This window comes from Triturus cristatus, chromosome 1_1 (assembly GCF_964204655.1).
Source record: "Triturus cristatus chromosome 1_1, aTriCri1.1, whole genome shotgun sequence".
NCBI lineage: Eukaryota > Metazoa > Chordata > Amphibia > Caudata > Salamandridae > Triturus > Triturus cristatus.
This window is the reverse complement of record NC_140579.1, coordinates 660555364-660699542: the sequence shown is the minus strand read 5'-3', so window position 1 is coordinate 660699542 and position 144179 is coordinate 660555364. Positions and strand designations below refer to the sequence as shown.

At 44.9% G+C, this 144179-nt stretch overlaps 1 pseudogene; it reads left to right on the top strand.

The window, feature by feature from the left end:
• Positions 1-33037: 33037 nt before the first annotated feature.
• On the top strand, positions 33038-120736 carry LOC146870815 (acidic mammalian chitinase-like; annotated as a pseudogene).
• The last annotated feature ends 23443 nt before the right edge of the window (positions 120737-144179 follow it).

Below are 144179 nucleotides of genomic sequence, written 5' to 3'. Positions count from 1 at the left end.
CTGTGAAAATTGTTTTCCCGGCCCGTGACGCCCCCATTGTGTGCTGCCAAAGATCGGTATCTAGCTCCCCCCACTTTTCTTCCGTGTCCCAAGCCATGCGTGCCCGAAATCCCTCATCGTATTGTGCCCATGCATTTCCCCACCCCATAATCTGTGCCTTCCTGATCATGTCCGTGTATTTAAACAGGGCTACGGAATGTTCCGGATACTTCTCGCAATACACACTTGCGTATATTAAGAATGCTGCTGTCCAATTCTCAGTGGTGAGTGGCACCAGTGGCCTCTTGGCTAATTCGTACTCTTCCTCTTTCAAACCCTCCTTCAGGTGCACTTCCCTGTGCAGTAATTTTAGCATCTCCACATACTCACCTTTCCATATCCTCTCTGTTAGTTGCCAACATTAAGTGTGCACCCAGCGGTTTTGTCACCCTCATGTAAGGCAATTTTTTCTAATTTATCTTTCATCTCTGCCGCATCTTGTCCCCTGCTTCGCCCGACCCCTACGTCTTAGTGTCCTCTAACGCATTTGCTGGGGACTTACTTGAGTCATCCATGCCCACCCCGTCATAGAATACATACTTGCCTTTCTGCAACCGCCCCTCACCCCAACCCCTTCCCACCCAAAAATCCCCACCGACACCATCTTTGGATTTTCTCCCTTTTCCCGCGTTTTACCTGGCTCTAAGGAGGGTGCCCGTCATGTTGCAGTCTTGCCATGGGAGCTGTAGTCTGAGCCACTCTGGACATCCGCCCCACCGGCCGTCGTGCCACCTGTAACATACTAGAAGATACATTACTCGGCACCCCCTCACCCCCTTCTTCAACCTCTCTTAACTCGCCCTCTTCCAGACTGTCCTCGTCATAATCCAATTCTTCTTGTACCTCCCGACAAACATTCTGCTGCCCAAGATGCCCCCACTGCAGCTCCACTGGGGGAGCCGACTGCACCCTCCTGTAACCACTAGCACCCGTGAAAGACGTATTCCTGATGCCTTGTTGCCCTGCGGACCGCTGAGGTCCTTCGGATGTTGGGGCCAGTGAGAGCGCTCAGGACCTACTTCTGCCTGCCACGTTGAGTACTGGGCACGCCGCACGAGGCTCCACCCTCCCTTCACCTCGGCGCCTTTGAGCCGCTCCCAGCTCTGCCAAGTCTGTCCCCTGTCGCGGATCCTCCGCCTGCAATAAAAATGACCGGTCTGGTGTGCTGGGCCTACCTTCCCCCTCCCTCACACCCCAGCTCCTCTTCCTCCCTACCCCCAAAGTACTGACTGCCCACCCACGCCCCACCCTGCTTAAATCTGATGCTTCCCCCCACTGCCCCTCCTCCTCATCCTCACTCCATTCGAGCCCCCTAGACAACCCAGCCTGTGCCCAGCTGGGGCCAGCCCCCAAACCCATGGAACCCCTACCCTGACCCAACCCCTCCCCTCCGTTGCCTACCTTACTTTTTCTGCCACAAACCCTTGGCCTCCATTCCTAAAGACCCCCCTTGCGCCATGTAGGTGTCCACCTGCCCTACCCTGTCTAACCCCTCACCTCGTCCTGCCAAGACTAGAAAATATCCAGGCCCTCCCAGTCCTTGCTGCCCTCTGCTGGGTCCACCCCCACTAACAAATAATCATATCCCCCTCTCCCCTCCCTGAATTTACCATCTGACCACAGGCACCCGTCCCTGCCCTTAAGGGGGTCAACCTCTCCCCTCCACTTTCCCCCACTGCCCACCCCCTCCCCCTGAACCCCTTGAGCCCAGTCTTGGTCCCTTTGCCCAGTATATCCCTCCTCCTCATTCATGCCCTCCCTTTGGCCCAGAGTGTCACACCCAGCAGGGCCTCCACGTGCCCCAGACCCCGTCCCCAGGCTGGGGAACTTCTTCAGGCCTCTACCCACTCCTTTCTTCTTCTTCCCCCTTCCCTGCACTTCAACAAACCCCCCGCGCCAGAGGCCTCATGCGCCTTGGAGCCGCTACTCCCTTCAATCTTGCTGGCATTCTGGAGCCCAGCCAGAGAGACGAGCCCCCCCCCCGAACCTTCACCCGAGCCTCCTCGCTGCGGCAAGGCTCCAGTTCGACGAGATTCATCCGGGCCCCTCTCCTGGTATAGGTGCGGCCCCCCTCACTCACCTCTTGCCTCCGGGCCCTCTTAGGGGACGTGCAGGCCGTGACAGTGGCCACAACCCCCACTGAAGTGCGCCTCGGGGGGGGGGCACTCCTGGAGGCCTCCGGCAGCAGCAAGTGCAGCCGCTCAGCCTCACTCAGGAGCCTGAACGCCTTCAAGACGAGGTAATCTCCTGCCATTTTTTAACTATCTCACCTACTAACGCTCCGAACTAGGCCCAAAAATTGCTATCTACCTACACTGCTCAAAGCCACCTGGTCACCAGAACCTAAAATGGTGGCTGGGAGCGTGCGGAGCCCCAATTTATTAACTATTGGGCTACAACTGGGCTATTTCCAGAAGTAGCCCCATGCGTAAAATGGCCGCTAATCGGCCTGACCCTCCCCCTCCCAATCAGCCTGGGGGGCAGAATTCACCGGGTTCGGCCACTGCCCAAACCCCTCTTTGGCACATTAGATAGGGGTATTTTGATTATCTTTCCTTCGTGTTGCCAGGTGCTGCCTACCTACTAGTACATGAGAACTGACCGTAATCTTTGTGCCAATGCTACTTACAGTGCTTAGAAACTGCAACACTTCGGTATTATTCGCTAAATTAAAAACAAGGTGTTGTGATTTAAATCATTGCTTAAGTCGATTGGATGTCATGATTACTAAAATTCTCATACACATAAACATGTATTTTTCAAAGGATCCACGGTCGCGTGCACGCACAGTGCCTTTCCACTGCTCTTATAAAACTGCTTTGTCTACTACAAATCCGCAGTACTTCTGTTTATTGCCACCACCGCGGAGATGCGCATACTCTCCGGTTATTATTTATGGACGTTGTTCGTTTCTTCCATTTGCCTGACACTTCACTACATTTTGTTACATTTTGCTGCTCGGGAGCTTTGTTTTCATCGCTCATGCCTTCCATGGGTCTGATTACTAATTTAAATGTTTGATTAATTTGGGTATTCGATCATCCAATAACACTGAAATGTACCACACATGACGTGATTGAGTTGTTTTACAAGCCCCTAATTGTCGGCACAGTTTGCACAGCTGAAAATCCCACTGATCTGCCAAAGCATTTTAAACAAATATGTTTCGCCAGAGTTGATTTCCCCACGACACACTAAAACAAGCATAAAAGAGTGCTCACAGGGTGGCTCGCAGTTCTCCCCCTGAAGTGAGATGCCAGCCCAGCCATCAGTGAGACAGGGAAGAGCGCGAGAGACAGTGCGTGAAAAGTAGGCATTTGGGGAGAGGAAGGAGGGTGTGCAGAAACAGAATAGCAGAGAGAGAGAGAAAACGAGGCAATGAGAGTGGATGGCAATGAAAGCCGACTGACTGAAAAAACATAGTGCTTACCGACTTACAAAGGAGACCGTGTAACGTCGCAAGTAAAAGATCCAGCCCTGATGGGCGGTCACAAAAGGAGACAGGGTGGTAACAAGGAGGGACTAAGAAGCCTCATTATCAACCGGAAACCAGCGTTTATCATGGACGATGAAGCCAGCCAATGAAAAAAATGGGTGGGGCTTCCGCGGCACTTTCACATCTGTCCCTACTATAATATGCCTCGCAGAGCGAGCAGCGCATGCGCTGCAACGCTAGGCTCGACCTAAAAAGGTGAGGTTTCTGCAGATAGCCACACCTCCTGCTGGTGCCCTGCTTCAGGGGGAGAACTAGACGTGTGTGAAACTTGCATAACTTGACTTTTCGCATCATTATTTGAAATTTGGGGAAATTACGTGACGTAGCCAGCAATTACGTGAAATGCAAATCCGTCATTTAGACATCAATTTCTGCCACAAAGACACAGTTTGAACTAAAAAAAATTGCATGAAAAATATCACTGCTGCGAACAACAGTCACTCATCTTCTGGTCGTTCTTGTTCCTGCCCTAGATTTTTACCGGACCCCTAGTGTAGTAATGCAACTGGCATAAAGGTTTAATTTTGGTGCTTATGAGTAACGTAAAATTTCCCAAGTTATGTGAATTGCACTGGCGTAATTTAAAAGACAGAGATGATCTGAAGGTACCTGAAGGACAGGAGTAAAGGTAGTAGCAAAAATGCAGTGCGGTGAGAACAATAAGGGAGAACCTTCTGCTGACAGATGATGACTACAGTATGCAGGACGGGATGTGAGGTTGTGGAGTACAGATGAGAGGAGAGAGTATACGTGTCACAGAAAAAACCTGCGACTGCCAACACCTTGGTGCTCACAGCAATAATGAACACAAAAACAGGAGTGGGAGACAATGGGGTTGAGAAGGAACTAGACAATAGTAGGAGAAAAGCAGGGAAAGGCTGTGCTAGGGAAACATAAGTCAGGTGTGGCGCCATACCTACCACTCCTCCAGTACATTAGGTAATGGAAGAGGGGCCACCCTGGCAGAAGTAGTAGCTTGATGAGCGGTTAGTTGCTAGGACTAGCATTCCCTTAACCTAAGCAAGCAAAGCACCCCTGGGTGCCCCTATGTTGAAGTGGCTGATTTATGTGGGACATCATGAAATGTCTTCTTTAGTGGGGGAGCAGGGAAGAGTCCGAGCAGGCAGCCTATTTTGCACATGGGAAACTGGTTTCCCAACTGACTCTCACATAATTTCTTTCCAGAGTACAATGATACAAGTGCTGAATCGAAAGAATACTTTCTTCCTCTAGCTTTGTGTTTAGCTTCTCGTGGTCTCATTCCATTCTTCTAGGAATGGCCCTGTTGCTGCAAGCACAGACAGGTAAGGAGAATATGGAACATCTGTCTATTGCAGAGCTCGATCCTATGTATCGTGTATGGGAGAGTGTTAAAGGGTGCGACTACTTGGTCTTGTCTACTTTTTGTTTCTATTTTTTTTTCATCTTTGTTGGAGGGTGGTTTGGAGTTTGAGTCTTTGCATTATTTTTCCCGTCTGTACCCACATCCTCTTTACCCTACTTGTCCCAGTTTCACTTCCTATTTACACTAAATGTCCCAGTGACACACCCTCTTTACACTACTTGTCGAGTTTCACATCCTCCTTACACTTTCTGTCACACTGCTGAATCATCATTACACTGTGTGTCCTGGTGCTACATCCTCTTTACAATGTGTTCGGGTACAACATCCTCTTTACACTTTGTCCTGGTGCCACATCCTACTTACGCTATTTCTCAGTGGCACATCCTCTTTACACTGTGTGTCCTGGTGCCAGTTTCTCTTTACACTATGTCCTGGTGCCAAATACTGCTTACCCTATTTGTCCCAGTTCTCCTTCCTCTTCACACTAAATGTCCCAGTACCACACCATCTTTACACTATTTGCCCAAGTATCACATGCTCCTTCCACTTTCTATCCCACAGACCAATCGTGATTACACTGTGTGTCCTGGTGCCACATCTTCTTTACACCATGTCCTGATACCACATCCTATATACACTAAAATCTAAATTCAGTATTTGTAAGGCGCAAACTACTCACCCCGAAGGGTATCCAGACGCTGGGGGTATCGGGGAGTATAAGTGAGGTATTGAGCAGAGTCACATGGTGCTGAGCTGAGCTGCGTCTGAGGATCGAACTGTGAGCCCTGCACTCTGGAGTCAGTCACCCTGGCCGCTGCGCCACACTGTGTTTCTCAGTGCCATATCCTCTTTACACTGTGTGTCCCTGTGCCACATTCTCTTGACACTATATGCACCAGTGCCACATCCTCTTTACACTGTGTCCCTTTACCACATGCTCTTTACAGTATTGTAATGTAGTGGTAGCTGTTATGTGTGGGGCACCAGGACCCTACAGGCAGGGAGAAGGCAGGACAGGAAGGGAAAGCTAGTAACTGGAAAGTGAGGGATTAGTTAGATAGGGTTACAGTGAGAAAGGAAGCAGGAGCATGGAGACGTGGTCTCCTTGATGACATAAAGAATAAAGAAATACGTGATCACTTACCTCTGTGTGTCTGAGTCTTTTGTGGACACAAAGAATATGACAACTATGTCCCTGTACCACATCGTCTTTACACTGTGTGTCCTGGTGCCACATACTCTTTACACTGTGTCCCAATACCACATCCTCTTTACACTGTTTACCCCAGTGCCACATCCTCTTCACACTGGATCCCAGTACCACATCCTCTTTACTCTGTGTGTCCCGGTGCCACATCCTATTTACACTGTGTGTTCCACATCCTTTTTAGACTATCTGCTACAGTGGCAAATCCTTTTAAAACTATCTGTCCATATGTCACATCTAGTTTACAATGTATTTCCCAGTGCCACATTCTGTTTATATGTTCTGCCAAATGCCATCTTCTTTACATTATCTTTCCAAGTGATCCACCCACTTCAAAGTAGCCATCCATGTAACATATCCTCTTTACACTTTCTGTTCTGGTGACAATTACTCTTTACAGTTGTGGAAAACGTGTAATATTTTACATAGCATAAGCAACAGCCATTTTGGCTATGGTGTCCATTTAAGTTTCCTTCGTAATTCTTTCGTCTTTCCACTCTGCTTGTTTTATCTATTTTTGTTGACTTCCTGACTCAGCTAAAGCAATGTGCGTGCTGAGGGTTTATGGTTGTCAGTGCACCTGGTCTCAGATATTAACTGTCAACCATTTACTTCTGCCATATGCATTCCTGCTCCCCCTCCCACTTTGCTGACCACATGGTTATTCATCTGCCCTTGTTTGCTGATAGCTATTCCTAAAAACGTGTTCTTCCAATTTCTGTTCACATGCTTACATTGCAGAAAACCTGTATAAAAGACCTGTGTTCTGTGACTTCAGTGTACTACCTCATGCAACACTTGAGAGTGCTGTGTGGATGTGGTCCCACTCATGAGTGATTAATAAACTTGTTATTTATTCCTACTCCAGTGCTGATCTCTATTTTGTTGGTCTCTGGACCCATGGACAAGAGGGTGAGTCTGCACCAGTGTACCCCTAAAAAGGTACATTTCGACAGTTGGCGCCTGACTCGTGGGGCCCCATTGGAGACGCGGCCGTTCGAAGGAGTGGTCTTGACGGAAGATCGAAATATTACTGAGGAAGCGCACTGCACGAGGAGACTTTCGTCTTTGCAGGCCGACGTGACTTTTCTGGTTTTCCCTATTTGACCCTCCAGGTGGTGGCCGGTCTCAACTGGGGTTTTCTTTGGCGCAATTTTGAAGTGACCATTAGGTCGACCAGAGATCTGCAGGTGGGAGTTGGAGACTTCTGTTTGGTAAGGTCGCTAAAGCGGCACTCATTAAGCCTGGGCTTTTTGTTTGAATTTGTTATTCAATCTCTGCAAAGTTTGAAGGCAGGTAATGTGGAGATTTTTCTCCTTTCAGAATATTTGTTTGGAGTAGTAATATTTTGCACATATTTTGGTAAAACATGCCTGTTCTCAGCACACTCCGTAGGTGGTGTTGCTGCTCTGGTGGTACCAAAGAAAACTTGGAAAAAAGTCAGCCGGCTCCCCCAGAAGGGACACCTAATAGAGATATGTAGGTCAAACATGCTATTTCTTCCATAATGTATGGTCCACTGTGGAACAAATACACAAAGAAAGATTACGATCTGCAATGGCTTAGTGAATGGGTCATTTGATCTTAAAAAGGTTCAATGTGTAGAGCAGTGTTTCTTTAAAAGAAAAAGGAGACAGGATATGTTTGATTGTGTGCGTATGTGGGAGAAAGAAGTACGAGAGAGAGTGCAGAGAGCAGAAGCTATAGCAGAAAAAGAACAACTAAAAACAATATATTAAAAAGTGCTAGAGTTAAAAAATAAAGAAAAAAAAGGAAAAAATAGAAAAAGAAGATAGGGAACGTCGATTAGAGGTAAATGGCCAGTACTCTATTAGGCGCCCTCTTTATTCCCTACTTGATACAGCTAAGGATGATTGCATCCTATTAGAACATCCCCCACCCCCGTATAAACCTCACACTCCAAGTGCCCCTGATGAGGCTTCTGACGAAGAGCATTCATCTTCAGACGACAAAGAACAAGATAAACAAGATGGGCGACAGACTCGCTCTACTTTGACTAAAGCAGAAAAAGATAAATTAAAAACCGCTGCTAGAGAGGAGGCTCGTCGGCCTCACACTGCATCTGTAATCATAGTTATGGTTCAACAGTGGCAAAATATGGAGCAATTTTATTTTGTAGAAAAATTTGTTTGGGAGGTAATTTTTGATTATAGACAAATTTCTCAGGAACTAGAGTCAGCTGATATAAATACTGCTTATAAACGATTAACAGAGGGTACTTTCCCTTTTTCAGCCTTATCTGATATGATTAGACGAGTGGTTAAAATACTAGACGCAACATTGCGTTTACAAAAGGAGCAAGAATTAGCTAGAAAACAGAGAGGTATAGAAGCAGTTCAATCTCAAGTACAGAATGTAGATGCTCCGGTGGAAGAGGCTGCACCTAGTAGTACTACAGTTACTGTAAAACCTATGCATGAAGCTGCACCCCTGTATGTTCCTCCGAAGGGTGCGGGAACAAATTATGAAAAAAGGATATTTTCTATAATATTGGGTTTACACTCCTTGGAGTAGAGCTGATGTGATGGCTCTTAAAGCTGCTTTGCCCGACCCCGGAAAAATCCTGCCGCCTTCTATGAGGAGGTGGAAAGAGCCATTAGCTCCTGCACTATGACCTTGCCAGATATTGATATGTTCTTTGGAATTATTTTTCCCCCTGATATGTGGAGAATGATATGTAAAATAGATGACAATGTAGCATACGGTGATACTTGGGAACATTTAGAACAAATAGATGAGGATTAGATCTTCCTAAAGCTAAGTTAAAGTCAGTTTCTGATTTCTTTTCAAGGTTTGAGGAAACATTCCATGATTTTAGTGGTCAGTCATTGGCCGATGATATGGGTAAGCATTTGTTTGTCCATAAATTTGTCGCCAATATGTTACCGGAAATATCTAGTCATTTAAAGGCCAGTGAGAGTTCTTGGACTACGTCTTCCTCAGTTTCTCTTTCGACTATGGCTCAATATTATGAGCGACAGGAACAGGAAGCGAAAGGCAGGGAGGATAAGAAGGATAAAGCCTTAAAGACAAAAGTTATGTTGGCTCAAATATACGGTCCACCATTTAGGGGAGGTGGAAGAGGCGGACGCGCAATGTATACACCTGGAGCACCCCCTCGAGCAAATTTTTCCCCTGATCAGTGTGCTTATTGTAAAGAGACTGGGCATTGGCGTTCTGAGTGCCCTCTTTTGCGAGGTCAGCATTATCAGCGGGGAAGGGGCAGTATGAGAGGACGCCCAGGGAATCCAGGAAACATGGGAGGTATGGGAGCTCGTCCCAGGTTTGAGGCAGTTGAACAAGGATCAAATTACTCTAATACTTTTGATAGACAAATTCAATATCAAATGTCTGATTATTCTGATGAAGTCCTTGCAGATTCTGATTACGCATAGGAATGCCTAGGACAGGGTAAGGAGCCGGTTGAGGTGCCAGTAGATCAAATGGGTCCTTGGCCCATTTTTAGTTACTCCCGTGCCCCGTACTCAGAGGATGTCCGTGCACTGATTCGCCTCACTTCTTTTTGTAGGCAGTTTTTTGCACATTATTAAAACTTTGCTGGCCCTTTTGACTAAAGACACTCGATGCCCCTTCCATGAACTGCTGAGTGCCAGAGCGCCTTCCAACAGTTAGACCAAAGCCCTTTGTTCTGCACCAGTATTAGGTACCCCAGACATGTTGATGAGTGACTATTTGTCCCAGTTAACTGACAGCTTGTCTTCTATGTATCAGCAGGTGCGAGAAGCTCTTCCTTCATGAGCCCTGCTGTGCTGACAGATCAGCGCAACATTTTGGTCACCGAGAGAGGACGAGCTGTTTCACCTGAAGGACCTGAGGAAGTCAATCTCAACTCAATAGAGACTTTATTCGGTTATATTTCACACCATAAAAGTACACATGTAAACAATACGATTAAAAAAACATTATTCATACTATTACAATAGTTCATAGTCACATACAAAAAATCATATTACACGTAGCCCATTGCCAATAACTTGGTCCAGATACATGGTAAAGTACAGATAGTAAGTACAACATCATTGGTCTAGGCAATTCCTTAATTTGACAGTTAATTTTAAAAATTCTTTAACCTGTAAGACGCTATCACTGTACAAAAGCTGCAAATAAAAAAAGGCAGGTTTGATTTGGTTAAAATTAAGTTTCCTTAAGAGTGCAACAAGATAACGTTTGCGGGGATATTCATAAAAACTACATAAAAACATAAAATGCAGCATATCCTGAGGAGACTTCCCGTCGCAGCCACAGGGGGCTGCAACCTCGTTAAAAATGTCTGACTTTGGTCGTATTAAAAGATGATGGAAGATGTCAAATCTAAACCTAGTCAACAAGAATTTCTCATGAGAGGTGAAATTACTTATTAAATATGGCTCCATGCTTTCACAAGTTTTTAACATCACATATTTCCTAATTCTTGGTTTCAAAAGCTCCTCACTTTCCCTTTGAGCCAACTTATCCTTATAAAAGGCTTGTTTGATTGCTGTTATATCCCCCTTTACAATTCCGCTAGGATTTTCAAACAAATTCAAGCGGCCAAGCCTGGAAAAGCAGGTTTTCAGATATTTTAACCAGGGGACACACATATGTTTGTCCTGAGATATAAGATCTCTTACAATCAAATGGGTAAGAGGTATGTCCTGATTTATCCACAGTTTCACCCAACAAATCAAAGGCCTTAAGGAAAAAATATCACTTAGATACTGGATTCCCAGTTCTTCGTGTACTGTCAGGTTGGGTGTACTGGTGGGGACACAAAGTAGACGTTTTAGGAAATTGTTTTCGGCAACCTGCAACTGTTCTCCAGCCACATATCCCCAAAGTTCGCTGCCATATGCAGCTGTAGCAACAGATTTAGCATTGTACAGCTTAATCATTGCGTTGATTGGCTTCTTACCCAGTTTTGTCGCAAAGTTAAAAACAGAAGCATTAGCCCTTATCAGTTCACCTTTCTTTTTGGCCAAATGTGGGCCCCAGTTAAGCTTGGTATCAAACAGGACACCAAGATATGAGAATGTTTCTGTGACTGGTATTGGGACATCATCCAATTTAAAGATAAAATTATTTTTGGGTTTATGGCCAATATGCATTATATATGATTTAGAGTTGTTGACCAACAGATTTCGGTCAGACATAAAAATGTTAAAAGCATTTAAAAGCGCCTGGAGTCCCTACTCCGTTCTTGAAATTAAAACCGCATCATCTGCGTATAAAAGAACTGGAATACCCCGCCTGCCGGCTCTGGGGCAATCTGCCTGTACATTCTGTAGATAATCATCTAAATCATTAATATACAAATTAAAAAGGAAGGGGGCAAGAATGCAACCCTGACGCACTCCCTTCTTTATATCGAAGTTACCAGTGGTGTCCCCGTTTGCAGAATATCTGATGTTAGCACTGGTATTACTGTGCATATCCGCCAGAAAGTCAACTATATCCACCAGAAAGTCAACTATCCTTGGATCCACACCTTTCTCCCTCATGGACCTCCACAGCCCCCCCTGTTGACACAGTCGAAGGCTGAAGAAAGGTCCATGAAGGCAAGATGGACAGTTCCCCTCTGTACAGTGGTATATTTGCTCAATACAAGAAATAGGTTAAGGCACTGGGTTATGGTGGAGCGCCCCCCACAGAAACCATACTGAGAAATCGACATGATGTTATTTTCGATCGCCCAGCATGTTATTCTCTGTAGTATAATTCTCCCCATAATTTTGACCATGGAGTCAATTAGTGAAATTGGCCGGTAGCAGTGAGGACTGCCCTTATCTCCTTTTTTAAAAACGGGAACAATCGTTGATAATCCCCAGGAGATAGGACAGCCCACTTTGGCAGCTGCATTAAATACTGCAGCCAGGATGGGCGCCCAAAAGTGTGGATCAGACTTATACAAGTCTGGGGGGATCCCATCAGGCCCTGGAGCTTTTCTAGCAGTAAGTCCTTCAATGGCCACCATAACTTCAACATTAGTAAACCTAATAGCACCTCCCCTAGCATCAAGCAATTTCTCACTTATGACAGGTAACCCAGAAGAGTATAATTGTTTGAAATGAAGTTCCCACTCCTCCTTGGTAATACAGCAATCCAGACCATTACCTGGGTCTTCTAGCAGGAATGGTTTTTTAATTATTGTCCAAAATCTGGTGCTGGATTTTAAGGTAGAGGGATCAAGTAACTCATTCCACGCTTCTACTCTTAGCGACTCCTTATGGGATTTTAGAATGGACTTATATTCCCTGCGACACAGTTTGACATTTTCCTGCACTCTCGGAATAGCTGCCAGTGCTAGCCTAAGGTTACGAGCAGCTTTGGAGCAATCATGATTGAACCATCTTGGCCCACATTTTCCCACACTCGTCTTTACTGGGACCAACATCAGTTCTGACACCTTCTCCGACAGATTTTGATAAGCAGTAAGAACCCGTCGAGGGTCTGCCCCCACCTGAGTGCAGTTCACAATATCCTCAGTACATGTGTCTACAATATTTTTATACAATAAATCTGGAGTCACCGTTGACCATTTAAGTCGCCGCCTTCCATCTGTAGTGCCCAGCCTCCCGGAGTTACATATCAGTCTTTCCTTAGAAAACCAGGGTCCCTTCAGACAGATTGTTAAAGGATTATGGTCACTGAATTCGCTTGGAACAATATCAAACAAATCCAGTAAAGGCAGCAGTGTTGCTGACAACAGCATGTGATCAATAAAAGTGCCCCTCCCATGCCCCTTAAAGGTGGGAGTATCAAAACATTTAAATGGATCCCTGAGCGTCATGGCCAGGGAGAGGTCCAGGTTATCCAGGAGATCATTACATAGTTCCCCAGCCATTGTGTGATCCAGGTGGAGTCCCTCCATACGCTCACAACTTAAATCATTTATGCATTTGTGCAGAGAGTCTCCACACAAGTGAACATTGAGATCCCCCACAATCATGAGGTTATGATTGAAATCCTTTAGAGAGGAAGTGAGAAAGGCATGCAAGGCAGATACGGAGTTAGGTACTGAAGTGACATTGGCAGCATTATAAAAATTCACTAGACATACTCGGCAGTGTACCCCATTTAAAACCAAGCCCATCATACCAGGATCATTTGCATCAATTCTGCTAATTTTACAGGTAACAAGGATAGAAACAAAAATCACCAGCCCACCCTTAGGTCTGCCTCTTAGTGATGGTGTGGCCGGGACATAGAAGGCCTTGTACCCTTCTAGAAAAAGATCACATTCAACCAGCCAAGTCTCTTGTAGGCAGATAACTTTAAATTGCTTAATGTAGTTGACCCAATTTATGTCTGTCATTTTTGCAGCCAATCCCGCAATGTTCCACGAGACAACATTGCTACCATAGTTTTTATCCTGTGAGTTCGGAATAGACACCAATTCGTCTGAGATTGAGATGCCCTGACCCACAGGGATCTCATGTCAGTCGCACATGTCCAGGCCAGATAGAAGATCGTACCTGTTCAGTGTGTTGATGTTAAACCCAGGATTAGGTTTGGCCGAGAAGTAAGGTCTATTCTGTGTATTGGTAACGTTTCCCAGTCCCCTCCGATTAACAATATTATACTGAAAGTGGGTATCCTTAACCTGGGTCTGAGTTTCAGCCACTGAACTAAACAGCCTTTGTTGGGGGGAGTTATGACAAAGATGGGCATAAAAATACCCCAAAGGTCGAACACATACACTGCTCTCATTGTATATCAGTGACGAAGCTCTTAAGAGAGCGGTGGCCACATGTTGGGGATGTTTGAAGTTCACAACAATGCAGTCTCCGCTTCCCATTTTTTTCGATGGGCCCACCCAGTTCACCCGCCTGACTGCCAGAATCTGATCAGAATATGCAATTGGGAAGCCACAGTTTTTGTTAAACCATGACACTGTTTTGTTTTTAAGTGAGGCATGAGACTCGTCATAGGGTGAGGCAGGATTGGTAACGCAGGGTGGGACATTAGTTAGGACTACCACAAATGGCGCACAGTCAGGCGGTAGGTTAAGATAACGTTTACTTCTGTGCGACCTACTATCTGTTCCCTGTCTTGATACAGGGTCAGATTGAATCTGTGGATCCATTGTTACTTGAGTGGCTGGTGTGGTTGCTAATGTAGGTGCCATACTTGCGGTGGTAGGTACTGCCGTCACATTGATGGGATTTGACTGAGTTATTCCCCACACCAACCCTGCCTGTCTGTCTTCCCCAGGTATATCCCTTAATCCAGTAACTGCAGCCTGGTACGAAGATACCAGGCCGCCAAGCTTGGACACCTCAGCTGTTAGAGTGTCTATCTTAATGGTTAAAGGTCTGATAGCCTCCTCTACCTTAGATTCTAATTTAGACTCAAGGTTTTTTATAAGGGCAACCAGTTGTGCAATATTAGCATTAAAGTTACTCACCTTGTTTCCAGTAAACACAAAGGGATTATTAAGTGGGACATTAACATCAGCAGAGTCTACAACAGTAGGTTTTTTCTTCTGTTTCCCACCCCCTTTTATCTGTGTTCGCCTACAACTGCGTACCGGCCTTATAGCTGGCGGAACTTCTTCCAAATCCTCACTGGATATATCTTGTTGATCTATATGGACCTCAGCCCTTACCACAATCGGCGTGACCGGGTTTTCTCCAGCAGCACCATTGACACTGGCCTCTCCCTCACCGACCATCGCTGTCAGAGGCAGCGTCTCAACCAGTGCTGTTGCAGGGGGCCCTTTCCCTAGAGATGCCCTGCGTTCACTGTTAATCAGAGTGACTTTTTTTACCATGTAATTGTCAATAGTACTATGGCCAGTTGCAGTTTTATCATTTTTAGCCTTAGACATCCTAAATAGTAACAATACGTGTTGGAATTGCAATGCGACTATACACAAATAATTAAAAAGAATTAAAGTCTCACTTGTTACTTTAAATAAGAAAAATCAGTTCACAAAACCAGGGTCTTGGGGCCCAGCCCAGTCTCTTCAGGCCTCAGAGGGCCACAGAGGGCCCGCCCTTTGCCCGGGCGCTGCCCGCGCGCGTCCCACGCTGCGGGAGTCGCCTCGATCTTTTAAGGGCCTCCTCCCCCTCAGCTGTGACAAATGCGCTGGCTGCGCAAAGCCCTCTGGGTAATGTAGTTTTAGCCGGACTAGAGCCGTTCCCCTCACGGCTTAGGAAATGCTGGTGAGGCGAGGCAGAGAAAACAGAAAAAACTCTCCACGGACAACCGTTCCCCTCACGGTGTGCAGGCTCACTTCAGCGCGCTTCCCAAGAATCCACAGTGCTCCAGGGGGAACCAAACGAAGAAGGGGATCAAGTAACCGCACCCGCGGTTATTGGGACAACAAGCTAAAGGATTACGGCTCCGCAGGTCATTCGCCACCCACAGTCTGACTGACTGAATGTTCCAAGCCACAAGGCGGCCGCCAGCTACCTGATGACAGATGGGACAGTTTACACACTGAAGAGGCACGTGCGGACTCCACAGCGAATGAACAACTCGTAATTCTATGTAGTGCGCTAGGATTGGCTGAGTTGCCCCTGAGGAAGTCTTCCCTGACCACACGATCCCTGGTACATCTAGATATCTGCTTCGATCTAGGAAGAAAAACATTTCATCGCAGAAAGAGTCTGTTTGAGCCACTGTCCTGGGTGGTTAAAGACTGACTACAAAGGGGGGTAGCCTTTTAGTGACTACTCGTCTCAACGTCAGTGAAGAAACCAACGCCTGCCCAGGACCTTAGGGCACCATCTGTTTTGTTGTTCACCGACGAAATGAACATGCCTGAGGAGAAGAAATCGAATGCTGCAAAAGTCTGTAGTAAAAATATGATGCTCGCTATTGGACTAACTTTGACTGTTGCTGTTATTATGTGGGTTGTGGAGGAAGTATCTCCGGCTCGAAACTTACTGACTGCTACTACTCCTGTCCCCACTGAACATTTTTAGTTTACTCTTCCCTATCATGAGAAAAACACCGGATGTCGTATCTCAATAACACTTTCATACAAATGTTGCATCATACTCATAATGCTACGAACACTACCAACTGCTGGGTATGTGGAATGATGCCAGCTCATCAGAAGAAGGGAGGAACACCTTTCATTCCCTTGCCATTCTCGCATAATGGCTCCTGTAGAGCCTGGTTCACACTGTTGTGGGCCTCTGAAATTGCTAATATTACTCTAGCTGATGTGGGAGGACTTAATGCAAAACTTAATAAAGTTTGGCCAAGGGTAACAGGCCTTTTGTTATCGCTGTTACTAGAGCCCGAGCAAATCTTTGTGTAAGCAGTTTTGGTAGTATTCCAGTGGGAAAAAGTGACTGTACCAGAGTATTGAACATTACTGGAACAAGCAATAGCAGTTTCCTGTCCTCACACAATGCTTCCTTCATTTGTGGGAGTAAAGGCTACTATCATCCACCAATTGGATGGCCTGGAACCTGTTATGTGTCCTTTATGCTTCCTCCTGTGTTCTTAGCACCTGCATCTTATCACATTTCTTTGAACCGATTCAAAAGAACTATAAGTAATGATGAAGTGGCTCAAACTGATACTGCACTACAGCAATATGGTGACTTTAATTTGGGACTCTTTTTCTTTGTTGGTGCGGCTTTAAATAGTAGGAAGATTAGATGCCTAACCCGTGTAGAGGCTGTGACTAATCAGACAACAATGGTGCTTGAAAATATTACAGAAGAACTCCAAATTACGAGAATTGTGACTTTGTAAAACCGACTGGTCCTAGACGTGGTTCTAGCTGATCGTGGGGGAGCATGTCGCATTATCGGGAGTAGCTGCTGTGTTTTTCTCTCTGATCATGCCCCTTCTGTTTTTGATGCCATTTCCAAAATGCATAAAATAGCCACTGAGATACATCAAGAGTCAGGAACATGGACTTGGGCTGGATGGTTCTGGAATGTATTTTCTGTATGGGGATTGAAAATATTATCGGCCTTGTTCATAATTATTGCAATTCTCTTCTCTTGTTGTGTATGTATCCAATGCGGGCCGATGCTTTGGTCCCTCTGTATTTCCACTTGTACTACTTGTCTACCATCTAAAACAAATGCAAAGCATATTAGGGGGGCCCCTCTGGACCCACACAGGAGCGGACAGGCCAGGGGATTCTGCTCAGAGGGCCCCCTGGAGCTCAGGGGCCTCCATGCACTGCAGGGCCTGCAGAGGCCTTTGTTACGCCACTGCTACATGCAGAGCATCAAAGCACCCAATCTTTTAGGACAGATACAAAGAGTCCAGAGACAGTTGCCAGACAAGTCTAGCACAACCATTCTTTGTATAAAAAATTTGCAGGCTTTTTTGTGACGTGGTAAATTAGGGGACACACTCAACATAATTAAAACACAATGAGTTTTTGAAAAGGAGGTTGATTACTGTATCTGGCAGCTAAAGTGCCAGTATACTTAAGACATAAGCTCGCTATGTTTAGGTTTTACCAGTATGGACTACATGAGCAAATGGGGTAGCCAATCGCTCTAAACAGACTACTTACGTGCCAGAGTTTATTTTGGATCCCAGGTACCGGTATCCCAATCATTTAGAAATACCTTTACACAGGCAGACAGCTCAGAACTGGACATTTGGGCTCAAGATTTCTGGAGCTGTGAGCCTTGTTCGGAATTTTGGCCACCAAGCTAAATTTAAAGAGCTATATATCCTAGCTGTAAACTTTAGCTAGTGGTTCCCTACTCGGGACAAAAGAGGAAGGAGGGATAGTTCCTAGGGAATAGTGCTCCAAGTGTAATACACAGGTTACTCTTCCTCAACGCTATTGAGGGATGAGAAGCACAGACCAGACAGTTGCTATTCTATGTTATCGATATAATATTGGATTTTTCTCGTCCACTGGACCAGCTTCTCCATCGTGGATAGAATGGTCTTCCCTTACAAAGGCATCACAAGTCTCTTGGTCAGGACAATGATCTGTGGGATGATGCCAAAGTTCTCTAAGAGCTCAGGCAACTTGTGGTGCCATGACCAGCCAAACAGCAGACACTGAAATCGAAGCCCAACTGTTGTATGTGGTGGGAAACGGACATCATGCCACTCTACATTCATGTGAAGTGAATTGCACTACATAAGAGTGGACTAAAGGGATGAGAATTCATTTAAGTAGCTGCTCACAGGTCCAGCTAAAATCAACAAAAAACCTTCATTCAAAATTCAAGTGCAAGCCAACCAGGAAAGGGCGTTTTGCAAGAATTCAAGCATGCAAACATGTGGACCTGATGTGAGAGGGAGTTCTTATGATCCTCAATTCAAACATCTATTAAAGAAAATCCATTCAACAACATCTGTCTCAAAAGATGCAGTTTACAGTGACAACACAACTTCTTCTAGTAGGGGACAGAGACATACACTCGCAGCTTTATCCCACAAACCTGGATAATAAAGGGCGGCACTATAGAAGAACGTTAGTCATTCTTGTAGTCTTGTGTTGTTTTCAGAAATAAAATCAATCCAACCAGTAAAATCCCATAAACAAGATTTACAACAGCGCTAAAACTGTTCATCTCTTTAGAAAAAAAAAAGTCTCTTGTTCAAAAACAACTACAAAGACACCCTTACAGGTATGTGCACAAGTAAGTCAAGCAGCTGTAATTTCAGTTGCACACTGCCATCCGGACTATAGGAATTCTCTAGGGCATATTATCGAGCCCCTTATCGCCACTTTAGGGGCAGTTTCCTGCCGCTAAAGCGGCGATAATGTTTGCGCCGTTTTTGATAATATGGCCCAGGGATTTTAAAAAATCACTTGCAGGAAGTTAAAGTGCGAATGCTGTGGAGCACAGGATAAAGAGCAAAACTGTATACAGTATAATTATGAAAGTGCAGTTACATCCCTAAGCAGATAAACCTGCAAGAACCACCTCACAGGAGGGCAATATCACAGCCCACTCCAGCCAGAAGAGAAGGTATGCACAGGTTACTTGCTGCAAAATATGGTTCTAAGGTAATGAAATGCTTAACCTCCAGATCTCCTGCAGATTTACAATGCCAAAATGCATATTATCGTGTTCTGTACAAAGCCACATACCATTTCTGTGATATTATTCCATAATCCTTAAAAAAAAAAAGTCGGTACCAACAAATCTCGTAAATTCTGAAAGCGGTTGAAGAGAACAACTGAACTCACTTTTATTTCTGACTGCTTATTTTTATCAAGTCCAATTCTACTATGAACCTTTGCAAAGGGGGAATACCAGGACCAAGTATAAACTAGATGCTAATGCTCAGTGAGCCAATCCACACAGGGTTCCAATACCCTCGGCACTTTGTTCAAGTTAGCTGCTTCAAGAACTATTAATATTTCGGCTTGATTAACTGATTTTAACCAGTGGCCAAAAATCTTTTTATATTAGTGTTATTGTAAGTATACTTTCAGGTTCTATTCAAATGGAGTTTAGATTGGTGCCCTAAAACAATACACTGCAATGTATTACAGACATGAATGACATAGATCCTGCTTACAGTTCATATCAATAAGCTCCCCGATTATTCGATTCACCCACAGATACAACCAGAAGAGAACTGGCTGGAGAGCTGCTTTGTAGACAATAGACCTGACTCCCAACTAGTTGCTCAGAGGTAGTAGAGGAATTTACTCAGCTAAACTACAGATACATCGCAAACATTAATTTGACTACTGGAAGACGTTTTACTTTAAATGATCCACCATATAATGGCACGGATTTCTTTTTTTTTTATGCTCGACAGGTGATCAGAGAGCATGACACCCAAACACCACCATGCAAATACATAGCAACTATTACAACATTTGTGAACGCTTTGAGCAACACTCACAGGTAATTTAAGACAACACACAAAGCAAATGTTAAACTCTGTCTCTCACTTTTAAAATAAGATTATTATTTTTTTAACATTCGGTGTAGCTAGTAGACCCGACACGTGGTCACGACTAATGCAGTAATCGTCTCCTTGTCACAATCGGTAGGTTATTCAATGGAGATGAAAATAATGGACTATTCGGATGCTTTTCAGGCACACCGTCAAGCTATCAGAAATCCATTATTTCACTGCAGATAACCAGGAGATCTCTGGTGGTAAGGCGAACAAAATAACATGGAACGTTAGGGGGGTGGGGGGATGTAACAGAAACAAACATGCCTGACTGTCTCCTTTACAATTAACCCAACAGAAGAACTTTAGAGAAAAAAAATAAGGCAGGCAATTCAACAAGGCCTAGTTTGTTAATCCACGCTTCCTAAATCCCAGATCAAAATTTCTCGATGGGCAATTCTGGAAATCAATCTAAGTTGGTAGAAAGTAATCTGCTGCAAAGGTACTTGAACGCTCGGAGTACAGGACCAAAAACCCAACACTGAGTGAAATAAGAAATAAAAGGCTGCATGACAAGGGCAAAAACACAGCGAGGTAAGAAACATTATTAAATCTACCAGACCAAAGTGAATAGTGCAACACAAAGATAATGGAAGCACCTAGAACTCGGACAGACTCTGACTCACCTGAAGAGCTGAGGCCTGACCTGCAGCTTCAGAGGCAGGCGCGAGACAGGGCAGGGGCAGGCCAAGGCTAGCCAGGCAGGCAGGGGCACTAGTTATAATTCAAATTATTATGGCCGGCAGTGGCGGCTGGTGACATTTGAAAGTGCTGAGGCGGAATAGTTTGGGATGAATTGCTGGTAGCGAGCGATCTCAACCTTCAAAAGGGGTGTTCGAGGGCTGCCCCCTGCGAAAAGTTTGAAAAAAAGAGTCGTCAAATGGTGAATTTTCAAGCAAATTTGAGAAAGCAAGTAGGTTAAGAAAGCGCTATATAAAACTGAAAAATAAACCTGTTATTGCAATATGTAAAGCCTTTAGATATATTGCAGTAAGTACTAATTAACACATAATGACATGCAACACAGTCGCTGCCATTCATTCCAGTCCAACAAAAATAAAATTTACAACTATTTTTCAGAAGATATTCTATGACTTCTAGTAAGTAAAAAGCCACTTCAGTTCTGCATCTTATATTGGTAACGCATACATTATAGTATACAGATCAGATGACAACTGTAAACTCCCTGGCCTGGTCACAAGGGTTGCATCAAAGACAAGGCTGGGCCCTCTTGGGGGATGTTTCTTTCCAAATGTTCACACTTACACAGACCGCAACCTGAGGCTAGACATGCTTCATTCCATTGCCAATCTGCTCTGTTGTCCACCCTACCAGGCCCTGTGTTCATGCCCTCACAAATTAATGTATTGCTTGCATTTGGGAGGGGCTGGAAAGGCTGCTTTCCCCAAAGCCATTTGTCAGGCCATAAACACTGAGCTCAGGATGGACATGAGCTGTAAACTACTTTTAACATTTGTTTAATGCATGAAGGCATATGTCGAAGTCGAAAACATTTCTTGCAAACAATTCAGTTTTCAATGCACAAATTGCCCAGTCATCATGTTGCACATCAAAAATCCATTACAATACCCCTACATGATGCTCCTGCATCATGCTTCATTGCAAGAAACCAACAAATTGCAGCTGCGCTAAGTTCACTACTTGGCACCCCTTCACTATGACCAATGCACAAAACTCCTGGGTCGATGCTGCTGTCTATGCCCATACAAAAAGTCTTATGTACATTACTCCTTCATTATACCTATTCAACACACCCATGCATAATAGCCCTGTGCACAATAGATCTGTACATTTTCCTAGGACGTCGAACTCGTACAGTGCTACTCTACATAACACTGCCCTGCACTGTGCACTGTACATTAATCCTCAGCGCAATGGTTTTACACAGATTGGCATGAACAAAAAGCACAGTACAATGCCTCATCAACACGCCTCGATGCAGAGCCAACGCAACATGCCCTCTCACACCAGTGCAATATGGCTATGCCCTCTCATAAAGTGCTCTCACACTACCCCCTGCAAGGTATCCCTTCCCACCGCCCCTGCAGAGAGTCTCCTGCATGGATCTCCAGTTCGGAAACACTTACTTTGGGTGTCTGCACGCGGTACCTCACTGGAAGCTGCACAGATGGAGGCCGTCAGTGATGGATGCTGGTGGGGGCACGTGAGGTGACACTAAAGTGGCAGACTGTCTGAGTTGACCCCGGGACTTTGGCAGCCACGTGTAAGGCCCCCTTTTTCTTTGAGAAGCACCCTACCTGCACTCCCTCCTCCAGGTGATTGGTGTGCAATGCACATAACAATAATGGCCAGGTACCAGGACATATATGGGTGCCAACGGTGCAAGCAGAAAGAGGCTGTGCCCACCTAACACAAGTGTCTTCGGAGCTGCAGTAACCTCTTGGCTAACAGGGGACTCCTCGGACCTGAAGTGACCTCTGGCTAACACGGGCAGGGGGCTCCTCGGTCCCGAGGTTCAAGTCCCAAATGACAACAACTCATCAGACGAAAGAGGCCACCAGGACAGTAAAGCCCGTGGCAGATCCTGTCCTAGGGTCAATTCAAGAAGGGCCAGTGTGGTGCCTGACTGAGTTGAAAGATGTCCACCTCCTGGCTATCACCAGCTGGGGGTAGGGGTGGGGGGCAGGAAGAGGCCCGGTGGGTGAGGGCATCGTGGACTCGTTTCACCAACACGAAGAGCAGCGCCAACAGCAGGGACACTCTCGCATAGCGCTGCGGGGCTGTCACCACTATTCAGCCTCCCCACCCCCAAGACCTCCTCGCCCCACATGAGTCTCACTAATGCCGGACATCTCTGACTAAAGAAATACATACTCCAAGTGGAGTGGGCTCTTTCATTGGCCAGTGGCAGTGAGTGATGGACGGCCCTTCTCAGTCTCTGGCGTGGCTGGGGCCTGGGTGGGGATTGTTAACCTCTGACTCTCACTTCACCATGACTAAAACTCTGAACTTGGACTAATGTTTATTTTATCGCTCTGTGTCACGGTTCACTTCATTGTTATGGTTGGTGCATTAAGCCCTCTACTTCAAGCCTGATCGACCTGACCACCGTGCACATTGGTTAATTCAACTAGTTGCTTATTAAGAATCACAACATGCGTAAATTTTATATACAAATCAATATTCACTTTTAAACCACAGTTAATGACTGTATTACAACATGATTCATTTATTGTTCAGATATTCAAATTTTCATACTGAACCGGAAACAAATTAGTACATATTTATACATTGAATTTAAACACTGCCCAATGCATTTCGGGCTGTAGGCCCTTCGTCGGGGGCTTCAATCAGAAACATATCAAAAAATATACATCAATGATGTGTCAACCACTCGCTGTACACAGAAGCAAAAGTGTTTACACAAGTATCACATAACTCACTTTAAATATCATAGAGCAAATGTGGGATCTGTATGCATATTTCTTGTTTTAAATCCAAGCATTAGTCAGGAAAAGGTGAAGAAAAAATAGTGAAGAAAAAAATAAAAGAGAAACACCTCTTACCACCAGGTGAATAAACTAGCTTCAAAACACTACAGAGTCCCTTATTACTACATAACCATTAAATACTCACATATATCTTCAGTGATTCATTTCTATTAAAAATAGGAAAACATGTCCTTTACTCATCAATCCTTTATCGCAACTGTCAGTAACTACCACCTGTGGCGTATCAACTTACACGCACCTCAAAACTTGTTCCCAAATCGCTGGACCGTATAAAATGTTCCGCTCGATAATTCAAACACACTGCTCAGAAGCTGTTGAATGAAAAGCAAGGAGCAGTCATGAGAATGCCTCTCAATATCTTTCAATGTACAACAATAAAAATAGACAAAGCCTCCCAAAAATCGCAGCACATCTACTTACTTCTACCTCCGATTCATACTCGTAGTCCAAAGCAACCTCACGCGCCCTTGCCGGTACCGATTTTCACCGCCCACAATCACTGTATTGTAGATTCATCGATTACATCTTTCTAATGTGGACTGGAAGTCAAGAAGCTTTGGAGAATAGATTGATTGAACTGAATTCTCATAACGATCATATCCAGTTTACGCATAACATCAGTGAAACTACCATAACCTTTCTAGATGTGCAAATGACTATTAATGAGTACGACATTCAAACTGATATTTTCAGAAAAGCAACTGATAGAAACAATGCTTTAAGTTACCACAGCTTTCATCCACCTAACTTAATTCAAAATTTGCTGTATTCTCAATTCCTACGCATAAAGAGGATTTGTTCAGATTCAGAGACACTAAAAAAAAATCTCAAGATTTAACGTCAAAAATACGTAAACAGAGGTTATCCTGAAGAAATTCTGGAAAAGGCTTTACATTTGGTAACTCTGAAAACAAGAAAGGAATTGTTAATTAAGCAATCTAGAAAACCTGAGAATCGACAAGTCTTCGTGACAAAATTTTCTGCTAGCTCAAAAAGAATTAAAACCATTATTAATCGACACTGGGAACTCCTGCAATATGAAACTGATTTTAATGGAATTTTTAAAGACAAACCACTATACGCATATCAGAGGTCTAACAATCTTAAAGAACTTTTAATGAAGAGTTCGGCAAAGTTTAATGATCAAGAGTTTAGAGGAACTAGTAAATGTACTAATTGTGTACATTGCAATAATGTAATCCTTGGGAATATGTTACAACATCCACACACTGGGCAATCCATTAAACTCTTGCACAACTCTGATTGTAATACTCAGTACATTATCTATTGTATAAAATGTCCTTGTGGACTTTTATACATAGGTAAAACTGAAAGAAAGGCTAAGCTTTGAATGCCTGAGCATAAAAGTACAATTCAAACTCAGAATAAAACTAGTTGTCTAGCTGTCCATTGGGCACAAGTAAGACACAGCATAGGTCAGTTCAAATTTCAGATTATTGAGAAAGTCATACAACAGCCGGGTAAGGACCTTACTAGATCCTTACTGCAAAGGGAAGTGTATTGGATGAGACGTTTGGATACACAAGACCCCAGGGGTCTTAACGACAGAATTGATTATGGATGTTTTCTATAAACAGGAATGAGATGCTCAGAAAACGTGATTTTGTTCATATAAATCTCTATCAGTAGATTGTGAACTACATAATACCTACTTTCTGTGACTCCTAATCTAACTATACATTTTTCTTCACCTTATTTATTATTTATCATTATATTTTTTTATTTTTAAATTTTTTTAAGTATTGCACGCTTTGATTTTGATTTCGTCTGTATGTTTAGTATTTTCATTTGGTGTTTTTTTAGCAAAGTGCAGTAGGGGTGGTTAATGTCGAAATAGATACTTAAAGGTTTTGTTTTCATCTGTTTGCGGGGAGATATTTGTTTTATCATTTGTTATTCTCAGACTGTTTGAAAATGAAGTAGTACAGTCTTTGGCTATGTCTACGGTACGAAAAAGTATAGTGGTTCATTTAGTTGGTCCTTTTATTGTGTTCATGACGCGTCGTGATGACGTATTTTGATCCCGTAACACGAGCGTAAAACAACGTTGTTTGGACGTGCGCGGTGAAAATCGGTACCGGCAAGGGCGCGTGAGGTCGCTTTGGACTACGAGTATGAATCGGAGGTAGAAGTAAGTAGATGTGCTGCGATTTTGGGGAGGGTTTGTCTATTTTTATTGTTGTACATTGAAAGATAATGAGAGGCAGTCTCATGACTGCTCCTTTCTTTTCATTCAGCAGCTTCTGACCAGTGTGTTTGAATTATCGAGCGGAACATTCTATACGGTCCAGCGATTTGGGTACAAGTTTTGAGGTGCGTGTAAGTTGATACGCCACAGGTGGTAGTTACTGACAGTTGCGATAAAGGATTGATGAGTAAAGGACATGTTTTCCTTTTTTTAATAGAAATGAATCACTGAAGATATATGTGAGTATTAGTGGTTATGTAGTAATAAGGGGCTCTGTAGTGTTTTGAAGCTAGTTTTCAGTTCAGTCACTGAAGTTTATTCACCTGGTGGTAGGAGGTGTTTTTCTTTTATTTTTTTCTTCACCATTTTTTCTTTACCTTTTCCTGACTAATGCTTGGATTTAAAACAAGAAATATGCATACAGATCCCACGTTTGCTCTATGATATTTAAAGTGAGTTATGTGATACTTGTGTAAACACTTTTACTTCTGTGTACAGCGAGTGGTTGACACATCATTGATGTATATTTTTTGATATGTTTCAGATTGAAGCCCCCGACGAAGGGCCTACAGCCCGAAATGCATTGGGCAGTGTTTAAATTCAATGTATAAATATGTACTAATTTGTTTCCGGTTCAGTATGAAAATTTGATTATCTGAACAATAAATGAATCATGTTGTAATACAGTCATTAACTGTGGTTTAAAAGTGAATATTGATTTGTATATAAAATTTACGAATGTTGTGATTCTTAATAAGCAACTATGATGAAATGCGGGGATCACACCAAACAGAGTATGGAAGGAGGTCACGAGGCCGGATCCCACAATTTAGAAAAAAACATCCAGGCCACTTGTTGACGAGGCATGAAAGATAGTCTGAATCCGAGTCCCAAATATGTAGTGGGAGATCAGTGTCCAAAAGCGCTTGCACCTCTGTGCGCGTGTGAGCTACGTGAAGGACAAATGTTTCTTGGGATGAAGTCAACACGACTTGTTTTTGAGACAATAGAGCCCTTATTCTGCTCATCTTGTTGAACTCTGCTTTCAAGGTTTGAATGGAAGGCCAGATGGATACATCGAGCAGGCCATGCGGGGGTGGGAAAAGGACGTAATGACAGAAAACCACTCATAGTGATACAGTCACGATGTGAGGAATTCCCGGAAGCATCCCACAGCAAGCTTCATCATTGAATAGCACATAATTACCGTTAGAAAGCAGCGTACAAGACAGGGTCATAACTGGCACACAAATCCCTTTCAGAATACAAGCTAAATCATGAGCGTGCATATGACAAGCACCATGCAATTGAATGTGCCTACACACCACAGAATGATCCGGAGTGGAAGTGCACCCTTCACCTTTTAAATACACCTCCTTGCCGTCTCTCACGCACCTGTTGTCGCCTAGCACGGACACAAGGGACCCGAGCAAGTGGGAGGGCGGTGATGGGACTGGACAGGTCCTCCGCCTGACTCCCCTCGGCCTCCGTGCCACTTGCTGCGCCAGATTTCCCAGCACTGAAGACAATTAGGTCTACTCCAGACAGAACCACAGGTTTGAGTCCACATGAAATTATCATGGGACGTGCTATGAGACATGCCTTTGTACCAGTCAACAAGCTGATGACTATAACTGATGACATGATTTTGGATTACTGTAAGGGCCTGGCTGACGCAGTTCATTCTGTGTTTCATCAGGTTGGAGAAGACGCCACCACACTTGAAAAGAAACCAGCCCATGATCTGAGCCCAGGGGACTGGGTAAGAATAAAAGTCCACAGAAGAAGGAATTGCCTGGTTCCAAGGTGGGGAAGGCCAAGACAAGTCATTCTGACCACAACGACTGCTGTGAAGTGTGCTGGAGTGAAAAATTGGATACATGCAAGTCACACACTGAGAGTTCCAAATCCAAGAGACGGCACTGGAAAAGAATACTTTGAAGAATCAGATTCCAGTGATGATGCAGACAGTGAAGCAGTAAAAAGGAAAAAGAATCCTGAAAGTGGGGAAAGTGAGTCAAGAGAAATTTTCATCCCACCAGAGGAAGTTCTAAAAAGAACATTGCAAACTCCTGAGACTAGTCCAGATTCTGAAGAAGTGCCTGAAGTTCCAACTGACAGTGACAAACACAAAAAGAAAGAAAGAAAAGAAAAGAACATTCCAACAGAAGTGACACCTGAATCAAATGAGATAATTGGACAGGTTCCACCTGAGATAATTCTTGAAGAAGAAGGGACAGAAAAAGAAAGAGAGGGACAGATTGCGGAAAAACCCAGAGGAGGTGTAGGGAACATCAACAACAAGCTAGGTGAAGGGACAAGTAGACAGCAAGAAGATTGCATGTTGGAGACCCAAGGAGGGACAGAAGTAGGGAAATCTCAAGTGGTGGAAAAGGAAGCTGTTGGAGAAAAGAAAACTGTTGATGAACAAGAGGCAACTGAGACAGAATCTGATGAAAGTGAAAATGAGATACATGGAGGACTGAGAAAGAGAACTTGGATTGGAGAAAGAAACAATAAAGAAGGAAGACAAAAGAGAAATGCTAAAGGAGATCTTTGGCCCAACAAGATAAAGAGACTGAGGTATCGACTGACATGAGTTAACTCTTCGAAAGCTGAACAAGTGAACGAAGTGTCAAGTCAAAACCCAACAAGAGGAAACAAAGATATCTGAAGGAACTAAAAGAATCAGACAACCAAACCAGAAGTATAAGTCACCAGAATGGACGTATGTGGCACTGCCTGAACAAGGAGAAGAGGCAGACAGTCAAGGAAGTCCAGAGGAGGCTTTACTGAAAGTGGTTGATGAAGAAGAAGCAGTGGGAATCCTGAGAGTTATCTTGTCCGACATTGGAGAAGAGACGAATGTTCAGGACCTAATACAGTTTGATGATGATGAAGAAACAGTGAAAAGTGATGAAAATCCAAATTGAATAAATCCAAAAGAAATCTTTTGGAGAAGAAAGGAAAAGAAGTAAAATTAAAACTAGTAGATTGTAATAATCTGTTGGGTACTTGCTGCCCTAAAGTTCGGTAGTGGAGTAGAAGAGGCTAAGTCAAAAGACACGGTCAAATTAACAAGATGGCTAACACTGAGAATAATCAAAGTAGATGTACCTTCTTGAAAAGATGGTGCAAGATGTGCTGCTGCTGTACAGGATTATTAATGATGCTTTGGAGCGTGCTTGCTCTACTGATTTCTTTTAGAGAAACAACAGACACTTTAGAAGGACATACTGAGAACAAGACTAATATAGGGAAAAGTTCACAGAAGATAGTTCCAACTAGAACTAGCAATGTATATATATATAAGGATAGGTCAATTAATGATTTTTCCAGCAATGTGTTTTCAAAATTGCTGTATGAATACGTAAAGACAATGGATGTAAGGGATTGCTACGTCTGTATGCAATTACCTGCTTCTGTTTCAGAAGGAGTGACTTATCATCATCTTCTGGCTACGTATGGAATTTCATGTAGTGTGTTGATTAGTATATTTTATCAATTAGGGAAATTAGATTATAATATGTCTAACATAGATAATATTCTTGGGCAACTGCCTATGAATAAAGAACTGAATCCTGCAAAAGAAGCTAACACTTTAGGTGAGATTTTTATAGAAACTAGAGAATTAACATTAGAATATGTTTTTAGAAATAATTTAACCTGCAGTTTGAAAGAAGAAGAGAAAACTTTCCTAGATATGGTTGAGAGAAGAAGGTTAAACATGCACAAGAAAGCAGAAGGGCATAAAATGGGTGAAACAATGTGGGATATTGAGAAAGAAAAAGAGTTGAAAAATGGAGCCAGTCCAACTATGGCTATAGATGCACCACAGAAAGGCAAATTATGCATTACCAGGAAGAGATCCCAGTATGATTATTATTTCATAGGGACTAGTGAGTGCCATGATACATACTTTATTGCAACCGGATGGGGATTTAGAGAAGGAGAAGATCCAGTTTTTCTGGGAGTGTATTATATTTGTGGGAATAAGGCTTATTACCGTTTGCCTGACCATTGGTTTGGCACATGTTATGTTCGCCTGGTCTTTCCAAAGATTTTTCACATGGATAGAGTAGACAATGCTGAACATACTAATCCCTTAACCCGCTATAGAAGAGAAACATGGACAGAAACTGTAGGAGATATTTTTGGAGCTTTAATTCCAGCAGTGGGAATTTCATTGAATGCATTTGGCATTCGGAAGCTGTCAACAGTGGTAGATCGCTTGTCAACAAGCACCGCTGGAGGCTTTCTTTTGGTAAATACTGAAATGGTTGCTTTACGCGCTATGGCGATGCAAAATCGACTTGCCCTCGACATTCTTTTGGCAAAAGAGGGTGGAGTCTGTGGAATGCTGAAAGTTCAACATTGTTGCACTTACATTCCTGACGAAAGCAAAGATCTAAAGGTCTATATCAAAAATATTACTGATTTGCATGAAGAATTAGTACCACTGGAAGCTGAAAGTATCTGGACTAAAATGGCTAATAAGATGATTGCTATTAAGAATTTTGTAGCTAAAATAGGTAGTACCATTTTTGGTAAGATATTATTTCCATTAACGTGTGTAATTGTTGCTTTATTGATTCTTAGATTGGGGTGTATGTGTTGTAGATATAGAAGAAATAAAAAGAAAATAACAAGAGAAAATGTTAAAAAGAGACAAAAGAAACCAGAAAGAGATCAACAAGAAATAGAATTAGAAGAATTGAGAGAAAGCATGTATATAGAAACTAAGAGAGAAGATGATATGGAAACAAGAGTTTAAAAAATTAAACAAGAAGACATTTTGAATTTCTTCAAAAGGGGAAATTAAATTGATTTTTGGGGTTTTTGATTTTTGTGGTGATAAGATATCACCAAAGGGGGGATTGATGGAGCAGGGTTTTTACTTTAAACCCAAATACCTGTTTCATTTTCGTATGTTATAATTAAAAGTACTACTGATTAATTATTAATTATTAAAGGTTTGTCGAGTCTTGTCTAATCAACCTTATTAACAGAAGAATTACACGTGGGAATGCTATTGCATGGCTAAAATAATAAGTGAACTAAGTTGGTAAGCAAAGTGACAGAAATAGATGTTGCTTATGTGATGTTATTTTGTTTTGCGCTTATAATGAATACGCATTAATGGCTTTTGATGTCGCAAATGGCTAGGTAAATGCATACACATAAGGGTATTAGCAGGGGAATAACACTGTATAATCATTTCCATGCAGTAATTATGTTTTGTGTTTCTTTTTACTTAAGTTGACCATTGTGGCCTGCTAGAAAATGGCTACCACCCGCCACCTGCATTTGAGTAGATTAATAATTGAAAGGAGGCTTCGCGCTGACTGCGACCTTGCCCTCCTGATGAACTGAAAAGCCATGAACATGATGACAAATCTGGGAGAAATGCCAAATGCCCCTGAACGTGGAGATTTGTTACTAATCCAAATACCGACATGATGAACTTATAGTGGTCCCACGGATGGGATACAATTTACCCTAAAGAGACATCCGTAGAAGTAACGAATTAGTTATGGACTCCTAATTTCTATTCATTATTTGAGACTATCAATGCGTGAGAGAAACTATCGTTGTATCCCAATGTACCAAGATGACATCATTTCCGCCATTCGACTGTTTTGTAAGATATGATTGCAACATTTGGAATGTAATTTTAGTATAAATATTAGTAGACTAGAGAGGTCTTGAGCCACTTCTTCCCGAACTGATGATCAGAGGTCCCGATGCTGACAGAGAGGACGGTGACTCTACATGACGGCTAGAAACTCTAACTATTTTGCTGAGGACCGGTTCTGACTTAGGATCTGACTTTTAGCCAGAATAGGTATATATGAGAGAAATGAACTTGCATTTAATTGGCTTTTCTTACAATTTTAGATAAACAAAATTCTGTTTGAATTACTGTGTCGGGTGGTTATTTTACTGTCATGTTATTTGAATATTGAGTGTAATATGATGTTTTTCACCAAATCTATAGCAACTAGTTGATGCCATTGACCTCAAGGTATATGCAGATTGGTTTAGGTAAAGAAAAGGTGTTTCCCCTTATACATGGCACGGATAGAGTGGTAGGATGCATGTTGGTGTTATGGGCCCCACCAGCGTGTGATGTGTGTGTGCGCGTGTGACTGTGAGATCACTCCGTCTGTGGAAGTAGAGGGGATTCGGAAGCTCTGATCTGCACCAAGGCCTGCTGCTGAACAGGGCAAGGTACACGGCGGGGGGCTGTGGTGACGCCTGCGCCTTTCACCGAAGCGGGCCTGGTTCCTCATGTACGGCACCCGAGTGCCCCCGGGCGGCCTCCTGGTCAATGATAGTGGTGGTGCCCAGCCGGGACATACCCTCTTTCAAGGGCCTGGGGGCTGGACTGCTCCTACTCACCGGCGCCAGCCACCAACCTGTTCAGTTTGAGCCTAAGGTGACAACTGCAGTGAGTGTGGAAGACGCGCACCTGTCAGGTTGATTCATTTTGCTTTACCACCTCATCATTAGTCGCATGGAGTAAGTGACAACTGTTAGACGTGGTCCGCTGGATTGTGAATCTTTGCTGCATGTGTGGTCTGCACTGTAATCACTGTGCCTGAGTCACCACTGAACTTCCCTTATGGGGAAAACTGACAAAACTCAGCTGCGCATCACGTTCGAACAACGGAAACCTAGTAAACCGATACGTGGGGCCACATCGGACTCCGAGTTGGACGCTCCTGCTGTGGCCTCATCCTCACTGGGGAAGACACTGTCGGGGATACAAGTCAGTCTTCAGTCTATAGATGGGAAAATTGAGGCCCTTAACGGTCGCGTGGACCACATGTCAGCTAAACTAGACAAACAAGCCACAAGAATAGGCGAAGCCGAACAACGTATATCGGATACGGAGGATGGCCTTAAGCAAGTGGCCTCCAAGGCACTGGATATGGAGAAGGTTCTTGCCGTCATCCAGGCCAAGAACGAGGACCTTGAGACTCGGTCCAGGCACAACATCCTGCGCATAACGGGTCTACCAGAATCAACGAATGTGGTCCGGCTAGAGACATATGTCGAAAACATGATTTGCGACATTTGTAGCGCCAAGAATCTCTCTCAGTTACTTATTGTGGAAAGGGCTCACCGCTCCCTGTCGGTCTGTCCGCCCTCCGGGGCTCCACCCAGACCGATAATTGCGCGGTTGCTGAATTTCAGAGACAGCGACTCGGTGCTAAGCGTCTCTCTCCAAAAACGCACCATCACCTACTAGGGCAACACGGTGGCATTTTATCCTGATTTTATGAATGTAGTTCAAGTGGCAAGAACAGAGTACCAGCCAGTGAAAAAGATTTTGATCACAGAAAACGGACAATACGCCATGTTATACCCGGCTCGGCTGCGTATTGGGACAGACAACAAAGCCAAGATCTTCACTAACCTAAAACAGGCCTTGGATTATGCAAATCCCTCCGCCGTAAGAAAAAGACTGCTCCCAATGCCTCCGACGACAAAATTTAAGGTTCCACGTATGATGCATTGTGCCCCACCTATTTGCCTTTTCTAGTAGTAGCTATTTCTTTTTACAGCATTGTTCGCAGTGATTTCCTGTGCTTGATGCGGGCTGTTTCTGCTGCCCTATGCTTGCATAGTTGTATCCTTTTTTATGTACATCTGGTGCCTTCCCGAGACAGTGCGGGTGATATATTGCAAATGTAATGTTGTTTAAGGATGGTTGGTCTAAGGAGCGCACGTTATATCAGTCAACTCCCCTGTCAACTAGGGAGTAGGTTGCGCCACAGCATTCCCCAATGGGTGTGCCCGATATCACAGTTAGCACATGTTTAACTCTGTTGGGGTATGTGTTAGTTTAAGGGATGGCTTTGGCAAGTTGGGTATGCTAAAATGGGTGGGGGTGGGGGGTTTGATTCCTGACCAAGGGGGTTTGTTCATTGTGATTGACTTGATGCTCTGGTCATGGTATATATGTCCTGGTACGTTATCACACGGTTGGGTATTCACTTTGCTAATGTTCCCCACTCTCAATGGCGACAGTGAGCGATAAATTGACATGTTTAATGTGTAATGTTCCTGAGCTTAACTTCCCCAAGATAATTGAGCAGGTTTTCGGCTATATGGACAGGCATGGGATTCAGATTGCTCTCCTACAGGAGACGCACCTTACTAAGGTGACTGAGGCCAAGATTGCTTTCAAGTGAGCTAGGTATAAACTTGCCCCGTCTTATTCCTCCTATGCCAGAGGCGTTCTTATCCTGTTAAAGCGTGGTTTTTTATGTACACCGATAAAAACGTACACTGATGACGAAGGGCGTTGTGCTATGGTACATGGCAAGCTGGGGGTCACGCTACTGACTATTGTCAATGTTTATGGTCCCATTGCGGACGAACCTGATGTGTTTGCAGCATAATTAATGTATTACGGGATTGGCCAGATGCTGAGATAATGGGGGGGGGAGTGATCTTAACACACACTTAGACCCGAGCTGGGAGAAATCCAGTCAACAGGGTGGTCGCACTCCTAGGGCTGCCCAATGCATTAGAGATGCCATGTTGGAATTCAAGTTGATAGATGCTTGGCGACTTCACAGCTTGGATACACTGGAGGGCATGAATGCCGCTCCAGCATATGGTAGCTGGTCCATGCTGGACTACTGACTGCTAAGCGAGGGGGGTGAATGCCTGGGTTACGGAGATAGAATCTCTCCCTCGTATATTATCCGATCACAGTCCAGTTAGGCTTGCTGTCAATATATCCCCACCAACACTCATCGCCCATTTACCTGGAGATTCCATTCAGAAGCCCTATTGGACCCCATTTATGCGGACACTATTAGGAAACAAATTGATCACTTCGATTTAAATGTAGGCACTGTGGATAGCGCTGCTACCCTATGGGAGGCCATCAAGGTCACTATAAGGGGAGTCTGCATTAGTACCACAGCGGTTAGTCTCAAAGATATCAGGGGACAACATACGAGGATAGAGCAGGCATTATTGAAGCTTGAAAAAGACTATGCCACAAATCCTGGTACAACCACACTTTCTCATATTCACGAGTTGGTTTTAGAGTACGACGAAATGGCGGAAACTGAAATACGATACCTCTCTAGAAAACACGTTGCCTGTGCATATGGTAAAGGAGGTCGACCAGGCCATAATTTAGCTACTAAGCTGAAATTCTGTGCTGATGCAACCCATCACCAAAATCGTAGATGAACAAGGTGGGGAACACTATACACCACAGGCCATAGTCGGGCAATTTCATGACTGTTATGCCACCATGTACAAGTCATGGGGGAGCGCGGACTCTCTGGCTTTGGGTGAGTACCTCTCAGACATTGCATGCGCATGGCTGTCGAACGGCCACCGTGAATATCTAAATCAGCCAATTTAGGCGTCTGACATTCAGGCGGCAATACGCTCTTTACCGAATAAAAAAGCTCCAGGGCCCGATGGCCTCACGGCAGAATTTTATAAAGAGTATGCCGAGCTACTAGTACCCCATTTATTAGAAGTTTATAGCGAGGCACATGAAACTGGATGACTCCCACCGTCGCTCAGACAAGCTTTGATTATCACTTTACTTATAAAGGACAAGTCGCCTTCTTCTTGCGAGTCATACCGTCACTTATCCTTGATTAATTTGGATGCAAAAATACTAGCCACAATTCTTGCCACCAGACTCCAGCCGTTAATACCCTATCTGGTCCTAACGGAAAAAATCTGGTTTCATACCGTAACGATCCACGTCCCATAATTTACGTACCATATTTGTGATGTTCTATTTCCTGGATCCTGCTCTCCCCGCGGCTGCTGTGATGTTGGATGCAGCGAAAGCATTTGACTCCATTGAATGGTGTTACATGTTCTGGATCCTAATTAGGGAACCACTAAGTGACCTATATCTCTTTTTGTGTGGCCACAATTGGCTCAAATTTGTCATCAACCCAACATCACTGTTATACAAAGCAATGAATCACAGAAATGTATGTATCATTTTATCAACGTGATATTTTTTAATATTTCTATATACAAAATATTTTTTTAGTTAAATAATTTTTTCATTATACAAGAAGTTCATTCATTTTGGTCGGAAAGTTAAATACAATACACATCAAGAAATGTGAATAAATACATCACCCCACAAAGGCCATCAACAAAACATTCTCACCATTCAAACCTACTCAGACGAACTTACACACATACATAAAAGGAGAGATTCAAACATAGGGGAGGTCCAGTATTTGTGTGAAAGGGACAGATATTGGGATTGTAGATCAGATAGATCGCACCCATCAAATGTCTCTGATATGTTTTTCTCTCATGGACCTCTCAACAATTGCATTGCTGGGCTACGCGCGTTTCGCTGGATCCGTGATTAGGCCACTTTCCTCAGGACCATAAAAAGTTAAAAATGAATCTCAATTTGACGAGGCGGGGGGTAATCTGTGAAATAATGAAGCAAATCAGTAACAGCGAAAAATGGGTTTGACATTTAGAGACTTAATTTTTCAAGACTGACTATATCCATAATCTAAAAACCAGGTACTTATATTTTATATCATCCATTGTGCACCAAAAACCTGTGATAGATAGACCAAAAAATTCCATATCATGCCATCCTATCAACATGCACCTAAAGTAAACAGCCCAAGTTTGAAATAAAGAACACACCAAGGTGGCAAAGTGTTTAATACATAGTGAGGCAAGCATTACATCATATAGCTATACCACACAGGATCTTTATTGACTGAGTGAGAAGTTTTGAAGGTATGTGATTTGCAGCGTTATCGCGCTAGCTACCATGAAGTGCAAAAAGGTTTGTCTACCTATGGCTAGCGACCACTGGTGATTAATTTAGATGTATATCCGGGGTAGGTTTGTATGAGTAGGTTTGAATGGTGAGAATGTTTTGTTGATGGCCTTTGTGGGGTTATGTATTTATTCACTTTTCTTGAAGTGTATTGCATTGTATTTAACTTATCTACCAAAATGAATTAACTGTTTGTATAATAAAAAAATAATTTACCTAAAAAAAAGTTTTGTATAAAGAAATATTAAAAAATATCACGTTGATGAAACGATACATAGATTTCTGTGATTAATTGCTTTGTATAACAGTGATGTTGGGTTGATGACAAATTTGAGCCAATTGTGGCCACATGAAAAGAGATATAGGTTCCTTAATTCGTTTTTTTGCTTCCCCCTCCTCTTGGACCTTCAATTAACTAGGGGGTGTCTTTTGTTCACAGTCACATGTTCTGGATCCTACAACACATGAGGTTTGATCGATAATGACCCCTCCTAGTTTGGAATATCCGTTGGTGTGGTCTGCTGACCCAGTTAAGTACTTGGGTATCTGGGTACACCGGGATCATGAGGTTTGTAGTTAAAGAAAATTATAGGAGAGCATGTATGGCCCTGGAGCAACAAGTGGACAGGTGGACGGCGCTGCCTTTATCATTGGCGGACCGCTCGCTATCATAACAAGCATTGGCATAGCCAATAGGTCTCGCCTTTGGGACCTTATAAGTGTTTAGCCATGCAACACTTGATGTTGTTGCACCAAGGATATTGTGCTGGATAACTAAACACTTATAAGGTTCCAAAGGCGAGACCTATTGGTTATGCCAATGCTTGTTTTAAAGGAGCGGCCCGTGCAGTTAAGAGCGGTGATGCTGTGAGGTGGAGTGGGGGCGGGGAGGACTCGACAGACGATGACAAGGGAAAAATAATTATTTAATTTTTCCTCGTTGTTTCTGTAGAGACCACGCCCTACTGCTCTTAACTGCATAGCTCATGGCCGGCCCTTTGGAGACTGGTGCACTTGTGTACTAGATACACTCTAGTGTCCCACAGCAATCTTCTTTCCTTGACATCAAACTAGAAAAGAACAAGGAAACTATTAAGGCAGAGGAGGGAAGGATAATCTTCGCCAAACTGGCTTTATAAAATCTAAGCCTCCTGTCCCATGTGTGTGGGAGAGTTTGCATTCGAAGGCAGGACCAAAGGCTCTAATAATTTAATTAGGTTCCAAGCCAGTCATTCATGTCCTGTAATACATAAATTATAGGCTTGTACTCAAAAGGTCTAAAAGGAGATTCATAAGACCAGTCTGCTGCTTTCATAACATTCTGCACGCAACCACAAGTCACAAACGCTTTTGATGCCATAACTCCCCCACCCTCCAGTTGGAATAGCACCTAAGCCAGATACACCCTAGCATTAATAATCTGAACCGACTAGCAAAGGTGGATGTAGAAATAGGTGTACAGAGCTTCTTCAAAGAAGTTAAGATTGAGAGACTGAAAGATGTCTGAAAGCAGTCTGGGCTTCGTATGGTCTAAGGCATTTAACAACGCATAATTTGCCATCATTAGCATAACTCGAGTAAAACACAGGAGTCAGAAAAGCGTTAGTGTGTCTATTGCAATTTCTGTATTCACATCCAGAGTGTCCACACCCCACACCTTTTGAAAGAATATCAGACAAAAGAAAAGTCAGTTTGGCTGACAGTTGCTTCAGATTGATTGAAAACGTGAATGTAAAACCTCTTTAACACATCCCAGAAGATGGATATTTGAGACTTTGATGGAACCTTAAGATGGATGGGACCGACATGGTGCACTTATCCGGTGGGCTGGGAAGGAGGGGGCCGGTTTTGGGGCAGTGGGAGCCAGTTTTGTTACTGTGGGGCGGTTTTGAAGGGATGCTACAACATCGGACCCCAGTAACAAAAGTAGCAGTGCTGGGGGCCGGGCCAACAAAATTGCCACTGGTTCCCAGTCCGGCCCTATGTAAGGCTCTGTGGCTCTTACAATGGTGAAAGGCACGCGCAAGCTCTCACGGGCAAAACAAGTCCCTTGTGAGCATTTAAAAACATGAGGTTCAGGTACTCAGATATGACTCGCACAGGCCACCACTGCGCCGGTGGCAGAGTAAACAGCTCCAGGCCCAGCAGTTAAGGAAGGTATCAAGTAAAACAAAAATAGACTTACTAACAAGGCGGGGCGGTGCTGCATTAATATTATTGCAGTGGCCTTCACCAGCACTTCGCGGCGCAGCATTCCATCGGCTGACATCGGGAGCAGGCGAGGCAAGAAGGCCAAAGTGAACGCGAGCCGGTCGGCCCGGCCTGACTCAGCAAGTGGGGAATAAGGGCGCGATTCTACAGCCCGCCCTGAGGCTGACAGCCAGCGGGATGCTGCAGCTGCTGCCATGGCTAGTGAGGATTGACAGCCCGACGGCGTTACAAAATTGCCACTGGTTCCCATTCCAGCCCTATGTAAGGTTCTGTGGCTCTTACAATGGTGAAAGGGACGCGCATCAGTAGGGAAGAGCAAGGAAACGCTGTGTGGTTAAACCAGGCTCGCTCATGCGCTCCCAAGCTCTCACGGGCAAAACAAGTCCCTCGTGAGCATTTAAAAACATTAGGTTCAGGTGCTCAAAAATGACTCACACAGGCCACCACAGCGCTGGTGGCAGAGTAAACAGCTCCAGGCCCAGCATGTTAAGGAAGGTATCAAGTAAAACAAAAATACACTTACTAACAAGGCGGGGTGGTGCTGCATTAATATTATTGCAGTGGCCTTAACCAGCACTTCGCGGCGCAGCACTCCATCGGCTGACATCAGGAGCAGGCGAGGTAAGAAGGCCAAAGTGAACGCGAGCCGGTCGGCCCGGCCTGACTCAGCAAGTGGGGAATAAGGGCGTGATTCTTCGGCCCGCACCGAGGCTGACAGCAAGTGGGATGCTGCAGCCGCTGTCATGGCAAGCGAGGATTGACAGCCCGACGGCGTTAGCAGCGCCCAGCGCTGCTCTCGCCATGCGAGGGCTTTTTACATGTGCACGCGTACGGAGGGACAAAGATGGCGTTGGGCTGTCCACATGCACGTGCAGCTGTATGTGGACAGCCCGACGCCATCTTTGTCCCTCCGTACGCGTGCACATTTTGAATTGATTGCAAAAAGCCTTCGCATGGCGAGCAGCGCGGTGCGCTGCTAATGCCAGGCGAGACCTAAAAATTATAGTATTACCTCATTTTTTTATACCTTTTTGTAACATCCCTATAAAACTAACTAAACAATTTTTTAACACGATTCGGTCTTCATTACTGCGATTAATATGGGGAGGCAAACAAGCTAGGGTGGGTTGGACTACGTTGACGTTAGATTATGCCAAAGGAGGCTTCTGCGCACCAGACCTCTACATATATTATCTCTGCGCACAGACGCAGTACGCGTATTATTGGTACAACCCCCACACCTTCACTCCTCATGTGGCAGCGGAGGATGGTGATGCGCACCCAGTCCTGCTCTCTGGCATACTTTCACACTCGCAGAGAGGCACGCCCAAGCACGAAATGAATGCGTTAGACACCACCATTGCCGCATGGCACGCTATTGGGAAACTGGCATCCAAGCTACCAATTTATGCTCCGGCACTACCACTGGCACATCATGCAGCGCTCTCGGTGACGCAGGAGGAAGGCCCGATGCCTTCGCTGCGTGAGGTTGGTATTGATACGATGCACGATCTCTATCCTGATGGGAGTTTCGTCACGCCTGAGGAGCTTCAATACATTACTAACCCAACTATGCTATTCCAGTTCACTTTGCTCAGACTGAAGCTAGCTATAAAAACACACTATATTACATTTCCTGCTGAACCACCCTCTTTGCAATCACTGCAGTTGCTACTGGTTGCACCCACAAGACGCAAGCTAGTACCTAAATTGTATAGGGCGGTGCGAGATGAGGTTACTGGTGTAGATAGAGGTCTGGTCTGCTGGAATGACAGGCTTACTCCTCCGCTGCTTCCATCCGACTGGGAGCGCATTTGCAACCTCACTGGCTCCCTCACTCCAAATGGCAATCTGCGGATTATCCATTTTAAATATATTCATCAAGTGTACCACACACCCCTTAAATTACACAGGTTGGGCCTTCGAGACACAAGTAAATGCAAGCGCTGCGGCCAGATAGATGCAGACTTCTGGCATCTGGTGTGGGAGTGCGGGCTTGTGTTTAGTTTTGGGAAGACGTAGTGCAGCGAATACAGTCCATGTCTGGGACCTCATTGCAATGTGTACCTCAGGTATGTCTATTATGTTAGGTACCTCTGCTGAAAGGGACCATAGGCAGATTCATACAAATTGTACTGCTGATGGCAAAGAGTTGGGTGGCACTGACATGGGAGGGTACTCTGGCCCCCCGTGCAGACCACTGGGTCAAAGATTTGGTGTATTGTAATGAAAACCTCGGACTCTACGCAGAAGAGCTTCCATCGTCTTCTAAGCCCAAGGACATTTGGGAACCTTTACGTGGGAGTGCGGGCTTGTGTTTAAGTTTTAGGAAGATGTAGTGCAGCGCATACAGTCCATGTCTGGGACCTCATTGTAATGTGTACCTCGGGTATGTCTATTATGTTATGCACCTCAGCTGAAAGGGACCATAGGCAGTTTCGTACGAATTGCACTGCTGATGCCAAAGCAACGGGTGGCACTGACATGGGTGGGTACTCTGGCCCCCATGCAGACCACTGGGTCAAAGATTTGGTGTATTATAAGGAAAACCTCGAACTCTACGCAGAAGAGCTTCCATCATCTTCTAAGCCCAAGGACATTTGGGAACCTTTACGTCAATTCCTTCGCATGCAGGCCCAGGACAGTTTGTCGACTAATAAAACGTGATGTTAATGTTTTTGTGTCCTCTATTAACATGATGATGTTACTGTATATTATACGAAGCCCAAGTCAGGATATGGCGTGAGGTCAGTCAATCACATGATGTTTTGTTGTTTGCCTGATGTTTGCATTGCCCTGCAGGGTAGCAATGCTATTTATGTTTGTATGAAAATTCAATTTAGAGATTTTTTTAAAAAAAGCTAATTTTATGTCGCATTTTGCCATTTGTGCCGTTGCGCCCGCGGTCACAACCAGTGACATGCCCACATCAACTGACGAATATGACACAGTAGCCTCCCTTCCATCCATGAAATCATTACCAGAGCTCCCTTCTGGCCATGACAAATGCTGATTTATTTATTTGTCAGATTTATATAGCGCATGGCTGCCACAGCAATGGGGCGTCCCAGCGCGAGCAAAGACAATAGAGTCACTGGAATGAGAGCAGTTTAGGAGTGCACCGGAAAGAGCCAGGTCTTAATGGCTTTACGAAAAGCAAGATGATTCTGAATCCTTCTGATCGGAACCGGAAGCAAATTCCAGAGTTTCGCCGCAAGACTGCGGAAAGAGCGGCCTCCGGCTCTAGCTCTCAGAACACGAGGGATACTAACTAAATCTTGATCAGCCGATCTGAGGGAACGCCGCAGCACATAGAACTGTAACAAGTTGGACAGACCCAAATGAGCCTGTTGAGTCAGAATCCTGTGCGAAACACAGAGAGCCTTAAACTGCATTCGCTTTTCAACAGGCAACCAGTGTAGCTTGGGCAAGACATGGGAGACTGAACAAGATCTCGGCAGTGCCACCAGAATACGTGCAGCAGCGTTCTGGATTCTCTGCAAGCGCCTAATACAAGACTTATTGGCCCCAAGATAAAGAGAATTACCATAATCCAGCCTAGATAGAATTGTCGCTTGGATAATGGTCTGACGCACCCTGGGGGGGAAAAAAACAAGCAGAGGCTTCAAGCCACGCAGCAGCCCAAAACAGGTCCCTGACACGGCTTTTGATTGTGTATCGAAAGTGAGCCCACTATCGATCTACACACCCAGGTTCTTAACTGCCTCTTTGGGCGAAGGGGCTGGTTTGAGGCTCTCTGGCCAACACTGCTCGGACCATAAGTCCCGGTCTCTCCCAAGTAACAGCATCTCGTACTTACTGGCAGTCAACTGCAAGCAGTTCGCTGCCATCCAGCCCGCCACCTCTAACAGATCCTCCTTGAACTTTCCCAAGCTAACACTATTTCTCTTGGAGAAGGCGATCACCAATTGGGTGTCGTCAGCGTACGACACCAGAGACAACCCTCTACCCTTGGCCAGCAATGCAAGAGGTTGCATGTATGTTAAACAGAAGGGGGTTCAAAATAAAGCCCTGAGGCACCCCCTGTTTCAAAGCAAACTCCTGCAATTGAAAAGGTGGCACCCAAACCTGGAAAGATCTACCCGTCAAGAAGGACCGACACCAGTCCAAAGCCAGATCCCTCACTCCAATATCCTGCAAGTGCCTCAACAATATCTCATGGGAAACAGTGTCAAAAGTGGCACTTAGGTCCAAAAGAATTAAGGCAGCAGAATCACCCACAAAAAGAATCCCTCGGATTTCCTCCGTCACAGCCAGCAGAGCAGATTCTGTGCCGTGACGTGCTCTAAAACTATTCCGTGAGGGGTCAAGAATTGCATTATGCTCGATGAACTCAGTGAGAATAGTATTCACATGAGATTTCACCAGCTTTGACAAGAAAGGAAGTTGGGAAATAGGGCGATAGTTGCCTGGCTCACTAAGATCCAGAGATGGTTTCTTTAAAAAGAGGAGTGACTTTCGCGTGTTTCCACGCTACCGGTAACACAGCTGAGGACAAAGAGAGATTAACCAAATCCAAGCTTACTGCAGAGATCATAGAAAAAAACTGGCGAAAGTGAGTGGGTGTCAATGGGTCAATTGGCGAACCTGATTTAATTTTCTTACACAGGGTCTCAAAATCCGCAAGGGATAGCAAAGGGAAAGATAACAAGCTATTAGCCCTCTGGGGTCCAGAAACCCCTGGCCCATCCTTACAGCCTGACCTGGCCGCGGGGAGAAGACTTTGATATATCTTCTCAACCTTGTTCACAAAGTACCTGGCCAGGTCATTGCACTGGCTGTTCGATGAAATAGGGGAGTTCCCAGACACACCTCCATTCTTCATACTCTTGAGCAAGGAGAAGATTGTCTTGGAGGGATTCGAACTATCTAAGATTTTTTTAGCAACATACTCAGCCTTCGCTCTCCGAATTAATTTATGATAATGTTTGATAGAAACTCGATAATTTTTTTTTTCTACCAAATCATACGAGCACCTCCACACTCGATCAAGCTGTTTACAATGTTTTTTAGCTTTAGACAAAGATTTGTTAAACCAGGGTTTGGACTGCCCCCGATTATTCCCACCCAACTTAGCCGGGATGCAGCTATCTAGGCCTAGTGTCAACCAGTCATGAAAAAGCGCATCAGCAACCTCCATATCCGGCGGCAAGTGCGGCCTGTGTCTAGACCAATAAGCGGATAGACGGCTGCTCTCTAGCTTATGCCAAGGTCGTTTCAAAACCGAGGCAGAGCGATAACCACCCGGCTTACCCTGCCACCGCAGTGAGAACGAGACCAAATAATGATCAGTCCAACACTGTGGAGCAGGAAGTTGAACCTTCAACAGAGCAAGATTAGAAAATAAGGGATCTAATAAGTGCCCGGCGGCATGCGTGCACTCACGCACACACTGAGTTAGTTGGAAAGCCTCTAAATCAGCTAGAAAACTGTCAATCTCCGCCTTCCCAGTGTTCTCACAATGAAGATTTAGGTCCCCATGAATGCTAAAATTCGCCACTTGGCTAGCGTAAAACATAACTTTGTTCACTAAATCTTCCCTAAACACCCCTGATGGCCCACGGGGGCGATAAATGAGAAAGCCGGAGATGGTGGAGTTGTGATTCAGCATGATTTTAAATAGGGCACTCTCACAGTCCATTAAGTTCTCCCTAGTAAAGCTACATGTCTTTCGTGATAATTGCGATCCCGCCCCCCCCCCCCGTTGCCCCACTCTGTTTAGACTCTTCATAACAAAACCAGAAGGAAGAGCCAACCAAGGTTCTGCAGTGGAGTCTTTTGTAAGCCATGTCTCTGTTAAAAAGAGAACATCTTTAGGCGGAACTGACCTTGTTCCTTCTTTGGTACAACTTCAATGAGAGAAACAATCAAATTTTCCAAAAGCCAGTCCTCAAATGGGCCCGCCATGTGACCCTCGCGCACTTCTTTATCCAATTTGTCCAGCACTTTTGTGGGGTGTTCCTTTGCCGATTGCAAATTGTCTGCCCACTTCCCGACCCTAGGTCCCTCATACCCCAGACGAAAACCCTGTTGAAACCCTTCTCGCTAAATCTTTGCAGCCTTCTGGTTGCCATAAACCTGTAAGGCTGCTTCTAGTTTGTCTGCCCTAACTGGTGTATGAGCCCTTTGGCCCAACCCTCTTAGCCCCCCTTCCTCCTGTGAAAGGCACCTGCTGCTTCCCACTTGCATTAAACCCCCTTGCTGTCACTGCTGGCCCCTTTGCTGTTGGCCTGTCCCTCCCCCAAAGCAATTGACCAGTGCCTGCGTGCCCCCACATTTGGAGCAGTCATGCCTGATGTTACAAAACTCCAGAGTGCACATCCCTTTATTAAAGTCTCAGCACGCCCCTCCCAAACCTGTCTGCCCCCTGCCTGGTCCCCCCACCCCTACCCGGGTGGGTTTCCCCCTGAAAAGGCCAATAAACTATAGGTAGGCCGCTGGCTGTGAAAATTGTTTTCCCGGCCCGTGACGCCCCCATTGTGTGCTGCCAAAGATCGGTATCTAGCTCCCCCCACTTTTCTTCCGTGTCCCAAGCCATGCGTGCCCGAAATCCCTCATCGTATTGTGCCCATGCATTTCCCCACCCCATAATCTGTGCCTTCCTGATCATGTCCATGTATTTAAACAGGGCTACGGAATGTTCCGGATACTTCTCGCAATACACACTTGCGTATATTAAGAATGCTGCTGTCCAATTCTCAGTGGTGAGTGGCACCAGTGGCCTCTTGGCTAATTCGTACTCTTCCTCTTTCAAACCCTCCTTCAGGTGCACTTCCCTGTGCAGTAATTTTAGCATCTCCACATACTCACCTTTCCATATCCTCTCTGTTAGTTGCCAACATTAAGTGTGCACCCAGCGGTTTTGTCACCCTCATGTAAGGCAATTTTTTCTAATTTATCTTTCATCTCTGCCGCATCTTGTCCCCTGCTTCGCCCGACCCCTACGTCTTAGTGTCCTCTAACGCATTTGCTGGGGACTTACTTGAGTCATCCATGCCCACCCCGTCATAGAATACATACTTGCCTTTCTGCAACCGCCCCGCACCCCAACCCCTTCCCACCCAAAAATCCCCACCGACACCATCTTTGGATTTTCTCCCTTTTCCCGCGTTTTACCTGGCTCTAAGGAGGGTGCCCGTCATGTTGCAGTCTTGCCATGGGAGCTGTAGTCTGAGCCACTCTGGACATCCGCCCCACCGGCCGTCGTGCCACCTGTAACATACTAGAAGATACATTACTCGGCACCCCCTCACCCCCTTCTTCAACCTCTCTTAACTCGCCCTCTTCCAGACTGTCCTCGTCATAATCCAATTCTTCTTGTACCTCCCGACAAACATTCTGCTGCCCAAGATGCCCCCACTGCAGCTCCACTGGGGGAGCCGACTGCACCCTCCTATAACCACTAGCACCCGTGAAAGACGTATTCCTGATGCCTTGTTGCCCTGCGGACCGCTGAGGTCCTTCGGATGTTGGGGCCAGTGAGAGCGCTCAGGACCTACTTCTGCCTGCCACGTTGAGTACTGGGCACGCCGCACGAGGCTCCACCCTCCCTTCACCTCGGCGCCTTTGAGCCGCTCCCAGCTCTGCCAAGTCTGTCCCCTGTCGCGGATCCTCCGCCTGCAATAAAAATGACCGGTCTGGTGTGCTGGGCCTACCTTCCCCCTCCCTCACACCCCAGCTCCTCTTCCTCCCTACCCCCAAAGTACTGACTGCCCACCCACGCCCCACCCTGCTTAAATCTGATGCTTCCCCCCACTGCCCCTCCTCCTCATCCTCACTCCATTCGAGCCCCCTAGACAACCCAGCCTGTGCCCAGCTGGGGCCAGCCCCCAAACCCATGGAACCCCTACCCTGACCCAACCCCTCCCCTCCGTTGCCTACCTTACTTTTTCTGCCACAAACCCTTGGCCTCCATTCCTAAAGACCCCCCTTGCGCCATGTAGGTGTCCACCTGCCCTACCCTGTCTAACCCCTCACCTCGTCCTGCCAAGACTAGAAAATATCCAGGCCCTCCCAGTCCTTGCTGCCCTCTGCTGGGTCCACCCCCACTAACAAATAATCATATCCCCCTCTCCCCTCCCTGAATTTACCATCTGACCACAGGCACCCGTCCCTGCCCTTAAGGGGGTCAACCTCTCCCCTCCACTTTCCCCCACTGCCCACCCCCTCCCCCTGAACCCCTTGAGCCCAGTCTTGGTCCCTTTGCCCAGTATATCCCTCCTCCTCATTCATGCCCTCCCTTTGGCCCAGAGTGTCACACCCAGCAGGGCCTCCACGTGCCCCAGACCCCGTCCCCAGGCTGGGGAACTTCTTCAGGCCTCTACCCACTCCTTTCTTCTTCTTCCCCCTTCCCTGCACTTCAACAAACCCCCCGCGCCAGAGGCCTCATGCGCCTTGGAGCCGCTACTCCCTTCAATCTTGCTGGCATTCTGGAGCCCAGCCAGAGAGACGAGCCCCCCCCCCGAACCTTCACCCGAGCCTCCTCGCTGCGGCAAGGCTCCAGTTCGACGAGATTCATCCGGGCCCCTCTCCTGGTATAGGTGCGGCCCCCCTCACTCACCTCTTGCCTCCGGGCCCTCTTAGGGGACGTGCAGGCCGTGACAGTGGCCACAACCCCCACTGAAGTGCGCCTCGGGGGGGGGGCACTCCTGGAGGCCTCCGGCAGCAGCAAGTGCAGCCGCTCAGCCTCACTCAGGAGCCTGAACGCCTTCAAGACGAGGTAATCTCCTGCCATTTTTTAACTATCTCACCTACTAACGCTCCGAACTAGGCCCAAAAATTGCTATCTACCTACACTGCTCAAAGCCACCTGGTCACCAGAACCTAAAATGGTGGCTGGGAGCGTGCGGAGCCCCAATTTATTAACTATTGGGCTACAACTGGGCTATTTCCAGAAGTAGCCCCATGCGTAAAATGGCCGCTAATCGGCCTGACCCTCCCCCTCCCAATCAGCCTGGGGGGCAGAATTCACCGGGTTCGGCCACTGCCCAAACCCCTCTTTGGCACATTAGATAGGGGTATTTTGATTATCTTTCCTTCGTGTTGCCAGGTGCTGCCTACCTACTAGTACATGAGAACTGACTGTAATCTTTGTGCCAATGCTACTTACAGTGCTTAGAAACTGCAACACTTCGGTATTATTCGCTAAATTAAAAACAAGGTGTTGTGATTTAAATCATTGCTTAAGTCGATTGGATGTCATGATTACTAAAATTCTCATACACATAAACATGTATTTTTCAAAGGATCCACGGTCGCGTGCACGCACAGTGCCTTTCCACTGCTCTTATAAAACTGCTTTGTCTACTACAAATCCGCAGTACTTCTGTTTATTGCCACCACCGCGGAGATGCGCATACTCTCCGGTTATTATTTATGGACGTTGTTCGTTTCTTCCATTTGCCTGACACTTCACTACATTTTGTTACATTTTGCTGCTCGGGAGCTTTGTTTTCATCGCTCATGCCTTCCATGGGTCTGATTACTAATTTAAATGTTTGATTAATTTGGGTATTCGATCATCCAATAACACTGAAATGTACCACACATGACGTGATTGAGTTGTTTTACAAGCCCCTAATTGTCGGCACAGTTTGCACAGCTGAAAATCCCACTGATCTGCCAAAGCATTTTAAACAAATATGTTTCGCCAGAGTTGATTTCCCCACGACACACTAAAACAAGCATAAAAGAGTGCTCACAGGGTGGCTCGCAGTTCTCCCCCTGAAGTGAGATGCCAGCCCAGCCATCAGTGAGACAGGGAAGAGCGCGAGAGACAGTGCGTGAAAAGTAGGCATTTGGGGAGAGGAAGGAGGGTGTGCAGAAACAGAATAGCAGAGAGAGAGAGAAAACGAGGCAATGAGAGTGGATGGCAATGAAAGCCGACTGACTGAAAAAACATAGTGCTTACCGACTTACAAAGGAGACCGTGTAACGTCGCAAGTAAAAGATCCAGCCCTGATGGGCGGTCACAAAAGGAGACAGGGTGGTAACAAGGAGGGACTAAGAAGCCTCATTATCAACCGGAAACCAGCGTTTATCATGGACGATGAAGCCAGCCAATGAAAAAAATGGGTGGGGCTTCCGAGGCACTTTCACATCTGTCCCTACTATAATATGCCTCGCAGAGCGAGCAGCGCATGCGCTGCAACGCTAGGCTCGACCTAAAAAGGTGAGGTTTCTGCAGATAGCCACACCTCCTGCTGGTGCCCTGCTTCAGGGGGAGAACTAGACGTGTGTGAAACTTGCATAACTTGACTTTTCGCATCATTATTTGAAATTTGGGGAAATTACGTGACGTAGCCCGCAATTACGTGAAATGCAAATCCGTCATTTAGACATCAATTTCTGCCACAAAGACACAGTTTGAACTAAAAAAAATTGCATGAAAAATATCACTGCTGCGAACAACAGTCACTCATCTTCTGGTCGTTCTTGTTCCTGCCCTAGATTTTTACCGGACCCCTAGTGTAGTAATGCAACTGGCATAAAGGTTTAATTTTGGTGCTTATGAGTAACGTAAAATTTCCCAAGTTATGTGAATTGCACTGCCGTAATTTAAAAGACAGAGATGATCTGAAGGTACCTGAAGGACAGGAGTAAAGGTAGTAGCAAAAATGCAGTGCGGTGAGAACAATAAGGGAGAACCTTCTGCTGACAGATGATGGCTACAGTATGCAGGACGGGATGTGAGGTTGTGGAGTACAGATGAGAGGAGAGAGTATACGTGTCACAGAAAAAACCTGCGACTGCCAACACCTTGGTGCTCACAGCAATAATGAACACAAAAACAGGAGTGGGAGACAATGGGGTTGAGAAGGAACTAGACAATAGTAGGAGAAAAGCAGGGAAAGGCTGTGCTAGGGAAACATAAGTCAGGTGTGGCGCCATACCTACCACTCCTCCAGTACATTAGGTAATGGAAGAGGGGCCACCCTGGCAGAAGTAGTAGCTTGATGAGCGGTTAGTTGCTAGGACTAGCATTCCCTTAACCTAAGCAAGCAAAGCACCCCTGGGTGCCCCTATGTTGAAGTGGCTGATTTATGTGGGACATCATGAAATGTCTTCTTTAGTGGGGGAGCAGGGAAGAGTCCGAGCAGGCAGCCTATTTTGCACATGGGAAACTGGTTTCCCAACTGACTCTCACATAATTTCTTTCCAGAGTACAATGATACAAGTGCTGAATCGAAAGAATACTTTCTTCCTCTAGCTTTGTGTTTAGCTTCTCGTGGTCTCATTCCATTCTTCTAGGAATGGCCCTGTTGCTGCAAGCACAGACAGGTAAGGAGAATATGGAACATCTGTCTATTGCAGAGCTCGATCCTATGTATCGTGTATGGGAGAGTGTTAAAGGGTGCGACTACTTGGTCTTGTCTACTTTTTGTTTCTATTTTTTTTTCATCTTTGTTGGAGGGTGGTTTGGAGTTTGAGTCTTTGCATTATTTTTCCCGTCTGTACCCACATCCTCTTTACCCTACTTGTCCCAGTTTCACTTCCTATTTACACTAAATGTCCCAGTGACACACCCTCTTTACACTACTTGTCGAGTTTCACATCCTCCTTACACTTTCTGTCACACTGCTGAATCATCATTACACTGTGTGTCCTGGTGCTACATCCTCTTTACAATGTGTTCGGGTACAACATCCTCTTTACACTTTGTCCTGGTGCCACATCCTACTTACGCTATTTCTCAGTGGCACATCCTCTTTACACTGTGTGTCCTGGTGCCAGTTTCTCTTTACACTATGTCCTGGTGCCAAATACTGCTTACCCTATTTGTCCCAGTTCTCCTTCCTCTTCACACTACATGTCCCAGTACCACACCATCTTTACACTATTTGCCCAAGTATCACATGCTCCTTCCACTTTCTATCCCACAGACCAATCGTGATTACACTGTGTGTCCTGGTGCCACATCTTCTTTACACCATGTCCTGATACCACATCCTATATACACTAAAATCTAAATTCAGTATTTGTAAGGCGCAAACTACTCACCCCGAAGGGTATCCAGACGCTGGGGGTATCGGGGAGTATAAGTGAGGTATTGAGCAGAGTCACATGGTGCTGAGCTGAGCTGCGTCTGAGGATCGAACTGTGAGCCCTGCACTCTGGAGTCAGTCACCCTGGCCGCTGCGCCACACTGTGTTTCTCAGTGCCATATCCTCTTTACACTGTGTGTCCCTGTGCCACATTCTCTTGACACTATATGCACCAGTGCCACATCCTCTTTACACTGTGTCCCTTTACCACATGCTCTTTACAGTATTGTAATGTAGTGGTAGCTGTTATGTGTGGGGCACCAGGACCCTACAGGCAGGGAGAAGGCAGGACAGGAAGGGAAAGCTAGTAACTGGAAAGTGAGGGATTAGTTAGATAGGGTTACAGTGAGAAAGGAAGCAGGAGCATGGAGACGTGGTCTCCTTGATGACATAAAGAATAAAGAAATACGTGATCACTTACCTCTGTGTGTCTGAGTCTTTTGTGGACACAAAGAATATGACAACTATGTCCCTGTACCACATCGTCTTTACACTGTGTGTCCTGGTGCCACATACTCTTTACACTGTGTCCCAATACCACATCCTCTTTACACTGTTTACCCCAGTGCCACATCCTCTTCACACTGGATCCCAGTACCACATCCTCTTTACTCTGTGTGTCCCGGTGCCACATCCTATTTACACTGTGTGTTCCACATCCTTTTTAGACTATCTGCTACAGTGGCAAATCCTTTTAAAACTATCTGTCCATATGTCACATCTAGTTTACAATGTATTTCCCAGTGCCACATTCTGTTTATATGTTCTGCCAAATGCCATCTTCTTTACATTATCTTTCCAAGTGACCCACCCACTTCAAAGTAGCCATCCATGTAACATATCCTCTTTACACTTTCTGTTCTGGTGACAATTACTCTTTACAGTTGTGGAAAACGTGTAATATTTTACATAGCATAAGCAACAGCCATTTTGGCTATGGTGTCCATTTAAGTTTCCTTCGTAATTCTTTCGTCTTTCCACTCTGCTTGTTTTATCTATTTTTGTTGACTTCCTGACTCAGCTAAAGCAATGTGCGTGCTGAGGGTTTATGGTTGTCAGTGCACCTGGTCTCAGATATTAACTGTCAACCATTTACTTCTGCCATATGCATTCTTGCTCCCCCTCCCACTTTGCTGACCACATGGTTATTCATCTGCCCTTGTTTGCTGATAGCTATTCCTAAAAACGTGTTCTTCCAATTTCTGTTCACATGCTTACATTGCAGAAAACCTGTATAAAAGACCTGTGTTCTGTGACTTCAGTGTACTACCTCATGCAACACTTGAGAGTGCTGTGTGGATGTGGTCCCACTCATGAGTGATTAATAAACTTGTTATTTATTCCTACTCCAGTGCTGATCTCTATTTTGTTGGTCTCTGGACCCATGGACAAGAGGGTGAGTCTGCACCAGTGTACCCCTAAAAAGGTACATTTCGACAGTTGGCGCCTGACTCGTGGGGCCCCATTGGAGACGCGGCCGTTCGAAGGAGTGGTCTTGACGGAAGATCGAAATATTACTGAGGAAGCGCACTGCACGAGGAGACTTTCGTCTTTGCAGGCCGACGTGACTTTTCTGGTTTTCCCTATTTGACCCTCCAGGTGGTGGCCGGTCTCAACTGGGGTTTTCTTTGGCGCAATTTTGAAGTGACCATTAGGTCGACCAGAGATCTGCAGGTGGGAGTTGGAGACTTCTGTTTGGTAAGGTCGCTAAAGCGGCACTCATTAAGCCTGGGCTTTTTGTTTGAATTTGTTATTCAATCTCTGCAAAGTTTGAAGGCAGGTAATGTGGAGATTTTTCTCCTTTCAGAATATTTGTTTGGAGTAGTAATATTTTGCACATATTTTGGTAAAACATGCCTGTTCTCAGCACACTCCGTAGGTGGTGTTGCTGCTCTGGTGGTACCAAAGAAAACTTGGAAAAAAGTCAGCCGGCTCCCCCAGAAGGGACACCTAATAGAGATATGTAGGTCAAACATGCTATTTCTTCCATAATGTATGGTCCACTGTGGAACAAATACACAAAGAAAGATTACGATCTGCAATGGCTTAGTGAATGGGTCATTTGATCTTAAAAAGGTTCAATGTGTAGAGCAGTGTTTCTTTAAAAGAAAAAGGAGACAGGATATGTTTGATTGTGTGCGTATGTGGGAGAAAGAAGTACGAGAGAGAGTGCAGAGAGCAGAAGCTATAGCAGAAAAAGAACAACTAAAAACAATATATTAAAAAGTGCTAGAGTTAAAAAATAAAGAAAAAAAAGGAAAAAATAGAAAAAGAAGATAGGGAACGTCGATTAGAGGTAAATGGCCAGTACTCTATTAGGCGCCCTCTTTATTCCCTACTTGATACAGCTAAGGATGATTGCATCCTATTAGAACATCCCCCACCCCCGTATAAACCTCACACTCCAAGTGCCCCTGATGAGGCTTCTGACGAAGAGCATTCATCTTCAGACGACAAAGAACAAGATAAACAAGATGGGCGACAGACTCGCTCTACTTTGACTAAAGCAGAAAAAGATAAATTAAAAACCGCTGCTAGAGAGGAGGCTCGTCGGCCTCACACTGCATCTGTAATCATAGTTATGGTTCAACAGTGGCAAAATATGGAGCAATTTTATTTTGTAGAAAAATTTGTTTGGGAGGTAATTTTTGATTATAGACAAATTTCTCAGGAACTAGAGTCAGCTGATATAAATACTGCTTATAAACGATTAACAGAGGGTACTTTCCCTTTTTCAGCCTTATCTGATATGATTAGACGAGTGGTTAAAATACTAGACGCAACATTGCGTTTACAAAAGGAGCAAGAATTAGCTAGAAAACAGAGAGGTATAGAAGCAGTTCAATCTCAAGTACAGAATGTAGATGCTCCGGTGGAAGAGGCTGCACCTAGTAGTACTACAGTTACTGTAAAACCTATGCATGAAGCTGCACCCCTGTATGTTCCTCCGAAGGGTGCGGGAACAAATTATGAAAAAAGGATATTTTCTATAATATTGGGTTTACACTCCTTGGAGTAGAGCTGATGTGATGGCTCTTAAAGCTGCTTTGCCCGACCCCGGAAAAATCCTGCCGCCTTCTATGAGGAGGTGGAAAGAGCCATTAGCTCCTGCACTATGACCTTGCCAGATATTGATATGTTCTTTGGAATTATTTTTCCCCCTGATATGTGGAGAATGATATGTAAAATAGATGACAATGTAGCATACGGTGATACTTGGGAACATTTAGAACAAATAGATGAGGATTAGATCTTCCTAAAGCTAAGTTAAAGTCAGTTTCTGATTTCTTTTCAAGGTTTGAGGAAACATTCCATGATTTTAGTGGTCAGTCATTGGCCGATGATATGGGTAAGCATTTGTTTGTCCATAAATTTGTCGCCAATATGTTACCGGAAATATCTAGTCATTTAAAGGCCAGTGAGAGTTCTTGGACTACGTCTTCCTCAGTTTCTCTTTCGACTATGGCTCAATATTATGAGCGACAGGAACAGGAAGCGAAAGGCAGGGAGGATAAGAAGGATAAAGCCTTAAAGACAAAAGTTATGTTGGCTCAAATATACGGTCCACCATTTAGGGGAGGTGGAAGAGGCGGACGCGCAATGTATACACCTGGAGCACCCCCTCGAGCAAATTTTTCCCCTGATCAGTGTGCTTATTGTAAAGAGACTGGGCATTGGCGTTCTGAGTGCCCTCTTTTGCGAGGTCAGCATTATCAGCGGGGAAGGGGCAGTATGAGAGGACGCCCAGGGAATCCAGGAAACATGGGAGGTATGGGAGCTCGTCCCAGGTTTGAGGCAGTTGAACAAGGATCAAATTACTCTAATACTTTTGATAGACGAATTCAATATCAAATGTCTGATTATTCTGATGAAGTCCTTGCAGATTCTGATTACGCATAGGAATGCCTAGGACAGGGTAAGGAGCCGGTTGAGGTGCCAGTAGATCAAATGGGTCCTTGGCCCATTTTTAGTTACTCCCGTGCCCCGTACTCAGAGGATGTCCGTGCACTGATTCGCCTCACTTCTTTTTGTAGGCAGTTTTTTGCACATTATTAAAACTTTGCTGGCCCTTTTGACTAAAGACACTCGATGCCCCTTCCATGAACTGCTGAGTGCCAGAGCGCCTTCCAACAGTTAGACCAAAGCCCTTTGTTCTGCACCAGTATTAGGTACCCCAGACATGTTGATGAGTGACTATTTGTCCCAGTTAACTGACAGCTTGTCTTCTATGTATCAGCAGGTGCGAGAAGCTCTTCCTTCATGAGCCCTGCTGTGCTGACAGATCAGCGCAACATTTTGGTCACCGAGAGAGGACGAGCTGTTTCACCTGAAGGACCTGAGGAAGTCAATCTCAACTCAATAGAGACTTTATTCGGTTATATTTCACACCATAAAAGTACACATGTAAACAATACGATTAAAAAAACATTATTCATACTATTACAATAGTTCATAGTCACATACAAAAAATCATATTACACGTAGCCCATTGCCAATAACTTGGTCCAGATACATGGTAAAGTACAGATAGTAAGTACAACATCATTGGTCTAGGCAATTCCTTAATTTGACAGTTAATTTTAAAAATTCTTTAACCTGTAAGACGCTATCACTGTACAAAAGCTGCAAATAAAAAAAGGCAGGTTTGATTTGGTTAAAATTAAGTTTCCTTAAGAGTGCAACAAGATAACGTTTGCGGGGATATTCATAAAAACTACATAAAAACATAAAATGCAGCATATCCTGAGGAGACTTCCCGTCGCAGCCACAGGGGGCTGCAACCTCGTTAAAAATGTCTGACTTTGGTCGTATTAAAAGATGATGGAAGATGTCAAATCTAAACCTAGTCAACAAGAATTTCTCATGAGAGGTGAAATTACTTATTAAATATGGCTCCATGCTTTCACAAGTTTTTAACATCACATATTTCCTAATTCTTGGTTTCAAAAGCTCCTCACTTTCCCTTTGAGCCAACTTATCCTTATAAAAGGCTTGTTTGATTGCTGTTATATCCCCCTTTACAATTCCGCTAGGATTTTCAAACAAATTCAAGCGGCCAAGCCTGGAAAAGCAGGTTTTCAGATATTTTAACCAGGGGACACACATATGTTTGTCCTGAGATATAAGATCTCTTACAATCAAATGGGTAAGAGGTATGTCCTGATTTATCCACAGTTTCACCCAACAAATCAAAGGCCTTAAGGAAAAAATATCACTTAGATACTGGATTCCCAGTTCTTCGTGTACTGTCAGGTTGGGTGTACTGGTGGGGACACAAAGTAGACGTTTTAGGAAATTGTTTTCGGCAACCTGCAACTGTTCTCCAGCCACATATCCCCAAAGTTCGCTGCCATATGCAGCTGTAGCAACAGATTTAGCATTGTACAGCTTAATCATTGCGTTGATTGGCTTCTTACCCAGTTTTGTCGCAAAGTTAAAAACAGAAGCATTAGCCCTTATCAGTTCACCTTTCTTTTTGGCCAAATGTGGGCCCCAGTTAAGCTTGGTATCAAACAGGACACCAAGATATGAGAATGTTTCTGTGACTGGTATTGGGACATCATCCAATTTAAAGATAAAATTATTTTTGGGTTTATGGCCAATATGCATTATATATGATTTAGAGTTGTTGACCAACAGATTTCGGTCAGACATAAAAATGTTAAAAGCATTTAAAAGCGCCTGGAGTCCCTACTCCGTTCTTGAAATTAAAACCGCATCATCTGCGTATAAAAGAACTGGAATACCCCGCCTGCCGGCTCTGGGGCAATCTGCCTGTACATTCTGCAGATAATCATCTAAATCATTAATATACAAATTAAAAAGGAAGGGGGCAAGAATGCAACCCTGACGCACTCCCTTCTTTATATCGAAGTTACCAGTGGTGTCCCCGTTTGCAGAATATCTGATGTTAGCACTGGTATTACTGTGCATATCCGCCAGAAAGTCAACTATATCCACCAGAAAGTCAACTATCCTTGGATCCACACCTTTCTCCCTCATGGACCTCCACAGCCCCCCCTGTTGACACAGTCGAAGGCTGAAGAAAGGTCCATGAAGGCAAGATGGACAGTTCCCCTCTGTACAGTGGTATATTTGCTCAATACAAGAAATAGGTTAAGGCACTGGGTTATGGTGGAGCGCCCCCCACAGAAACCATACTGAGAAATCGACATGATGTTATTTTCGATCGCCCAGCATGTTATTCTCTGTAGTATAATTCTCCCCATAATTTTGACCATGGAGTCAATTAGTGAAATTGGCCGGTAGCAGTGAGGACTGCCCTTATCTCCTTTTTTAAAAACGGGAACAATCGTTGATAATCCCCAGGAGATAGGACAGCCCACTTTGGCAGCTGCATTAAATACTGCAGCCAGGATGGGCGCCCAAAAGTGTGGATCAGACTTATACAAGTCTGGGGGGATCCCATCAGGCCCTGGAGCTTTTCTAGCAGTAAGTCCTTCAATGGCCACCATAACTTCAACATTAGTAAACCTAATAGCACCTCCCCTAGCATCAAGCAATTTCTCACTTATGACAGGTAACCCAGAAGAGTATAATTGTTTGAAATGAAGTTCCCACTCCTCCTTGGTAATACAGCAATCCAGACCATTACCTGGGTCTTCTAGCAGGAATGGTTTTTTAATTATTGTCCAAAATCTGGTGCTGGATTTTAAGGTAGAGGGATCAAGTAACTCATTCCACGCTTCTACTCTTAGCGACTCCTTATGGGATTTTAGAATGGACTTATATTCCCTGCGACACAGTTTGACATTTTCCTGCACTCTCGGAATAGCTGCCAGTGCTAGCCTAAGGTTACGAGCAGCTTTGGAGCAATCATGATTGAACCATCTTGGCCCACATTTTCCCACACTCGTCTTTACTGGGACCAACATCAGTTCTGACACCTTCTCCGACAGATTTTGATAAGCAGTAAGAACCCGTCGAGGGTCTGCCCCCACCTGAGTGCAGTTCACAATATCCTCAGTACATGTGTCTACAATATTTTTATACAATAAATCTGGAGTCACCGTTGACCATTTAAGTCGCCGCCTTCCATCTGTAGTGCCCAGCCTCCCGGAGTTACATATCAGTCTTTCCTTAGAAAACCAGGGTCCCTTCAGACAGATTGTTAAAGGATTATGGTCACTGAATTCGCTTGGAACAATATCAAACAAATCCAGTAAAGGCAGCAGTGTTGCTGACAACAGCATGTGATCAATAAAAGTGCCCCTCCCATGCCCCTTAAAGGTGGGAGTATCAAAACATTTAAATGGATCCCTGAGCGTCATGGCCAGGGAGAGGTCCAGGTTATCCAGGAGATCATTACATAGTTCCCCAGCCATTGTGTGATCCAGGTGGAGTCCCTCCATACGCTCACAACTTAAATCATTTATGCATTTGTGCAGAGGGTCTCCACACAAGTGAACATTGAGATCCCCCACAATCATGAGGTTATGATTGAAATCCTTTAGAGAGGAAGTGAGAAAGGCATGCAAGGCAGATACGGAGTTAGGTACTGAAGTGACATTGGCAGCATTATAAAAATTCACTAGACATACTCGGCAGTGTACCCCATTTAAAACCAAGCCCATCATACCAGGATCATTTGCATCAATTCTGCTAATTTTACAGGTAACAAGGATAGAAACAAAAATCACCAGCCCACCCTTAGGTCTGCCTCTTAGTGATGGTGTGGCCGGGACATAGAAGGCCTTGTACCCTTCTAGAAAAAGATCACATTCAACCAGCCAAGTCTCTTGTAGGCAGATAACTTTAAATTGCTTAATGTAGTTGACCCAATTTATGTCTGTCATTTTTGCAGCCAATCCCGCAATGTTCCACGAAACAACATTGCTACCATAGTTTTTATCCTGTGAGTTCGGAATAGACACCAATTCGTCTGAGATTGAGATGCCCTGACCCACAGGGATCTCATGTCAGTCGCACATGTCCAGGCCAGATAGAAGATCGTACCTGTTCAGTGTGTTGATGTTAAACCCAGGATTAGGTTTGGCCGAGAAGTAAGGTCTATTCTGTGTATTGGTAACGTTTCCCAGTCCCCTCCGATTAACAATATTATACTGAAAGTGGGTATCCTTAACCTGGGTCTGAGTTTCAGCCACTGAACTAAACAGCCTTTGTTGGGGGGAGTTATGACAAAGATGGGCATAAAAATACCCCAAAGGTCGAACACATATACTGCTCTCATTGTATATCAGTGACGAAGCTCTTAAGAGAGCGGTGGCCACATGTTGGGGATGTTTGAAGTTCACAACAATGCAGTCTCCGCTTCCCATTTTTTTCGATGGGCCCACCCAGTTCACCCGCCTGACTGCCAGAATCTGATCAGAATATGCAATTGGGAAGCCACAGTTTTTGTTAAACCATGACACTGTTTTGTTTTTAAGTGAGGCATGAGACTCGTCATAGGGTGAGGCAGGATTGGTAACGCAGGGTGGGACATTAGTTAGGACTACCACAAATGGCGCACAGTCAGGCGGTAGGTTAAGATAACGTTTACTTCTGTGCGACCTACTATCTGTTCCCTGTCTTGATACAGGGTCAGATTGAATCTGTGGATCCATTGTTACTTGAGTGGCTGGTGTGGTTGCTAATGTAGGTGCCATACTTGCGGTGGTAGGTACTGCCGTCACATTGATGGGATTTGACTGAGTTATTCCCCACACCAACCCTGCCTGTCTGTCTTCCCCAGGTATATCCCTTAATCCAGTAACTGCAGCCTGGTACGAAGATACCAGGCCGCCAAGCTTGGACACCTCAGCTGTTAGAGTGTCTATCTTAATGGTTAAAGGTCTGATAGCCTCCTCTACCTTAGATTCTAATTTAGACTCAAGGTTTTTTATAAGGGCAACCAGTTGTGCAATATTAGCATTAAAGTTACTCACCTTGTTTCCAGTAAACACAAAGGGATTATTAAGTGGGACATTAACATCAGCAGAGTCTACAACAGTAGGTTTTTTCTTCTGTTTCCCACCCCCTTTTATCTGTGTTCGCCTACAACTGCGTACCGGCCTTATAGCTGGCGGAACTTCTTCCAAATCCTCACTGGATATATCTTGTTGATCTATATGGACCTCAGCCCTTACCACAATCGGCGTGACCGGGTTTTCTCCAGCAGCACCATTGACACTGGCCTCTCCCTCACCGACCATCGCTGTCAGAGGCAGCGTCTCAACCAGTGCTGTTGCAGGGGGCCCTTTCCCTAGAGATGCCCTGCGTTCACTGTTAATCAGAGTGACTTTTTTTACCATGTAATTGTCAATAGTACTATGGCCAGTTGCAGTTTTATCATTTTTAGCCTTAGACATCCTAAATAGTAACAATACGTGTTGGAATTGCAATGCGACTATACACAAATAATTAAAAAGAATTAAAGTCTCACTTGTTACTTTAAATAAGAAAAATCAGTTCACAAAACCAGGGTCTTGGGGCCCAGCCCAGTCTCTTCAGGCCTCAGAGGGCCACAGAGGGCCCGCCCTTTGCCCGGGCGCTGCCCGCGCGCGTCCCACGCTGCGGGAGTCGCCTCGATCTTTTAAGGGCCTCCTCCCCCTCAGCTGTGACAAATGCGCTGGCTGCGCAAAGCCCTCTGGGTAATGTAGTTTTAGCCAGACTAGAGCCGTTCCCCTCACGGCTTAGGAAATGCTGGTGAGGCGAGGCAGAGAAAACAGAAAAAACTCTCCACGGACAACCGTTCCCCTCACGGTGTGCAGGCTCACTTCAGCGCGCTTCCCAAGAATCCACAGTGCTCCAGGGGGAACCAAACGAAGAAGGGGATCAAGTAACCGCACCCGCGGTTATTGGGACAACAAGCTAAAGGATTACGGCTCCGCAGGTCATTCGCCACCCACAGTCTGACTGACTGAATGTTCCAAGCCACAAGGCGGCCGCCAGCTACCTGATGACAGATGGGACAGTTTACACACTGAAGAGGCACGTGCGGACTCCACAGCGAATGAACAACTCGTAATTCTATGTAGTGCGCTAGGATTGGCTGAGTTGCCCCTGAGGAAGTCTTCCCTGACCACACGATCCCTGGTACATCTAGATATCTGCTTCGATCTAGGAAGAAAAACATTTCATCGCAGAAAGAGTCTGTTTGAGCCACTGTCCTGGGTGGTTAAAGACTGACTACAAAGGGGGGTAGCCTTTTAGTGACTACTCGTCTCAACGTCAGTGAAGAAACCAACGCCTGCCCAGGACCTTAGGGCACCATCTGTTTTGTTGTTCACCGACGAAATGAACATGCCTGAGGAGAAGAAATCGAATGCTGCAAAAGTCTGTAGTAAAAATATGATGCTCGCTATTGGACTAACTTTGACTGTTGCTGTTATTATGTGGGTTGTGGAGGAAGTATCTCCGGCTCGAAACTTACTGACTGCTACTACTCCTGTCCCCACTGAACATTTTTAGTTTACTCTTCCCTATCATGAGAAAAACACCGGATGTCGTATCTCAATAACACTTTCATACAAATGTTGCATCATACTCATAATGCTACGAACACTACCAACTGCTGGGTATGTGGAATGATGCCAGCTCATCAGAAGAAGGGAGGAACACCTTTCATTCCCTTGCCATTCTCGCATAATGGCTCCTGTAGAGCCTGGTTCACACTGTTGTGGGCCTCTGAAATTGCTAATATTACTCTAGCTGATGTGGGAGGACTTAATGCAAAACTTAATAAAGTTTGGCCAAGGGTAACAGGCCTTTTGTTATCGCTGTTACTAGAGCCCGAGCAAATCTTTGTGTAAGCAGTTTTGGTAGTATTCCAGTGGGAAAAAGTGACTGTACCAGAGTATTGAACATTACTGGAACAAGCAATAGCAGTTTCCTGTCCTCACACAATGCTTCCTTCATTTGTGGGAGTAAAGGCTACTATCATCCACCAATTGGATGGCCTGGAACCTGTTATGTGTCCTTTATGCTTCCTCCTGTGTTCTTAGCACCTGCATCTTATCACATTTCTTTGAACCGATTCAAAAGAACTATAAGTAATGATGAAGTGGCTCAAACTGATACTGCACTACAGCAATATGGTGACTTTAATTTGGGACTCTTTTTCTTTGTTGGTGCGGCTTTAAATAGTAGGAAGATTAGATGCCTAACCCGTGTAGAGGCTGTGACTAATCAGACAACAATGGTGCTTGAAAATATTACAGAAGAACTCCAAATTACGAGAATTGTGACTTTGTAAAACCGACTGGTCCTAGACGTGGTTCTAGCTGATCGTGGGGGAGCATGTCGCATTATCGGGAGTAGCTGCTGTGTTTTTCTCTCTGATCATGCCCCTTCTGTTTTTGATGCCATTTCCAAAATGCATAAAATAGCCACTGAGATACATCAAGAGTCAGGAACATGGACTTGGGCTGGATGGTTCTGGAATGTATTTTCTGTATGGGGATTGAAAATATTATCGGCCTTGTTCATAATTATTGCAATTCTCTTCTCTTGTTGTGTATGTATCCAATGCGGGCCGATGCTTTGGTCCCTCTGTATTTCCACTTGTACTACTTGTCTACCATCTAAAACAAATGCAAAGCATATTAGGGGGGCCCCTCTGGACCCACACAGGAGCGGACAGGCCAGGGGATTCTGCTCAGAGGGCCCCCTGGAGCTCAGGGGCCTCCATGCACTGCAGGGCCTGCAGAGGCCTTTGTTACGCCACTGCTACATGCAGAGCATCAAAGCACCCAATCTTTTAGGACAGATACAAAGAGTCCAGAGACAGTTGCCAGACAAGTCTAGCACAACCATTCTTTGTATAAAAAATGTGCAGGCTTTTTTGTGACGTGGTAAATTAGGGGACACACTCAACATAATTAAAACACAATGAGTTTTTGAAAAGGAGGTTGATTACTGTATCTGGCAGCTAAAGTGCCAGTATACTTAAGACATAAGCTCGCTATGTTTAGGTTTTACCAGTATGGACTACATGAGCAAATGGGGTAGCCAATCGCTCTAAACAGACTACTTACGTGCCAGAGTTTATTTTGTATCCCAGGTACCGGTATCCCAATCATTTAGAAATACCTTTACACAGGCAGACAGCTCAGAACTGGACATTTGGGCTCAAGATTTCTGGAGCTGTGAGCCTTGTTCGGAATTTTGGCCACCAAGCTAAATTTAAAGAGCTATATATCCTAGCTGTAAACTTTAGCTAGTGGTTCCCTACTCGGGACAAAAGAGGAAGGAGGGATAGTTCCTAGGGAATAGTGCTCCAAGTGTAATACACAGGTTACTCTTCCTCAACGCTATTGAGGGATGAGAAGCACAGACCAGACAGTTGCTATTCTATGTTATCGATATAATATTGGATTTTTCTCGTCCACTGGACCAGCTTCTCCATCGTGGATAGAATGGTCTTCCCTTACAAAGGCATCACAAGTCTCTTGGTCAGGACAATGATCTGTGGGATGATGCCAAAGTTCTCTAAGAGCTCAGGCAACTTGTGGTGCCATGACCAGCCAAACAGCAGACACTGAAATCGAAGCCCAACTGTTGTATGTGGTGGGAAACGGACATCATGCCACTCTACATTCATGTGAAGTGAATTGCACTACATAAGAGTGGACTAAAGGGATGAGAATTCATTTAAGTAGCTGCTCACAGGTCCAGCTAAAATCAACAAAAAACCTTCATTCAAAATTCAAGTGCAAGCCAACCAGGAAAGGGCGTTTTGCAAGAATTCAAGCATGCAAACATGTGGACCTGATGTGAGAGGGAGTTCTTATGATCCTCAATTCAAACATCTATTAAAGAAAATCCATTCAACAACATCTGTCTCAAAAGATGCAGTTTACAGTGACAACACAACTTCTTCTAGTAGGGGACAGAGACATACACTCGCAGCTTTATCCCACAAACCTGGATAATAAAGGGCGGCACTATAGAAGAACGTTAGTCATTCTTGTAGTCTTGTGTTGTTTTCAGAAATAAAATCAATCCAACCAGTAAAATCCCATAAACAAGATTTACAACAGCGCTAAAACTGTTCATCTCTTTAGAAAAAAAAAAGTCTCTTGTTCAAAAACAACTACAAAGACACCCTTACAGGTATGTGCACAAGTAAGTCAAGCAGCTGTAATTTCAGTTGCACACTGCCATCCGGACTATAGGAATTCTCTAGGGCATATTATCGAGCCCCTTATCGCCACTTTAGGGGCAGTTTCCTGCCGCTAAAGCGGCGATAATGTTTGCGCCGTTTTTGATAATATGGCCCAGGGATTTTAAAAAATCACTTGCAGGAAGTTAAAGTGCGAATGCTGTGGAGCACAGGATAAAGAGCAAAACTGTATACAGTATAATTATGAAAGTGCAGTTACATCCCTAAGCAGATAAACCTGCAAGAACCACCTCACAGGAGGGCAATATCACAGCCCACTCCAGCCAGAAGAGAAGGTATGCACAGGTTACTTGCTGCAAAATATGGTTCTAAGGTAATGAAATGCTTAACCTCCAGATCTCCTGCAGATTTACAATGCCAAAATGCATATTATCGTGTTCTGCACAACAAAGCCACATACCATTTCTGTGATATTATTCCATAATCCTTAAAAAAAAAAAGTCGGTACCAACAAATCTCGTAAATTCTGAAAGCGGTTGAAGAGAACAACTGAACTCACTTTTATTTCTGACTGCTTATTTTTATCAAGTCCAATTCTACTATGAACCTTTGCAAAGGGGGAATACCAGGACCAAGTATAAACTAGATGCTAATGCTCAGTGAGCCAATCCACACAGGGTTCCAATACCCTCGGCACTTTGTTCAAGTTAGCTGCTTCAAGAACTATTAATATTTCGGCTTGATTAACTGATTTTAACCAGTGGCCAAAAATCTTTTTATATTAGTGTTATTGTAAGTATACTTTCAGGTTCTATTCAAATGGAGTTTAGATTGGTGCCCTAAAACAATACACTGCAATGTATTACAGACATGAATGACATAGATCCTGCTTACAGTTCATATCAATAAGCTCCCCGATTATTCGATTCACCCACAGATACAACCAGAAGAGAACTGGCTGGAGAGCTGCTTTGTAGACAATAGACCTGACTCCCAACTAGTTGCTCAGAGGTAGTAGAGGAATTTACTCAGCTAAACTACAGATACATCGCAAACATTAATTTGACTACTGGAAGACGTTTTACTTTAAATGATCCACCATATAATGGCACGGATTTCTTTTTTTTTTATGCTCGACAGGTGATCAGAGAGCATGACACCCAAACACCACCATGCAAATACATAGCAACTATTACAACATTTGTGAACGCTTTGAGCAACACTCACAGGTAATTTAAGACAACACACAAAGCAAATGTTAAACTCTGTCTCTCACTTTTAAAATAAGATTATTATTTTTTTAACATTCGGTGTAGCTAGTAGACCCGACACGTGGTCACGACTAATGCAGTAATCGTCTCCTTGTCACAATCGGTAGGTTATTCAATGGAGATGAAAATAATGGACTATTCGGATGCTTTTCAGGCACACCGTCAAGCTATCAGAAATCCATTATTTCACTGCAGATAACCAGGAGATCTCTGGTGGTAAGGCGAACAAAATAACATGGAACGTTAGGGGGGTGGGGGGATGTAATAGAAACAAACATGCCTGACTGTCTCCTTTACAATTAACCCAACAGAAGAACTTTAGAGAAAAAAAATAAGGCAGGCAATTCAACAAGGCCTAGTTTGTTAATCCACGCTTCCTAAATCCCAGATCAAAATTTCTCGATGGGCAATTCTGGAAATCAATCTAAGTTGGTAGAAAGTAATCTGCTGCAAAGGTACTTGAACGTTCGGAGTACAGGACCAAAAACCCAACACTGAGTGAAACAAGAAATAAAAGGCTGCATGACAAGGGCAAAAACACAGCGAGGTAAGAAACATTATTAAATCTACCAGACCAAAGTGAATAGTGCAACACAAAGATAATGGAAGCACCTAGAACTCGGACAGACTCTGACTCACCTGAAGAGCTGAGGCCTGACCTGCAGCTTCAGAGGCAGGCGCGAGACAGGGCAGGGGCAGGCCAAGGCTAGCCAGGCAGGCAGGGGCACTAGTTATAATTCAAATTATTATGGCCGGCAGTGGCGGCTGGTGACATTTGAAAGTGGTGAGGCGGAATAGTTTGGGATGAATTGCTGGTAGCGAGCGATCTCAACCTTCAAAAGGGGTGTTCGAGGGCTGCCCCCTGCGAAAAGTTTGAAAAAAAGAGTCGTCAAATGGTGAATTTTCAAGCAAATTTGAGAAAGCAAGTAGGTTAAGAAAGCGCTATATAAAACTGAAAAATAAACCTGTTATTGCAATATGTAAAGCCTTTAGATATATTGCAGTAAGTACTAATTAACACATAATGACATGCAACACAGTCGCTGCCATTCATTCCAGTCCAACAAAAATAAAATTTACAACTATTTTTCAGAAGATATTCTATGACTTCTAGTAAGTAAAAAGCCACTTCAGTTCTGCATCTTATATTGGTAACGCATACATTATAGTATACAGATCAGATGACAACTGTAAACTCCCTGGCCTGGTCACAAGGGTTGCATCAAAGACAAGGCTGGGCCCTCTTGGGGGATGTTTCTTTCCAAATGTTCACACTTACACAGACCGCAACCTGAGGCTAGACATGCTTCATTCCATTGCCAATCTGCTCTGTTGTCCACCCTACCAGGCCCTGTGTTCATGCCCTCACAAATTAATGTATTGCTTGCATTTGGGAGGGGCTGGAAAGGCTGCTTTCCCCAAAGCCATTTGTCAGGCCATAAACACTGAGCTCAGGATGGACATGAGCTGTAAACTACTTTTAACATTTGTTTATTGCATGAAGGCATATGTCGAAGTCGAAAACATTTCTTGCAAACAATTCAGTTTTCAATGCACAAATTGCCCAGTCATCATGTTGCACATCAAAAATCCATTACAATACCCCTACATGATGCTCCTGCATCATGCTTCATTGCAAGAAACCAACAAATTGCAGCTGCGCTAAGTTCACTACTTGGCACCCCTTCACTATGACCAATGCACAAAACTCCTGGGTCGATGCTGCTGTCTATGCCCATACAAAAAGTCTTATGTACATTACTCCTTCATTATACCTATTCAACACACCCATGCATAATAGCCCTGTGCACAATAGATCTGTACATTTTCCTAGGACGTCGAACTCGTACAGTGCTACTCTACATAACACTGCCCTGCACTGTGCACTGTACATTAATCCTCAGCGCAATGGTTTTACACAGATTGGCATGAACAAAAAGCACAGTGCAATGCCTCATCAACACGCCTCGATGCAGAGCCAACGCAACATGCCCTCTCACACCAGTGCAATATGGCTATGCCCTCTCATAAAGTGCTCTCACACTACCCCCTGCAAGGTATCCCTTCCCACCGCCCCTTCAGAGAGTCTCCTGCATGGATCTCCAGTTCGGAAACACTTACTTTGGGTGTCTGCACGCGGTACCTCACTGGAAGCTGCACAGATGGAGGCCGTCAGTGATGGATGCTGGTGGGGGCACGTGAGGTGACACTAAAGTGGCAGACTGTCTGAGTTGACCCCGGGACTTTGGCAGCCACGTGTAAGGCCCCCTTTTTCTTTGAGAAGCACCCTACCTGCACTCCCTCCTCCAGGTGATTGGTGTGCAATGCACATAACAATAATGGCCAGGTACCAGGACATATATGGGTGCCAACGGTGCAAGCAGAAAGAGGCTGTGCCCACCTAACACAAGTGTCTTCGGAGCTGCAGTAACCTCTTGGCTAACAGGGGACTCCTCGGACCTGAAGTGACCTCTGGCTAACACGGGCAGGGGGCTCCTCGGTCCCGAGGTTCAAGTCCCAAATGACAACAACTCATCAGACGAAAGAGGCCACCAGGACAGTAAAGCCCGTGGCAGATCCTGTCCTAGGGTCAATTCAAGAAGGGCCAGTGTGGTGCCTGACTGAGTTGAAAGATGTCCACCTCCTGGCTATCACCAGCTGGGGGTAGGGGTGGGGGGCAGGAAGAGGCCCGGTGGGTGAGGGCATCGTGGACTCGTTTCACCAACACGAAGAGCAGCGCCAACAGCAGGGACACTCTCGCATAGCGCTGCGGGGCTGTCACCACTATTCAGCCTCCCCACCCCCAAGACCTCCTCGCCCCACATGAGTCTCACTAATGCCGGACATCTCTGACTAAAGAAATACATACTCCAAGTGGAGTGGGCTCTTTCATTGGCCAGTGGCAGTGAGTGATGGACGGCCCTTCTCAGTCTCTGGCGTGGCTGGGGCCTGGGTGGGGATTGTTAACCTCTGACTCTCACTTCACCATGACTAAAACTCTGAACTTGGACTAATGTTTATTTTATCGCTCTGTGTCACGGTTCACTTCATTGTTATGGTTGGTGCATTAAGCCCTCTACTTCAAGCCTGATCGACCTGACCACCGTGCACATTGGTTAATTCAACTAGTTGCTTATTAAGAATCACAACATGCGTAAATTTTATATACAAATCAATATTCACTTTTAAACCACAGTTAATGACTGTATTACAACATGATTCATTTATTGTTCAGATATTCAAATTTTCATACTGAACCGGAAACAAATTAGTACATATTTATACATTGAATTTAAACACTGCCCAATGCATTTCGGGCTGTAGGCCCTTCGTCGGGGGCTTCAATCAGAAACATATCAAAAAATATACATCAATGATGTGTCAACCACTCGCTGTACACAGAAGCAAAAGTGTTTACACAAGTATCACATAACTCACTATAAATATCATAGAGCAAATGTGGGATCTGTATGCATATTTCTTGTTTTAAATCCAAGCATTAGTCAGGAAAAGGTGAAGAAAAAATAGTGAAGAAAAAAATAAAAGAGAAACACCTCTTACCACCAGGTGAATAAACTAGCTTCAAAACACTACAGAGTCCCTTATTACTACATAACCATTAAATACTCACATATATCTTCAGTGATTCATTTCTATTAAAAATAGGAAAACATGTCCTTTACTCATCAATCCTTTATCGCAACTGTCAGTAACTACCACCTGTGGCGTATCAACTTACACGCACCTCAAAACTTGTTCCCAAATCGCTGGACCGTATAAAATGTTCCGCTCGATAATTCAAACACACTGCTCAGAAGCTGTTGAATGAAAAGCAAGGAGCAGTCATGAGAATGCCTCTCAATATCTTTCAATGTACAACAATAAAAATAGACAAAGCCTCCCAAAAATCGCAGCACATCTACTTACTTCTACCTCCGATTCATACTCGTAGTCCAAAGCAACCTCACGCGCCCTTGCCGGTACCGATTTTCACCGCCCACAATCACTGTATTGTAGATTCATCGATTACATCTTTCTAATGTGGACTGGAAGTCAAGAAGCTTTGGAGAATAGATTGATTGAACTGAATTCTCATAACGATCATATCCAGTTTACGCATAACATCAGTGAAACTACCATAACCTTTCTAGATGTGCAAATGACTATTAATGAGTACGACATTCAAACTGATATTTTCAGAAAAGCAACTGATAGAAACAATGCTTTAAGTTACCACAGCTTTCATCCACCTAACTTAATTCAAAATTTGCTGTATTCTCAATTCCTACGCATAAAGAGGATTTGTTCAGATTCAGAGACACTAAAAAAAAATCTCAAGATTTAACGTCAAAAATACGTAAACAGAGGTTATCCTGAAGAAATTCTGGAAAAGGCTTTACATTTGGTAACTCTGAAAACAAGAAAGGAATTGTTAATTAAGCAATCTAGAAAACCTGAGAATCGACAAGTCTTCGTGACAAAATTTTCTGCTAGCTCAAAAAGAATTAAAACCATTATTAATCGACACTGGGAACTCCTGCAATATGAAACTGATTTTAATGGAATTTTTAAAGACAAACCACTATACGCATATCAGAGGTCTAACAATCTTAAAGAACTTTTAATGAAGAGTTCGGCAAAGTTTAATGATCAAGAGTTTAGAGGAACTAGTAAATGTACTAATTGTGTACATTGCAATAATGTAATCCTTGGGAATATGTTACAACATCCACACACTGGGCAATCCATTAAACTCTTGCACAACTCTGATTGTAATACTCAGTACATTATCTATTGTATAAAATGTCCTTGTGGACTTTTATACATAGGTAAAACTGAAAGAAAGGCTAAGCTTTGAATGCCTGAGCATAAAAGTACAATTCAAACTCAGAATAAAACTAGTTGTTTAGCTGTCCATTGGGCACAAGTAAGACACAGCATAGGTCAGTTCAAATTTCAGATTATTGAGAAAGTCATACAACAGCCGGGTAAGGACCTTACTAGATCCTTACTGCAAAGGGAAGTGTATTGGATGAGACGTTTGGATACACAAGACCCCAGGGGTCTTAACGACAGAATTGATTATGGATGTTTTCTATAAACAGGAATGAGATGCTCAGAAAACGTGATTTTGTTCATATAAATCTCTATCAGTAGATTGTGAACTACATAATACCTACTTTCTGTGACTCCTAATCTAACTATACATTTTTCTTCACCTTATTTATTATTTATCATTATATTTTTTTATTTTTAAATTTTTTTAAGTATTGCACGCTTTGATTTTGATTTCGTCTGTATGTTTAGTATTTTCATTTGGTGTTTTTTTAGCAAAGTGCAGTAGGGGTGGTTAATGTCGAAATAGATACTTAAAGGTTTTGTTTTCATCTGTTTGCGGGGAGATATTTGTTTTATCATTTGTTATTCTCAGACTGTTTGAAAATGAAGTAGTACAGTCTTTGGCTATGTCTACGGTACGAAAAAGTATAGTGGTTCATTTAGTTGGTCCTTTTATTGTGTTCATGACGCGTCGTGATGACGTATTTTGATCCCGTAACACGAGCGTAAAACAACGTTGTTTGGACGTGGGCGGTGAAAATCGGTACCGGCAAGGGCGCGTGAGGTCGCTTTGGACTACGAGTATGAATCGGAGGTAGAAGTAAGTAGATGTGCTGCGATTTTGGGGAGGGTTTGTCTATTTTTATTGTTGTACATTGAAAGATAATGAGAGGCAGTCTCATGACTGCTCCTTTCTTTTCATTCAGCAGCTTCTGACCAGTGTGTTTGAATTATCGAGCGGAACATTCTATACGGTCCAGCGATTTGGGTACAAGTTTTGAGGTGCGTGTAAGTTGATACGCCACAGGTGGTAGTTACTGACAGTTGCGATAAAGGATTGATGAGTAAAGGACATGTTTTCCTTTTTTTAATAGAAATGAATCACTGAAGATATATGTGAGTATTAGTGGTTATGTAGTAATAAGGGGCTCTGTAGTGTTTTGAAGCTAGTTTTCAGTTCAGTCACTGAAGTTTATTCACCTGGTGGTAGGAGGTGTTTTTCTTTTATTTTTTTCTTCACCATTTTTTCTTTACCTTTTCCTGACTAATGCTTGGATTTAAAACAAGAAATATGCATACAGATCCCACGTTTGCTCTATGATATTTAAAGTGAGTTATGTGATACTTGTGTAAACACTTTTACTTCTGTGTACAGCGAGTGGTTGACACATCATTGATGTATATTTTTTGATATGTTTCAGATTGAAGCCCCCGACGAAGGGCCTACAGCCCGAAATGCATTGGGCAGTGTTTAAATTCAATGTATAAATATGTACTAATTTGTTTCCGGTTCAGTATGAAAATTTGATTATCTGAACAATAAATGAATCATGTTGTAATACAGTCATTAACTGTGGTTTAAAAGTGAATATTGATTTGTATATAAAATTTACGAATGTTGTGATTCCTAATAAGCAACTAGTTGCATTAGCCAATGTGCACTGTGGTCAGGTCGATCAGGCTTGAAGTAGGGTGTATGGATTAGGCGTGCCTAGGCAGCACGTAACCCACTGTAGCACGCGTTGTAAAAATTTCAATAAATAGATCTATTCCAGTAATAACAGTGTTAAACATAGGTGTGCTCCACTCATTAAATAGTGTGGTGCATTAAGCAGCCAGCTGTCAATCAATAGAAAGGGCTTTGTGAAAAGTGGACATTTACATCACAAGGCTGTCAGCTTTTTATTTTTCCACAGGAACTACACTGGCATCCTATATTATTAGAAAAATCACTAGCAATTAAATGTGACTAATGATTGCATACTTACCTTACTTGCAGAGCACTTTGAAATGCAAATATGCACGTCAAGTGTTTTTAACGGGTCTGCTTATTAGTAGTGATAAGCTAAACTATGCAAACTTTGAGAGAAATGAATTAAATTGAGATTGCCGATCTATCAGGACTGTGTCATACAGGAATTAATCAGTTTCTGGGATGCCTCACCTCAAGTCATGGAGATAACTGCGCAGCGCGCGCGCACCCACCCACCGTCAGTTCAATTAATGAAGAGCTCTGCCTCAGAGGCCCGGCCAGGGCCCGCGCTTGCGCACTGCGCAGTTGAACTTGCGCACCATTTTTTTCAGTCCTGATTAACACTAGCGGCAGCCTCTGAGGCCTGGCCGAGGCCCGGGTATGCTCCGCGCACCATTTAAATAATGAAGAGCTTTTGAGGCCCGGCCAGGGCCACGGTGTGAGGCTGCGCACCATTTAATTTATTAAGAGGTCGGGCGTGCCACCATCATGATGAAGAGGCTTCGCGCTTGCTGGCTCTGAGTGAGGGGGCCCCTGGAGCGTGCCCCCCCCCCCCCCCCCAACGCTGGGCTGCGGGGGGCCTGTGTTACGCGGCTACGCCCCTGGTGTCTTGTGCCTTTTGAGCAATTCCGGTAGAATGTTGCTTACAGTACTTGAAGTACAATAAAAACAATTCAGTTTAAATCCTGGCTCCAGAAGGCTCAAAGAACTTCTGCCTTGCTTTTGTTATCACACCATTTCCTGTTATATTCATCTATTGAACATAGAAAGACCTATATGTGTTCTAAATGTTAGTTCTCTCTGTACATATACCTCTTCTGATGGTTACTTTATTGTCATAATCTGAGTTACTTATTCATGTCCATTCACTAGATGAAGGGCCTGATTTAGCATTTCGTGGACAGAGTACGTGGTCCGCTAAACTCTGTCAGACCCCCAGCCTGTAAATGTTTGACCTGCTTGTTAGTGACAAACAAGACACAAACGGCAGACTTTGACACTGTTAAGCATGCACCTTGACATCCAGTGGTAAATGGCAGCTACTCACTTCAGGACCAGTGACTGCCACAAGACCTGCCCATCAATGGATGGACCTGTGCTCCTAAACAGGGTATGTATATACACTGCTCGATTCTTGCACTGTCTGCCATGGTGTCCTAAGTGTCTTACACTGTCTATCCATTAAATCCCATATCTTCTCACACTTTCACTGTATGATCATCATGTATCTGAACACTATAAAGAACTGCAACACTAGCACCCTCATTAATAGTTGTTATAAACACATCTATAATGGGTATTCATTAATCAGAACATATTATCCCTTCCAATTTAACTGTCCTTTTGGAGGGACAAACAAATACTTTTCCCAAGGACAACAATGACAAGATCCAAAGAATTTTCACTGTTGGTTGATTCTGTGCAACAACACTTCCAGCAAGCGATTAGCCAACACGTGTTTCGTCTTTTTAAGACTTTTATACTATGTTCTGATTAATTAACACATATATAGATGTGGTTATAACAACTATTAATGAGGGTGCTAGTGTTGCAGTTCTATAAAGTATTCACTTGGTTTACATTAGGTATCTTATGTATAGGGGTCACCTCTGGTAGTAGGGTGCAAGAACTTCGTATGCACCTCTTCTTCATATATATGATTCTAATGTACCTCATTCTCACTAATAATCTGATACATTTAAGTCTCTGTACGAGGTGCGGTAATTTTCCCATTTGGGTCCACTACTACCGCTTTCAATTTTGTACACATGATAATGTATCTGTCCATGCATTCCCAGCTCCTACACCGTCTGCCCATGTGCTCAAAGTCCCTCACACTATCTGCCAATGTGCTGAAAGCCCCTCATACGTCTGTCCGGCGTTCAAAGGAGGTGCAAGGTTTAGCCACTAACACTTGTTCTAGGAAACCTGGGTTTTAATCCCTAAATTGGGATATGACTAAAAACGTCTATTTCTATCCATATACATTTATCTCCTATGCCTCAAATTATAAATATGTGTAACGTTGTACCAGCAAAAAGCCACCAAATGACATATTATTAATACTGACTTTGCCATTTACATGTACATTGCAGTAATCTGGTAATAATTGGCCTTCACAAACACAATACTGTTCTGTGTCTGGCATCTACAATTGAAGATTCTCCAGATAAAATTAGAATGCTCACTGGAAAGAGCTGCAATACTCTTAGGAGCTAGGTCTGAGCTATAGGTAATATACAGTGGCCTCGAGGAATCGCGAATTATAGCATAGGGGGTATTCCTCTGCTTTCTCAAGATCAAAACCGAGGTTAGTCATTATAACCAACTTTACTCCTCCCTTCCAGTCTCAGGCGCCTACAAACTGGTCTGCTACTACTCAAACCAGGCCTGGAGGCGATCTCAACCCGCCCGATGGATGCCGAGTAATGTGGAACCCTGCCTCTGCACACATGTGGTCTACGCTTTTGCCACCATACGTGACAACAGGATTGCTACCACGAACGAGTCTGACGGTGATCTCTATGAGATGTTCAACAGAATCAAGGAGCGGTCAGTATCTGCTTGGTAGCATTGAAAGCCTCTGAGTATCTGTTGTGTTTTGCCCGGTAGGTGCATTTTTTTTAGAGGGGCGCACGTTCAAGGGATACACGTTGAGCCGTTGTTGCTACAACTTACAGCAAATGCAGTGATACTGCTATGGGCCATGGGGCCCCAAGAACAAAGAAAGAGAAGGCCTGGAGGTATCCCCCCGTCTCGTTTTACTACTACATTAATTGGTACCAGAGGATCATAGGGTCTAAATGCGACCTCCTTCTGAAGGACTCCGAGTCCTCTACTGGTCCATGCTCACTATTTACCCGGCCACACATCTAAAAATACCCAAATACTGAAAATCAGTGCAGAAAGGTCCGTTGTTCACAGGACTTTTCATAATGCGAAAAAGCAAGTGGCTCTTACTCCCTTTGTCCCTGAATTGGGGAAACAATAAATGTTGTTGTCCTCTGACTAAATATCTTAAAGTATTTGTCATGTGCCCTTCCCTGTTATTATTTGAGAATGATCACAGTCTTCTCACATTTAACATTTAAATTAAGCTTTAGAATAATCCCCTAGAAATAACGCTAAAATAAAGAGACAGTAAACAATTCTCAGACAAAAAGTATCACAGATTCATTTTTTACAGTTTTTTTATGTTAAATATATTTTAGCCTTTTTATATGTTCCCCAAAAATATATATATAAAATGTTACATTTTTTCTATGCCATTTTATTCCGTTTTCAACAATGCAAACTATAGCACAGAAGGATATATAATGAGGTATTAATATTATTGTTTTTTATTTATTAGTTATTTCTTTGGTATCACTTCTCATATGATCCCTTAAGGTGCTAGGTGTGAATGCAGCATGCATTTACTTAAGGCTAACTTATTTCTGATTGGGACTTTGGTTTTCGGGCATGGTCTTGGATGGAATTATTCCCTCCTTGAGCAACAGATATCACGGATCTCAAATATCAGTTCACAACCCGCCAAAATGACCTGTCATGGCTCAAGGGCCACATTATCTTCCACATTGTTCAATATATATATATTTGCAAAGAGAATCACAATGGAGAAGGTGCTTCATATCACCAGTAAGCTGATGGGACATGTTAGACTTGGGGGTCTCTAGTTGGCACAGGTATGCACTTGTGACAAATAGGGACCTCATCCTCCAGTCAGGGTAAGGGGGTACACCCCTAAAATAACCCCTGCTCACCACCTTGGTAGCTTGGCACGAGCAGACAGGCTTATCTCAGAGGCAGTGTGTAAAGCATTTGTGAACACATACAGTAATCAAGTGACAACACTACAAATGGACAATACACAGGTTTTATATCAAAAATAAGTATTCTTTATATAGATTTACCACAAGACCATTAAACGACAAAAATACACAATACTGTTACTTTAGATGGTAGAATTTTGCTTAGTTCTCTTTAGTTCTTAAATGCGACACTTTAAGTCAATGTACCTTTTAGATGCGACACGCAGGGCAATGAAAGTATTGCAACGATGTTGATGCGATGAAGTTTTTGGTGCAAAGAAATAAAGACGTGAAGATCTTCCAGATGCGTTACGCTTCTCCGATGTTGCGAGAAGACTCGACTCGATGCTTCAGCTGCAGCGGCGACACCCTTTACGCGATGCGACGACAGCGGCCTTGGCAGCGCCACTCTTCTCTGATGTTTGCGAGACGCTTCCGCTCGATGCGATGTTGTAGCGGCGACACCCCTTTACGCGATGCGACGACAGCAGCTCCGATGGCGGCACGCTTCTCCGTGGATGCGAGGCGTTTTTCTTGATGCGGTGCAATGCGTCAGCTATGATGGCTGCGATGGCGACATGCTTCTTCGGCGTTGCGAGACACTTCCTGGATGATGCGAGACGCTTCCGCTCGATGCGATGCTGCAGCGGCGACACACTTTACGAGATGCGACGACAACAACTCCGACAGCGGCACGCTTCTCCTTCTTGAGTCGCGCTTCCAGCTCCTTGCGACACGCAGTCCCTCAGAAGGCCCAACAACAGCAGCAGGCACTTTCATAGAACTCTGGGGAGCTGGGGGGTGAAGTCTGTTGTTTCCTGAGACTTCAGAAAAGGAACAAAATGGGGAGTAGAGAGGTACCACTCAGCATGAGTAGTGGAGGTGGATACATCCTCCTGAGCTTTAGTCAATAAACACAGTGATCCACCCACAAGTATGTATGTATGTCAGAAACTCCCTGAAAAGGTATATATCCCCACAATGGTGGAAAATACACTCTAGTTGTTAAAATACCCCTGACACACCAAAAGGGCCCTTGGTGTCATGCTTCATCATAGGGGTCTTCCCGCCCCTCTACAGGACGGGGCGTGCTACGACCTACGTTTGCGTGGGAGCACTGTTGTTGTGAGACAACTATGTGTTGTGTAGGGGTGTGAGAGGAAGGGTCAGGGGTGAATGGGAAAGTGAGATAAAAAATACCTGGCTCGTTGGTCTAGAAAATTTTAATATACCTTTGAGCTGGTATTAATAAAAGGTGGGGGGAGGAGGTGTGTATGCCTCAATGAACTATGCCTCCTATGTCTGCCGACATGTTTCAAAGCTCCCCAGGCTTCTTCTTCAGGACCTTAAGGATCCCTTCCTATACTCACAGTGATGTGTTATATCGTGATACACTTATTGTGAAAGAGAAAAATGTTGTTTTGCAGGAGAAATGCCTGCATGAAAATATATGATGCCTCAATAGGTCTTTAAAGTCAATATACCTGTAAAAAACGAGGGACAGAAAGACATATATTGTTGCTAGATGCTTAGTCCATCGTGAGCATTCGGTGACCTGTAAGAAAGTGATACTATAAAATTCGTTTATCACTAATTTTACGCAATAACGTGTCCTGGCGTGAGGTAAAATAGGTGAAAAGACAATAACAAAGGACAAAACACACACAAAACATAAAGCACACACTCTGGTGTCGATTCCGATCCTGTAAAACCCGGGTACGAATGGTCGTACGGAGCGTTTTTTCCGTCCGACTCGTACCCTGGAAAAACACCTTACAAACTCGCAAGTACGATTCGCACAGAAATACCATTTCCGTACGAGTCGTAAAAAACACCGACCGGCAAAAAAATACATACAAATCTGATTCTGGACGGCGCACACGTGACGTCCGGACGGAGTCAGGCAGCGTTCTACGGACCAGCAAGTACGATTCGTGCCGACGTCACTCCGCACGCAGCAGTTTTTACGGGAGCCAAAAACTGCTGGGAAATTGAGGACGACGCGAACAAGGAGCCTCGGTACGCGACGGACAGCGATGGACCCCAACCTACGCGTCATCCCGGCCCTCATAGCCTACCACCTCGTGTACAGAAACCGACGCAGACGCCACATAAGGTCAGAACAACCCCCAGGGGCAAAGGATGGGGTGTGTGTGTGTGTGTGTGCAAGGGGCAGGAAACGTAACCCACACCCCACAAATTACTAAAACATCATGCACATTAATTACCTCCATGGTTTGGTCACTTCGGGGGGCGTGTCCACCAATCCCACGTACCGCCACAACGGAAGTGGACGTGGACGCGTACCCGTCACCACCACAATGGTGGTACGGGATGTACCCACGCCCCCCAGAGCGTGGGTACAGCACATACCACGCCTACCCCTACGTCACACCAACAATGGTGGTACGGCCTGTACCCACGTCCCAAAGGCATGGGTACGGGCCGCACCCCCAAAGTTGGGGTGCCATAGGGGTATGGGCTGTACCCAGGCCATCAGCGCGTGGGTACAGCACATACCACGCCTACCCCTACGTCACACCAACAATGGCGGTACGGCCTGTACCTACGTCCCAAAGGCATGGGTACGGGCCGCACCCCCAAAGTTGGGGTGCCGTAGGGGTACGGGCCGTACCCAGGCCATCAGTGCGTGGGTACAGCACATACCACGCCTACCCCTACGTCACACCAACAATGGCGGTACGGCCTGTACCCACGTCCCAAAGGCATGGGTACGGGCCGCACCCCCAAAGTTGGGGTGCCATAGGGGTACGGGCCCTACCCAGGCCATCAGCGCGTGGGTACGGCTCCTACCACAACAGTGGACACATACATAGGGGTGTGTGCCTATCACTCCCAGCAGTGCCCAGACATATGAGGGGTGGGTGCCTATCACTCCCAACAGTGCCCAGACATATGAGGGGTGGGTGCCCATGACTCCCAGCAGTGTCCAGACATATGAGGGGTGGGTGCATATCCCTCCCAGCAGTGGCCAGACATATGAGGGGTGGGTGTCTATCACTCCCAGCAGTGCCCAGACATATGAGGGGTGGGTGTAGAGGACCCCCAGCAGTGTACAGAGACATGGGGGTGTGTACATCACCCTCTGATGAGCAAAACTCCATGGGTGCATGAAGGCATACACAATGTGCGACAATGTTGAGAGTGCCATGACAACACATCACTGACTGCAGTGTCCCACTCCCATGAGGATGGATGTCCTTCCCTCACTGCATGACACACCACATGTGGGTGTGATGACAAATTACACATGCATACCCACCCCTGGCGGAGGCAGCACAATACACACACTGAGATCATGCAACAAGACTGTATCCTCATGTCAAACACCACTAAACTAAGAGAGCCTAAGGGAACACACACTGTCACCCACATTCCAGGAATGATAGGAATGTACAGGTGCTGGGGCAGCCAACAAGTTGTAGCCTCTCATGGAAGGAAAAGGGTGGAGTACACACAGATACAATGCCCACAATTGTCAGTCAGGTGCCCAAATACCCTGCAGAACACGTAACACATGTGTGTGAGGCAGGGAGTACACACATGCATAGTGCGGAAAAGGGAAAATGTCCACATGAAGTCATGTCAATATACTCCATACACAAGTACAGTGTCCAGCAAGGATGCCACAAACGATGCAGGTGGAGACATAGCAGAGCATGCATGGCCAAAGTCGAAGGGATGTGTCACACACCAAGGAAATGTTGACACAGCTCAGCACAACAATTGGGAAACACCCTGCAGGGAAGATGGCAGGTGCCACAGAGGAAGGAACACACATTGGGACAATGTCACCATGCAGTAAGAGCTAACATGACCTAAGAATACATGCAGACACCTTGTGACGGCATGCAGATACCAGGGTCCACCCCATGAGCAGCACACTACAACATTTCCCAGACACACAACACATCATCACCACCCCAACGCAGGGAGCAGCAGCACCAACAGCAATACCAGAAAAGCCATAGTGTGCAAAGGAAAAACAAAAGACCACATTCAGCATTTCGAAGAAAAGTAGCTACAGTACACTATTCACCAAGCCCATGGGCCACGCCAGATGCGAAGTCCTGGGGGATGACACGTTGGGACGCGTCTCCCCTAGCTTCCCTGCACAGTGCACTGTACCATATCATCCACAGAATGGGGGGCATCATGTGGGGGGGAAGAACCAGGCACTGCAGGGACAGGAGGGGCACGGGTAGGTGTCGTGGGTGCATGGACGGACGACTCCACCACAGGGGGTGGGGCAGCGCCAAAGGAGGAGGTCAGTATGGCGCTGCACACGGCAGCAAGCTCTTCCAGTGTCTCCCCTGCACCCGAAGGAACCACAGTCCCCAAGGAGGGGGGTGGGTCGGAGGGATGGGTCGCAGCGCAACTGGGGGAGGGTGTGGACAGGGGGGGGGAATCAACTACCCTGCCCGGGGAATCCCTCAAACTCTTGTGGGGTGGTGTCACACTGGGGCTGAGGGACGGACTGGCCATGAAGGACTCTCTGTCCGACTGTTGGGCAGGTTAGCCAAGGGGAGTGGTTTTAGAGGGAGGTAGTGGGTCGTGAGGACTGTAGACTCCTACTGTGACAGCGTGGCTGCTGTTTTCCCCCCGACCCAGTGCCTGTGCCTTCTCCCCCCTGTGTGTGCGTGACAGGAGGTGTGCGCATGGCCTTCCCTGGTGGTGTGCTGCCTGTGTCTGGTGGGGTGCGTGCATGGGGATGTCTGGGTGTGTATGGGACAGGCATAGGAGTGGGAAGTGCGGATGGTGCCGGGGTAGGGGGGGGACGGAGCGCTGCAGGAGACCCACTGCTGCCGTCAGTGACGAGTCAATGGACCTCAGCAACATCCGTTGGCCAGACATCGCTGATGACATGCCCTCCATGTACGACACCATCCGTGTCAGCAGTCTGGTGTGGCCATGGAGGACACGCAGCAGCGATGTCTGACCAACCTGCAACTGGCGCTGAATGTCCACAGACTCTGCATTGACGGCAGCAGGGGAGACAGGGGCAGGGGATGCGGTGCCTGGCACGAAGGAGACATGTTTGGTGTACCACAAACTCCCCTCAGAACCCAGAACCCCTTATCCGACTAGCTTAGTGTCCCATTCGTTAGCCGAGGTTGAGCTCGGCGGTCCCAATGTATAGACAACCCAGAACAAGCGCATGACAATATTCTCAGGAATGGTGGGAATCAGACATACCTGTTCGTCATTATTCTCAGATCAGTCCACAACAGAATAGACACAGACACGGTAAAGTTGAAAGAGTTCATTCAATGAACCTCGCGTCCTAAGATGCAGTACTGTGGCTAACATAAGCAGACAAATGGTTAAGGTCAGAAGCATCAGCATTGTTGCAATATCATAGACAATGAAAGGAGCAATCATGAGAAAATGACAGTGGAAACAGCAACCTTCCTGTCGCCAGTAAACCAATAGTAGGATAATTCGACTAATAGAAGGTCTCTAGGCTTGAACGGGGGACCCCCCACCGTACAGATCAGCTCAGTGGTATCACATCACAGGATCATCTAGTCTCTTCTCCTGCGAAAGTTCCCCATCACAATGAAACTAAAACGTGCTGCACTGCAATATGGCAAGCATTCGTCTATCAGGTATCTGCAGCTGCGTGCATGTAATGGATAAATAGTGGGCCGATCAACCTGCACACAACAACATGCACCGTCTAGTCACCCAGACTGTTTGTGTACACAATGTACAGTATAAGCTCGCTGCTCACTGTGAAGGATGTCAAACAACAGACAGTCCTTATGTGAAGCAAACTCGAGTAGGCATTTTAAAATTAATAACACGCAACTACAGTGTCGCGTGCAAAAGCAGCAAAATTGGCAAGATGGCTCACTAACAACTAACGCGGTGGTGCCAACTTAGCATTGTACATAGGGAGATAGGAATCATCACTACACCCCTCCTTGTTCGTACCACTAACCACTAGGGGCGCAACATCGAGAACGCAGAGTTCAAGTTTGATAGAACGGAACCAAGGGCATGAACTGGAAGTCCATAGAAGGGAAGCGAAAAAGTCAGAAAAGAAATGTCAATTATGAACGATGTTGCAGGGAAATGAACCATGTAAAAGGGGAAAAAACATAACATCGATGGATGCACCATGAAATGAGCAGGGCTAAAGTCAATCCATCAAGGTATAAGCACAATAAGTTGCAACAGCTTCCTAGAGGAAATCATTAGAATGTTCCGCAAAATTATCTGCCATCCAGTTCAGCAGGGGGAAAGAACACACGTGTTCCTCAACAATCGGGGCATCCAGCACCATTTGTGGACAACAGGTGGGGACATCAAGATAACTTCTGGATAAGAATTCAGTTGCAACCGTTCCGATGTCCCAATTCCCTAGGACTCCATGTGCTGCAGCACAGGCCATAATCCTGACGCCAGAACAGTCCAACTCATGAGCCACTAAGGGGCTCATCAGTCGATCATAATCCGGGTCAGGAGACACTGAGTTAGACAGGCACAAATCCAGAGCCCATTCGAATGGACAATCTAGGCAATGAAAGACAGGTTGCACGCAGGTAAAGAAGGGAAACCGGAAGGACAATCCATAGGCACTGCTTAAGGTCGCCAGCGGCAGAGTGCCGTAGAATTCAAGCATCTGTTTCCGAAGATGGAGCAGCCGGTGCATGCTGTCTTGTAACGCAAGTTGTGAAGCCACAGCGTAGTACGCAGATCAATAATAGCACCCCAGCCACGAGTGCGAGAAGCAAAGGGAGACCTCCGAAGACGCTAGAAAAAATCGAATGATGAAATGCGGGGATCACACCAAACAGAGTATGGAAGGAGGTCACGAGGCCGGATCCCACAATTTAGAAAAAAACATCCAGGCCACTTGTTGACGAGGCATGAAAGATAGTCTGAATCCGAGTCCCAAATATGTAGTGGGAGATCAGTGTCCAAAAGCGCTTGCACCTCTGTGCGCGTGTGAGCTACGTGAAGGACAAATGTTTCTTGGGATGAAGTCAACACGACTTGTTTTTGAGACAATAGAGCCCTTATTCTGCTCATCTTGTTGAACTCTGCTTTCAAGGTTTGAATGGAAGGCCAGATGGATACATCGAGCAGGCCATGCGGGGGTGGGAAAAGGACGTAATGACAGAAAACCACTCATAGTGATACAGTCACGATGTGAGGAATTCCCGGAAGCATCCCACAGCAAGCTTCATTATTGAATAGCACATAATTACCGTTAGAAAGCAGCGTACAAGACGGGGTCATAACTGGCACACAAATCCCTTTCAGAATACAAGCTAAATCATGAGCGTGCATATGACAAGCACCATGCAATTGAATGTGCCTACACACCACAGAATGATCCGGAGTGGAAGTGCACCCTTCACCTTTTAAATACACCTCCTTGCCGTCTCTCACGCACCTGTTGTCGCCTAGCACGGACACAAGGGACCCGAGCAAGTGGGAGGGCGGTGATGGGACTGGACAGGTCCTCCGCCTGACTCCCCTCGGCCTCCGTGCCACTTGCTGCGCCAGATTTCCCAGCACTGGTGGCCCCGGTGCTGGATCCCTCCCCCACGTCCGTGTCAGTGTCTCCCTCGGTTTCCCCCGACGATGCTGTGGGCAAGGTGAAGAGACAGGAAATGATCAGACACCTGTATACATATGACACATGAGTCCAAACTACATAGGACACAGCGCATAGCATGAACAGCAACATGAGTGACATCTACAATACTACAAACATATGTAGGGCCTGCACCACACATTTGGTTTACCCACCATGCCACTGGGAAACAATGGGGAGCATGACACAACAGCAAATTACTTGATATCAATTGATACAGAGGAGCTACTCTCTGGGGACAGTCGAGCACTGCATCACTGGCATGGCACAGTCACCTACACCCGCAACTGTCCCCTGATGCCAGGGACACGGATAATGACACCTGACATGTAACTACCGGCGTTGCACGATGTGACTATGTCATGTGTGTGTCATGTGTTCCCATGAGCTTGCTGTAGTTGTTCCGTGACATGCATCTGCAGTTGCTGCATCCAACATGTGTGTGCGTGTCGATGGGCATGGCACACTATTACGCACACCAGGCCACATGTGGAATCAGACGTAACGGGTGTATGTATGCATCGCGCATGGGCTTGCGAGACAAGGACATATCTGCGTAGTCTCAATGTATGTGTGATCATTCCTGACATGTACCCCTTCATGGCAAGGTGTGTGGATTGTCCTATTTCAAGGACATGTGACCTGTGCCTCTAGTGTTCCGCAACCGGTCTGTATGATGAAACATCCTTCTTATGCACATATGTGGTTGTCTGTCACTTCTGTAATGCGTCTGCCTGTTCACTTACACTGGCCCACAGCTAGTTCCATGGCATGTCATGTTGACCTTGAGCACCCACGTGTGTAGCTGACTGTTGGTAGGGGTGTCACCTGGCTGGCACACGTGTCCTGGATGCATTGCACAGTACAGACTCTGTATGTAGCATATGTGTATTAGCTGTTGAACATGTGCTCAGTTCATTGACAGTGGTGTAGTGCTGTACTCAATCTTCGTTATTCCTTCCAAAATTCTGCAGGGCACCGCCTCTCCCCCGACCAATGCCAGACTTGGCTGCCATGAGGGAACGTGACTGTATACGCCGCTACCGCTTCTCCCAACCGTTGATTGACAACTTGACCACAAGGCTGGAACCACACCTCCAACCGCTACACAGGTATCCTACTGCACTGACAGCCAAGATGAAGGTGATGGCAGCCCTACATTTCTTTGCCACGGGTACGTTTCAATTGACCATAGCTGATGTAGGTGGCATGTCCCAGACCATGTTCAGCCGTGTCCTGCATGATGTGTTAGAGGCCATGTTGTTACACCTGGATGAATTCATACATTTTCCAACTCGTGAGCAGTTGACAGGTGTCAAGGAAGAGTTCTATGCCCTGGGAGGGATGCCCCATGTCATTGGGGCCATTGATGGGACATATGTGGCTTTGGTACCACCACACGCACAGGAGGTAGCCTTCCGTAACCGCAAACATTACCACTCCATCAATGCCCTTGTGGTATGTCTTGCTAACATGATGATATCCCATGTCTGTGCCCGTTTTCCAGGATCAGCACACGATGCCTACATCATGAGGCGTAGCAGGGTGCCTGAAATGATGCTGCAGCTGCGCAACGAACGTGCATGTCTTGTTGGTGGGTATACTCTGTTAGTCCTGTATTTAGCGGTATCTTAATATCTTACTGCTTCTCCTGACCCACTTCTGTCCATGATGTTTCCATGTAGGGGTTGCTGGCTATCCCAACATAACATGGCTGATGACACCTCTCCGCAACCCCAGAACAGCCGCAGAACACTGGTACAATGACACCCATGGGCAGACGAGGCGCGTGATTGAGAGGACGTTTGGCCTCCTGAAGAGCAGATTCCGGTGCCTCCACAAGACCAGCGGCGCACTCCCATATGCCCCGGTTAAGGTCTGCAAAATCTTCCTTGTGTGCTGCATGCTGCACAACATGGCAGTGGAGAAGGCCGTGCCACTCATCCTGGATCCGGATGAGCAGGATAATCCACCCGTGGAGGATGAAGGGCTCGGGCACGGGGCAAGTGAGGATGAGGATGAGGATGAGGACATCCGGAGTCAGCTTATCCGCAACTTCTTCTCATGATGGTGAGTCCCTGTGTCTGAGTGTGCACGCTTAGAGCCTTGTGTGGCATGTGTTGCAATGTGTGTGTCGAGCTGACTGTGTGCTAAGTGACTTGGAGGTGTGTTCTGATGTGTCATTCAAGTGATGATGTCATTCCCCAAATTTTAGCGGGTACACAAAATTCATTATTAGCATGGTGACAACATAAATCCTGTAGAGTGCATGTACATGTCTGCGGATTACTAGCTCTTCGCTGACTTGTTGTGTGTCTGTCCTCCCCAGGTTCCTGCGGCTGTCGTCTGCTCATGTCATCATTGCACTCCTGCTATTCCTCATGAGTATTGCAACGTGTGCTGGATCAGAGTTACATGCACAGACATGGTGAAAAGTAATTTTGGGTAAGGAGTGCAGCAAGGCGTTTTGTGGGTGGTACGTGTTTGTGATATGTGGGGACTGCTCCTGTGCATGTTGTGTTACCGTGCATACATATCGACTCACCATGGGCCACCTGACGTGTTGCATGGCTCCCATGAATTGATAGTCATCCTTCCTGACAGTCATCTGTCATGGATTGTGGATTCTGATGAAGGCATCAATGTGAGTATAACGTCCCTCAGGAACATACGGGATGCTAATGGTGGACATGGTGTGGGACATCCCCATATGAGGCTCAATGGGGGATTGTACACTCTCCGTGTGCAGCAAGGGGTGTGAGGCTCAACCCCTTCACTTGTGTGCCAGCTCTGTAGGATTTACCACATCTGTGTGTTGCAGGGGGTGTCCAGTGTAGGTCACACATGGTCAGCCGAATGACCTGTGATTCTGTTCCAATGGATGCAATTCCATTAGTGTGAGGCTGAGTAATAAAGGTGTTCGTCACACTCCAAGGTGCCTCGTCTCTGTCAATGCAGGTCTCTTGCCACTTGGCATGCGGCATCTCTGGCATACTTGCTGTCGATAATGCATAGGAGTCCATGTGTAGTTTAGCGACATGCATGCAGTTGCTCATGGATTAGGCTCTCTATTGGGCATGAAGTACATGGTCGTGTATGTTTTTTAGCAAGGTCGGCCACACAATGGGCCATCACCAGCTGCTGAGGGTGTGTCTCCTGTGTGCAGGTCGCCCTTCAGTTTCCTGATCCGGTGTAATGGCTCTTTGGTGATTGTGCATGCATTGTCTCTGGGTGTGCCATGTGACACTGGACACTCCTTACTTTACACACGCGCCTGTTGCAGTTGTCCTTCTGACATCCTAGTCTTTGTGTGCAAAATGGGGCATTTTTCAGGGAGATGGCGCCTGCTGCTGCGGGCCCTGCACAAGCACCCAGTAGCCACACACACAAGATGGTGTGCATCATGTTTGGCTCGCTCACATATGCCATGCTAGTCCACAGCATCTGTACCACATGCTGCAACGCCCTCTGCATTATGCACATGATCCACAGATAGATCCACTCCAAGTTACGACAGACCATCCCCCAGGTCCATGATAACATCCGTCTCATATACTGCCCTGCCCTCTACGGAGCAAGTACATCCAAACTCCCAGGAAACTGGTCCACTTCCAGGGGGCATCTGCACACCTCAGCTTCTACACCCTGCGCCCCAGCCACCTCACCGTCCACAATAGATAGCTGCAATGGATCACTGTCTGCTGCAGGATGACCTCCACACTCCCAACCCACACTCAGGAGGCAGTCCACAACCCCGACCCCAAACCAACCTTGTACGTCTGTCATCCTAGATCCCGTTGGGCCATCCCCGTGCATCCAACCTTGCCCTGGCCACCGTTCTTCACATCCACCGTACTCCAGCATACAGGACATTGTTCTCCCACCTGGCCACACATACCTGGGACTCCCTCCCCGGGTACCTCCACATGGGCCATGACCTCTTCACCTTGATGATGATCTCCCAAATAGGTCTGTCTGCACAGTTTAGCAAGCCCCCCCTCAGCAGCCAGAGGCCATCACAGGTGAGTGTTGTGCTCCATGCCTACATTGAATGATACCTTGTGACCCATGTGTGTCATGTACCAGACTCTGATCCCAGGGTATGGATGGGTGGAGTTAGTTCAACACTCAGGCATAGTTAGACATTTCCACACACATATGTCGTTGAATAATGCAAAATGACAGCAACATCTCATGTGCAGAACAATATGAATTTATTTTTGGTGGGGTGAGTCTTTTGGTAGATGTGCTAAGGTGCTCTACCGGGGAATAGAATCCAAAGTTCACAGGGGGAGATGGCATCCTTGTCAGTTGGAGTCATCAGAGTCCAGACCACAGTGTTGGTCATCATTGGTCAGACTGTGACCAGCAAGTCCATGTGGCAGAGAATGTCATTGGGTGAGGTGCTGCTGTTGCGCCAGAGGGCCAGGTGCCAGGCCAGGTGACCTGGGAGATGGGGATGGTCCGCTGACTCTCAAGGTCTTTTCCGTGGACGACCCACCTTCCTCCGGGGACCCTCAGATGCAGGCCTTGACGATGCTGGGGACGCTCTGTCAGATGAATCCTCCTCCTCCTCCCTCCCTGTGTCTGGTGCTGGTCTACGCCTGGTGGCACAGGGAGGGTTTGCCAGACTTTGGGCGATCTGATGGAGTGATTGGCTCACGTCCCTGTGCACCGCCAGGAGCTCAGCCAGTCTTGCCTCCATCCGTCCTTGGTGTTGTTGATGACTGGCATGATGCTCGACCTGCAGGTTCTTTATCTCATCGAGGGTCCCCTGCATCCCGGAAAGTCTGGACACGACCTGGTCCATGCCTCTGGTATCACGCCGGTATGAGTCCAGGATGTTGCGTATGTGTGACATACCAGGGTCCTGAGCTGGCTGGTCAGGTTCGCGCCTCCGCCTGCCTCCACTCCCACCACCCCTGCCCACACGAGCCTGGCCTGCTGTTGTGGGCACATCGGGTCTACGGGACCCCTGAGGGATGGCATTTGCAGGGTTGCCTGCCTCCTCCTGGGTGCCCTGAGAACCTTGTCCCTCCTGGTCCGACTGGCTGTGTTGTTCAGTGCGAGCAGGGCTCCTGGGTGTCTCCTGGGATGTGGCAGGAATGGGGGTTGGCACAGATGTACCTGACGCAGGTGCTGCAGGGGCTTGTACACCAGAGGGGCTAGGTTGGTCGGGGTCATCCACGGAGTGGTGTGAGTCGTCGCTGCCGGTGGGATCGTCTTCACGCGGTGCCTGGGACTGTGATTCTTCCCCCCCAGTGTTGGGGGGAGATCGTCGACGTTGCCCTGTGTGTGAGAGAGAGACAATGTTAATGCTGTTTCATGCCACATCCATGTTTCATACATATTCAAGTTGACACAGTTCACCCAGGTAGTTGGATGTCCCTAGCATTCCTCTCAGTGTCCACTTGGGGATGGGCATGTTGCGGGGGACAGATTGGGATATTCTCCTGAGCGTGTGACCTGTAGATAGTTGGCTCTGATGCTTACTTGGCTCTGGATTGGTCTTGTTGTGTCACATGTCCATTGTGGGAGTGTGTGAATCCGTTGCCTGCCTCGGGGGGGTGTGCTTGTGTTGGGGGGGGTGTGACTGGGCGTGCTGTTGTGTGTAGTGTGAGTTGTCATTGGGTCTCCCAGGTGATGTGTGTGTCCCCTCATGGTGCATGCTGGCATGACAGTGTGTGTGAGTTCCTGTGCTAGATACCTGTGCTTGTGGAGTTGGTGTTTGAGTGTACAGTGGTCCCAGGAGGGCCTTGTGCTGCATACAGCAGGGCCCAGTGTCAGCTACCTTGTCAGTACTTTGCCAGTCCCTGTGCATTGTGCATGGGTATGTACCTATGCCATATGGGCTGAGGACATTGTTGTCTGCGTCTCATTTTCACAATGTGTTGTGTGGGGCCCAGCCTCCCGGACATCCAGTCTTGTGTTTGTGGTTGTTGTAGCCTTGGACATTCCTTGCCTTGATTTGTGAAGGGTGAATGGTGACGTTAGTGGCATGGGTGTGGTTTTTGGGTGTGGTTGTGTGCGGTGAGTGCTTGGGGGTAGGTGCGTGCATTTGTTGTGGTTGGGGTGTGGATGCCATTCCCCCCAAGTTACGTGAGTTGTTTGTGTACTCACCAGGCTTTGCGACTCCTTCGACTCCGTGTAGTCCCACCGGCAGTAGCATGGCCATCACCTTCTCCTCCCAGGGATGGTAGTGTATGGGTCTGCGGGGCGGCCCACCTCCAGTGATGTTGGTCTGGGCATGTTCTTCATTCATTTTCCTCTTGACCGCCCTGCGCAGATCGTACCACCTGGCCTGGCATTCATGCCTGGTCCTTCGGACGGGCGCAACAGCATTCACCTTGTCGACAATCCTCTGCCACATGGCAGATTTTGCAGCTATGCTGGTCTGTCTGACCAATGTTCCAAACAGCTGTGGCTCGACTCTGATGACTTCGTTGACAAGGAGCTCCTGCTCCGCCGTGGTGAACTTTGGATTCTTGTCTGTGGGCATGGTGTGGGGTGTGGGTGTGGATGGTTGTGGGTGTGTGGGTGTGAATGTGAAGAGGGGGATGTTTGTTGAGGTGGTTGTGTGAAGGTGTGTGAGTGAAGGTGTAGCGAAGGTATGAGTTGTGTGGGGTTGTTTGTCAGTGGGGTCTGGCAGCAGTGGGTCTGTTGCAAAGGCTCATGGGTTGTGTGTGTGGGCCCTTTTTATTGGTCCATTTTTGGGTGTGGCTGTGTTTGAATTTTGGTGGGTGTGTTATAAGTGGTGGTTGTGATTTGGGGCCTCTGTGTGCCTGTTTGGATGTGCCAGGTCAGTCTTTGAGATGTATTTTGTCATGTCGACGTGTTTTGTGGTGTTGTGCGAGTCGGATTGACCCTCCTTGTGCTGTTTTACAGTGTCCTGGTTCTGTAAGAGTATTTTTCGCGTAGGTACGATCCGTACATACGCGATGCTGGGTGAGGGCGCTGGGGTACGGTGTTGGTGTGCGGCGCGTACATGCGGTGCAGGGTCACGGTGCGTACATGCGGTGGGGGGGCTGGGGTACAGTGCGTACATGCGGTGCAGGGGTACGGTGCGTACATGCGGTGGGGGGCTGGGGGTACAGTGCGTACATGCGGTGCAGGGGTACGGTGCGTACATGCGGGGGGCTGGGGGTACAGTGCGTACATGCGGTGCAGGGGTACGGTGCGTACATGCGGTGGGGGTCTGGGGGCACAGTGCATACATACGGTGCAGGGGTACGGTGCGTACATGCGGTGGGGGTCTGGGGGTACAGTGCGTACATGCGGTGCAGGGGTACGGTGTGTACATGCGGTGGTACGGCGCGTATATGAGGGGGTGCTGCACGTACATGGGGGGTACAGCGCATACAGTTGCGGGCCTGGGGTGCAGTGCGGACAGGGTGTTGTACGCTGCTGACATATTTGGGTGTGGGGGGGGCTGTACGGCTCGTACACGGGCATGAGTTTACCCGTGTGCATGTGTGCTACTGCGTTGGCTCCGTACGGGCCTTTTTACGTGCGATTGTGTATTCGGACGGGCGGTCGGGATCGTACTTGCACGCTCGGACTTGTGTTTTACGATTTGTAAGTGAAACTGTCCGGCTCACTTTCGTACACTTTTCCCGACGATATTCGGACGTGGACACTTTCCGACGCACTCTCGTAGACTTTTCCCAACACTATTCGTAGTTATTTTTCACGTACCAATCGTACTTGGCAGTTTGTACGGTACTTGTGCGACTCGTACGTAAAAAAATACGGATACGAGTCGTACGGTAATTTTTTTTACCGGATCGGAATCGGCACCTCTATGTAAAAAAGGACCCCAGTTTCTAGGTCCATAGCATCCAAAATCTATATTGTAGCATTTAGTTTGTAGTAGGACATCAGAAATAAACCTACTTGAAGTTTGTAAGGTAAAAAGCGTCATGAGCCTTTTGAACGGGTGGTGGGAGTGCCTGATAGGCTATCTAGAAGAGGAAAAACAAATTTTCACCAGCCAGGTCGAGTCGGTCCACTTATGTAACATTTTTCCAAAGTTGCTCCACAGCTCTTCAAACTTCTGGAACTTCTTCCTGAAGCTCCTTTGAGGGTCCCAAAGTGTCCAAAACGTACTGCAAGGGTATGGAAGCTCCAACATGTTCCTTGAAAGTTTGGGGCTTCAATTCCCACAATCCACTTGGACAAAATCCTTACAAACGCACTGGCAGTACTCTAGGCTGGGGATTCTTGGTGGTGATGGTACAGGTGAGCTCTGTTAACCTGTAACTTGCAGGGAGCCAACTCCTTTTGAAGCAAGTTGAGTCCACAGGTCTGTAGTTCCAGATTGCAGGGCCTGGTCGGTGCAAATTAAACTTCTCAGCATGGACCCTTCTTCCTCTTGTTTAAAGCAGCAGATCCCAGAGGCACTATCCTTCTCAGATACTTATTCAGTGTTCTCTGGGGTCACACGGGAGGGCACTCCTGTCCAATGAGGTGCAGTACGAAACCCCAGAGTATGACCATTTTCTCCAAAATGTGGCACAATGGTCTACCAAATAGCACTATTTCTCCAAACTTTAATAGGCAAGGCAAGAATTGGCTAAACCAGCCTCCAGGATGACTCATCTCTATATTCTCCGTCCCTCTGGCATCTGCACATTCCTTCCTTAAGCCTGCCATCTGGTTGGGTTGGAAGAGTAGGGGTGTAAATGAAACTGGTTTCTCCTGCCTGTCTCTTCCTTCAACTGAAGATTATTGTTTTTGACCCCTCCCCCTTGCTCTGGCATTCCTATGTAGCAGAACCCTCTCCTCCCAGAATTGCACCTTAAACCCAGGGACTACTTATGACCTCATCAAAGCAGCCTGGCTAATCCACTTAACTCTGACCAAGCAGGACAGATCACTGGAAGGCTGAATTTTGGCTTGCAGACTAACTTCTTGTCTGTACATTTTAGGATAAATTCAACAATAGTATATTGTTGGATTTAGCAATACCATTCTACTAAGTCCTTGAATGATATTTTCTGATTCTCCTGGTTAGAATTATTAATGAATAACTTCCTGCCGTGTTAACCTATGTAGCTGGGGATTTGCAATGAGAAACATAACTTGGGCAACTTTTCCAACACTAGGGCTTATAAAACATATTTTATAAGGACCCTGCCTATATCTAGAGGACCCCCCCACCCCTGGAATACTTAGGTGGAATTGTAAGGGTTCTGAATATGTAAATATATTGCAGATCCTTACTCCACAGTGCTCCTAGCACATAAGTCGATTTTGGGAAACACTTTACTACAAGGGGGGAAGTGAAATGTGCAATTTCACTAAACCCAAGGCATATAAGCCTTTTTTATAAGGGCCGTCCTTATAAATACCTGACCCCCCCCACGGTGGTGGGAGGGGGGGGTCAGGTATAGGACGGCCCTTATAAAAAAGGTTTTTATGCCTTGGGTTTAGTGATAATTGCACATTTCAAGGTGAGACCCTGAGGGTACTGAATATGGCAAAATATTGTAGTTTAATATTCTTTAAGTGCCCCAAACACCAAAGTCGAGTTTGGGCACAATTTAGCTTTTAAAAGCAGTCCTGCAACACAGGACTGCTCCGGCACTCCGGCTCGCACAGGCTGTCCGACGCATGCATTTTACTGGCTCGTGAATCACATCCATTGCACGCCACGGTTGGCTTCCAACCGAGACATACGGAGCGGTTAGGACCCGGAAACGAGTCAGTCAGTGAATTTCATGTAGCTTGCATCGTACTTGCTCGCTCGTACAGCTGTACGAGTCAGGCGGAAAACACGTGTACGGCACATAGTTTTTCCGGCCGGATCGCGTTCGGTGGCCTTCCGACCCGGATCGGAATCGGCCCCAGAGTAGTGGAGCGGTCAAGCGAGGGAAAAGGGTAATGGGAAAGGAACAGCAGGGAATTTCAACCTGTAGAAAATATGATAATAATCAGTAGAATACAAGATAAAAGACTACTCTCTTTATGTCTCACTAAGAGCCTGTAAGTACCTTGAAAACAAAGTAACGTTCTCTCAATCGACTGCAATTTTGAGACAAGACCTTCTGTGTTTCTCCCTGCATGCACCTAATGAGAGAAAAAACAGATAGATTCAACTCCCTTCTACTTTTCTCAATTATACACCTGAATTGTGAGGGTATGTCTAAAAGTAAACACCATACGTACCACCAGAAAAGAAAGTAGATAGCTAGAAGATATGGCCAATACTGGATGCACTAATTCTTACTTCAGAAGTCATGCTCCTTTGTAGACCTACCCATGTTTTAACTTAAATAATGCAGATACTGGTCTTTTCTCGGATATTAAACCCAGTTTCAGAAATAGAGCAAGAGGTCAAAAGTTGCGAGAACATCAACGTAAAAAGAAAATTAACAGTACCTCTGTCGATCAGAAATTCGAGAATTGTTTTAACACCTCTTCACACTCACCATGAACGCTAATCCATTTTGGAATAAAAGAAAAGTAGTATGGTTCACCAGAATTTAACAAAGGTCCAAGGGAAAACCTTCCCAAATATAAATAAATTGCCGCTGGCCAACAGAGGACTCCCTACCTGGAACCTTAGTGTTCCGTTGCTTCCGTGAAAGAAAGGATCCACTCCAACAGCGGAATGCGAGCTTGTTTCACCGCTAAAGAAAACAAAGGTCATGGACCCGTCTCTGAACCCCTGGAGATGCCGGTACACCACGAGTCTAAGACTCCGTGTCTTACCGCATTTAAATTACAGGGCTCAGCCGCCAAGAAGCACTCCAGGAATGTCGAATGTGAGCCTAAGCCTTTAACCGAGCACCGATCTACCAAGGAAAATACACGGAGATCGGGATGTGGATTCGTCCCAAGATGTGAAGATCTATGAAGACCTGATCCGCCGATACGGGTCAACAAGCAAAACCAGAATAGAGAATTACGCACTCTGACTGGCGTGGGAGGACGTCATTTATCCCATGAGCCTAGGGACCGCTGGCATCATGGGATTTGTAGTTTCCATCTATGAATTGATACAAGGAATGTGCCCTTGCCTGCAAATCCTGACACAACATTCCGTGATTCTAGGCAAATCACTTAATCTCCCTGTGCCTACCAAAAATGAATGTGTCCATCTGTAACGTAACTGGTGCTCATGTAAAGTGCTCTGATACCTTTGGGTCAAGTTCACGCTATATAAAACTCTATTTTTTTAAAGTGGCCTGCTAATAAAGGCAATTGACTGATCAAGGCCTTCTTCATTTAACTGTGACAACACTGCCCCAATCCCTTGTTCTGAAGCATCTGTCTGAACCACAAATTCCTTTGTGTAGTCAGGGGCCAGCAGCCAGTCAGAGTGTCCAAAGCCTTCTGACACTCTGGGGTCCAATCCACCTTTTTGGGCCTCTTCTTAAAAGTCAGTTCTGTAGGGGCCCCACACAGGTCCCATCATTTTGAATAAACCTTCTATAGTACCTATTCAGTCCAAGGAATGCCCTGACCTGAGTCCGGGTAACCGGAGCAGTCCATTCGAATATAGTTTGAATATTGGCCTGGAGAGGCTGTACATGGCCTCCACCTATCAGGTGGCCCAGGTGCACCACAGAACTTTGTCCTATTTGGCACTTACTTCCCTTAATAGTCAGGCCTGCCTGCTGCATGGCCTGAATCACTTCCCTCAGGTGGTTTACATGATCCCCAGGGAGAACTGTATACAGCTATTTCATCCAGATAAGCTGCACTGAAGTGTTCTAACCCAGACAAGACCCTGTTCACCAACCTCTGGAAGGTGGCAGGTGCATTCCTTAACCAAAAGGTCATTACCTTGAACTGATAATGTCCCTTTGGTGTGGAGAATGCTGACCTCTCCTTATCTCCATCTGTGAGGGCAATCTGCCCGTAACCTGAAGTCAAGTCAAAAGTACTCAGGTACTTAGCAGCCCCTAACCTGTCAATGGCTCATCAGCAATGGAAATAGGGTGAGCATCAGTCTTTGTGACTGCATTCAGTCCACTGTAGTCCACACAGAACCTTAAAACTCTTTTGCCCCCCCTCCCGGTATTAGGTTTGAGCTCCAGCACAACTGGACTGGCCCATTGACTTTCAGACGGTTCATTAACCCCCAACTCCAACATCTTAGCCACCTCAGCCTTAATGCTGGCTCTGACATGGTCAAACAACCTGTACAGTTTGTTTTTGATAGGTAGGCTGTCGCCAGTGTCAATGTGATGCACACACCTCTCAGTGATGCCTGGGGTCAAAGAGAACAGGCCAGAAAACTCCTCCAGCACCTGCTTGCAGTCTCTGTGCAGCTGGTATGTAAATTTGGGAGAGAGCACAACTCCCTCCACTGGCCCATCTTGCACATTATTAGAGAGGAGGTCGGGCACAGGCTCAGTTTCCTCCTCCACTCCCTCATCAGTGACCAGTAACATGGTCATCTCTGCCATGAGGGTTTCGGGGTGTGCCAAGGTCAACCAGATAGGTAACCTCACACTTCTTTTCTAAGATTGGATAGGGCCCACTCCACTTGTCATGGAGGGCCCTGGGAGCCCCAGGCTCCAACACCCACACCAACTGCCCAGTAGTATATTCAGGCATAGTAGACTTCTGATCATACCAGTGCTTCAGGAGCTCCTGGCTGGCCTCCAGTTTTCTGCTTGCCTTATACATGTACTCTGCCATTCTTCATCTCAGGCCTAGCACCTAGTCTAACACTTTGCCCTTTTCTGCTTTTTACAAGCTTCTCCAAAGACTCTCTGAGCAGGCACAAAGGCCCCCTCACAGGGAGTCCAAAGAACAACTCAAAAGGACTGAACTCAACCCCTTTCCGTGGAACCTCCCTGTGTGCAAACAGTAGGCATGGAAGGAGAAATTCCTATCTCTTCCTGAGTTTCTCAGACAACCCATTGATCATGCCCTTCAGGGTCTTGTTGAACCTCTATACCAGACCATTTGTCTCGGGGTGATAGGAGGTGATGAACTTGTAGTTAACACCACACTCATCCCACATGGCAGTCAGATAGTTGAACAGAAAGTTTATGCCCCTATCTGATACTACCTCTTTCGATAAACCCACTCTGGTGAACACACAAAGCAGTGCTCTAGACACTGCAGGAGCATCTATGGTTTTAAGAGGTATTGCTTTAGGGTACCTAGTGGCATGTCCAGCACCGCCAACATGTACCTATTCCCTGAAGCAGTAGGTGGGCCAGGGGACCAACAATGTCCATCCCCACCCTTTCAAAAGGAAACCCAACCACTGCCAGTGGTATTAGGGTTTGCCTGTGTCTTGCCACCTGCCTTGCCACTTGCTGGACACGTGAAAAGGAGCTACAAAACTCATTTATCTTTTCAAACATATGGGACCAGTAGAAATGGTTGATCAACCAGTCCCAAGTCTTTGTCCCAAATGTCCTGCCAAGGGGATATCATGACCGAAGGTCAGGATGAACTCTCTGTAACTCTGGTGCACCACCAACCTCCTGGTGCCCCCCTCCTTGAGGTTTCTGGCCTCAGTATAAAGCAGTCCATCTTCCCAGTAGATTCTGTGAAACCCACTTTCATCTTCCTCCTCTTGCTTAGAAGCAATCGCCCTCAAGCTCTCAAGGGTGGGACAGTCTCTCTGTCCCTTACTTACCTCCTCTCTGGAGGGTCCTCCTGCTCCTGTCAGTTCTGCCAAATCTGACAGCCATGACAGGGATGGAGTCCCTCCCTCAGAGTCCAGATCCTCCCCATCAGGGTTAGATTCCTCCTGCATCTTGGAGTTCCCTGGGCTGGCTAACCAGGCCCGGTAACCGTGTCCTTGAATGCTTGGCCCTTTGTTCCACGGTCCAAGTGTCCAGCCTTTCGTTGCTGGATAGGCTGTGACCTAGGCACAACACATACCCACTCAGGGCAGGGTGCTCCAATATTTTCATAGGTAGACCTCTCACCCCCTCTGACCACTCATATGCTTCGAGATCATTGCTTAGTAAACACTGGATTGGGAGCACAGGAGACACAGCTACCTTCATAGAGCCTATCACACCTCCCCATTCAAAATCCACCACAGCCATAGGATGGAGTTTGGTAGTGCTGTCTGCATAGGTCACTTGGTGAAACTCACCAGGTAGCAACCTCTCCTGAGGCACCAGCATCTCCAGGACCATAGTTACACTAGCCCCTGTGTCTCTGATAGCCTCCACCTCAGCCCCATTAACTTTGGGCCACTGCCTGTACTAATCCATGTTTGGAGGTAACGCAACAAGGGTTGCAATATTCACCCTACCCAGGGACACTAAAATTGCTTCTACCACCTGCCTACCCCTCTTTGGGGCACCACTCACCACCCCCACACTTACACTGGCAATTCCTTGGGATGACCCCTTACTGGGAGGCTTCTTGGTGCAGACAGCATCTCCCTTTTTCTGCCCTCGCTGGTTACAGTCAAAGCACTAACCCACCAATGAGGGAAACTAGAACCTAACATTGTTTCCTTGATACCCCGACCCTTTGAATTTAGGTTAGCTAGGGCCACCCCTTCTTGTTCAGGTTGCTGTGGGTCTTTGGAGGACTCCTTCTGTTTTTGACCTTCTTTTCCCTGGGCTTTCCCCTGTGGAGGGACCTGTCCTCCTTTCTTCTGGTCACCCCTCTGGTTTTGTGTGGAAACCTGGGTTCTCACCCACTCATCAGATGCCTTGACTAGGTCTTTAGGACTAGAGAGCTTTGAGTCCACTAGGCACTGGCATAACTTCTCTTCAGCACAATGAGTCAAAATGTGTTCTCTCAAAAACAAATTATACAATCCCTCATATGTGCCAACATTGTTACCAACAATCCAGCCTTTCAGCGCCTTTTGTGAGATGACCACAAAGTATACCTATGACTTTGTACTCACTTTCTGGGTTTCTCTGAACTTCACCCTGTACTGTTCTGGAGTTAAGCCAAATTTCTCACCTAAAAATTGCCTCATGTGAGCATAGGAATTCTCCTTCTCTCGCTGCAGGGTCAGGAGCCTATACTGTCAAGCCACTGGAATCAGTTCCCACAAGAGGGAACCCCAATGCTTGGGGTGGACCCCCACATTTCAAGGGCCCTTTCAAATGCGTTCAACTATTTGTCAATGTCGTCCTCCTCTAGGTACCTGGGTACTATACCCTTGGGTACTTTGGGAACAAATCCACCACCCTTGGACATCTGAAACTCTTCAGTATTTTACCTGCCACCATTTATTTTCATTGCCTCCTCCCTCTTCCACTTCTTCTCAGCCAATTCCAGTTTCCTCTGCTCCAAAGTTATTAAAGCTAGTTGGGCCTCAAGTTGTCTCCCTGCAAGGGACAGTGGTAGTTCCTGAGTAGGGGGCCATTTCCCCTCTCACCATGTGGAATCATATGGCTAACACTGAAGAAATGGGAAGAAGCACCATCCTCACCCTCTTCTTAGGAGAGATTGGGGGGTGCACCCTCCACCTCCCCTTGAATCTTCTCAGCTACCCCAGCCCAGGCCCTAAGGGACTTAAGCAACCCTGCCGTCCTAATTTTGTTGGAAGCAGACAGCCTCCCAAGCCTACACTGCTCCTTAAGATCAGCCATCCTGCACTTAGGCAGTTTAGCCAGGTCTAGCTCCATGGTTCCTTAGTTGTGGGTCACAACAACTAGCACAACAAACTTAGAACAATTTTGGAAAAATCAAAACAATGGATTAAAAACAGTTTAGTCCAAATTCCAAAAATCAAACTCAAATGTTTTGTTCTAAGGCAATTTCGTGGATTTTTTAAATTTTAATTCAGTTTACTGAAAGGTGTACTTTTTAAACACAAGTCTTCATCCACACCGCTGAACATCAAAATGTTGGAAAGTAACTTATTAGTAGTAAATATATATTGACCACTGGCAATAAGGCTACTAACACGGTCTAAGGCTCAGTATAGGGCTAAGAAAATTATTCACATGCTCAACCCAGGATAGCTTGGCTGCAAGAAGGTAGGCTTAACTTCAAAGACAGGTATGTAAAGCATTTTAACACTCCAAGGGCCATATGCATGAACATATTTTCCCATAGACACAGAATAGGCAAAACCCTTTGATGCATCTGGCCCCAAGTCAGTAAATAAGACAAAACACACAATAAAAATACAACAATTTATAAAAATAGGAAATATTTTTATCTTTAAAATGACACCAAAACGAAAAAAAATCCAATGTAGGGAATCGGAGATATGAATTTTTAAAGATTTAGCACTATACAACACATTGCAACCTATAGCGCCTATTGGGACATCTGGTCGCACTAGACCAGGACACAGTCAAAGTTTCAGGCCGACCGTGATGGAGCCCTGCGCAGCTACCGCTCTCTGTAGGTCTCAGTCAAAGTTTTTACTTTCTTACTTAGAAACTTTTCTGGAGCTTTTCTTCCCGGGGTCCCTTGAAACTCTCAGCCAGGATTCAGTGAGGGTTCACCGGATTGCCTTGCGACGATCTCCTGGTAAAACCTACGGAAGTCAGCCCTCCGGAGCTTTCCAGCAGGATGAACCAGAGATCCAGGCCAGCTCGCGGTTGAAGGTGGGCGGCTTGACTCTTGCGGTTGGTCCCGGTCCCCTTTTCTAAGTCCCTCGATGCTTTTCACCAGGCCGGATTTGGTGAGGGTTCACCAGCTTGTGTTTCCACCAACTCCGGGTCAAACTCTGGAAGTCGGACATAATCTAACCTACTGTGACCTCACCCGCAGTCTTTGTAGTAAGTGTGCCCAAAGAAAGACGTTTGAAATGTAAATTATTTAGACTATTTGGCTAAAATGGCTACACCCTGCTATACCTGTACTCTTGCTTATCATGAATCAAATCTGGCCAGAGAAAGGTCAGACCATGCATTACATGTGAAGCAGAAACAGCATCTAAATTCAGGAGTCCTGAACTGCTTCCATGAAATTCTGTTTTTTGTCCTTGACGATCCACATCAATGTGGAGGGGAGAGTAGCAGCCAAGTGCTCAAGGAAGTGACTCTGCAATGCTACTTCAGGAGCACCAAAAGACAACTAGTAAGACACTGAAGGCGATACACACTTTCAGGTCTCAGTCATGTGAAGTATTTCATATGCAATGAATTAGAAATAAAATCAATGTGATGTAAACAAGAGGAGTTGTCTGTTGTGACTAATTAAAACATGTAAACATGAGTCCGTCTTACCATCATACCCTCTCTCTTTATCTTTGTCTAAACCCTTGTACTTAAGCTTAAGTGTCTGTGCACTATGTGACCCTGGCACACAATCCCACACCCTAGCTAGACACTAGGCACTCTTTGTTGAAGAAGCTTTATGGTCTTTCAAATATAGGCACATGTTTGAACATAACCTCATGGCATAATGACACTGAAACAGTAAGTTAAAAAAGATCTTTCACACAGTGACGAGTAAGTATGCTTAATAATGCAATAGCAGTCAGTGCAAAGTCACTGAGTGAAAGGAAGCAATAGAAGGCTCCATGGGATATCCCTCCTTGTCACTGTGGCCCTCATGTCTTCATCTTTTGTCTTTATCTTTTCAAACGAATGCATTATGGTAGTTATAGTCTTGGCCGAGCTGATTGAATTCAGGCACCAAAATACAACAGATTGTTGAATGAGGCCTGGCACTCAACACCGTATGTTCCAGTGACAGAAAACCACATCATCTCCCTACTAAAGGCTGTAGGTTTGGCCTCACAACAAAACAGTACAACCCGTGCAAGCTGACTGGCTGCAGGACTCAGACACTGCGAGGCATGTCTTAAAGGATGGTTGTTTTGAGGACAGTTGGTGTTCTTTTTTTTTTTTTTTTTTACATTTTTTATTGGTATTTTGAATGAGAGAAAAAGTAAATGCATTCCAGTAATATTTGATGGTACATACAAATTGACTCAGTCGCGTATATAATAATTCACTAATGGACACATCACAGCAGTAGAGGCTCATGCTGACTCTAATTCATGGGTAGTCAGTACACAATGCATCTCGCACCCAGTCTTTTATTTTTGCATAGTCAGTCACTTGTTTCTGACTATGATTCTGCGAGCGGGAGTTCACATATATTTCCACGGTAGGTATTCCATCCTCCCCACACCCGCGTCCATTTTTTGGGACAGTCTCTGTGTATATAAACTGATTTCTCCACAATCATTGCACTGTCCATATCGTTGCACCACTGGCGCAGGGTAGGGGTTTGGTGGGATCCCCAGTGCTGCGCAATATTATGCTTTGCTAATATCATGTCCATTGTCACCCAATCCTGTGCTGTGTGGTTGAGTTCTGTGGGTTCCCACACATTTAAGAAGGCTAGTTGGTGTTCTTGATGTTAACGACTAATGCGCTCTTGTTGTCTACTAACCACAGCAGAGTGGGGAACAGCCATTACAACGCGGTTTTTACCACGCGCAGCTTTTACATCGCATGCGTTACAACGCATGCGATGTTACAACGCAATGCCATTACAACGCAAGTCTTTACATCGACTTGCGCTAGATGGCGTGCTAACATTACAAATAGTGTAGTTTACTATCCCAACACCTTCCCTACTGTTACGTGGACTGGAGTTGGAATAGTAAATTACACTTTTCTAATGTTAGCACGCCATCTAGTGCAAGTCGATGTAAAGACTTGCGTTGTAATGGCATAGCGTTGTAACATCGCATGCGTTGTAACGCATGCGATGTAACTGCACGCGTTGTATTGACACGCGTTGTAATGTCATACATCCCAGCAGAGTGAAGTGGAGTGAGTACATAACTGCAGCCAGAGGAAGCCTGCTGATGATGTATTTTTGTGGCCCACAGGAACTACTGGCTGCTCACCCTCCTGGAGGTTGGAGGAGATGGCTTCGACATGACCAGGTAAAGCTCCATCTATTGCGCTGCATCCCACCACTTCCCCCCAGGTCCATCTGGCTGATCATATGATTTCAAGAGAGTTTACGTTTAGCCGGTTACAGAATAATCGATTTCATGTACATATTTTTTATAGTCTATCAACTTTACTTACCACAAACAAGGAGGTCCTATGTGTATAGATTTATGAAATCCAATTACAGTACCTTGCTCCTTTTGAAGTTCACCCAACACAAATGCTTCAAAATAGCTGATGTTATTGATTCGACCTTCGGATGTAACAATGTCATCATCACATGTTTTTGACATCTATTTCGAATTTCACTGTAATATATCAATAACAAGTTAATGTTTAGCAGCTAATCAATCACCAAAAGGCAGCAGGATTATAGAGGGCTGTGGATTAAACAGTAAAATACAAAGATACAATGAAAATCAACTTTCAAATAAAGCACACATTCCTTTCACATTTCTTTAACTCTTGATGTAGTTTCATTACGCTTGCAATATTCTAGTATTGTCAACAGGCTTTCTCTAGTTAAGTAAAGGGAGGAATTTGAAGGACCTAATCTTCAGGTTGAAAACCTAAAAAGATTCTGAGCAGACTCCCAGAACCATCTGGCTGTACAAACAAAAACGCGCAAACGTTTTACTTACAAAGAGAACCCAAGCCATACAGATTTTAGCTGTATGTTGGCCGCGGTTTTGTTTTTTCCTTGTATGGGAACCCGGCTTTACCCCCGCTTTTATTTATTTTTTATGTCTCGCTGAGTCAGCGCTCATGCGCTGCTCGGAGAGACTTTAGTAGGTGAGTTTTCAAAGTGCTGCTTGAACTCAGAGCCACCTTTGTTCTGTACTTCTACAGGAAAATGCCATCTCTGCCATGGCTCATTTGAAACTATTAATTCCTTGTGCTCCTTCAAAGATCACCACACACCTCCACCTTCACCTGACTCTGCCTCTTTTAAGTCCCCCTACCACTTCCACAGATAGATCACCGCATCATCCACTTTGAGTGGCTACCTGCTGGAGCTAAGGAAGAACTACGATCAGCCCTGTGCTCACATCCATCGTCAACATCTTGATCGAAACCTCAACTTTCCCGGATAACTGTAAGCACGCAAAAGTCATTGCCTTCCTTAAGAAACCATCAGCCGACCCAAGTGAACTCAGCAACTACCATCGCACAGTTCCCATTCCGAGCCAAGGTCCTGTAGAAGGCCATCAACAAGCAACTCTCCAGCCATATAGAATCTCGCCAACTACTGGATAGCAAGCCATCGAGCTTCTGGATCAACTACAGCACCAAAACAACCCTCATCATGGCTACAGACGACATCCAGGCCATACTCAAAATAGAAGACATTGCAGCACTCATCCTGCTCAACCTCTCCGCAGCCTTTGACACCATCACTTACCACATATTTGCCTCAAGAATACATCACACAAGAACAAAATGACCATCACTAAAAAAGATAACCTCAGTTCTTACAAGCGGAACCCAGAGAGTAAGGCTCCAACCATACACATCGGAACCCAAGAAACTTATCTGCTTAGTCCCACATGGATCGTCACTCAGGCCAACTCTCTTCAACATATACACGACACCACTCGCAAACATCATCAGAGCCCAAGGGTTCAATGTCATCTGCTACGCCGAGGACACGCAACTCATCCTTTCCTTGACGGATGACTCCAACACCATCAAAAACAACTGAATGAGCAGCATGGCGACCTGGATAAAATATCTATGCTTGATGCTCAAGACAGACATTACGAAAGTTCTGATCTTCAGGAACAAGAATTCACCCTGGAATTCCTCTTGGTGGCCCAAACCTATTCCATCGGATCATGCCAAAAACCTAGGTCTCAACAAACTCACCATGGCATCACAGATTAATGCCATCACCTCCTCGTGTTTCCTCATAGTACAAATGCTGCGTAAAATCTTCAAGTGGCTTCCCTAGACAACCAGAAGCACTGTCACATAAGCCCTCATTATGAGCAGACTAGACTACGGCAACTCACTCTATGCCGGAATCTCAACCCACCTCATACAGAGACTCCGGACCATTCAGAATGCCATTCTTTCCGCGACAACCATTGTGCGTCTTCGCTTTACATTTTCTGCCTTGAAGAAGCCCCATGTTTGGGCGACACGCGTTGGCTGTGACTGTGGTTATACCGAATTATGGAATAAAGAACACTTGAACTGTACAAGTTTTGTGTGGACTCTACAATCAGCTATATACTGTATTGACACAGCGAATCCAGCTTTGTGTTGCCTCTCATACATTTATAAATATATGTTTAATTCATGGTCTTTTAAGCAGCTGGCCATTTGAGGTGGGCAATACCCTCACTACTGTATAGTGACATGTCTCGGCAGTGCATTCATGTTTAACCTAGCTGCTTTTTCTTCGTAATTGTTGACTACGGCAACTCACTCTATGCCGGAATCTCAACCCACCTCATACAGAGACTCCGGACCATTCAGAATGCCACCAACAGACTCATGCTCGACCTCCTACATCTCACTTCACCTCAGGCAGCTTCATTGGCTCCCCATCCAGAAACACAGTCAGTTAAAACTTCTCACCTAGGCATTCAAGGCTCTTCATAACATAGGACCTGCCTACCTCAACCACTGCTTACACTTCTACCATCCCACCAGACAGCTGTGTTCAGCATCACTCAAACTCGCAACACACCCTGCAAAGTCACCGAAGCGAGAACTGGAGGAAAGTTCATTTTCATACATGGCTGTGAAGATCTGGAACAACCTCCCCCAAACACATCAGGGCCTCCTCTTCACTTATTAAAATCCGCAGGAAGCTGAAGATATTACTTTTCAACTAACCCTGCAGTAGATCGAAGACACAGCCAGGTATAAGCTTGTCCTACTCACCTGCTCAATGCCTACCCTTGTGGGTGATAAGTGCGCTTAACAAATCAGCATAACATAACGTAACATTCACCACTTTCGCCTCTCCAATCCTGTCCTGGTCAAGTGTCAACAGTTCCATATTTCAGTGGATCTTGCCACTGTGTCCTGTTACTTTCGAGCAATGCTGACATTTACAGTGACACCTCCAACTTGTCCGTAATGTTGACCCTCAATTCCATTGTTTCCCAAACACGTTATCAGCCTTTAGAGGAGCAGAATAGAATTGATAAAAAAACAATTCTCTTCTGATGCTTATAGGCCCCGAATAAGGCTATTAAAAAATCAAGAGCGATCTCCTTAGGAACGTGTGTTACGAAATTTGCAATTCCACTTTTGCGTCTTTAAAAGTGTTAAAGACCTCACAGCGGCTGACTCTAACCATGCTTCAATTCCTGCTCTGAAAATCCTGTGAAACAATCTAATTTCCTTTTTGAAACTACTGAGTCCATTAGAGCAACCTTTGTTCTAGTACTGGTTCAGCCTCTATTCTTAGTTACGGTAGGTCTATCCTCCTCCTTCTTCTTCTTGCACAGGGTTCTCCCTCGCATCCGGGCTCTGCTAATATTCTTACAGTTGCAGCATCCGCAATCGCCTCAATGCTGATCAACCGTTGATAGTTTTCTCTGGAGATCAGTGCTGTCCCTGAAGCCAGGAAACTGGTGATGGTCCTGTCCTCACTCTCTTTAAAATGGCCATCTTCCCGGCACTGTCATTATTTCCAAAACATCTAAGATGATTCAAAGAATGATTACTGCAAAGCTGCAATCCTGCAGTGAAAACACAGATGCTGCTCGAACCAGCTCTAGTGTCATTCTGCCCAAGCAGTGTCACCCATAGTTTTGAATTTCTCTTCTGCTTTTGACTCTGCTAAGGGCAGTGTGCTTGATTGTCCCACCTCAGTTATGACTGAGGCTGAGACCACCTCCACTGCACCACTTTGTTCCAATTTTAGACTTCGCCTTTGCGGAGTTACTAAGGGCCAAAATGTTGTGCTAAGACTTTGGCCACTCTGATACAATCCCATAGTTGGGCTGTTTTATGCTGTGCTAATGAAACCTAGCTCCATGTCCGATTAGACAGGAATACGTTGTCTACTTGTTTCACTTCATTCGAATGTCCTTCAGTAATTGGCACATGCATGAGCCACAATTACCCAAAAAATTGAACTAAAAATAGGATCAGTCTCTAAGGAGTAGTCCTAAGCACAGTAAACAGGCAACTGGGGGACATTCTTTTATCATGCCCAACTCCTTTGCCTACTGGTAATTTAAAAATCATGGTAATCACTTTGGTTCTGGCCTTACGCTCAAAGCTCAGATCAGCCAGCTCATGTCCACATGTTTTCCTTGTTAAAGAGCTTAAAGAAAAATCCTAACATTGCTTCTTCCAAGCAGTCGTAAAATGATTGCTTAAGTCATAATCACATTTTGTCTTCACTATGCCAGTTTCATCTACATCTGCCTTCCTTATTACTCTCTCTGGTCTGTTTATACATTATTAAGAATGCACTGCACAACTGCTTTCAAGTGCGCCTTGCAGTAGTTCAATTCATACACACCAGGTGGGTCTGCACTGGCTATTGAATGAATACCGTGTAAATGCATGTGACTGTCACTACTTGTTGTTCTGGTCCACTCTTCATACAATTGTTCTTCAAGAAATACAGCCCTGTTTGTGTAATTTGCTCTTCCTACATCCTTCTTCTGATGATTCCTTATTTGTGTTGTTGCCAAAACTTACTGCAAGCTCCGAAACTATCTAATGTTTTTCAGGATACCGACAACCAAGTCATGTTCAGGAAACATACCATGGTATGTCTGTTCTCCCTTTTCATTAGTGAAATCTTGTTCCTGAACCAGCAATCAAAGCACTGGGTACCTGTTGAGGGCACCGTGGACTTTATAAAATGACTGCATGCTGGTGCAATCAACATAGGGGCATATTGGCAGTTGGTGGGAGGAGCATGGTTGTTTGTTCTCAGGGACATCAAAGACTATATACGAGGGGCCCACACCATCTACGTGTGACATCTCGGAGAGGTCGGTGCCCTCTAAGTGCTCACATCGCCTGCTGAAAGCTGGACAGCGCTGTGTGAGCTTGGAACTAGAAAATCGTGCCTGGAAAACCAAAGTGCCAAGTGAAGAGCTCAAGAAGTTGCCTGCATCTGTGGTGAAGGGGTTCCTGTACTGCAGAACCCCTTGGCTTCCATAAGCATCTTGTTCGTGGAGAGCAAATTCACCGGTTTCGGGATCTAGAATGGTCCGCTTCGTCGACTGTGCCACATTTCTCTTGTGCGCCACGGCAACTGTATGCTCATTGCATGCTTTGTCCTAGTCATTGGTTGCGACCGTCGGAGGTGGGGGACGCACCCATTGCAGAGACTCATTCTATCTCGTGATGATTTGCAGAACTTGCGCCTGTGTGGGGGACCGAAACTGTCTCCTAAGGTCATAAGACTGACCTCCTGTTAAGACTACAGGGACTCATAAGACTGACCTCCTGTTAAGACTACAGGGACTCATAAGACTGACCTCCTGTTAAGACTACAGGGACTCATAAGACTGACCTCCTGTTAAGACTACAGGGACACAGCAAGCTACAAGAGTCCTGCTGACCAGTGGAAACGGGTCCTGAAGTTGACCCTGCTGTTGAACCTGTCTGACACCTTGTGAGTCCCTATGTGCCGCACCTGAGGTCTTGGGGGGCTTTAGACGTCAACTCCATTGGTTGACTGGGACTTAAAAGGACTAAAGTCAGAAGGTAAAATCTTTTGCCCAGAACAAAGACCTGTCTGTTTTCAGCCCACGCTGTATTTGTTTTTTTCTTCTGTGCTTTGGTGCTTTTCTGCTGGTTTTGTCATCTCTGTGATTATCACTGGGAAGCCACTTAATGGGGCAGCTGTATACTTTAGTAATCTTTTTAACATAACATAAGAGCAGAAAACAGGGGAGGTTGATAGTTCTGCAGGATAGAGGGGAGGGAGTAGGAGAACACAGAAGTGACAAGGGGCACAAAATAAGCTAATACTGAAAATGAAAGGATGGAGGATGTTGAGACATGTGGCAGGTAGGGCAAGGCATGACCATAAATAGAGGAGAGAAATGAGGGATTGGGGGATATTACTCAAGAAAGAATTGAGAGAAAGATTTTGATCAGGAAGGAGGTGGGGGAGGAAGAGGATAATGGAGGAGGATTGAGAATGCAGAAGATGAAAATACAAAATAAATATATACAGCAACCCTACCACATATGTTAGCAATTACTGCAAGGTGTACTCAAGCGACAAGTGAATATACACTGTATAATACAACCCACAAGAAGGTGTCTGTTGTCCCAAGTACAAGGTTTAAAGGCAGAAATCTTATTGTCTTGTGTGATAATAGGTAAATCAGTACATATTATAGAACTGTACACTTGTGCTACCTAGAGCTGAGCTCTTAAACAGTTCCCTTGGGTTGGAAATCAACTCACATGAAGAGTGTGAATAAATGGGGCATGAGTTATTTGTTTTGGCAAAGATCGCATTTTGTATCACATCAGTAGCGGGCAGCTCACCCATCTCTTGTTTTATCCTTGAATTCTGGGCCTGTAGTCCTGAGTTCAAGGCAAAACAAATTGCAATTACTCATATTGAAAGACCAGGACTAGGTGAGCTGCTTGTACCTCAGGGCAACTTCATAGATGTGTTATGGCTAGTAACAGAAAATGAAGGTTATCGGGGAACATGAATGTGACAAAGATGTGAGGGAGAAGCAAAACAAATCTTTTAATTACTAGACTGATGAAAATTAATCATGGAGCAGGAGATTCCAGGAGTTTGTGTCAATACTGTTGCAGGCACAATATCAGATGTGGGATTTCAGAATGAGAATTATTGTATCCTAAAAGAAGGATAGCAATGCTTCTCAGTGGCTGTGCGTAAGCGAGGGGGGGCTAGTTAGATGGTTGTGCGTAGGATGGCTAGTGGCACTTCCTTAACACATAAAGTCCATTATTAGAGAAAGATCCTCTGCTGTGTCTTGGAATAACAAAGTTTTATCCCTCTCCAGTTTTACCACAATGGCATCCAGTTCAGCGAACAGGACCATCTTCATTGACTCTGTGATCCAGTCTTTGCGTTCCTTCAAATTTGATGAGATTGATCTGCACTTTCAGTACCCAGGGTCAGGGGTCAGTCCCCCGGAAGACAAACACAGGTTCACGCTCCTGGTGCAAGTAAGAACCTGACATGCATCGCAAGTGTCTCTGTGTCCACTAGCCACTAGCAAATTGTATCATGGAAGCAAGTGATACATTTAGTGACATATCAGTGTCAGAAACCAAATATTCAATATAACCTGAACTGAATGTCTGATATAAATGGTACAAAGGGATCGATATAACCAAAACCCAAAGTTGAACTTTTATATAAAATTTTGTATATGAAAATATTTCAACGTAAACAAAGTGTAAACAAAACTGACAAATTAATAAAAACAACAACGAAAGTTCAGTTTAAACTACAGCAGTATTTGACTTTAAAGAAAACAAGATTTCCAATGTAAAAAAAAAAAAAAATCAAAACGTGCCCACACATGTTCAATATAAAAACAAATAACAACTCAATATAACCAATATAAAACAATATCAACAATACTTGAACTGGTCAGCTTCTGTGCACGCCTCCGGCACCCTATACCTCACACATCTGAGCCCTCTACACCCAGGTTAGAGTCCTTGAGATGCGGCATCTAGATGCAGATACATTAGGGCACTGTTCTGCCGCTGCACGTAACTTAAGAGGGGCGGGAAGTGTAAACCCAGTGCTTACTTACATACACACATTCCTCTGTCTCCGAAATTTAAATGGTAATGGTTTCCCCTAGGAAATGCTGGCAGCTTTTCAATTTGAATCTGCAAAGAGCGGAATTCCTCGCCTGATGGTCACCGCAGCTGTCTGCCCAGAAGGCCACCATCAAGGCTGGCTATGAAATAGCCGAGCTGTCGCAGTGAGTGGGATGGGATGGGATCAGATGGCCAGCTCTGGACTTAGAAACCATTTGGGTAGACCTGAACGTTCTTCCCGTGGTGCCAGTACACTTTGGTGCTTGTAGGAGGGTTCTGCTAATTAAACTAAGTTGACAACCTTTCAAGATAAACTTTCTGTAGGATATTTTAGGGTTCTGTGATAAAAATGTGTTATATACCGATTTCTCAGAATTAAATATTAACTTGTGCAGCTACTATATATTATGTGCATATATTGTTATAGCTTGAGGTCATGATTATACCACGAAAGCTGGGGCCCGGATACACTGATCACTACTGATTTCGCCCGAGGCCTTCCAAGCTTTCACACGTTCTTGAAGTGATCTTCCTCTGGTTAGTTATTCATTGTTATACCAAAGGGGATGATGGACGGAGCGTTTGAGAAAATCAAACACTCACCCCCAGTCAAATGATCTGGGTTTAATCCATCATCATTCTTTAGCTCACACCACCACCCCAGTTCAGACATGGCCATATGCAAATCAGTCTGACCCTGTGCCTCATGGGAACAGTCCAGCCGAACTGCCAAGCCATGTCTTCCCTGGACCGGAAAAAAGCATTCTGGGACCGGTTTCGGGATTATAACCCTCATCAGACAGGCTATCTTGAATCCAGTGGCAAAGTGAGCAAGGAACCCACGTCTGGGCATAGCCTGCCAACTTAGGGCGAACAAAGCGATACCAGAGGGGATGATGGACGGAGCGTTTGAGCAAATCAAACACTCACCCCCAGTCAAATGATCTGGGTTTAATCCATCATTATTCTGTCCATCAACTGTTGTTTTTGCATTTGTCACCCTGAGTGGGAAGGGTATTGCCCAGACGTGGGTCCCGTGCTCTCCATGCCACTGGAATCAAGCTATCCTGGCTGAAGAGGGGTGAAACCCCGAAACCGGTCCTAGGATGCTTGTTTCCAGTCCAGGGAGGACCTGGCTTGGCAGTTTGGGCTGGACTGTACCCATGACGCACAGGGTCAAGACTGATTCGCATATGGCTGGGTTCAAACTGGAACGGCATGGTGAGCAAAAAAACAATGGATTTAGGCCCAGATCTCTGTAATGGGGTGAATGTATGACATTGTTCTGCATTCTGTCCATCAACTGTTGTTTTCGCATTTCTCACCCTGAGTGGGAAGGGTATGCCCAGACGTGGGTCCCGTGCTCTCCATGCCACTGGAATCAAGCTATCCTGGCTGAAGAGGGGTGAAACCCCGAAACCGGTCCTAGGATGCTTATTTACAGTCCAGGGAGGACCTGGCTTGGCAGTTTGGGCTGGACTGTACCCATGAGGCACAGGGTCAAGACTGATTTGCATATGCCTGGGTTCAAACTGGAACGGCATGGTGAGCAAAAAAACGATGGATTTAGGCCCAGATCTCTGTAATGGGGTGAATGTATGACATTGTTCTGCATTCTGTCCATCAACTGTTGTTTTCGCATTTGTCACCCTGAGTGGGAAGGGTATGCCCAGACGTGGGTCCCGTGCTCTCCATGCCACAGGAATCAAGCTATCCTGGCTGAAGAGGGGTGAAACCCCGAAACCGGTCCTCGGATGCTTGTTTCCAGTCCAGGGAGGACCTGGCTTGGCAATTTGGGCTGAACTGTACCCATGAGGCACAGGGTCAAGACTGATTTGCATTTGGCTGGGTTCAAACTGGAACGGCATGGTGAGCAAAAAAACGATGGATTTAGGCCCAGATCTCTGGGTGAATGTATGACATTGTTCTGCATTCTGTCCATCAACTGTTGTGTTTGTAGTTATTCATTGTGCCCATTTAAACATGCCTACCTCAGTACATAAGGCAGGCATGAAGGATGCTGGAACTCTGTTGCAGAGTGTGGACCAGAAACTATGGGGCATATCAGCAAGGCGAGGCAATAAAATGATCACCGCTTTTGCGGCCATTTTCGGCCGAAAAGCGGCGATAATTTTATCGCCTAATTAGCAAGCTCACGCTAACGCGTGAAAACTTGCGTTAGCGTAGGAATTCCTAACGCCCAGCTTTGCATCTCTAATGAGATGCAAAGTGGGCGTTCCTGACCTGACATGACAGGAGAAATGTCGCTAAGCGACATTTCTCCTATCAAGCCCCACGCCATGAAGCATAGCGGCAAGAAAAGTAGCAATAACCCCTGTTATCGCTACTTTCCTTACGCCTGCTTCAGGACTGACTTAGCCATGATATCCTATGGAAGGTGGATATCATGGCTAAGTTTGTGAGTCCCTATCATCAAGCTAACGCCACATTGCATGAGATTATCTCACGTTAGGCAGTTAGCGTGAGGATTTTTATCGCTTTTGAGATAAGCGTTGCTGATAGCACGCTATCTCAGCGATAAAAATCCATGCTAGCCGGCGATAATTATCCTAGCGCTAAGTGCGCTTAGCGATAATTATCGCCAGTTGTTGCTGATATGCCCCTATATCTTTTGTCAGGAACCTAGAGTATCATAGGTGGGTAATCACTGAAGTGTGTAATTAGACACTAATCTGTGTAGCTTGAGTTATGCAAATATATGTCAGAGATGTAGTCTAACCAGGGCCACTGGAATTATGCTGTAGGGGAAGGCCAAACTATAAGGCAGGGTTGAGTAAATTATGCGGCAAGAAAAGGGCATAACGAGGCACATTTTGTAATATTCATTAATTTAAAATGTTTACACTTGTTAACACTGTCTTGGCATTGGTTACACCTCAGTGGTACCAGTTTAGCATCCAAATATAGTAATGAACATCAGAAAGGTGTCCAGTTGACCTTTGCAGAGGGCTTTCTACTGCGCTACACCTGTAGCCATGTTTTTAGTAACCATTGAACCTTTTGAGCTAGAATCAATTTATTTTGGTTGAAATCTGCAAATTATGTAATAGATGATGGATTATGTGTCAAATGTGTCAAATCTATAATTATGTGAAAAATGCTGTGGCAGCTGTAGTGTGGGAATGCGGCGAAGAAACAGGAGAATGAGCAGGACGAAGGCTGGAAACAGCTGTCTTTATTATTCCTTTAAGTTGAGGTGATAAAAGGACCCACGGCACAGACAGCACTGCACTGGAGGAAGGTTAGGCTAACAATGACAGCCTTCTATTAACATCATTCTGAAAGGGAATGGAATGTGGATAGAAGGAACACAGGGCTTAAAGGGAAGTAGACTATTAAAAGGAGTACAAAGAAACAGGTACAGCAATAAAAGTGAAGGAGAGTGAGAATACTAAATCATCTCCCTCCCCACAAAAAAATAAGTCATAACAAAGTCATTAAAACATGCAGGTAACTTTGAAATCCTTTTTGTAGGCAATACCTACCTAAAGAGAGGAGGAAAGTTCATTTCAAGTTTGAGAAACATTAAAATCACTGGCATGAGAAGAATTGGTAAAATTAGGCACAGAGAGATGAGGACTCACATGAGACTCAAAAAGAATGGAATCATTTTCATCATATGGTACCACATATGGGCACAAGTCTGCTTTTGTTCCTCCACCCCCTTCCCTGCAACAAAATGGCACTCTGACCTGTTTTCTCAACTTTGCATGGAAGAGTTAACATGGACTCTCCTTATCTAAATCTCGTGGGATCTTTGATGAGGACCCATGAACCTACAGCAAAATCCTTGTCATGAACATGCTTAAGATTGTAAAAATATTGTTTTTGTTTATACTGTGCCAAAGATACTTTGGGGCATATCAGCAAGGCGAGGCGATAAAATTATCGCCGCTTTTGCGGCGATAATTTTATCGCCTTATTAGCAAGCTCACGCTAACGCTTGAAAACTTGCGTTAGCGTAGGGATTCCTAACGCCCAGCTTTGCATCTCTAATGAGATGCAAAGTGGGCATTCCTGACCTGACATGACAGAAGAAATGTCGCTAAGCGACATTTCTCCTATCATCAAGCCCCACGCTATGAAGCATAGCGGCAAGAAAAGTAGCGATAACCCCTGTTATCGCTACTTTCCTTATGCCTGCTTCAGGACTGACTTAGCCATGATATCCTATGGAAGGTGGATATCATGGCTAAGTTTGTGGGGCCCTATCATCAAGCTAACGCCACATTGCGTGAGATTATCGCTGGGTTTCCAGCGATAATCTCACGTTAGGCAGTTAGCGTGAGGATTTTTATCGCTTTTGAGATAAGCGTTGCTGATAGCACGCTATCTCAGCGATAAGAATCCACGCTAGCCGGCGATAATTATCCTAGCGCTAAGTGCGCTTAGCGATAATTATTGTTGCTGATATGCCCCTTTGTTAGCAAAAGACACAAGACACACAATTGATGGACGAAATGCAGAACAAATCAAAACATTCACCCCCAGTCAAGAGATCTGCGTTAAATCCTTCATTGGTTTGCTCACCATGCCACCCCAGTTTAGACCTGGCTATATGCAAATCAGTCTTGACCCTGTGCCTCATGGGAACAGTCCAGCCCGAACTGCCAAGCCAGGTCCTCCCTGGACCGGAAACAAGCATCCTAGGACCGGTTTCGGGGTTTCACCCCTCTTCAACCAGGATAGCTTGATTCCAGTGGCACAGTGAGCCCAGGACTCACGTCTGAGCATACCTGGCGCACTTAGGGCGAGAAAGCAAAAGACACACAATTGATAGACGGAATGCAGAACAAATCAAAACATTCACCCCCAGTCAAGAGATCAGGGTTAAATCCATCATTCTTTTGCTCACCATGCCACCCCAGTTTAGACCTGACTATATGCAAATCAGTCTTGACCCTGTGCCACATGGGAACAGTCCAGCCCGAACTGTCCCGTGCTCACTACGCCACTGGAGGTGAATGTTTGACAATGTTAAACATTCCGTCCATTATCTTTTTGTGTTGTATTTTCAACCTAATTTGGAAGGGTATGCCCAGATGTAGGTCCCGTGCTCACTACGCCACTGGAGTCAAGCTATCCTGGCTGATGAGGGCTGAAAGCCTGAAACCAGTCCTAGGATGCTTGATTCCTGTCCAGGGAAGACATGGCCTGGCAGTTTGGTCTGGACTGTTCCCATGAGGCACAGGGTCAAGACTGATCTGCATATGGCTATGTCTGAACTGGGGTGGGGTGGTGAGCAAAATAACGATGGATTAAACCCAGATCTGTGAGTTGGGCTGAATGTTTGACAATGTTCAACATTCTGTCCATCATCTTTTTGTGTTGCAAAGATACTTTGTTAAGCACAGAAGAAATAGAAGTAGCTCCTTTGTTAGTGAAACCAGATTGCAGTTCTAGCCAATATGGTAATAGTTTCTATCTACACTTTCTACCTCTCAACAACTCAAAGGGAGTAGATCCAGTTGTTGAATGAGGAGATGTATGATAGGCAATAAGTTTTTCTTTGAGATATAATTTAACATCCAAACCAGAAGAAAGAGCCATTTGAACACCTTCTTTTAAGAAACGGTTAGATCTCTCTACTAGCCCATTAGCTGATGGACTATATAAAGTGACTTGAATATGTTTAATGTCACAGTCATTATGAAACTTTTTCATAGATGTTGAAACAAAATGGGTGCCATTTTCGGTTACTAGTTCCTTGGGAGTGCCCTACAATGAATGATTTTTCGGTTTAGAGACCTCAAGTCCACACAAAGATGAAGGTCACCACTCCTCTTCTTAGCTAGAACAATAGGGGAAACCCATTCAGAGGAGTCAGTTTGTGCAATTATACCCTCCTTGGTTAAGTTCCCTAAAAGATTCTTTAACTCAGATCTGGCATTAATGGGAACAGGTCTAACCTTGTGAGTTATGGGTAATTCGTTCTTTTTCAATCTAATGATGTGTTCAAACCCCTTATGGTTCCAATTCTGTCACTAAAGACAGAAGAAAATGTAGATTTAAGAGTGGAAAGAAGATCATCATCTTTGACATTTAAGTAGACAGCATTGTTGATGGAGAGAATAGGTACATCTCCTAAAACAATGGGATTCTTGTGGCAGGTTTCAAATGGATGCCTAATTTGTCTAAGTCTTTCCATCCAACCAAATATCTACCTTTAAAAGCAACATACATCTTTGTATCAATGCTTCTACCAAGAATTTGTAAAGTAGCGTAAAGAAAACCCCAAAAGATCTATGTCTTTCTCACCAAAAGCTTTGGGAGAAATATCTGGACCCGGACCATAAGGAGAAAAAGGTGGTGTCAGCTAAAATGGTGATGGTGGCTCCTGAGTCGGCCATGATCTCAAGAGATTTGCTGTCAATAAATGCTTGACCAAAGGGACGTTCTATTTCAATGTTCTTCAATAGTGAGAATAATGTTAGAAAATCTTTGAGTACAAACGCGAACATCGGAATTATCTCTAGAGGTGTCAGAGAAAGGTTGTATATCAAGATTATGAATTCTGACATAATCACCCGTGCGCTGGGATCTACAAACTGCCTGAAAATGGCCCATTTTCTTGCATTTGGAAAAAAAAATCCTATGGCAAGACAGGAGGGTTTGTTACCAATGTGGGTTTTAGAACCACATTGGTAACACACGAGGCGTTTGTTCCTATCTCTGCCTGTCCTGATGGTGGAAATGGTACTACCTTCAGAAGTGTCGGTGACATAAGACACTGGAGAATATCCTTCTTGCCTGGACATAGCTTGAGTGGAAATAATACAGTGTTCAATGCTCTTCCCAATGTCAATTGCCTCTGAAAGTGAAGGATTCCTGCAAGTGAGAAGTCCTTCCTGCATTTTCTTTGAAAAACAATTAAAAATAAACTGATCTCTAATAGATGTAGCAAAACAATTCTGGAAATCACAAGTTGGGACAAAAACCCACAAAGCAGCTACATAGTCTTCAACAGATTAACTGCTAGCTTGCCCGCGTTTAAAAAAATGGTGTCTTTTTGAGATAACGTTAGGTTCTTTTGAAAATAGTTTTTTAAGCCTTTTTTTACCTTCAAAATAAACATTCCAAACACAATCACCACTGGGTGATAAAAGAGGAGGAAAATTATCAAAAATGTTCTGTGTCGCAATGCCTAGATGGTTGTGGAGTTGAGCATTTTTTCTTGTAGGAGTGTAACCTAAACGATCGTTTCCCATTAAGCAATTTTCAAAAATGTGAATCCACTCTTTCCATTTCATCTCAGTTTTTCCAGGTTTTTGTAAGAATTGTGAAGGATGAATTGCATTGTCCGATGTAGCCATGTTATAAAAAAAAAAAAAAAAATTGAATACATTAATAAATAATTAAATGCCTGAAAAGGAAGAGGTTAATGCAAGATATAATATTAAAGTCAGAAATAATGGTAATGTTCAGATGTAAGATGGCCGCCAGAAAAAGACGTAAGAGCTCTAGAGGGTTGCAGACGTCTGACAAGTTCAGGAGGCTGAGGAAGTGACTAAGTTGAAATGAACGGATATGAAGGAGGTTGCAGCGATCTCCCACAGCCAAAACGCACGCAGAGGCGGCTGGAGCGATCTCCCACAGCCAATAAGAAGGACGATCTTCTTTGGAGACGAATAGCATGTCGAAATGCAGGATAAAAGCGTCTGAAAGGCAGCAGCAGCTGGAGCAGAGCTCACGTCGAGGAACAGCGTCTCTATGGCAACAGCTGGAGCGGAGTTCCCACAGCCAAGACAATGCCAGAGAAGTTGTTTTGGCAAGTTTTAGAGCGAAGAGGCGTAGGCAAGTTTCAGAATGAGCTGAGATGGCTAGACAATGCCGGGGATGCTGCCATGGAAACGAGGCGCGCGAAAGGAATGTGCGAGAGGAGACAGTGATTATGAGGTATGGTTGCGTGGAAAACAATGCCGGGTAGAGCGCGTGCAAGGATTCAAAGAGAATGGCAATTTAGGCCAGTGGAGAGGGTGGAGGCCTTTAGGGTAGAAAGAGCGCTATAGCACGCACCTGGAAGGTGAAAGTCTGTGGGTCCTGTGTAAAGATTCAGCAGAGCGGGCCTTTTAAGTAGAAGGCAGTACTTTTAATCCCTTTATCCTAGGCCAAGCGGCTGTGACAGGCTCCGTAAGGCGAGATCAAGCCCCACTCCTGGTACCAAATTGTATTGTGGGAATGCGATGAAGAAATAGGAGTCGGAGAAGGAAGAAGGCTGGAAACAGCTGTCGTTATTATTCCTTAAAGTTGAGGAGATAACAGGACCCATTGCGCAGAGAACACTGCACTGGAGGAAGGTCAGGCTAACAATGACAGCCTTCTATTAACATCATACTAAAAGGGAATGGAATGTGGATAGAAGGAACACAGGGCTTAAAGCGGACTATTAAAAGGACTGCAAAGAAACAGGTACAGCAATAAAAGTGAAGGAAAGTGTTAATACTACAGCCGCACAATCACATAATTCCAGCGGTCCTATCGTTTAAAATTGGTTTAACTTCTTAAGTAGCACAAAGTGTTGGTTTGGTCAGGAATGTTTTTCTTTGTGAATACTGGCTCCACAGTGCGGCAGATTTGTCACAGTGTTCTGTGCCATATAAATCTGCACATTTGTTTAGCTCTAGATGTTCATTAAAGAAGTAGACTATGAGATCATTGTGGTTTTCTGTGTCTTCTTCTTCCTATTAGATCTTTAGATTTCATCAGTGTGTTGACGTACAACTTCCACGGAGGCTGGGAAAACATGACAGCACACCACAGCCCCTTATGTATGTAAATGTAAATGTAAATGTATGGTTTCTTATATAGCGCTGATCACCACTAGGGTCCACTGACCAGGGGGACTCGGTTTACTTAAACTGCGTAAGACTCAATTCATAGTCTGTTTCTTTAGCCCTCTCGTAGTTCTGTGCTGAGTCTCTGACTACCAACACAAATTCCACATTTCCAATTTTTGGTTCACAGGAGTATGCTATGAATTACTGGAAAAATGCAACCATCCGCAGTAAGAAACTTCTCATGAGATTCCCCACGTATGGCCGTACCTTCATGCTTACCCATACCACCAACTGCACGGTCAGCTTTCCAGCCAGTGGGGATGGATCAGCTGGATCTTACACACAAGAAGCTGGGATTCTGGCCTATTATGAGGTAATCAGGTTCTCATTTCCTCCACGTTAAGCACAGGCCCACAGTTCAATAAAGTTCAGTTGCCTTTTCGGATAGCTTTGTCCTATAAAAAGCAATATATACATATATATAGTCCGTGCGTGTTGTGTACAGCTATGTCATTCTACCATTTTCTGACTTTTGGTCATGCCCTGTTTGCTTTCCCTTAAAAGCTTCAAAGGGTCCATCCACAGCAGAAAACATAACAGTTCTATTTACCTAGTCCTTCATCATCTATGTTAAACATTCTAGAATATGCCTTGGTTTGATAATGTCAGCCTGGGCTTTGCTACATGTGGTGATCTCATTCTCCAGAAAGCCAATTTAATATTGTTGTGATAACTGTGCTTCATGGCGTTCCACCCGACGAGAGGGCAGCTACTACCCTCTCACCTGACTGCATGGCTCTTGACAGTTGGTGGTAAGTGATCAATATGCAGACTTTCCTGAATATACTGGTCCCATTTGAGATTGGGGATTTTCCTAGCTTCCGTGAAATGGAAATTTTAGATTTTACGAAAGACGAAGAAATGAGTATAATATGCAAATTTCTTTATTACTAACTACTGGCAGCAGCAATAAGATGTGATTACACAAAGGTTTTATAATGTATTGAGTACTATAAAACTGCCTCTCTAAAAGCAAACGCCTTCTCTTATTGCTGACTGAGAAAAATAGATTGAAGCTTCAGGGATGAACGTATGACAATACCAAAAATGAATTGGGGAAGAAGAACTTGAGGCTTGCAGTAAGGAGAGATCCTTAATGCCTCCAGAAACAATTGAGGCCATGCTTAACCTGAAAAGAGGAACAGACCTGAGACAGGGCAAAGAAGAATCAATAGTCTAAAAAATAAGAAAAAAGCGAACCTTGAAATAAACCAATTACTGAGTAATAAATAAAACAGGAACATTAAGGAGAAATAGAAACACTACAACACAACAATACACAGAAATCTGGGGGGATAAAACAAGATAAGATACAGGGTTAACACCCATAAGTGAGAAACAAAGGAAAGATGGAAGAGATATATTATGCTTGCCTGATTGTCTTTCTTTTTGTTTATCTTTTTTATTGTTTACCTTCTTCTAACGATTCCACCCTGGGTTATCAAACCTCATTTGCTGGAAAAGGGGGTGAAACAGTGTGCGTGAAAGAAAAAAAACCCAGAAAACTAGACGCCATTGGATTTTACTGGGCGACCCTCTTCCACCAACAACCGAAAACCCACTCCCTTATCCTCCTGCATACACAGGAAGACAAATCTCACCAGACGAGGCAGATGAAGGCTTAATTATTGGACTGACCTTTTTCTGAGTAACCCAACTTTAACCACACCAGGACAAGAAAGGAGTCCAAAATTCATATCTCTTTTTCATCCAATCCGAAAATCCAACTTTGTAATAAATGTCATCGATTGAATCCAACTACCCTCTGTTGGGGAGGCTGAAGAGACCCATAATTTACATAACTCTCTGCGGTCCAAAAGCACAGCATAGAATACCAACTTTGCAATATCTTTCTTAATTATACCTTGCAGATCAAGCTTTCCAAATATGACCAGCTCAACGCTTACCTTGATCTGCAGATTTAAAACACTCGACAGGCAATTACTCACGGCCTCCCAGAAAAACTGTATCTTCGGGCAACGCAGGAACATATGTTGGTCATCTTCGTTTGGACTGCCACACTTAGGACATGCCACCAATCCACCTGAGCCAAATTTAGATAGCCTCCGTGGAGTCCAATATGCCCTGTGCAATGTAAAAAAATGATTCCTCCTCAGATATGCGGGTTTAACTGTTTTATGAAGCATAGACATTGATACTTCTGTGCAGAATTCCCAGAACATCACACATCTCTGGCTACCTCCAGGATCTTCATTGGCTTAGAGTGGAGAATCGCATAAAGTTCAAAGCCTTGAGCTTTATGTTCAAGATAAGATGGGGTTCAGCACCACCCTACCTGCATTCTCTTGTTAGCCCTTACATTCCCGCGCGTCATCTCCGTTCTTCATCGCTTGAGAAATTCACGGTCCCTCGGTTCAAACTCGCCAGGATGGGTGGCAAGTCCTTTTCCTATCTTGGCCCCACCCTCTGTAACACTCTCCCTGTTGTTATTCGCAAAGAAACCAACTATACCGTCTTTCGTAGATCCATAAAGACCTGGCTGTTTAGCCAGTAATCTCTCTTTCTGATTTCCACCATTCTGTTCGCAGCCGTCTTGGCGCCGGGAAACCCTTTTTGGGTAGCTGTCGCGCCCTATAAATTCAACTATAAATAAATAAATAAATACTTGCCATTGTCCTTCTATCGCAGTCTCTGGCAAGCATCTTCCCCACAGATCTTCCGGTAAAGTGAAAGCACCATCTTCCGTCTCCAGCATCAGCCAATACCATAGTGCAATTTCTTTTTTAAACATGACACTGTACACAAGTTGTTCCGCTAATTCATTCGGACCTCCTATTATTTCCCCTGATGCCAGATACCAGCTCTGAATCTGGAGGTACTTAAATCTTGAAAACCTCAGGCCTAGTTCCTGTTCGCACTGACTCCATGAAATTAAATGGAAATAAGTGCTTCCACAATAGAATGCCCGCCTCCTTTAGGGGTCAAGCCAATGAATCCAAAGTCCAAGACGTAGACCCCGGTGCATCCCAAATTGGAGCCGACTGACTAAAAAACTGAATTTTTAAGGACATTCTGATTCTATACCAAGTTTCCGCCATGGCCTCTAACACTTTTAACCTCACTTTCTTGAAGTATTTTGGATCGGCGTATTTAAACATAAAACAATTTTCTGCTCCTTTTTCTTTTCTCAACATCTCCTTAAACATCTTACCTATCCCTGTATCTCGTAGGGGTACCTAATAACATCCTTCCATTTTTCAAAAGAAATGGCCATGTATAGAGTTACAAATCTGGAAGAGCTAAATCCCCCTTCACTAACCTCCTTTTAAGTTTTTTCCAAGCTAATCGGGGACCTTTTGACGCCCAGATAAAAGAACTAATTTATCCTTTCAGTTTTAACAACCATTCTTTCTTAAAGGTTAAAGGGATTATTTCAAACAACCACCATCTTCACTAAATTTACTCACCCATATAATGTAAGTGGGAACTGCATCCAACCTCGTAAACTGGCACTAATTTCCTTTTTGACCTTATCAAAATTTGTCTTAGTAAGTTCTGCGATGTTCTGGGTTATCCTGACTCCTAAATATCTCATTTCTTTTTTGCATTTGATGCCCTCTGTCTCCATATTCCATGCCATAACTTCCGTTTTCTGCCTATTAATATCATACCCTGATTTTTTGCCAAACTTGTTCGCTATTTACAGAAGACAGCTCATGGTTTGTGGTAAATTAGTTGTAATAATTACAATATCATCCGCATAGAGCCCAATTTTCCTGCTCCAATCATAGAATTTAAAATGCAGTATACCCTCACAGCTCCTTATTTTCCTCGCCAGTGGCTTAATATAAAGGTCAAACAAAAGTGGGGACAGGGGGCACCCTTGCCTAGTGCCCCTCATAATCCGCACCTTCTGTGTCAGTACCCTGTTAACCAGTACTCTAGCTACCGGAGCATTATATATACCTTTTAACATTCTGCAAAAAATTTCCCCCAGATTAAGATGTTTAAGCAGGGTCTGCAGATACACCCAATTAACACGATCAAATGCTTTAGCAGCATCTAGTGCTATTACTGCCAACTGAAGATCGTAAGCCGTAGCCATGTCTGCGGAACCAATAAGAGAAAACGTCAGCTCTTTCAATGCTCTTCCTCTGATAAAATCCTTCTGGTCTTCGTGAACCATATTCAACATAATCCCATTTAACCTCCATGCTATGACCTTTGTGAACAGCTTGTAATCTGCGTTTAAAAGAGAAGTAGGCCTGTATGAGTAAGCATTTTTGAATGACTTTCCAGGCTTAGGGATCAGAGCTATATTAGCCTCTTTCCAGGAATCCAGCATAGCAGAACCTGAAAGGAAGATGGCATTAAATAGCTGCCTCATATCAGGTATTATTGCACTGGTCAGGAATCTATAAACCTCCACTGGAAGGCCATCCGGCCCTGGAGCCTTTCCCCTTTGATAACCTCCTCCAACTCTCCAACAGAGATCTCCCTTTTCAACACCTCCATCACATACTCTGATGATGGCTCCATATGTTCCAACCAGATCATTACATCGTCCTCCGTACCTATCAGATCTTCCTTATATACCCTCCCAAAATGTCTGTAGAATGCTGAAGCAATTTCTTTACTATCACTAAGAAGCAGACCTGAATCTTCACATCTGATTTCTTTAATCAACCTTTTGACCTGATCACTCTTTGCCTTCCAGGCTAGAAGCTTGCGCCAGCTCTCACCATATTCAAAATGTGCTAGCTGGCTGGACTGCCATTTCTCCTTGACGCTATCTTTCAGAACTCCTGACAGATTCACTTTTAGATTTAATATCTCATCCATCTCCTTTTCATGGCTTCCTACAGTAATCAAAACCACTTCCAGCTTCCGAATCTATTCTACTAACACCTTTCGATGATAAACTCACCTTTTTGCTGCTGCTAAAACACCTAGGCTGCCCCTTAAGTAGGCCTTATAGGCATCCCATACAATCCCAATCTTAGCTGAACCTTGATTCCTTTAAAAAAATTCCTGGGTTTCCTCTTTCAAAAGTTCCATCGTCTCATCTTCAGACAGCATCGTGCGATCCAGCCTCCATATTGAACTAGTAATCCCCTCCCTATCCTCATCCTAAGAAGGATAGCTGAATGATCTGATAGGTGTACCCCAATATGTTCAACCTCCAAAATAGAATCTTTCACTGCTCGGTTCACCAAAAAATAATCTGCTCTTGACCTGTGTTTGTATTTTTTATTGTAATATGTAAAACCCATACGGAAGCCTGCCTTACATCTCCATATATCGCAGAGACCCCACTGCACCATCATGCCTCTCACCCTATCTGACATCTTGTGGTTTACTGCCGCTTTACTGTTCAAAGTTCTGTCTAATCTATGATCCAAAACTGTATTGAAGTCCCCTGCCATAATAATATGACCAGAGAGACTCAAAAGCTCATTTGCTATTTCATCCAGCGGGCCTGTATCATCCTGATTCGGACCATAATAGCCCACCAAATTGAAGATCTGCTTAAGAACTCTTAGCTTAACTGTTAGCCACCTTCCTGTAAGACTCGAAACACTGCCTTCTATCAAAATATTCAGGCCTTGCTTAACTAATACTGCACCCCTTTAGTAACTGCTGTCTGCTTCGTGTAAATTGCGTGTGCAACCCATCTCTGCGCCTTAAAGAGTACCCTACTCTCTTCCTCTGTCAAATGTGTCTCCTGTAGAATAATGATTTGTGCAGAAGAGTACTTCAGATACTGCATTATTTTATCTCTCCTACTCTTCACCCGCAGACCATTTACATTCCACGACAGAATTTTTAACTCCATTCCATTCCCTGTTATCTCTTTAAAACCCTCTCCGCCCACAAACTATTGATGAAAACCAGACAAATGAGGCATTTAAAAAAAAAAAATTCCCCCTAAGCTCACTTCCCTGTGCAGACCACACCCCACCCCCTCTCCCTTGGAAAACCCGTACCAACTTCCCATGGCAAAAGCCCTGTGATGTACCCTTCAGCGTGCGGCGTACTTACATACACACCTATACCCACCTATACACCCCTAATGTGAATTTGAAACCTATACAGAGCAGGAAATCATTTATCTATATTTATCTATAAAATAAACCATATAAGTAGGAAAAGAGCCCCATCCTAGTGCTTCCAAAAGTATGTCCTCTTAAAGATTCCCAGCCCCGAGCTGTTCAATAAAGCTATCCACCTCCTCAACAAACCTGAAGGAGTGCATCTTGGTATTCAGCATCACTTTAAGTAAAGCTGGGAACTTCAGCTGAACCGAAGCACTTAGCTTCTTTAGCGGCTCAATTCTTTTCCCCATCTCCCATTGTCTGTTGGCTGTTACCACTGATAAATCTGATCTTACTTCAATTGTCATTCCATGCACCTCCAACATTTTCTTCTTCAGAGCTTTCGCTAAAATCTTTTCCTTCAAGGAATTAGTGAGGAAATTTACTAGAGTTCTCCTAGGTTTAGATCTATTTACATTTAACCTAAAAGGATCTCAATGTATCCTCTGGATATCTTTAGCAATTTCCTCCTCAGTCTCTTCCAGCTGGAGCTGACTTCTCAGCAGCTTGACCACAAAGCATTTAATGTCCTCCTTACCCTCGGGAACTTTTAGAACCTTCAAATTATTCCTCCTTTGAAAATTCTCAAATCTTTCTACTCTTTCTTCGTGCTCTCTCCCCCTAGCTCTGAGTCCTTCTATCTCTTTCCTGTCAACCTGAATCTCCTCCTTAAGATCCCTGACTTCACCTTCTAGTGCCGAAGTTCTTCCACTCAAGTCATCCATTTTTTTCTCTAACACCTCACATGCGGACCTAATGCTCTTCTGATTTAGCTCTGAAGTCTCGAATCTTTGTCGCATCTCGAGGGTTAGAGTTTTGAGCAACATACTTATGGAGGGATCTCGACTCCCCAGGCTTTCTCTCCCCTCTCCCCATCTCCTAAAGCATCTTGCCCCCACCTAGAGTCCCTCCCAGGCTCTGACTTGCCTTGTGCCTCCTCCGAAATTTGCAAATTCCTTCTTTCCTCCGAAAGAGACTCCACTAGGGGATTAAGACTGCCCTCTTGATCGTTTAACCTAACCTCATCCCTTGTGACTCCCTCGACCTCCCCATCTCCACAGATAGCACTTGAAATCGATTTGGGCTCAAATGTGCAGACCAGTCTTCTAAATTTGTTTTCCCCTCAGGACTGCCCCCAGCTCCTAGATGGTCGCCTTGTTTTTGTTGGGGCTCCACCCCTCCTGCTAACATGGAATTATTTGTTAACACCAGAATTTTTGGAAGCCCCTTAAAATAAGTCCTTAGAGACGGTGTCACCTTAATCTTGCGCTCCAACGAACCCCCTCTTGCCAACTTATTATACATCTTGGCCTCTTTAGTGCATCGTCTGCCCCTGGGTTTCACCACTTTCACCTCCTTCTTTGCCCCTAGTTGTTTTCCAGCCTTAGGTGGAAAGTCCATCAACTCCGGGAAATCCACTGCACCCCCTCTCACCGCACTCCTCAGTGAATATCTTGAAAAACCACAAGATAATCCGGCCACCTCACCAGCACTTGTAATGCAACTACCATCAGCCCTCACAGCTCCTTTTTTGCCCTTATCCACACTTTGTCTCTTTCTATTAAGTCCCTGCTCCTGAGTCGATTGGAAAAAAGGGGCAAACTGTACCTCTGTGCTGTCACCCGACAAAAACTGTTCCACTCTGCTCCCGCCAGCACACTCCTCGCTTGACCCACTCAGTCTACTGCCTCCTCGTCCACTGCCTCGAAAGAGAACCCTGGCGGCAGCGCAACGCCCCTTCCACACCTCTAGTGTCGCTCTCCTCCATGGCTGCTCCGCCGTGCTCCCTGTCTCCACCTCCAGCCTCGCTGCCTCACAGCTCCACACTCGGCTACCGGAGCTCCCTGCCTCCCCCGAGACGCCGAAAGCACTCCGGAACACTCATAAATATCCTGCTAAATCTTAATTTTTAAACCTGCTCACTTAATATTACATTCATGGCAGTTTTCACCGCCGCTCACGTTTCACAATCGCGTCAACTTTGCCGCACGCCTCTGGTGTAACCCACGACTCGCCGCTAGCCGGCCGCCATGTTTTCCATCCCCCGACCTGATTGTCTTTCATAAAATCTCAGATTTTCTCTTCCCTGGAGCTAGGAAAAATCCCATTTTATTACAAGACAATTAAGCAGTACCCTGTGCAAGTTCAAAGCCTAGCGAGGGCCTGGTAATGTATTTGCTCAAGCTGTGTAGTGGTGAGTACACATCCATTCAGTAGTTCCAAATGTACTTTATTTGCCAAGGTACACATCAATGAGGAAATGTCCTTCAAACAAGCTGTCCTCCCTCAACTGCTCCCAGCCTTCCAGCATAACATGCTAGAGCTAAAATGTAATACAAATGAATACAAGCAAGCCCACACAAGACACGAGCCCACAACACATCCCTCCTTTAAAATGACAAAAGAATAATAGTTGAATTAACACACATAACTTAACCACCCGCACATCCCCCTCTGTTAAAAAAAAAAAACTTTGAATGTAACAGAATGGAATAATAATAATACGGAAATAATACAGTACCGTAATATAACAATATATTTCCTCTTTTTTTTTCTTACTACCATCAAGAATATAGTCCTCTAACCACTTGGGTGGTTTTCTTGTTCTACCACGTTCACTCATACCCACATCAGATGACTCATATTTCTCCTGCCAAAGTGTAACTGTTTCCTCAAGAAACTCTTTGGCAATACCACTACAATGTGGCATTAGATCCTCAGAATTATTGACCTTCAGAGCGCACAGAATCTTCATTTACGTCTGTTTGGCCACCCATTTCACATAACTCATTTTCATCATACAACTACTTAAAAGATTTAATTCCCTTACCCTCTTTATGATCTTTCCACTCTTTAATGGTGCTCAATGCCTCCTGATTAAGATTCCAAACTTTGCTATTGCTTAACTTGACAACATTGTGCATCATTTCTACAACAGCCTCAGGTTCATAAAATCTGCTGTCCTTCTTCCTTGTGCATCCAGGTTTTTTAATGTGGACCCAATCACCAACGTGAACAGATACAGGTTTGGTACTATTTTTAGCATCACAATAAATTTTGCTCTTCAAATGCCCTTTGGCCATGGTGTCTCATCACTTGTATCTCCCCAGTCTATATTGTTTACACAAGCTGCCTGGATCACACCCTTAAACACACAGTTGAACCTCTCAACCATTCTGTTGCCGCTAGGATTATATAGCGATGTATTTGTCAGTCTAATTCACACTTTCTCACAATACTGTGTAAAAGCATGAGATTTAAAATGCACCCACTTATCGCTTAACACAGTCAAAGGAATCCCTTCTGAACTAAAAACATGATCCATGAAAATTAAAACTGCATTGGAATATGCATTCTGTACAACTTTGACCACGGGCCACCTAGAGAACAAAGCCATTATCACGATAAAGTACTTTTGTAGTGGCCCTACTGGCCCCATTACATTAATAGTGATAGACTCCCAAACCAAGGATCCTTTGGGCCAAGGTTATCGCTCATAGGGGGCCTGAGAGTGTGAAAAGATATGTCTGCTCGAGAGCATTCCATGTATTCTCTGACGATAGGCTCTTATATCTGTATCGAAACCTTGCCACCCGAACAATTTCTTGACCACGAATTTGGTACAATTTATGCCAAAATGGCTTTTGTGACATAGCATAAAATGTTATTAGGCCACGCTCCCGCAATGAATAGAACCACTTCATGTAGTGAATATGTGATGTTACATCGCATGCGCTACAACGCATGCGATTACAGCGCGGTCGTTACAAGCCATTACATCGCAGGTCGTTTCTACGACTTGCTTTAGGGGGCGTGCTGGAATTAGGAATAGTATAATTTACTATTCAAACTCCAGCGTGTGCAACAGTAGTAACGCTGTTATAATAGTAAATTATACTATTCCTTAGTTTAGCGCACCCCTTACAGCAAGTCGTAGAAACGGCTTGTGGTGTAATTGCTTGCTTGTAACAACGCGGTTGTTGTTACGACAGTGTTGCAATCGCATGCGTTGTTGCGCATGCAATGTAAACAATGTTTTCCCCTTGTAGTATTGCATCACTCCTATACTCCGGTTCCTACACCGCTTTCCTCACTGCAGGTAAACTGTTATTATGTGTAAGTGCCAGATGAAATTCGTTCCACTTTTCATCTTCACATACCTCTAGCAGCATTGGCATCCTGGAAAGAAAATCCGCCACCACATTTTCTCTCCCTGGCATGTACACAACTTTGTAAATAAAATCCTGCATACAAGTGGAAATTCTGGCAACTCTAGCAGAAGCCCCCATTTTCAATATTTTCACCAAGGGTTTAAGGTCACAGCGAAGGAACATTAAAATATATTTTTCCACCGAGTCAGGTATTTTTTACTTTTTCACCATTCACTCACTTTTGACCCTTCCACTCACACTCCTACACCACACATAGTATTGTTTTTCATAATCAGTGCTCCCACGTAAACGTAGGTCGCAGCACGCCCCATCCCGCAGTGGGGCGGGAAGACCCCGATGATGAAGCATGCCATCAAGGGTCCTTTTGGCGGGTGAGGCATATTTAAACAAAGCTGTGCGCTTTCCACCATTGTGGAAGACACACGTAGTCTGGAGGAACACTTCTGTACTTTCCCATAAGGGTGGATCCCTTTCTTTTTTGACAAATTGACTTGAGGAGGACGTATCCACCTCTTATGCTCTTTTGAGCATTACCTCTTCACTCCCTTTTTTGTTAATTTGATATTTCTACTGAAGACCAGAATGTCATCTTGGAAAAACATAATATTGTGCTCCTTGCCAAACAAACTGAAAGTTACCATCTGAAAGACAGCAACCACCGATACCAGGCCAAATGGCATGTGCCGGAAGTGGAAACAACCATCTGGGGTGATGAGCGCTGTATACTTCCAGGACTCAGGTGTCAACGAAATCTGGTGATATGCAGAAGATAAATGAATCATAGAAAACCACTGTGTATTTTTAAGCAAAGTCACCATCTCATTGAATTTAGGTAATGGGAACCGGTCAATGTTAATATTATTGTTCAGATGGAGGAGGTCGATGCATAATCTAACTTTTCCATTACTGAGTCAAGCCACCACCATTGGAGAAATCTACTCTGACGCCTCAACAGGTTCAGTTACACCAGATGACACCAATTTTGCCAACTGCTTTTATACCTCCTCTCTTACAGCCATAGGCACATTTCTAACCTAATGAACTTTTGGGCACTGGTGCTTCTTTTAAGCGAATCTTGTGCTCAAATCCCACAAGATTACCCAAACCTTTTTTTAAATACAGCAGAACATTATTTAAACAATTTGCCCCACATGGTTGTACTTTGGTCTACAATCAATACTTGGTTTTTGCTATTGGGGACTAACAGATCCTTCTGGTCATGCCAAGCCAGAACTGGCGGACCTTTCTTAGCTAAGTTCAATTTACCGCATGACACTCTGTGCTTGAACTTTAAATTAGCCATCTGAACCCCAGTATGTCAATTTTCTCCCCACCATAACCTTCAGGGTCAATGTCAGATAGAATCAGAAATTCCACAATTTTCTCAGCAAACTTCTCTTTCCAGATCTTTTTAATAATATTTGGGTAAGGGGAATAAGAACATGCAAAAACAGTAAATTCCACCCCACCAATAGTCATTTTACAATATGGTTTGGCTTTGCATATGTCACCCAGTATATTCAAAATTAACTTTTCTTTAATGTTCAGGACAATATTCAATTTATCCTCATCTGAATCCTGCAATGAATCGTTCTGTTCTGCCATATCTTTTTCATAATATACACACTTAACACACCTTTTCCTCTTGCATACTTTGGCACAGTGATCCCTGAAACCACAATTACTGTTTTTCTGGTTTATAGCAGAGAAACCTTTGCTGTTGGCAAGATGTTCTTTGCTGACAAACCTATAACATCTACTGCATTTAAAAGTATTTTAGTTTTCTCTTTGTGAGAAGCAGCACTATTTTTCCTACTATAGCTTTTAAAAATTCTCTTCACTGATGTAATTGGTTATCATTTTGTTTCAGAGCCACAACACTTTTTTTCTGATATCTCATCTTTTCGTACAATAGCCAAGTTAGTATCCAAAGGTAAATCACCATTCACCCAAAATCTCTCCTGAATCGCCTGATTGCTTGCATCATCATGACCTGATCCCTTATTAAATCATCCTGTGAGATGCCAAACTTACAATCATTTGGCAACTTTTGCAAATCAACCACATAGTCATCAACAGTCTCAACCTAAGTTGGCTTGCGCTGAAAACCTTTTTATCTATTTATACCAATACATACTTTGGGTTCAAAATGCTTAACCAAATGATTAAGCACAGGAGTAAAAACACACACATCCCCCAATGTAGGAGTTTTAAACACCCAAGAATTTTTTTTTAACCCCAAATGGCACAGAGAATGTAAAACAATCCATTTCGTTTCCTCTGCCTCATCAATTGCTTCAACATAGTTTGTATAATACTACCTCCATTCCATCCAAATCAAAGGTGGTTTGGTCCTGACAACCAGAAGGTTGATGATGATGAGATTTGGGTACTCGTATTTATAATGGACCAGTTCAGTGAGCAGAACACTTTCCAATCTTCCCAATTAATTCTTCTGAATTCAGGACAAAAATGCACTTCTCAACAACAGGCTTTTCCTTTCCACCCAACCTGGGGAAAAAACACTTACTCAAAATCCAAGCATGTAGTGTGCACTGACAACATATGCCTTGCATCGCTGATCCAATAGCACGTACAAGTCTGTTGCCTGGATACCAAGTTGTTCTCCACAGTGCCTCGCGTAGCAGTGCCGATAGCGCACAAAGGTACGGGGCTGGCCGCACTTCCAAAAATAGCAATAAAAAGCAGGAAATATTGCCAGCGCTACTAACCAACTTGCCAGCTGCCACAAAATTTCTCCACTGCCAGCATGAAAAGAAAGATTCTTCACTGGTACAAAAACCCCAAAATGCCGCTACCAATCTCCGAACGAGTCTTGTCTCAATGGTGGGTTTGTTACTGTACCTTGGTGCTTGGTGCCAAATTGTAGTGGTAAGTACACAACCATTCAGTAGTTCCAAATGTACTTTATTTGCCAAGGTACAGAGCATAGAGGACATGTTCTTCCAACCAGCCATCCTCCCTCAACTGGTTCCCAGCCTTCCATCATAACATGTTGGAACTAGAATGTAACATAAATGAATACAAGCTAGCTCACAACAGCTGCCCTAAAATGTCCTCTAGTGCCAGTAAAGAAGGCCCTGATGGCCACTGCACTGGGGAGGAAGGAGCTCCAAAGTTGGCAGTATAGATACCTACGGAGATCATAGTGCGCTTGACCCAACAGGCTAGAGTAGTCCAAGAGACCGGATTGTGAGGATCTCTACAGGAAAGGAGGAGTGGATTAGATTAAAAAAAGGAAGAAATGCAAGGAATGTACTCTTGAAAACCATAGACAACGAATAGAACATGGAGGAATGGAAAGTAAGTGTAAATGATGGAACAGAAGGCATCTCGGTAAGGGACAAAATGTACAACACTTCTCTATCAGTGGCAAAGGAGACTCAGCAGTGAACAAAGTCTGCCAGGTGAGGAGATGGGGTCCAGTCCTGCAAACTTGCAGGCCTCTGTTCTGAAGGGTCAAACATGAGTTCCCATTAACAGGTCACAAATGAAAAGTTTGGAGGTGGAGGGGCGTGGTAAGTTGGAGAAAGGACTAGAACCTCAAGGTCGTTTTGGGTAAGAGCCCCAGAATTGACATCAAAATTATCGCTGGATAGTGATGCAAAAGAGGAATATTTATCCTCATCACCATCAATCATGGACACATCCCAATTATGCACCCCAATTTCGGCCTCAGCAGGGGCAGGATCGACGGGCATCATTGAAGATGCAAGACTGTGGTCTTTCCGGTTGAGGCTTTATGAAAGTTCCTATTCTTTCACAGTATTTTGCTGTGCTTTCAAGAGGTTGGAGGAGAAAGAAAAGGCACTGGGAAAGGAAGAACACCAAGTCAACACTAACTTTCGAGGGCCTATGGAGGCCTGTAAAAGTAAACTCAACAAATAGCCTGCTGGAGTTAGCATTGAGTGACAGGGCAAAAAGAGGGAGAAGAATCCTCATTGGAGGGTTACTGTGGCATGACGTTGAAAGGCACCGTGTAGTGTGGAGGGCTGTGTCTACTTGCTCTTAAATAAACATGAAGGGGTTGACATAGAGTTTCCAACTGAGAAGCCCTTCTTTTATATATACCTGAATACCTTAACGTATTTTTTTAACAAAGCCCCTTCCATAAAGGTAAGTAGTGTGGGTTGTGGAGTAAAATGCCAACGAAGATTTGGTTAGTAGACTGTTTGAGGTATTATTAAGATTTGCTCCTTAATTACCTGGTTTATAGAGGAAAGGTTGGTAATCAAGAATGGCAGGTTAATATAGCTAAGACATGGTTAATTTTGTTAGCATAGAGGTATTAGCGTATCGTACAGGCGAGGAAACAAAGCTGTCCCTATAAATAAGCATTGCTATGCAAGGTTGTGATACAAGATGGCCATTGTGTCATCAATTTTATACATAGAAAGGGTAGACCCAATGGTACTGGGACCTGGGTAGCTGACAGTACACTATTGAGTGGTCCCAGCAAACAGTATTTTAAAAAAAGAAGAAGGACAATAAACACGTTATAGTCACACAGAATTGACAACAATGTATGATAAACAGCAAGTGTTATTTAATCACACTGCTACATTCAGAGAATTCAATTAATATATACATCAAAATTCAATTGCATACATATTAAGTGCCCAGAAGAACAGGGAAAGAAGAGGAAAAAAGGAAGTGGGTGATTTGCGTGAGGATAAAAGAGTGTCAAGGAAATCGTGTAAGCAAATAATGCCAAGTTCAGAAGACCAAAGAAATCAATTATGGCCCAATTTTATGCCAAAAGTACATATACTGTTCATATAATTCGATAGCTAGACCATACAAAAGAATCACAGTCACAAAATCTCTGTTGATCCAAAGGGCTAGCTCAAGGGAAATATTTTTGACGTTTCGACCCCAAGGTACATTGTAGGTCGTTTAACACCTTACACGGGGGTCTTCCTCAGGACAGTATTGGGGGTAAAAAAGGGCACCTAAAAATAAAATGAAACACTAATTATATAGCCAACGTGAGGCAAAAGTAACCTAGTTAATATTAAACCCAGATGAAGGTCCGTTATATTTACCATAACAAGTCCTACAATGAGGACTGGAAAGTCAAGGAATCGGGCACATTGGCTTCAGATGCTAGAAAGCGGCATCAACACCTGAAAGATAAGATGTGGTGTATAAGCCCAAATCAACAGTTGAGGGCAGACAAAATAACTAAATTAACGGAAGGGCCGTGGTATAAGAATGCAAACACTTACGCACAACGCGGGAAAATCAGGGCGTCCCTTCCATGTCAGAAACATTAATCAGACATTCCTGCCCGTAATTGTCGGCTAGGAATAATTTCAACATACAGTTCTGAAAAGGTTAGAAGTTAAAAACGGGGATTGCAAACCAACTAAGCGCCCAAGAGATCGTTTGAAAGGGAGTGAAAGAATGGAGAGTATTCTACCTGTTCATACGGTAATTCAAGGCGTAACGGGCATCTGCTCTCTAGTAAAATTAACGGTGCTGGATCTGAAATCAAGGGGGACAATAATGGCCAAAATAAGTATCGAAGTGTCGTAAATAAAATATTACGCGTTCTGAATTTCTATATATCAATATGATCATGCATGAAGCAAGAGGCTGAGTCCGTGGTATCAGGTTCAAAAAGGGCTTTATTCAAATAACTCGAGTTATAGGGAGAATAGTTCCATCACCACAAGGGATCAGGACCAGGATTCTCAAAAAGATATTCTCAATATTCTCAAACTTTATTCACAGAGTACAGTATATATATGTTTGTAATAATGTACGTAAGCAGGAGTGCTTCAGGCGGAGCAAGAGAGAATGAGATAAGAGCATGTGGGTGTGTAAGTAGGCGTGAAGGTGGGCGTCCACTTGATGATAATAGGTAAGTGTCATAGGTGGGTGGATGCCTGGAGGGGGTTGCGTGATCAGCTGGAACTTTACTGGAACTTTGCCTTACTTGTGCTCAACTCGAGCATGACGTGTAACTGACGTGTGAAAGGGTTGCTATGCAACCGGGGAGTCTGGAGTCTGAAAATGAGGCCTTCAGTGTCAGGGCGACCAGCACATCTTGTATTATCTGATATCTAAAGTCTGGAGCAGGGACTGATACGTGACATAGGTTGCCCATCACCAATGGCCAATGTGGCATTTATTTCTTCGTTTACTGCTGAAGTCTTACATGGGGGCTATGGGCTTTTCACTGACGTGAGCTTTGTAATCGCACAAAAAGAGACAGAAAGGCTAGGCTTTCTCCTTTGCAGATGGGTCATGTTTATCCCTCCTTCTCCAGGCAGAAATGTGGTTTGGGTAGGAGTAAGCAGATAACCGTGCTCAATACTGTCTCGGACAGGGCCCCTTTGGCTGAGGCCCAAGTGTGCAAGGCCAAGGATACGTAGTTACAGCTTTCAGAGCGTTCTGAGGCCTGAAACCTCTTTTCGGCTCTGGCTGAGCCACAATAATGGAAATGCGGGAAAACATGATGCAAAACGTGTAGGCCTCAGAGCAGATTTGTCGTTTCTCTCATGGGAGACTGGATTATGGCAGGCCACGTTATAGCATAAGCATCATGATAGACAGGCCATGGAGGGGAAATACATAGGTGACATGTATGTGCACATGAGTGGTGGGGAACACACGGGGACACATAGGCCTTATAATATTTTATTTTCCTCATTCCCTCCTTGTCCCCTAGTGGACCCTCATGTCATATCTATTCTCATGAGACAGTCAATCTGTTCTTGCAGCATTATTTTTCCATTTTCAATGCGCTGTAAATGGGGATGTGGAACACATGCAGTAGCACACAGGCCGCAAATGGCCGGGCCACACTGCAGACATAGGCAACAACTGAATATCACCAGTAGTATTAGTCCACAGACTGTCAACACTTTCCATCCCCATGCTGATATTATTTCCCAGAGCCAACTGGACCAAGTCCACGTGCCTGGGTCTTGGTGTATGCTTTGGGCAATCTTGTGGAGTCTTGTTATTGCTTTGTATACAGACGGTGCGTTATTAGGTATGAAAACACAACAGCTGGAACCGATGACCCTACAGGCCCCGCCCCTATCCGCTAGGATGACGTCAAGAACAAGACGATTCTGAAGAACGACCATTCTCATAGCAGACTGTTCCTGGGTCAAGTTCCCCAGGGCTGATGCAGTCTCATTAGCAACTGTTTCTAGAATCCTTGTTAGTCTGCGGATAAGTTTACTATTCTGGACGGGACCTATGAAGAAAAAGAATCCTTTGTTGAAATCCGTATATTGCTCCCAAGCTGTTTCAGTCTGGTCAATGCCAGAGGCATCGAGCCCTCGTCTGTGTCTGATAAGTGCTAGTTGGAGATTTTGATGATAGTTAGATGGGGCCAAGAAAACGGGTGGTAAAAGGAACGATATATAGCACGTCCCACCCCAATCTAAGGGCAGTTGTACATAGGCTGTCTGGCCACAAATAAAATAGGTGTGTCGTGATGCTCTGAAGTAAGACTTTCCTTTGTCTTTAAACACTATTATAGTATCACACTCGCTGTGCCCCAAATGCACGGAGCCTTCTTTTCTGACACACAAGTTCCCTTTTTTTTTTGTCAAATCTGTTTTATTAAGTTTTTAGATCATATTACATAAGCATATCATACGGCATCACATTACATAGACATCAAGTCGGAAATTTATACATACTGGGGAATCATGCCAACTGTCGGGGGGAGGGGTGGGGAACAGTCTGGTGTCTGCTGGCGCTCCCACCACCGCCCTTCTGAGGCCCAGTCCCTTCGTCCTTAGGAGTTCAGATGTCATCTCGTTAGAAGGGGCCAGCCCCACCACCCACCAGCCATGGAGCCGTTCAGGAAAACTAGACTCGCCAATGCAACTGAGGCGTCGATATAATCAAAAAGGTGACATGCAATACAAAGGAAAGAACCCATAACAAAGGCAGCGTGTGTATTAACGTGTTTGGTGTGCTTCCACCCCCTAGTCACACACAAGTTCCCTTTTACCGGCAGGACTGTCATTGATGATGGACCTAAATTGTGTATGGGCTTGACATTCAACACTATAAAGTCGAGAGTCGCATTTCCTTGCAGATACTCTTCATTTTCTAGATCTGTACCTTTCCTTTGGGGAAGACCTTCTTCATCTGGGAAACATGCTTTATTCATGACTTTATTCAAGTTATCCCATACCCAGTCGCCCCTACACTCCTTGTCTTGACATTCTTTGGCATCACCGTTGATGGATGTCATTAAGGCAAACCATGCTCCGCAAGAACCATTATGGGAGAATGGAAAAGGGAAAAGAGGCAACACTCCCTTCACCTTCTGATACGGGGGAAGTCGGCCACAGACCCAGCAGTCTGTAGCATTGCTAGTCTGATGTGAATGGTGCAGCATCTGAATAAAGGTATTGTTGCGTAAGGCAAGTCGATATGATAGCTCATGGGATGGCAGATCACTAAATGTGTGCTTTATGGAATCATTAGTAGAGTGTAAGAGTGAGGCAATAGGAGGAAAAATAGCATGTAGTATTAAGCTGATACATATCATCGCGAAGCACAGAAGAAATAGAAAAATCAAAGTCACTATATATCTACCACGTAATACTTTACAGTATTTGCTTCTCATCTTGCTCTTTTTCTCATCCGCAGTATCCAAGATCTTATGCAAGCCAGAATACATGTTCAACCGCTTCACCACCTAGTGGACTTAATTGATCAAACGGGTTCTGACTTTTTAGATCTAAGTTTAGCTTTGTACTCCTGCTGGGGAGTTTCCTCTAGTAAAGGGGGCTCAAAGTCTGAAGTCTTTATGTCCTTTTTAAACGAATCGTTATTTCCAAAGTAGCATTTACAATGATGAAGATGAACCCATCCTTTCCGTCCTTCGACTTTAACAGCGGTCCTCGTGGTCAATAATACCAACTTGGGCGTCTTCCACCTTGGCTCAAGAGGGCTCGTTCTATCAAAGTTCCGGATGACTACATAATCCCCAGGAACGAGGGAATGTTCCTGGACCTGGGTGTTGTCAGGGAAGGCGGCAGCAACCTGCGAACGACAAGAGAGTAGTGCAGACATCAAGGAAGCCAGGTAATCTGTCAGCATGTTACTATCAACATCAGTGATCTTTTTAGGCATTGGAGTGCCCCACATATTCGGTGGTCTACCAAAGACCACTTCATAGGGAGATAAGCCTGTTCTAGAATGGGCTACCATTCGCATGTAAAAGAGGGCAACCGGCAGGGCTACCATCCAATCTACACCTTTGTCTGCGCAAATCTTTGCTAGTTTTATCTTTAAGGTCTGATTATGTCTTTCTACAAGGCCTGCTGCCTCAGGATGTCGTACACAATGGAACTTCCAGGTATACCCTAACAGAAGGGACACCTGTTTCATGAGTTCAGAGGAGAAAGGCTGACCGTTGTCGGAATACACGACACGCGGTAATCCATAACGTGGGAAAAACTCTCGTACCAATTGTCTGGCGGTAGTTACAGCAGTATAATCAGGGACTGGATAGGCCTCTGTCCATCTTGATAGGGAACATACTACTACCAGGACATATTTGTAACTTCTACATCTGTCCATTTGGATATAATCCATTTGGAGGACTTCAAAAGGATGGTCAGGTGGATGGAATCCACCTTGTTCCATTGGAATGCCTTTACCTGGATTGAATTGGCAACAGATCATACATGTTCTGACCTTTTGTTTCGCTGCTGCACGCAGGTGCTTGTTGAACCATATATTCTGTAAGCTGTCTAGCATTGCTTTCTCTCCTAAGTGTGCAGGACTATGTGCGGTATTTATGATCACTTGTACCATCGAATCAGGAAGAAACCATGTTTCTTTGCCCTTAGTCATCCAACCCTGATCAGTCAGTACCCCTCCTTGTTCCGACCATTTCTTCAATTCGTCTAGAGTAGCATGTGTCTGTATGTCTTGTACATCCTTGGAAGGATCCCTAACTGTCATGGCTTTGGACATTGATGGTACCTGTGATTTCGTCATGTCTAGTGGGGTCTGAGCTGTCTGTTTAGCTGTTCGGTCTGCCAGATCATTGCCTTGAGAAATGGTATCTGTGGCTTTAGTATGTGCTTTGCATTTCAGGATCGCTATGGCTGTTGGTAAATGTATCGCATCTAGAAGGGCTTGAATAAGGGGGCCATGCTGTATCTTGGCCCCGTGAGAAGTCAAGAAACCTCTTTCCCTCCATAGGACGCCGAAGTCATGAACTACCCCATATGCGTATTGTGAGTCAGTGTAAATGTTTACTCTCAGGTGCTTAGCTCTTATGCACGCTTGTGTCAGAGCGATGAGCTCTGCTGCTTGTGCTGACAGTATGTCTATTCTTTTAGTCTCTATGATTTCAGTAGCAGTGGTCACTGCATATGCTGCCACTAATTCTCCCGCCCCTGTCCTCATACATGAACCGTCAACATAGAGTGTTAGGTCAGGGTCTGGGAGTGCAACATCTGTCAAGTCTTGTCTTGGTTTAGTCACAGTATGTATTACTTCAACACAGTCATGTGGGGAAACGTTTTCTGTACTGGAGGGCAAAAGAGTAGCAGGATTCAGTATGTTGCATCGTCTGATCTCTATGTGTGGTTGAAATAACGTCAGCTCATAACCTGTCAGTCTCGCTACAGTCAGGTGTTGTGTTTGTGTTCGGTTCAAGAGAACCTCTACTGCGTGTGGTACTTGTACTGTCAGGGGGTGGCCCAGCACTATCGAGTCACTTTGTCTTATGGCTAAGGCTGTTGCTGCAACAGATTTTAGGCACGCAGGCAAAGCCTGTGCTACTGGGTCCAATGTACTAGAAAAATAAGCACAGGGCTTGTGTTTTCCTGCATGGTCTTGTGTTAGGACAGATAGTGCTGTTCCATCCCGCTCTGTCACAAAAAGCATAAAAGATTTGTTGTAATCAGGGATCGCTAAAACCGGTGCTTGACATAAAGCTCTTTTTAATTCTTCAAATGCCACAGTGTGTTCTTGTGTCCAAGGGAGGACTTTAGTAGAAGCTACCTCCTGTGTCGTCAACTGTATTAGGGGCTTGGCTATGTGAGCATACTGGGGAATCCACTGCCTGCAATATGAAGTGAGGCCAATGAATGCACGTACCTCCTTTTGTGTCTTGGGCTGTGAAAGGCCAGAAATCAATTGAATACGTTCTGGTGTCAGTCGCCTACCCTCCTTGGATAGCAAGTGCCCAAGGTACGCCACTTGCTGTTCACAGAATTGTAACTTCGAAGGGGACACTTTGTGCCCCTTGTCAGCCAGGAAATGTAAAACAGTGAGTGATGCATTTTCACAGTCAGTTTCCGATCGTGCAGTAATGAGAATGTCATCTACATACTGTATCAGTGCTGTAGTGGTAGGCATATGAATACTGTCTAGTTGTCTTTTGAGTGCCTGACTGTAGATGCTAGGACTTTCCGTGAAGCCCTGTGGTGCTCTTGCGAATCTGAAGCTGCGGCCTTTTAAACTGAAACCAAAAAGATATTGGCTGTCCGGATGTATTGGGATACTGAAAAAGGCGTTCTTCAGATCGATAACTGTAAAGAACGTAGCCTTCGCATCAATAGCAGTCAATAATGAAGAAATGTCCGGGACCACAGGGTACTGTGGCACCACACATTTGTTTAATTCTCGCAGGTCCACAACTAATCTATAGACAGGTGATGCATTGGGATCAGTTCTTTTAAGAATAGGAAGAACAGGTGAATTGCATATGTTTGACTCTGTCTCTATCACCACCCCTTGTGCGATGAGTTCATCGATAATTTTCAGCAACCCTACTTCAGCTTTAGGTGGAATTTTATATTGTCTAATCCGTGGCAGCACCACTCCTTCCTTGAGGGTGACCTGGTATGGTGTAATGTTCATGAAACCAACGTCAGTCGGGCCTTGTGCCCATAGGTGCTGTGGTACATTTTGAAGCCTGATGTCAATATCTTTCATAACAAAATGTCCCTTGAAATCACGTAAATACAGTCGCACTCCTTCTGGCGAGCAACAGATAATTGCCCCCAGTTCCTTCAACGTTTTTATGCCTAGTAAGTTTTCTGGACATGATTTAGTAAGCAGTAAGTCTGTTGTATGTATTAGTGGACCAACTCCTAAAGAGACTGGTTCTGAAACCTCATTGATAATAGGCTTCCCTGAAAAGCCCAGGGATATACTCTTTGAGCCCGAGAGGGGTGCCCCTGGAACCTCAGAATGACTGATGGTAGTTCTACTTGCCCCAGTGTCAATCAAAAACTTTTTATTCTTTCCTAGTAAACGTGCATGCACATAGGGACCCGCTTGGTCCACAGGAACTGGAATAAGGGGCAAGTCGAATTCCCTCTCTGGGCTTCTTCACGAATATGCTTGGTATTCCGGATAGTTAGTCTGAGCGTGCTCATACATTTGTGCTGTGGCGTGGGCTGGTGCAGGTGCGTGGACAGGCGGCGGCGGCGGTGGAAATGTATCTGATGTCTGATGTGTGTTATTTTCTTTGGGAGGATAAGATCGTGGCTTAGTTTTACCTATCGCTATATTGTGTTTCAGGACCGCACATTCATTTACGAAGTGGCCTGGCTTCTTGCAATAATTACAGGTCCCATTATTTTGTTTCGTACTATTCTTGTTCGTGTTTGTGTTTGCCGGGGTCGATTGGGCCACCAGCATCTTCATCTTTGTGTCTCTCATGCGTCTCTTGTCCTGTTCGTGTTCTTCTCTAATTCTGTTCTGGTGGTATTGTAACATCTGTAACATTTGTGAAGGGCTGTTTGCTTGCCAAGTACTCTCAACCTTCAGTACCCTATACTTTACTTCTGGTAGGGAATTTTCTACTAGTTTGCTCACGAAAAGATGGGGATATGAATCACTACCGGGCTTAAGACCACTATTGATAGTGAAACATTTCTCAAACCTAGAGTAAAAATCGCTAGTGTCCTCGTCTGGTTTCTGTTTACAGGCTGAAATAGCATCCCAGTCTTCTTTCTTGGTAATTAGTAATCTGGGCAAAACTTGTACAAGGAGTTCAGGTAGGTCTTTAGCTCGGGGACCCAGACCAACCCCCGGGCCTCTTCCCACTTCCTCTCTTTCCAACAGATCCCAGCTGAGTCTTTCCTCTCCCACCTCCCAGTCCTGTCCTTTCAGCTTCTCGTAAATACCAGCAGGCAATAGTACTTTTAATAACTTTAGAATGTCAGCATATGTATATTCTCGTAAGCGAAGAATGTCCTTTAGTTCTCGGTGAAAACCCCCCGGGTCTTTATCATGGGATGGTAACATTTTTTTCATTTCCAGTATCTCAAATTTCGACAAGGGGGTGTAGACATACACCCGTTGTAGTTCATTGTTTGCATCCTTTACAGGATGAACCTCTCGTAGGGGGTTCAGCTTGTCGTATGACTGTTCCTTAACCTGGGGTGGAGCGGGAAGCAGGGATCTAGTCACGTATACTATATACCTGTGTCGCTGATCCAGAATGACATTAATCAGTTCAGTACCCATGTTCATCCACCTGTCTAGTATTATGTCGTCCAGCAACTTATACAATAGACCAGGACCAGAATATTGACTCTCATATAACGTGATCAAATGTTGGACCATGTAAACACCAGCTATGCGCTGTTCGTTTGGTGGGAGGCTCAAGAACGTTTGGGCTACGATATCATTATTATATATATCATATTGGGATATCCACAGGGTGGCTGATCGTGCTAATTCATTTTCGGTCGGGGTGAGGGGCTGATCGTTACCTAGCCATTTATTCACCGCTTTTTCGGTGATCTGGAACAAACTTTCAAGGGAATATCTTTCTTTTATGGCAGTTCCCTGTTTACGGTGATTGAGGCCCTTGGGCCTTTCGAATCGCCGGGCACGGCCTACATAATGTATTCTGTCTTTGTCCCCTGCTTCGTCATCAGACGATAACTCAGCTGTTTCGTTCGGGCCTCCTTCGTGTGACGCTATTATTGCCTTTCGGATTTTGGTCAACATGTTGTCTGTCTGGCCTGATTTATCATGCTGACCGGCATCTATGCGATCACTCCAACCAATATAACAACGGTCTACGTCCCCGTCGCCTTCGTCTTTTTCCCTGATCAGACAATTAATTAGGAAGCGAAGGATATAGTTCTTAACAATTACCTTTCTATTCTGTACAGCTTCTGCTATACACTCAGGACCTTCCCCTGTTCTTATGAATGTGTACATTTTCTTTAGATGTTTATCCATATCTGGTAATTTTTCCAAATCTGCGACTGCTCGTCTAAGCCGTAGTGAAAACACGAGCATTCTGCCCTTTCCTGGATCTGGGTCATATATACATTCGGAGATGTCTACTTTTACTGTCGGCCCCCCTCCTGATGTTGCCCCGGATCCTCCCTCCCCGCCGTCCTCGAGCTCCTGGAGTTGTTCTTGCGTTGGGGGTGCAGGGAAAGATCCGTCCACGTATGATGGTGGGGGTTCCTCTAGGTAGGTGTTAATGAACCTTTCGGATGCTGTTTGTTTTATTTTTCGGGGTACTTGCGGTGGCACTCTAACTGGTCTTTCTACTGGGGCCACTTTTGCTAGTTCCTCTGAAAGGACGGGATAAATACCAGCAACGGCAGTATTTCTTTCTCTTTCAGCCTGCTCTCTTTTTACCCGTTCCCCTTCTTCCTGTAATTTCTCTTCTTTGGCTTTTTCGGACTCCTGTCTACTTCTCTCTGCTTTGTGGAACTCTTTCTCTGTTCTTCTATGTGACTCCTTGCGCCATAACTCAATGGCATCCTTCTGAGCAGGTCTAGATTTCCTCTTCCATATCTCTTCCTCTACCTTCATAATGCATTCTGCATCCCATGTTCCCGTAATGGGCCATTTATACTTTGTCTCTAAATCCTTCGTGTAATCCACCCATAGTTCTAAAAACAACACGGCATCTAAACCATGCTTACAGTACATAAAATGTCCAGGTGTGTCTCTAGGCGGAATGTTAACTGGTTCCTCTAGTACACCTTTTCTGGTACATATCTTACGCAGTTTTGAAAATAACGGCATGTTGGAATGTAACCGAAAACAAAAATCACAATGAACAAAAGAAAAACCCAAAAATCACAATGAAACAAACTTACACAAAAAACCTGACACATTCAAACCTAACTGAACCT